The sequence below is a fragment of the Procambarus clarkii genome, chromosome 56 (genome assembly GCF_040958095.1).
Source record: "Procambarus clarkii isolate CNS0578487 chromosome 56, FALCON_Pclarkii_2.0, whole genome shotgun sequence".
NCBI classification, from domain to species: Eukaryota; Metazoa; Arthropoda; class Malacostraca; order Decapoda; family Cambaridae; genus Procambarus; species Procambarus clarkii.
In genome coordinates this window covers 14,896,479-15,005,126 of record NC_091205.1, presented here as the reverse complement: position 1 = coordinate 15,005,126, position 108,648 = coordinate 14,896,479, and the positions used below count along the sequence as shown (strand labels likewise).

At 40.9% G+C, this 108,648-nt stretch overlaps 3 protein-coding genes across 6 annotated transcripts; 1 reads left to right on the top strand and 2 right to left on the bottom strand.

Annotated features, from left to right (window-relative positions):
- Window positions 1-16,006: 16,006 nt before the first annotated feature.
- LOC138353086 (uncharacterized) lies at window positions 16,007-51,685 on the top strand. The gene is made up of 31 exons (XM_069305746.1): window positions 16,007-16,173; window positions 16,628-16,797; window positions 16,947-17,108; window positions 17,883-18,092; window positions 18,597-18,731; window positions 19,775-19,886; window positions 20,612-20,748; window positions 20,993-21,206; window positions 21,346-21,578; window positions 30,659-30,859; window positions 31,293-31,422; window positions 31,729-31,856; window positions 32,108-32,243; window positions 33,027-33,112; window positions 33,965-34,085; window positions 36,972-37,176; window positions 37,334-37,493; window positions 38,706-38,832; window positions 39,758-39,940; window positions 40,635-40,762; window positions 42,480-42,627; window positions 43,760-43,863; window positions 44,410-44,584; window positions 45,094-45,193; window positions 47,948-48,141; window positions 48,404-48,579; window positions 48,977-49,079; window positions 49,442-49,587; window positions 50,070-50,300; window positions 50,436-50,537; window positions 51,113-51,685. The coding sequence occupies exons 2-31, from the start codon at window positions 16,648-16,650 to the stop codon at window positions 51,224-51,226; spliced, it is 4,551 nt and encodes a 1,516-aa protein (XP_069161847.1). The 5' UTR covers window positions 16,007-16,173; window positions 16,628-16,647; the 3' UTR covers window positions 51,227-51,685.
- Window positions 51,686-60,349: 8,664 nt separating this feature from the next.
- LOC138349675 (sphingomyelin synthase-related protein 1-like) lies at window positions 60,350-106,329 on the bottom strand. 3 transcript variants are annotated; one of them, XM_069305741.1, is made up of 10 exons: window positions 105,831-106,329; window positions 93,823-93,964; window positions 89,354-89,370; window positions 75,330-75,534; window positions 74,769-74,962; window positions 70,908-71,103; window positions 68,833-68,966; window positions 68,169-68,286; window positions 64,660-64,810; window positions 60,350-61,816 (listed from the first exon to the last, which is right to left on the bottom strand). In XM_069305741.1, exons 2-10 carry the CDS (start codon window positions 93,931-93,933, stop codon window positions 61,446-61,448), a joined length of 1,497 nt encoding a protein of 498 aa, XP_069161842.1. In that variant the 5' UTR covers window positions 93,934-93,964; window positions 105,831-106,329; the 3' UTR covers window positions 60,350-61,445. The 3 variants fall into 3 exon arrangements, with proteins under 3 accessions (XP_069161842.1, XP_069161843.1, XP_069161844.1); XM_069305742.1 differs by lacking the exon at window positions 89,354-89,370 and having other exon boundaries at window positions 105,831-106,327; XM_069305743.1 differs by lacking the exon at window positions 89,354-89,370 and having other exon boundaries at window positions 93,823-93,868; window positions 105,831-106,327.
- Window positions 94,031-105,772, bottom strand: LOC138353085 (nucleolysin TIAR-like). 2 transcript variants are annotated; one of them, XM_069305744.1, is made up of 2 exons: window positions 105,584-105,772; window positions 94,031-95,971 (listed from the first exon to the last, which is right to left on the bottom strand). In XM_069305744.1, the coding sequence occupies exon 2, from the start codon at window positions 95,958-95,960 to the stop codon at window positions 94,839-94,841; it is 1,122 nt and encodes a 373-aa protein (XP_069161845.1). In that variant the 5' UTR covers window positions 95,961-95,971; window positions 105,584-105,772; the 3' UTR covers window positions 94,031-94,838. The 2 variants fall into 2 exon arrangements, with proteins under 2 accessions (XP_069161845.1, XP_069161846.1); XM_069305745.1 differs by lacking the exon at window positions 105,584-105,772 and adding an exon at window positions 105,381-105,403.
- Window positions 106,330-108,648: the final 2,319 nt, after the last annotated feature.

Genomic DNA, 108,648 nt, shown 5'->3' with positions numbered 1-108,648 from the left:
TTGTGAATATTTTAGTTTACCTTCAAAAGCTTCATAGAAAACACCGACCTTACCTAACCTTCTTAGTATGTTAAGATAAGCATCTTATTGCTTTGTAATTACAATTATTACTTAACCTATACCTATAATAGGTATATAAAAATAAAGCATTTTTTGTTTTGGTAGGGACGCGAGTCTTATTTTCCTCGGCGTCACCCCTTTTATATGACCTGTACCTATAATAGGTTAAGTAATAATTGTAATTACGAAGCAATAAGATGCTTATCTTAACATACTAAGAAGGTTAGGTAAGGTCGGTGTGTTCTATGAAGCTTTTCAAGGTAAACTAAAATATTCACAATAAATTAGTATGTAAAATATGCACGTATTTAATAAGTCAATATTGACTATAAGAAAGTGCGAGAACGGGTTGCACGTTGACACACTCTGGGTCTGGTATGTAGTGTCATACTCCGTGTGGGGAGGCCGTGGTGTCACTGGTCTTGGTGTCAAGATTGATCATATTCTGCTATAACTAGAATGACACTGAACTGGGTACAGTAACACCAGATAAACCCCCAAGTAAGGGTGTAGCAACTGGCGTCCCTCAAGGCTCTGTTCCTAGGCCCGTTGCTTTTCGTAATCATCGTGTGTGTGTTCATATATGGCAATGTTCGCAGATGCCAAACTGTTGAGGCAAGTGAAGCCTGAGGACTTAAGTGCTGCAGGAAGATCTTGACCACATTTGAGCCAACAGTCTTTATGTAGCAGCATCAGTTTCGATAGGTTCTCTGGAGAGCCGAAGATTGAATAACTGGCTGTTAAATCCCATAAAGTGTAACATAATGTGAAATGTCAAGAGACCAGAATGGGAATACATCATAAGCAAAATGCAACTCAGAATCTGAAAAAAAGATGACTTGGAAAATAAATAAAACTGTAGCACTTAAAATGGAAGTGCACATGCAGACGTCCTCCTTGTCTGCTCGCTGCTACTAAAATGGTGGTCAAAAAACTCCTGGGAACCTTCCTTGTCATCCAGCCTAGAGTCGAGCCCTCTGATTGGCCAGACTTGATGTAAAATCTATAAAAGATATGTTCCTTTATATTTCATCATTTCAGACTTGCATTTGACTTGCTGACATAAAATACATAGTTTACATATCATTTACTAAGTAATACACCTCTGAAATCAACATTAGTACAACGGTTACAGTGGAAACTGGTTATAAAGAGCTGGTGAAGACAGGAATACATAGTCATATGACTCCTCTATAATATATAATATATATGGTAAAGTATCCTACTCTTCATACCAAAAAAGAAGGGTCAAGGTTCGCAAGGCACATGTACTGAACGACCTGAACTTGTACGGAACTCTTGTGTTCCAGTGCTTACCGGACGAGAGGCGACTCTTGGTGGTATAGTCATAAGGGGCCACCAGCTTGACCCCTTTTAATAACCCAGACGTGGACGGGAGCCGTGAGGATGGTCAGGTCGGAGCACTCGTTCCACTTTATAAAGCCAGACGTGGACCCACAGGCATGCACATGCACACGGGCCCCAGCTCTCCGGAGCACCCGCCCTGCTGCCCTACACCTCCACACACTAGCAGCCATCACACGGGGTCTGGCGCACTCACTCATTGATTGATGAATATTAAGCCACCCAAGCAGACACGGAAACTTGTACATCATTCATCAATCATGGTTGGCTTGGGGCCAGATTCACGAAAGCACTTACGCAAGCACTTACGAACGTGTACATCTTTCCTCAATCTTTGACGGCTTTGGTTGCATTTATTAAACAGTTTACAAGCATGAAAACTTCCCATTCAACTGTTATTGTTATAAACAGCCTCCTGGTGCTTCGGAGCTCATTAACTGTTTAATAATATGAAACAAAGCCGGCAAAGATTGAGAAGATATACAGGTTCGTAAGTGCTTGCGTAAGTGCTTTCGTGAATCTGGCCCTTGGTCTGTGTTTTTCCTAAATGCTGCGAGGGCGTGCTCGACCCAAAGTTATAGTTTAAAATTACCCCGTAACGCTTTGGAGCTCAAATTTGCATAATGCAAAGTAAGTTGTCATGATTGAGGAAAGAAGTACAGGTTTCGTGAGTGGGCACTTAAGTACTTGATGAACCCTAGCCCTGGTGTTCCTGAAGGAGACGCAGGGAGATACTGCCTGCATTTGGGCGGACATCAGAACCCTAAACTCTGAACAAGGCAATGAAAGCCGTAATTAAGGATTAGGTAAAACGGCTGCAGTTCAGTGTGTAATAACAGTTTGCAATTGATTGTTTACTGGGCAATCTACGAGACTTCATTCTCGTCGCTGCAGAGTTCTGTAAATCATCGCCAGAGATTGAAATATATAATGTAATAGGAAACGGCTATGCCGACTTATTATTTTACCGGAAAGTATTCGACAAACCTGTTGAGAGCTGCAGGACGCCTTTACACGACTTAGAGATCACTTTCATGACTTATTTTCCACCACTCCTTGGACAATAAGTCCTACGGACTAGGAACAAACTTGCTAATGATGGAATATTTGAGTCAAGACGAGTCAATACTTAGCTCATCATCGCTCCACCACGCGCCGGCACATCATCGCTCCACCACGCTCCCAGCAGGTTGCCACCAACACACCCTGGTTCACATTTCATTTAGTGACACTTTCCGGTGAAATGTTGACAGCGGTTGTAAGAGATTATCGCAGCTTCCACTCTCGGATATTACGACGACACACGCTTCACAAAATATATATGCTGTGGAGGCTCAGGTAAAATGTGCGTTACATTACGACACAATGTTAGCGAGAGTGTGTAAGTATTTTGTGATTTTTTTTCCAGGCGGACATTAGTGAAACAATTTAATTAAAATGTTTAATTAAATGTTGTGAAATTTTGGAGCAGGCGTAAAGCAGTTAGGATTGGAAGAGTCCGCCCTGGTGTGTGGCGTTAGTGGATTCTGCCCTGACCCGTTGCTGTCGATTAAGTTTATCAAGTGTTTTCCATCGTTATTGCATTTCCAGTTTCGCAAGTCAGGAGCACTGCCCTGTTACGTGTGGTAATACCTGCGGATTACATGTTGACGATTCCGGTAGCTTTCTCTGTTATCGGTGCCTGGTCTGGGCCACAGCGTCTCTGGTGGTGGACGGCTCTGAGGCTGCGTATCCTGCACTGCCACATAATCACCACAGCCTGACTGACCCAGTAACTCCACCACCAGAAACTTGTCCAGTTCTCCGTTGAAAGCTTCCACAGTTGTTCATCGATGTTTCTTATAAATGTTGGCGGGATGCTGGAGAGTTGTGGACCTCTGATGTCTTGTGTTCTGTAGTCGGCCCTGTAGCGCCTCGACTTATTTTGGTTTGATTTTGTACTTGGGCGCCTACCATATCTCTAGTCTCATTGTGCAAGCTTTGTACCTGACTTTCCAGTATTTTCCATGTCTATATATGAGAAAGATCTTTTGTCCTTATTGAGAGTAGTACATTTAGTGGTTTCAGGCGGTCCCGGTAGTTTGTTTCAATAATTCCCTGTTGATAGTATAGGATCGTTGTATATTTTATGTCTATTATCTCGCCTGTCTTGACAGTGGATGAGATGACCGAGCAATATTCCGTACAAGATGGCACCGGTGTTTTGAAGAGTACAGTCACTGCTGGGGCCTCCCTTGTGTTGAAGGTTCTCAGTCATCCACTCTAATTTGTAGCTGATGGTGGTTATATCTTGAAGTTATCTTGAGATGATTTCGTGGCTTTAGTGTCCCCGCGGCCCGGTCCGCGACCAGGCCTCCACCCCCAGGAAGCAGCCGTGACAGCTGACCAACACCCAGGTATCTATTTTACTGCTAGGTAACAGGGACATAGGGTGAAAGAAACTGCCCATTGTTTCTCTCCGGCACCCGGGATCGAACCCGGGACCACAGGATCACAAGTCCAGCGTGCTGTCCACTCGGCCGACCGGCTCTGCTGTGGTGTGTTTCTTGAGCATTCTTCATTTTTTAGTTTTCTGTCAGAAACGCTACCTAGCTGCGTCTGCTTTTATTTAGAACTGTGATTTACTCGTCTGGACTGCATCCGGTTGGTGTGAATTGGAGAACAAACCCTAAGTTACATTCTGATGTGTAGTTAGCGACCTTAGGAGAGACCACGTTTAAACCAAAATTCCCAGCGCTATGTATAGTAAAACTGGATATTGTGCTTACGCTGCATGTAGTGTACTGGGCACTCGACGCCGCCGCCGGTTAAAGAGGACGGTCGCTAAGACCGGTCGTTGACACGAGTTGCTGGGATAAACCTAACCCGGCCTCACTCCCAAACGTCCCCCCCCCCCCCACAGTCCCACACACCTGCAAGCCTGTCCTCCCCCCCCCCCCCGCACACACACTCACACACTCACTCACTCACTCACTCACTCACATACACTCACTAACTCACATACACTCACTAACTCACATACACTCACTAACTCACTCTGTAGCTCCACACGGACTATGGTTCATCACCCAGCCGCTTCACCACACTTGGCTGTATTCAGTAATGGCGCTGTCCAAAGAAGGAATTATATGGCTAAGGAACTACGCCAGTACGACTGTATAGCACATGAAATGAATACGACAAGGACCTGGTATAGACCGGTGTTCAGTAAGCATTAGGTCGGTGTTCAGCAAGCACGTATTTTCCGTGACTCGCCGTGTGATTGATTTACAATACAACGCTCAATGGTCCAATCAGCATACATAGAATTATACTCACCGTGTGATTGGTGGATTACGCTAACGGGCTTTCCGCGGTACGTGGATCTAACCTCTGCAATCTATATTACTTTAATATGTAACATTAGTGAACTGACCAATGGTGTCCAGGCTTTAATATAGTATAGTACATAAGGAAACAACTGGTGGTGCGTTGAAGATCCTCATACGGTACAGTTTATGTATTTTGGTCAGAGATCTGTCTTGAGGTTATCTTGAGATGATTTCGGGGCTTTTTAGTGTCCCCGCGACCCGGTCCTCGACCAGGCCTCCACCCCCAGGAAGCAGCCCGTGACAGCTGACTAACACCCAGGTACCTATTTTACTGCTAGGTAACAGGGGCATAAGGTGAAAGAAACTCTGCCCATTGTTTCTCGCCGGCGCCTGGGATCGAACCCAGGATTAAAGGATCACAAGTCCAGCGTGCTGTCCGCTCGGCCGACCGGCTCCCTTGCGACAACCTTTTAAATAATGGGTAAGTTGTTAATTTACCTTTTTTATATATTGTTATTAAAGTGCCTCGCTATATGTTGGTAGGATCACGTTAAGGCGTCCCTTATAGGAGAGCAACTCTACTTTTTGATTTTGGCGAAGGGGCAATCTAGGATTGTTTTTTTTTTTTTTAGATTCAGCTACACGGAACAAAAATTGCAAGTAGCACGGGCTATGGTGAACCCGTATTGGACTTGCAGTCCCGCTCCTGTGCCAGGTAACTGGAATCTAGTCCCTTGTTCCGGTACTTGGGTCCCCCTCTGCCTCCCCGCCACCCCCCTCCTTCCCTGCCCCTAGTATTGCTTCTACCTCCTACGAAACGCATAAAGAACGACCCCCCCCCTCCTATTTTCAGCCATAACCCCCCCCTCCCCCCACCACCCCAACGCGGCCCCACTCGCTCTCTCAGCCCCACACGCCGTAAAAACACGACACTTTACAAAGCTGAACACGGTGCACAGCGAGGTTAATTAACAGAGCACCGATCAAGAACCAAAACTAAAGGCAGCCGTGGTGTGTGGTGGGGGCTCCGTGATAGGCTGCCAACCTCCTCCAGCTCTCCCCGCCTTTCTTCAGCTTCGGATGTTCCAAATTCCACCTTTTGAGGTTCTGGATGCAGCAGAAACTTGGGCCGTATTTCACCCCTGCCAGGCATTTTTAGCTGGCAATGAAAAACAATTTTCTAAACAATGAAATAAGCAGTAAAATTTGTTGTATACAAATTTACTAAAATACAGTGGCAGGGTATTTTTTTTATATATAGAAACGCATGTTAAGAATATGCTGGTTGGTGAGTGAGCTTAATAACCCTCTCGTAGATGATTGGACTTAGGACCAACACCATGCCTCTTGTGGTTAAAGATATCTTTTAGGATAATCCAAGCTTGCAGCCCTAATACTCGCAGGAGTCGCGCTAGACCTCGATCCAGCACCTAACAAGGCTTAATGTATAAGATTTGTCAGTTGTACTTATCTTAATTAACCCTTAGGGGTTATTCGGTCTTTTGGTGGGTTAATTAATATTCCTTTAGAGATGAGTAAATCATTAATGATGACTAGGTTCTTGTAATGTCATACTATATTGTACCTTGATGTACTGGAAGTTCCTTGGTCTGCGAAAATATAACATGGTTCAAAAAAACTTGAAGGAAAATGACCTGGAAACTTTCTGGTAAATATCTGGTGGATGAATACCAAGGCCTCCCTGACACCGCTAATGAAGGTCCTCATCCCGTGCATCACAGCCTCGCGCTCTGAGGTTGTCCTTTCTAAAACGAACGCCTTAAAATCCACACAAGGATGAGTTTGGATTTCCCAATTGCTTGGGAAGCGACAAAGCCTAGCCTATTTAACCTGACAGAAAACGACGAATTTGAGCCATAACATTAGGAATTTGTTAGGGCAGGGCAACGCGTTCTCACCGAATACGTCTAATTTTTTTTTTTTACAGAACCGACCAATCCGTTAAAAAATGACGCAATGGTAAAGATGAAGCAGCGTAATATTAATGCTTTCTATGCATTAATAATTTCCCTCAATAGGTTAGTAGAGTTGCTTGACCCGTATGATTCAGGTTAAACAAAACTATTGTATTTTTTTTTACGGAGTGTCCAGAGAACGGGGGCCAAGGACACCAGCCTGCCGACAGGACACAACAGTAAATTGTCTTACTTATTTATTCGTTAATGTACATTTCCAGGATTGCGAAATATATTTGAAAGGTAATAGAAGGTTGTCCGTGTTAATTGTCATGTCCCGGTGGATAGAAATGGGGGCGCGGCTGTTAGGGTTTATCTAGACATCTTAACAAGTATATAATTGTCTTTAAAGATGAAAGTGGCTGATATTTGCATATTAAATAACACATATACGGCATTTACATATGCCATCTAAAGCAGTGACATTTAATGTTGGGATTCGTAATTGTAAAGACTATTTACGTATGTGAGAGTTGTTACAGAGCTGCAGCATGATAGTGAAGTGTGTAGAGACGGTCACACCTGCCGCTGCCACAAATCACTAACTCGAATCACATTCACTCCCAAAAGTCTACCAAAAAACTTTAAAAAATATAGTTTTCCTTATAGTAATATGACAAATTATGCACTGATCTCGGAAAAAAAATAAAAATTTGATAATGTACTTTGGTGATAGTTGCATAAAGCAGACGATCCTCTTGTTTTATTATCAAAGTTTAAATTAAATTATAAAACATATAATTATTTAGTATCGAAATGGCGCAGCGTTCAGTGGACCTCTGTCGCGCGAGGAAAACTATAACGAAAAAAAGAGGCATGAGAAACATAAAAGAGAAGCAGGATGAAAGCGCTCATGCAACTTTGATCTTTCCCGCCAAAAGTTATGACCCCATTTCGCGTGGGTGAGATGTTTAATTCACAAGGTGGCAACTGTCGCGAGGGGAGGGGGGGGGGGTGACACCTGTTGTTCCTTCCCCGGGGTCTCACTCAGGTGTGGACCGTCGTGGTGTGCTGGTCGCTCTCTCCCCCCCACACACACTCTCACACGAACGGCCTTTAGAAACTTGTGTAAGGAATCATTCAGAACATTGTATACCACATGTCAGGCCAATCCTGGAGTATGCGGCTCCAGCATGGAGTCCATATCTAGTCAAGCATAAGACTAAACTGGAAAAGGTTCAAAGGTTTGCCACCAGACTAGTACCCGAGCTGAGAGGTATGAGCTACGAGGAGAGACTACGGGAATTAAACCTCACGTCGCTGGAAGACAGAAGAGTTAGGGGGGACATGATCACATAAAAGATTCTTCAAGGAATTGATAGGGTAGATAAGGACAGGCTGTTTAACACAAGGGGCACACGCACTAGGGGACACAGGTGGAAATTGAGTGCCCAAATGAGCCAGAGAGATATTAGAACTCTTTTTTTAGTGTCAGAGTGGTTGACAAGTGGAATGCACTAGGCTGTGATGTGGTGGAAGCTGACTCCATACATAGCGTCAAGTGTAGATATGATAGACCCCAGTAGGCTCAGGAGCCTGTACACCAGTTGAGAGGCGGGACCAAAGAGCCAGAGCTCAACCCCCACAAGCACAAATAGGCGAGTACACACTCACACACACCTTCCTCCTCCCCCCCCCCCCCCCCCGTTTTCTAAGACTGTATATTTGTGACCAAATATTTCTTGGAAGGCTAAGTAAGGTGGTGTTAGTGCGTGCAGTACCAGGAGCACGTAGGGTGGTAAATACCGTGGCTGGCTCTGCACTCAAGGTAGCGTGTGGGCTACCTTGAGTGCCTGGGTTCATGCCTGGGCTTGTTGTTTTTTAAGATTCGGCTACTGGGAACAAAAAGTTCCAAGTAGCACGGGCTATGGTGAGCCCGTAGGTGCCTGGGCGCTGGAGGGCCGCCCCGTCGTCACTCGCGCAAGCTACCAGCGTGGTCACCGGGGTAGAAATATTAGTGGCGGCGCTCCGGAGTCCCTAGGTTAATAATAGTGGAAGTTCCGTAAATTGCATGTAATGTAATTTAAGTTAATGGAATGCAACACGGGGAAATGGAACGCAATAGAGCCATCAGTATACACGGAAACAGAGGTTGACGTGATGTATCAAATTTGGTCAAAGTGTCTCTCCATTTGCTCAGTCGCCCTTCCCTTCCTTCCCAAAAAACAATCATGTTAATATCGTGTGACCTTGTCAATTATAATCCAGGTAGGTATTTTGTGGTCGTAGAAGACGTATTGTGGTGTGGATAGCGGTTGTAATAATTACTTAAAGATCGGTTGAAAATGTAATTATTGTTGGAAATGTAATGGTGTATTTTTCTTAAGCGATACAGTGATAAAAACAGTGTAGAAAACTCTGGCAGTTTCTCGTGTCACGATGGAAGCTCTTACACAAGCAAGAACAACACGCTACAGAAGCTTATACCCGCTGGGAAGATCACTGACCCGAGCGGGGGCCATTGAGAGTGGAGAAATCTGTCCACCAGACTCCCCATAAGGTAATAAACTCAGGGAATTTCCTACTCGCCGAAGCTGTAAATCTCGCATCAGTTTAAAATTAAGCTGGAAAAAAGTCCTCGGGAATAATGAGACGGAAAGGAGACTCTTTTTGAGAAGCCGCCGTCTTGCTGTCCCTGTCGAGGTCATTATAGACGGTGGCCATCAGGTATAATAATGGCTCGAGTGAGGAAATTGTCTTCCTTGTGGCATTGTGAATGATGTAAAAGTACTAAAACAATGAAAAACATGCTAGGTGCTACAGGACGAAGAAACTAGAAATGTTCTGAAAGGTGGCTACTTGACTTCATCCCAAATGCAAGGTCATGAGAGTGGGGGAGCGAGGAGACTACAATATCAGTATACAATGAAGAAAAAACAGATCCTAGAATCTAAATCACAACAACAGTTATGGAATAGAAATAATATCAAACTGACAAATATCAAATTTGTTTTTAAATGTGGAGGACATGTCATGGAAAGATGTGTACACTACACATGAGACCAGTATTTAAGCATGCAGCTCTTGAATGGAACCCTCAACGATAAAATCTTAAGACAAACATCGAGAAATAAGTAAAAAAAAAAAAGCCGCACTGGTCCCAGAACCGAGGAGGTTGGATTACGAGGAAAGACAGAACTAGTTTTAATTACACAAGTCATAAGAAAACATGATTACGACGTATAAGATTATTCAGGTTATTTAAAAAATTAGATAAGGAAATGCTAGAACAAGAGGCATGAAAGCATGAGGCACGGACGAGTCATAGGGATGTAAGAAAACCAAATATTTAGCTTAAATACAAAGGCAGTGTTGTGTAGGTGCACAAGAGCACAGTCCCAGAGCCCAGCGGGTTCACGAACGTGTACCCTAGTCCAGTGGGGAGACAGACGGGACCCCAACAGTTGAAGTTCATGCTCTGCAAGTACTACAAGGTTAGCGCGCCCCCGCACACGCCTCCCACGCCTCCCACATCTCCCACGCACACGCCGCCCACGCCTCCCACATCCCACACGCCGCCCACATCCCACACGCCGCCCATGCACACCGCCCATGGATGCCTTACGCGAGCAAGACTGCAGTGTCCCTGGCAATCAATATACTGGCAGACTTGGCGAGGATGCTGGCGGTGTTGATGATGGGGGGGGGGTGGAAATGTTGATGATGGGGGGGGGGGGGGTTGTGGGAAGTGTTGTTGGTAGGGGAGGGGTGGAACGTGTAGATAAGGGAGTGTGAAGTGTTGTTGATTGGGGGGCGGTGGTATTGATGGGGTGTGTGGTAAGTGTTCATGATAGGGCGTGTGTGGGAAGTGTTGATGAGAGGGGAGGGAGTGTTGATGGGAGTATGGGAAGTGTTGATGAGGGGGACCGGTGGGAAGTGGATGTGGGAATTGTTGATGATTGGGGAGGGGTGTTGATGCGTGTAGGAAGTGTTGTTGATGAGGGTGTGTTGATGGAGGGATGTGGGAAGTTTCGTTGATGGGGAGGTGTGGGATGTGTTGGAGTGGGGGGGGGGTGTCGGAAGTGGTGTTGATGCGTGTGGGAAGTGATGGGGGAGGGTGTTGATGGGGGGTGTGGGAAATGTTTTTGATGGGGGCCGTTGGTGTTGATAGAGGGGGGAAGTGTTGATGATGAAGGGGGGGTGTTGATGGATGTGGAAAAGTGTTGTTGATTGGGGGGGCTGTTGTGTTGATGGGGGGGTTGTTGTGTTGATGGGGGGGGTTGTTGTGTTGATGGGGAGCTGTGGTGTTGGTGTGGGAAGTGATGGGGGTGGGTGATGGGGAGGTTTCGGGAATTATTGCTGGAGGGGAGGTGTGGGAAACGTTGATGGGGGTGAGAACTGTTGATGATGGGGGATGTGGGAAGTGTTTATGAAGGGGGGGGAGTGTTGATGGGGGGGTGGGAAGTGTTGATGATGGCGGTGTTGATGGGGGTGTGGGAAGCGTTGATGGGAGAAGAGTTGATGGGGGGGGGGGTGGTGGTGTTGGGGGGCATGGTAAGTGTTCATGATGGGGGGGGGGGAAATGTTGTTGATGGGGGATGTGGGTAGTGTTGTTGATGGGAGGTATTTGAAGTGTTGATGATGGGGGGGGGCTGGTGGTGATGATGGTGGGTGTGGTAAGTGTTGATGAAGGGGAAGGTTTGGGAAGTGTTGGTGGGTGGGGAAGTGTTGTTGGGGGGGGCGGTTGTGTTGATGGGGGCTGTTGTGTTAATGGGGGTGTGAGAAGTGGTGGTGATGGGGGGGGGGGGGGGAAGTGGTGTTGATAGGGGGTGTTGATGCATGTGGGAAGTGATGGGTGGTGGGAAGTGTTGATGATACGGGGTGTGGGAAGTGTTGATGTGGGGGGTGTGGGAAGCGTTGATGTGGGGGTGTGGGAAGCGTTGATGATGGGGGTGACGGTGTTGATGGGGGGGGGGTGTAGTAAGTGTTGATGAGGGGGAAGATTTGGGAAGTGTTGATGAGTGGGGAAGTGTTGTTGGGGGGGGGGGCGGTGGTGTTGATGGGGGTGTGGGAAGTGTTGTTGATGGTGGGGTGTGGGTAGTGTTTGATGATGTGGGACGTGTTGGGGTGGGCGGTGGTGTTAGGGGGGGGGTGGAAAGTGCTGATGATGGGGGGGGGGGCGAAGTCTTGTTGACGGGGGCCGTAGGAAGTGATGGAGGGGGGTGTTGATGTGAGGGGTGTGGGACGTGTTTATGATAAGGGGAAGGTTTGGGAAGTGTTGTTGATGGGAAAATGTGGGAAATGTTGATAGGGGGTTGTTGTTGATGGGGGTGTGAAGTGTTGATGAGGGAGGATATTTTTCTTTGGAGGAGGGGGGGGGGAGGGATGGAGTTGTAGCCACTAATACAGCATATACACTAGTCGATGGCCACTGTAGAGGTGTAGTGACAAGCACGCCTGACTGTGACAGAGAGAAGGGTTAGGCTGCAGGAGTGTGGTGGTGGGGTAGGACTGAAAATGCTTGGGGCAGGAAGGAGTGGGTAGAACTAGAAAATGGAGAGGTAACGGTAGGGGAAGTGTAAGTGTGTGTGTGTGTGTGTTTCTTGAAGCTGTGGAGAGTTTCTCAGTCTGGGAGTCATGGGAGAGTGGGAGTTGAGCACTACTGAGTGGGAGGGAGGGAGGGAGGGGGGTGGGAGGTAAGCGTCTCGTAGTGCCAGACTAGCAGACTCCTTCACCTTCAAGAGGATAGTCTCGAGGGACGCCAGGAATCCCACCCACAACGCCAGGAATGACTCACACCACCCCCCCCTCCCCCCACCCCACACACACACACACACACACACACACACACACACACACACACACACACACACACAGTCGCTTGTGTCTGGGCGACCGTTTTAGTGTCCCCTGGCAGCTCGTCCTCATAAACAAAGGCCAAAGTCCATTCCATCCACCCGCCAAACCCCCAGCTGTTTATGAATGAAAAACGGTTTACACAAGACTCTCAACTGATGCCATCCGAACACTTCCGGAACAAGTGCTTCGCTGACTTATGTTCGAACCACAACGCTATAAATGCTTCACCCACGTACTACAAATACAAATAATCGCCAACAGAACCTAAACACCTAACCTAACCAGTGCCTAAGTATGCACAATATGCTAATACATAATATTAATTTATATTTGAGAAAATTCTTATTTTCAACGAATAGCATATTAATATTGATGTCAGCGTCTTTGGGGTCGACCGCTGGGTGGAATAGACTTGATCTGAGGACGGGAGGCCGCCTGGTGAATGACCAGTGGTGGTGGACTTGACCATATCGTATTTAAATGCGATAACGTTTCTGGTCCTTTTCGATAAAGTACATTTTGTCATTATAATAATCTCTGTACTCGTGTACATTATAATAAAAATATAATTATGATAATGTGCTCCAGCACAGGTCGACCAAGCGGACAGCACGCTGGACTTGTGATCCTGTGGTCCTGGGTTCGATCCCAGGCGCCGGCGAGAAACAATGGGCATAGTTTCTTTCACCCTATGCCCCTGTTACCTAGCAGTAAAATAGGTACCTGGGAGTTAGTCAGCTGTCACGGGCTGCTTCCTGGGGGTGGAGGCCTGGTCGAGGACCGGGCCGCGGGGACACCATAAAAGCCCTGAAATCATCTCAAGATTACCTCAAGATAGCATTCAGAAGGCTTTCTTAAATTGCCTAGTTTCATATTTCATTGTGATGTATAGTGTCTGGCGAGGTGATGTCCCGTTTTCTGTTCGCAGGTCCTCGGGTTGGTTAGGTTCTGGCATTTTAGTACACCAGTTTAGCGACGTTGGGAACGCTGAGGCTGCGTGGTTGCTAGTTTGACACATTTTTCAAACATTTCTCTTGGCAGCATATCTTGACCAAATGTATATTTTAAGCCAGAATGTCATTTTTTAACTTTGTATCTCGTGTTGTTTTTCCCAGGACGATGGGAAGAGAGCGGTGATAATACTGGTGATTGATACAAGAGTGACCTTGGTGGGACTTGTCTCTCTCTCCTTAGTGAGATCAATATAGCTGTTCTCTTAGAACAATATACTTCTGTTCTAGTGAGATCAGTATAGCTTTGTTCTCCTAGTGAGATCAGTATACCTCTGTTCTATTGAGATCAATATACCTCTGGTCTCCTAGTGAGATATATGTTCTCTTTGAACAATATTCTGTTGTAAGAGAACAGAACTGTTCTCTTAGTGAGAACAATATATGTGAAAAGTTAGTGGGAGAAGATTTGGGAGCGACTCCATAAGGTTAGAGAGGTTGTATGGTGTCTAACGCTTCTAGTTTGGTTGGTCTTTGTTGATGAGGACGGATCGCCTCAACAAAGGCCAAATGCTTGTTAGACCACCCGCCAGACCCACCTGTTTAGACCACCTACCAGACCCACCTGTTTCATTGAAAAATACTTTCCACACGATTCACAACTGAAGACGTGTATATTTTTCTTTGAACACAACTTGGTTCACGTCCTCAGCTTGAATTGCACTTCTAACTGCGCCATCCACTTCCTGCAAATATAAATTACTGCCAAAAGAATCTATTAACCCGTTAGGTCTAACTCTTCAGCACATGTCACTATATACAGTGATAATATTGTACACAATTGATAGTTTCTCAAATGCGTTAAAGTTGATGAATGGGTCTTTGGGGGGCCGGCTGCCGCTTGGACGAGCCTAGCCTGAGGACGGGAGGGTTGCTACACAACACCACTCCCAATTTGACGATGTTCACATCGTGGGAACGAGATAAAGAACACGGATGTGTCGGTTATCTAAATTCTAAAAAAATTAATCGAAATTGATAAACTGAAAATTATCAGAGTAATGAGGAGTAGGAATCTAATGCCAAGAAATAGAGATTTGAACTGAAGACAATATTAGTATCTTGAGGTTATCTTGAGATGATTTCGGGGCTTTAGCGTCCCCGCGGCCCGGTCCTCGATCAGGCCTCATTTTTGTTACACTCGGGAAGCAGCCCGTAGCAGCTGTCTAACTCCCAGGTACATATTTACTGCTAGGTAACAGGGGCATCAGGGTGAAAGAAAAATATGCTCATTTGTCTCCGCCTCCACTGGGGATCGAACTCTGAACCTCATGACTACGAATCCGAAGCGTTGTCCACCCAGCTGTCAGACGCCCTAATTAAGTCCTGAGTACTGATTAATTATCGAATATAGTGATTAATATCGGTTGCGAAATGGTAGTACACCCGCCCCACGCCGCGCAGTTGTGTACATGATGACCCCGGCGGTAACCCCCGACGTGTTTCATAATCACTCACCAACAGCAGCCCATCACGAGATAACAAGAGGGCTTGGCGCCAGATTCACGAAAGAACTAACGCAAGCCTTTACGAACCTGTACATCTTTCCTCAATCTTTGGCGACTTTGTTTACAATTATTAAACAGTTAATGAGCTCCGAAGCTCCAAGAGGCTGTTTATATCAATAACAACAGTTGAATGGGAAGTTTTCATGCTTGTAAACTGTTTAATAAATGTAACAAAAGCCGTCAAAGATTGAGGAAAGATGTACACGTTCGTAAGTGCTTGTGTAAGTGCTTTCGTGAATCTGGCCCCTGGTTTAGTCGTGCTGGAAGACCTTTCCACTTATGTTGCACCAGGAAATTCCTATCTACCTGTTTTGTTCCACATGTCTTCATCTCCCTCTGGTCAATTGTCTCCGTCAATTTAGCCATTATTGAAGTTTTCCCATAGTAGCTTTGCTCTCAGGATATTTATACAGGTTCTGTTCGTGTTTTTGTAATCGTTCCTCTATCTTCTTCTGTGGTTCTCATGGGGAGGGGGGGGGGGGGAGGGGGGTTGGAGGTTACAGTCAGCTCTGACACTCTTCTTCCTGTGAAATGATTCTCTCGTAAGTTGTTTGCTTCCTCAATAATAACCTCTACGACAGTCGCGTTTCTTTTGACAACATGAAGTGTCACTCCTCCGTTCTTGTGTGATCATGCCACCCTTCTTAGGCCTCCAGTACACCTGGTAACCCCGCCTCGGGCTCCATCCATCACAACAGGCACTCTGCATTAACCTACCATTCTCCTGTCTGTATCTGTTACCAACTTTTCATCAATTTATTTATCCATTAGTGCCGCCTAATTCACAGTTGTATTGCAAGCTTTATAGTAACACTATGGGCGTATTTTCCGGCGTTCAATTTTTAGTGTTTACTAAAAGAATCTCTGGAAAGGTGCGGTAACAATGCCGAGGTGGTGGCACCATGGCACCTTTGGTGGTGTGAAGAGACAGGTGGCACAGCGACACCTGTGGGGGCTCTCACACCGTGCATCTCAACTGATAAACAGCAGAGCATCAGATGTCAATAAGAGCCCTCAGCACACCCCAGCCAGCACTCGCCAAGTGAGTCAGGACTCCACTGAACACGCTACATATTCAGCACATGATCGCACTGACAAATTAGTGACGTCATCTTCATATACCGACGTTTCTTCTAGCACACAGGTAACTAACCAGCTCATTCTCTCTCTCTCTAGTTAGCAATTGTCAAATTTTAGGTGGTTTTGCGTAACTAGACAGCTCGTTCTGTTAATTTGCCACTATGTATAAAATCTAACCTAACCAGAAACGTACAAACCCAATCAACCCACCGAACCTATATCACGCCGATGCATGGAAAACGGATATATGTGAGTTTTTACTTTTCATAGTAGATTGCACATGTAACGTTGATTATCATTACAAAACACAATCTATTGGTTGAAAGAGTAAGGTAGCGTGGGGAGACACCAAGCGTAGTGTAAGGTAGCGTAAGGAGACACCAAGCCTAGGGTAAGGCAGCGTAAGGAGACACCAAGCCTAGTGTAAGGTAGCGTAAGGAGACACCAAGCCTAGTGTAAGGTAGTGTGCCTTACCCAGCCACAGCACGTGAAAGGTGAACTCCATTGATTGTTTACAGTGAGGCGAGCGTGGGACCCGATGCCGCCGACGACGATGTTGTTGGTGGTGGCGATGGTGGTGCTTGACTCTGCTCAAGCCTTCCTCCCCACCAAGCTCAACCACTCCGACCCACAAGTGATCTCTCTCCTCTGTCCCGACGCCATGGTGGGCCTCACCTGGGACCATAAAGTAAGTCTTCCTGCCGTAAAATGTGCAAATTTATGTGTAGCATAATGTGTGCGGGTAAACTTGTGTTCTTAAGAATAACCTCTGTTCCTTGGGTGAGATTTGTGCCTCGTAACTTTGAGTAAAAGTCTTGACCGTCTTAATGTTCTCAGGCCATTACGAGAGAAGCCCTGAGAAGGGAGGTAAGACGGTTCTTCATGGAGAACCCTCCGGTAGAGGACCTCGACGCGTTCTACATCCCTGAGGACGCCTCCCTCACCCAGGTCTTCAGGGCCGTCTACGGTCCCAACTCCTCTCCGACCCGCTTCATCAAGGTAATGATCGCAGACACCTTGGCCTATCCTTACAACCTCCTTATCCACTTCTTACAATCTCCTTATCCTCTCCTTGAATACTGTGGATACATTTACTAATATAATAAGGGTATTATGAAAAAACGTAATTGGAGGTGAATAATTGGGAAAACTGTGCAATAATTTGGCCAAGAAGGCGTGAATTAATTCCAAACACAAATTGAATGCAAAATTCACCATAAAACTCGCATTTGGTTTTGGAATTGCCTTTTATAGCATTAACATTTTCTTAGTAATACAAGGAAAGTATTTACAAATGACAAAGTATACCCAATATTATGATGATGATTGTTTCATAACCGACCAAAACTACGATCAATGAACTAAGCTAAAACAAGAATATGGAGAGTCTAAGTTATTATTTTATAGTAAAAAATAATTCTTGTTCATATTCCGAAATGTTACTTTTTAAATATTGTCATTCTAACAGAATTAAGAGACGATATAAACTATTGTATTATTAATGGATGAATATAAAGTTTATTGGTAAGTAAAAATGATTATTTAAAGTTAAAAGAGGGTAGAAATAGACGATGGCTGAAGATGCCTTAAATGTTTAACTAAGTTTTTTATTTCGCATATTAACAACGTGGCTCCACATTACCGATAACCCCAGTAGCAAATAAGTAACATGTGAAGTAACATGTACGTATTAAGTAACATGTGTGTGTTATTTAACGTGTGTGTGAAGATGTGTAAAAGTATGGTAGCGTGTGTGTATGTGTGTGACTTCAGGCGGTGAACAACATAGCGTGGAGCAACGCCATGACGGAGGCGAGCGGACAGATGAGGTACAACGCTGCCCTCCACATGGACGGAGAGACCATCACCAGGGGCCACTACCTCCTGCAGAGTCGCTACCTCAACCTGGTGGCCGCCATCAACGTCGACCACGACTACTCTTATGGCAGACACCTCCTCGGCACCTCTCTTAACGCCATCCAGGTGAGGATAACCTACTCCTGCAGTAGTCACGTGTACACTCTACTCTCCCAGTCGTGCCAAGGAATGAAAGGGGAGACTGATTTGAATTCACTTGGTATACGATTGTTGCATATAAACTATTAATGATAAAATGAGGAGTTCAAAGAACGGTGCAAAAACTAGAGATGGAATAATGATAATTTTTAAAGTACTTTACCAAATAACTGATGAATAAAGGGAGATAAGGGAAGAGTGTTATTCAAAACTATTAACACAAAGGATAGTAATTATATCGTATATAATTAACCTCCTTCAAAATGTTACTCAAATGTTGCCCAAATGGTCACATTTCATCCACGCTTCGAATGTAGACATTCTCACAGGTACAGAAGGTGTGCAACCATGCTGTCCACTACGCCAGAGGCACCTATACTGCCTCTCAAATCATCACCTTCCACATACTCAAACGTCTTGAAAACACAGCAAAGTAGCCGTAATCACACCCAATTATCCTCCCGCCTGCAGGACTTCTACTCCCAGACGACATGGGTGGAGTTGGGGCGGACGGGAGTGGCCGAGGGGCTTGGCATTCCTGGTATGGACATCGGGGACGTTGCCGGACCGCTAGACGCCGTCTGCAGCGACTGTGGTAACGCTGTAGTAAGTAGGAACCCCTGTGCCGAGGGAGGGAGGGAGGTACTTGCAGCAGAAGGGTGCAGAAAGCTAGCAGGCCTGCAGCAAGGGACTGAGATAACTCGAGATAAGAAGGGGGGACCATTGCAGCAGGAAGGGGGGTGAGGCTCCTGCATGAAACGAGTAGAAAGTATATATTAGACTAATGAGGGTAGTAGTAGAGACGGAAAGAGCTCGAGTAGTGTGTGTAGAAATAGATATAATAGTGCCTCTCATTCTCCTGTTTAGATAGTAGTTTTCGTAACTATGTGCACCATAGTATAAACATTGACGTACGAAGCAATTACATAGTAGAATTTGGTACTATTCACTTTCTAGAGCCCGAAAAAAAAGTAAGCTAAACAATATTAAATATTCCTAGACCTAGTATAACATACTTGTGTACTATATTATGCCTAGGAAGGTTAGGTTAGTTTCTTTGCAATATCAATACAAAACCTTTTGCGGCATGTCCAAATTCAATATTACAGATTTCTGATTTATAGTTACGCTGTACGTCGGTATATATACTATGGTACATATCGTTACTACAAGTACTACCATAACAGGAAGATGGGCTGAATAGTAAAGTAAGTTGTAGAATACATAGGCACTAGAGTAACGTAGCAGTATACAGCGCTAGACCAATGTTGGTAGTGAAGGTAGTAGGTGCTTCATCAGTTCATTGGTGGCTTGTTATAAATACTATTCACAGTAAGAACATCTGCACTGGAGCACAAACTAACGTGAGAAAGCTAGCATTGTGTTCAAGCAGGCCAGTGTGCCAGCCAGGCGGCAAGCAGGCAGGCAGGCAAGCGAGCCAGCAGTTAGGCAGGCAGGCAAGCCAGCCAGCAGGCAGGTAAGCGAGCCAGCCAGCCGGCAGGCAGGTAAGCGAGCCAGCCAGCCGGCAGGCAGGCAAGCGAGCCAGCCAGCAGGCAGGCAAGCCAGCCAGCAAGAAAGCAGGCAATAGTGGAGATAAACAAGGTTGCAGACTACACATCTGCCAAACAGTAAAGAGGGCATATTTGCAGGGAGAGTGTCGCGACAACGTGGTCCCGGGCAGCCCCCTGAGCAGCGGCTACTTCGAGTACAGTGTCCCTGCAGCGCTGAGCTACATCGTCCACAAGCCCACCAACATCACTGGTAGGTGGTGACTTATGATGGCGGTGGTGTTGAGTGACTGGCGTTAGTATCTGTAGTGAGCGATTGTTATTTGCTGGTAGTTGCTTGTGGCGACGGGTGTAGATGTTTTGGTAGCTGGCTGTCGGAGGTGGTTGGGGGACGTTGTAAGAATAGTCGAGGAAGGAAGATAAGATAATGTATGTAATAATGATTAAAACTGATTTTAAAGATATTAAAGACTGACAAAGTTGCACCTGTTCATTCCCACTCGACGTCACCACCGGGAGCCAGGTCCACCAACCACACTGTTTGTGGGTTATGGCTAGAACCGGTTTGACTGGTTTGTGACGCTGCCGTTGTGCGTCTTTGTTCTGGAATGAGTAGTTGAGGTGAAACTGAGAGGCGAGAGTGAATGGTTATTATCCCGAGGTTTTTGGTGTCGTGTTAACAAGTAGCAAGTGTAGATGGTTGTAAGTAGTAGTGTTGTTTATGGTGCTGGTAGCAGAAGTTGTGTAATAGTATTAGTAACAGTAAGAGGACTCGGTAATGGTAATAGTGGTGGTATTAGACATTGTAATCGTCGTTGTGGCTGAAGAAATTGGCAAAAGTAATTGCTTTAACACAAATATTAGTATTAGTTTGATGAATTAAAAGTTAGTGAGAAAGTTGACTAATTTGTAACACTCAAAAGGCCAAAGTGTTGAGGAGAGGTCAGGTGTTAGAGTAACGCTGCGTGCCTTCGTCAGGCAAGTGCAGTCATGGAGGCTCTGTGGATGACTCGGCCACGAAGCAAGCCATCGGAGGCATCAACAAGGAGTCGTCCTCGCCCTGCTTCTCCCCACATCATTACCTCCACCAGCAGGCTGTGGACCTCGCCATAAAGGTCGGTCACCACTCTCCAACATCCTCCTTCATTCCAATACCAACTTGGTGCTGAGTATATATGACTTTCGTGGTTTATTTCCCTTCCTTTTCCAAGCTTCACAAAACCACCAACACACACACTGGTTTCGTAAGTTCCTCAGACCCGTCACCAGCCCCATAAAGGTCTCTGGCTCGAGCGCTCACTCGTTCTCCTTTTAATAATATTGACATTTGTTCTCCACGTCTTTTTCCCTTACCTGCAGGCAAGTCAATACTACTTGGGTTACCTGCGCAATGCCGTCGGCGACGACCAGTTCCGGCGCCTGCTGGACCTCTACCAGAACTCGGCCCTATCAATCGTCATTGATACCACAGGCTCCATGGCGTTCGAGATTTCTGCCGTGAAGACGGAAGCTCAACTTATAGTGGAGAGAACTGACCCCGAGCTCTACATCCTCGTGCCCTACAATGACCCCTGTGAGTATGGTGACCCGAGTGTGTCCAGACTCGTCTCTATTTCTAACATTAAATGTATTCTTGTTACAAAATTCTCATTTGTAACTCCAACATGAGCTAAGCGCTGACGTTCCTGGTGCCCGTGTCTCTTGTCTTGCAGCATATGGCCCGGTTACACTGACTGCGGACCCGGACGAATTCCTTGACGAATTGAAACTGTTGGATGCGTTTGGTGGGTGTTGCTGCGTGGAGGAGAAGTTCTGGCACGGGCTGCGGCTGGCTCTGGACAACACCCCGGACTACTCTAATATCTACTGCTTCACCGATGCTGGAGCCAATGACGCAGAGCTTATGGACGGAGTTATTGCCTTAGCCACATCTAAGCACTGCAAGGTAACATCACCACATCGGTAAGGGGTCTGGGACGCTACTTGGTAAGGGTCCGTGGTAAGGGTCTGGGACGCTACTTGGTAAGGGTCCGTGGTAAGGGATCTGGGACGCTACTTGGCAAGGGTCTGGGACGCTACTGGTAAGGGTACGGGACGCTACTTGGTAAGGGTCCGTGGTAAGGGGTCTGGGACGCTACTTGTTAAGGGTTTGGGACGCTACTTGTTAAGGGTTTGGGACGCTACTTGTTAAGGGTTTGGGACGCTACTTGGTAAGGGTCTGGGACGCTACTTGGTAAGGGTCCGTGGCAAGAGTCTGGGACGCTACTTGGCAAGGGTCTGGGACGCTACTTGGCAAGGGTCCGTGGTAAGGGGTCTGGGACGCTACTTGGTAAGGGTCCGGGACGCTACTTGGTAAGGGTCTGGGACGCTACTTGGTAAGGGTCCGTGGTAAGGGTCTGGGACGTTACTTGGTAAGGGTTTGGGACGCTACTTGGTAAGGGTCCGTGGTAAGGGTCTGGAACGCTACTTGGTAAGGGTTTGGGACGCTACATAAGGGTCTTTGACGCTACTTGGTAAGGGTCTGTGACGCTACTTGGTAAGGGTCTGTGACGCTACTTGGCAAGGGTTTGGGACGCTACTTGGTAAGGGTCTGGGACGCTACTTGGTAAGGGTCCGTGGTAAGGGATCTGGGATGCTACTTGGTAAGGGTTTGGGACGCTACTTGGTAAGGGTCCGTGGTATGGGGTCTGGGACGCTACTTGGGAAGGGTACGGGACGCTGCTTGGTAAGGGTCTGGGACGCTACTTGATAAGGGTCTGGGACGCTACTTGGTAAGGGTCCGTGGTAAGGGTGTGGGACGCTACTTGGTAAGGGTCTGGGACGCTACTTGGTAAGGGTCTGGGACGCTACTTGGTAAGGGTACGGGACGCTACTTGGTAAGGGTACGGGACGCTACTTGGTAAGGGTACGGGACGCTACTTGGTAAGGGTCCGTGGTAAGGGGTCTGGGACGCTACTTGGTAAGGGTCTGGGACGCTACCTGGTAAGGGTCTGGGACGCTACTTGATAAGGGTTTGGGTCGCTACTTGGTAAGGGTTTGGGACGCTACATAAGGGTCTGGGACGCTACTTGGTAAGGGTCTAGGACGCTACTTGGTAAGGGTCTGGGACGCTACTTGGTTAGGGTCTGGGACGCTACTTGGTAAGGGTCTGGGACGCTACTTGGTAAGGGTCTGGGACGCTACTTGGTAAGGGTTTGGGACGCTACTTGGTAAGGGTTTGGGACGCTACTTGGTAAGGGTTTGGGACGCTACTTGGTAAGGGTCTGGGACGCTACTTGGTAAGGGTCTGGGACGCTGCTTGGTAAGGGTCTGGGACGCTACTTGGTAAGGGTCTGGGACGCTACTTGGTAAGGGTCTGGGACGCTACTTGGTAAGGGTCTGGGACGCTACTTGGTAAGGGTACGGGACGCTACTTGGTAAGGTTACGGGACGCTACTTGGTAAGGGTCCGTGGTAAGGGTCTGGGACGCAACTTGGTAAGGGTCTGGGACGCTACTTGGTAAGGGTCCTTGGTAAGGGTCTGGGACGCTACTTGGTAAGGGTCCGTGGTAAGGGGTCTGGGACGCTACCTGGTAAGGGTCTGGGACGCTACTTGATAAGGGTTTGGGTCGCTACTTGGTAAGGGTTTGGGACGCTACATAAGGGTCTGGGACGCTACTTGGTAAGGGTCTAGGACGCTACTTGGTAAGGGTCTGGGACGCTACTTGGTTAGGGTCTGGGACGCTACTTGGTAAGGGTCCGTGGTAAGGGGTCTGGGACGCTACTTGGTAAGGGTCTGGGACGCTACTTGGTAAGGGTCTGGGACGCTACTTGGTAAGGGTCTGGGACGCTACTTGGTAAGGGTCTGGGACGCTGCTTGGTAAGGGTCTGGGACGCTACATGGTAAGGGTCTGGGACGCTACTTGGTAAGGGTCTGGGACGCTACTTGGTAAGGGTACGGGACGCTACTTGGTAAGGGTCCGCGGTAAGGGTACGGGACGCTACTTGGTAAGGGTACGGGACGCTACTTGGTAAGGGTACGGGACGCTACTTGATAAGGGTTTGGGACGCTACTTGGTAAGGGTTTGGGACGCTACATAAGGGTCTGGGACGCTACTTGATTAGGGTCTGGGACGCTACTTGATTAGGGTCTGGGACGCTACTTGGTAAGGGTACGGGACGCTACTGGGTAAGGGTACGGGACGCTACTTGGTAAGGGTTTGGGACGCTACTTGATAAGGGTCTGGGACGCTACTTGGTAAGGGTCTGGGACGCTACTTGGTAAGGGTCTGGGACGCTACTTGGTAAGGGTACGGGACGCTACTTGGTAAGGGTCCGTGGTAAGGGTCTGGGACGCTACTTGGTAAGGGTACGGGACGCTACTTGGTAAGGGTTTGGGACGCTACATAAGGGTCTGGGACGCTACTTGGTAAGGGTCTGGGACGCTACTTGGTAAGGGTTTGGGACGCTACTTGGTAAGGGTTTGGGACGCTACTTGGTAAGGGTTTGGGACGCTACTTGGTAAGGGTCTGGGACGCTACTTGGTAAGGGTCTGGGACGCTACTTGGTAAGGGTCTGGGACGCTACTGGGTAAGGGTCTGGGACGCTACTTGGTAAGGGTACGGGACGCTACTTGGTAAGGGTCCGTGGTAAGGGTCTGGGACGCTACTTGGTAAGGGTCCGTGGTAAGGGTCTGGGACGCTACTTGGCAAGGGTCCGTGGTAAGGGTCTGGGACGCTACTTGGTAAGGGTCTGGGACGCTACTTGGTAAGGGTACGGGACGCTACTTGGTAAGGGTCTGGGACGCTACTTGGTAAGGGTCTGGGACGCTACTTGGTAAGGGTCTGGGACGCTACTTGGTAAGGGTCTGGGACGCTACTTGGTAAGGGTCTGGGACGCTACTTGGCAAGGGTCTGGGACGCTACTTGGTAAGGGTACGGGACGCTACTTGGTAAGGGTCTGGGACGCTACTTGGTAAGGGTCTGGGACGCTACTTGGTAAGGGTACGGGACGCTACTTGGTAAGGGGTCTGGGACGCTACTTGGTAAGGGTCTGGGACGCTACTTGGTAAGGGTACGGGACGCTACTTGGTAAGGGGTCTGGGACGCTACTTGGTAAGGGTCCGTGGTAAGGGTCTGGGACGCTACTTGGTAAGGGTCTGGGACGCTACTTGGCAAGGGTCTGGGACGCTACTTGGTAAGGGTACGGGACACTACTTGGTAAGGGTTTGGGACGCTACTTGATAAGGGTTTCGGACGCTACTTGGCAAGGGTCTGGGACGCTACTTGGTAAGGGTCTGGGACGCTACTTGGTAAGGGTCTGGGACGCTACTTGGTAAGGGTCTGGGACGCTACTTGGTAAGGGTCTGGGACGCTACTTGGTAAGGGTACGGGACGCTACTTGGCAAGGGTCTGGGACGCTACTTGGTAAGGGTACGGGACGCTACTTGGCAAGGGTCTGGGACGCTACTTGGTAAGGGTACGGGACGCTACTTGGTAAGGGTTTGGGACGCTACTTGGTAAGGGTCTGGGACGCTACTTGGTAAGGGTCCGTGGCAAGAGTCTGGGACGCTACTTGGCAAGGGTCTGGGACGCTACTTGGCAAGGGTCCGTGGTAAGGGGTCTGGGACGCTACTTGGTAAGGGTCCGGGACGCTACTTGGTAAGGGTCTGGGACGCTACTTGGTAAGGGTCCGTGGTAAGGGTCTGGGACGTTACTTGGTAAGGGTTTGGGACGCTACTTGGTAAGGGTCCGTGGTAAGGGTCTGGAACGCTACTTGGTAAGGGTTTGGGACGCTACATAAGGGTCTTTGACGCTACTTGGTAAGGGTCTGTGACGCTACTTGGTAAGGGTCTGTGACGCTACTTGGCAAGGGTTTGGGACGCTACTTGGTAAGGGTCTGGGACGCTACTTGGTAAGGGTCCGTGGTAAGGGATCTGGGACGCTACTTGGTAAGGGTTTGGGACGCTACTTGGTAAGGGTCCGTGGTATGGGGTCTGGGACGCTACTTGGGAAGGGTACGGGACGCTGCTTGGTAAGGGACTGGGACGCTACTTGATAAGGGTCTGGGACGCTACTTGGTAAGGGTCCGTGGTAAGGGTGTGGGACGCTACTTGGTAAGGGTCTGGGACGCTACTTGGTAAGGGTACGGGACGCTACTTGGTAAGGGTACGGGACGCTACTTGGTAAGGGTACGGGACGCTACTTGGTAAGGGTCCGTGGTAAGGGGTCTGGGACGCTACTTGGTAAGGGTCTGGGACGCTACCTGGTAAGGGTCTGGGACGCTACTTGATAAGGGTTTGGGTCGCTACTTGGTAAGGGTTTGGGACGCTACATAAGGGTCTGGGACGCTACTTGGTAAGGGTCTAGGACGCTACTTGGTAAGGGTCTGGGACGCTACTTGGTTAGGGTCTGGGACGCTACTTGGTAAGGGTCTGGGACGCTACTTGGTAAGGGTCTGGGACGCTACTTGGTAAGGGTCTGGGACGCTGCTTGGTAAGGGTCTGGGACGCTACTTGGTAAGGGTTTGGGACGCTACTTGGTAAGGGTTTGGGACGCTACTTGGTAAGGGTCTGGGACGCTACTTGGTAAGGGTCTGGGACGCTGCTTGGTAAGGGTCTGGGACGCTGCTTGGTAAGGGTCTGGGACGCTACATGGTAAGGGTCTGGGACGCTACTTGGTAAGGGTCTGGGACGCTACTTGGTAAGGGTCTGGGACGCTACTTGGTAAGGGTACGGGACGCTACTTGGTAAGGTTACGGGACGCTACTTGGTAAGGGTCCGTGGTAAGGGTCTGGGACGCTACTTGGTAAGGGTCCGTGGTAAGGGGTCTGGGACGCTACCTGGTAAGGGTCTGGGACGCTACTTGATAAGGGTTTGGGTCGCTACTTGGTAAGGGTTTGGGACGCTACATAAGGGTCTGGGACGCTACTTGGTAAGGGTCTAGGACGCTACTTGGTAAGGGTCTGGGACGCTACTTGGTTAGGGTCTGGGACGCTACTTGGTAAGGGTCCGTGGTAAGGGGTCTGGGACGCTACTTGGTAAGGGTCTGGGACGCTACTTGGTAAGGGTCTGGGACGCTACTTGGTAAGGGTCTGGGACGCTGCTTGGTAAGGGTCTGGGACGCTACATGGTAAGGGTCTGGGACGCTACTTGGTAAGGGTCTGGGACGCTACTTGGTAAGGGTACGGGACGCTACTTGGTAAGGGTCCGTGGTAAGGGTCTGGGACGCTACTTGGTAAGGGTACGGGACGCTACTTGGTAAGGGTACGGGACGCTACTTGATAAGGGTTTGGGACGCTACTTGGTAAGGGTTTGGGACGCTACATAAGGGTCTGGGACGCTACTTGATTAGGGTCTGGGACGCTACTTGATTAGGGTCTGGGACGCTACTTGATTAGGGTCTGGGACGCTACTTGGTAAGGGTACGGGACGCTACTGGGTAAGGGTACGGGACGCTACTTGGTAAGGGTTTGGGACGCTACTTGATAAGGGTCTGGGACGCTACTTGGTAAGGGTCTGGGACGCTACTTGGTAAGGGTCTGGGACGCTACTTGGTAAGGGTACGGGACGCTACTTGGTAAGGGTCCGTGGTAAGGGTCTGGGACGCTACTTGGTAAGGGTACGGGACGCTACTTGGTAAGGGTCTGGGACGCTACTTGGTAAGGGTCCGTGGTAAGGGTCTGGGACGCTACTTGGTAAGGGTCTGGGACGCTACTTGGTAAGGGTTTGGGACGCTACTTGGTAAGGGTTTGGGACGCTACTTGGTAAGGGTCTGGGACGCTACTTGGTAAGGGTCTGGGACGCTACTTGGTAAGGGTCTGGGACGCTACTTGGTAAGGGTCTGGGACGCTACTGGGTAAGGGTCTGGGACGCTACTTGGTAAGGGTACGGGACGCTACTTGGTAAGGGTCCGTGGTAAGGGTCTGGGACGCTACTTGGTAAGGGTCCGTGGTAAGGGTCTGGGACGCTACTTGGCAAGGGTCCGTGGTAAGGGTCTGGGACGCTACTTGGTAAGGGTCTGGGACGCTACTTGGTAAGGGTCTGGGACGCTACTTGGTAAGGGTCTGGGACGCTACTTGGTAAGGGTCTGGGACGCTACTTGGTAAGGGTCTGGGACGCTACTTGGTAAGGGTCTGGGACGCTACTTGGCAAGGGTCTGGGACGCTACTTGGTAAGGGTACGGGACGCTACTTGGTAAGGGTCTGGGACGCTACTTGGTAAGGGTCTGGGACGCTACTTGGTACGGGACGCTACTTGGTAAGGGGTCTGGGACGCTACTTGGTAAGGGTCTGGGACGCTACTTGGTAAGGGTACGGGACGCTACTTGGTAAGGGGTCTGGGACGCTACTTGGTAAGGGTCCGTGGTAAGGGTCTGGGACGCTACTTGGTAAGGGTCTGGGACGCTACTTGGTAAGGGTCTGGGACGCTACTTGGCAAGGGTCTGGGACGCTACTTGGTAAGGGTACGGGACACTACTTGGTAAGGGTTTGGGACGCTACTTGATAAGGGTTTCGGACGCTACTTGGCAAGGGTCTGGGACGCTACTTGGTAAGGGTCTGGGACGCTACTTGGTAAGGGTCTGGGACGCTACTTGGTAAGGGTCTGGGACGCTACTTGGTAAGGGTCTGGGACGCTACTTGGTAAGGGTCTGGGACGCTACTTGGTAAGGGTACGGGACGCTACTTGGTAAGGGTTTGGGACGCTACTTGGTAAGGGTCCGTGGTAAGGGTCTGGGACGCTACTTGGTAAGGGTCTGGGACGCTACTTGGTAAGGGTCCGTGGTAAGGGTCTGGAACGCTACTTGGTAAGGGTCTGGGACGGTACTTGGTAAGGGTCCGTGGTAAGGGGTCTGGGACGCTACTTGGTAGGGGTCTGGGACGCTACTTGGTAAGGGTCTGGGACGCTGCTTGGTAAGGGTCTGGGACGCTACTTGGTAAGGGTCTGGGACGCTACTTGGTAAGGGTCTGGGACGCTACTTGGTAAGGGTTTGGGACGCTACTTGGTAAGGGTCCGTGGTAAGGGGTCTGGGACGCTACTTGGTAAGGGTCCGTGGTAAGGGGTCTGGGACGCTACTTGGTAAGGGTCCGTGGTAAGGGGTCTGGGACGCTACTTGGTAAGGGTCCGTGGTAAGGGGTCTGGGACGCTACTTGGTAAGGTTCCGGGACGCTTCATGGTAAGGGTCCGTGGTAAGGGTCTAGGACGCTACTTGGTAAGGGTCTGGGACGCTACATGGTAAGGGTCCGTGGTAAGGGGTCTAGGACGCTACTTGGTAAGGGTCCGGGACGCTACTTGGTAAGGGTCTGGGACGGTACTTGGTAAGGGTCCGTGGTAAGGGGTCTGGGACGCTACTTGGTAAGGGTCCGGGACGCTACTTGGTAAGGGTCTGGGACGCTACTTGGTAAGGGTCTGGGACGCTACTTGGTAAGGGTACGTGGTAAGGGTCTGGGACGTACTTGGTAAGGGTCTGGGACGCTACTTGGTAAGGGTACGTGGTAAGGGTCTGGGACGCTACTTGGTAAGGGTCTGGGACGCTACTTGGTAAGGGTACGTGGTAAGGGTCTGTGACGCTACTTGGTAAGGGTACGTGGTAAGGGTCTGGGACGCTACTTGGTAAGGGTACGTGGTAAGGGTCTGGGACGCTACTTGGTAAGGGTACGTGGTAAGGGTCTGGGACGCTACTTGGTAAGGGTACGTGGTAAGGGTCTGTGACGCTACTTGGTAAGGGTACGTGGTAAGGGTCTGGGACGCTACTTGGTAAGGGTACGTGGTAAGGGTCTGGGACGCTACTTGGTAAGGGTACGTGGTAAGGGTCTGGGACGCTACTTGGTAAGGGTACGTGGTAAGGGTCTGGGACGCTACTTGGTAAGGGTCCGTGGTAAGGGTCTGGGACGCTACTTGGTAAGGGTACGTGGTAAGGGTCTGGGACGCTACTTGGTAAGGGTCCGTGGTAAGGGTCTGGGACGCTACTTGGTAAGGGTACGTGGTAAGGGCCTGGGACGCTACTTGGTAAGGGTCCGGGACGCTACTTGGTAAGGGTCCGGGACGCTACTTGGTAAGGGTCCGGGACGCTACTTGGTAAGGGTCCGGGACGCTACTTGGTAAGGGGTCTGGGACGCTACTTGGTAAGGGTCTGGGACGCTACTTGGTAAGGGTCCGGGACGCTACTTGGTAAGGGTCTGGGACCCTACTTGGTAAGGGTCCGGGACGCTACTTGGTAAGGGTCCGGGACGCTACTTGGTAAGGGTCCGGGACGCTACTTGGTAAGGGTCTGGGACGCTACTTGGTAAGGGTCTGGGACGCTACTTGGTAAGGGTCCGGGACGCTACTTGGTAAGGGTCCGGGACGCTACTTGGTAAGGGTTTGGGACGCTACTTGGTAAGGGTCTGGGACGCTACTTGGTAAGGGTACGTGGTAAGGGTCTGGGACGCTACTTGGTAAGGGTCCGGGACGGATTGAAGCAAAGTCAATTTCATCATATTTCTTGTTGGGTTATTTATCTCCAACATTCTTGTGACTTACTCTACATTATACAAATGTGAGGCCTGGAGGGTTGCCGCGTTTACCCGAATTTACCCGAGAGTCGCCAACACTAGTAGCCTAGACGAGGATAGGAAGCCAGCGGCTTGTCGAAATCCCCCCCCCCCCTTCTTGGCTTGATAATCTTTTCTAGTTGGATTTTGAAATTGAACAGTCTTTTGGCATTTACGGCTTCGGCGAGTAGGCGGTTCCATGGATTTATAACCCTGTGAGTGAAAAAGCATCTCCTGTCCTCAGGCCTACATTGTGGCTTGTCTAGCTTGAAACGCTTGCTCCTTGTTTTTTTACCGTTACATTTGACCTTCAGATAAAATTTTCCTGATAAACATCCACCAAATTGTTTAGTGTTTTAAGTTTTGATGAGATCCTGGTATCATGCCTGGTTTGCAGTGTTAACCCTGTGGCCCTCGACCGTTCTTGGTGCGAGAGATAAAGAACTTATGAGTCCACATAACAATATAATCCTTGACATGTTCCGAAAGTGACTTAAACCCTTGACTGACTCCCCAGATAACCATTATATACAGCTACAATAACGGATCGAGAGCAGAGGAAGGGTCGCTGGGCTCCTGCAACGGGGACTACGTCTTCTCGGAGGTGGCGGAGTACGAGTACCTGGCAGCCATCACCGGAGGGGCCTTTATCGAGATCAACAAGTTCGACGTGGACGAAATTTTGGGGATTATGCAGGATGGCGTTGAGGAAAGTCAGGTGAGAAGCGAGGATGGAAGAGACAAAGTTCATGGTAAAATAGAGAGAGAGCGAGGGAGGGAGGTAAAATACGGGGAGAGACAGACAGACAGAGAAGTGTATCAAGCAAGATGAGTAGAGAGAGAAGATATGTCAAGACAGATGCGTTGAGAGATGCAAAGATAGATTTTCAATGACAGATAGAAATACAGAAATGTACAAGTCTCCACAGATGAAGAAGAAATGTTAAGGTATTCAAATGTGGACATAAACTAGGATGGTGAATACAATCTGCTGGGAAGATTGTAGAGTAGTTATTACTAGGGGCGCATCCATTACCCATCACCAGGGTAATGGTTTACCCTGCATATGTATAAAAGTCTTGTATATATAAGTAACTTGTGTATATATAAAAAAAAAATACTGTAATACCCTTATTTTCTGGCGTGGACAGGCGAGTCTGAGCATGCGCAGCAGCGTACGGGGGCTGCAGGTGGTTCCCTTCCCTGTCGACGACTCCGTCAGTAACTTCACTGTCACAATCTCAGGCGACGTCACCGTTGCCGTGCTCTCACATACGTCTGGTGAGTGGGTGGTGTTCTATGTTCCGGAATAAATCAATATATAAATAAATAAATATTTGGTTCTCGTGTTTTCCTGGCGAACCTGCATTGATCGATGTTATATTCAGCAGGTTGGCAGAGTGGTTATCGTTCTGTAATCCAAGGGCTCTATTCCTTGTTAGATTCCTAATGATGGAAAATGTTCTATTTTTTGAAGATAAAGTAAAGCTCCGGTGGCTTGCGGACCGGAGTATGGTCCCAGCCACCCGAAGAAATGATGCTACTGTATTTCAAGTTCATAAATTATTTGAAAGATGTTTCACACAGGAGTAACTTTTGACCTGACCAACGAGGAGGAGCTGGAGGCCACTACTGGGGTTCACGTGGTCTCTCACACAAACGAACTTAAATCCATTACGTTTTCCAACCAGTCCATCGGCCAGTGGACTCTGGAGGTAAGCCATTTTTAGGCGATGAGCTAAAATATGTATAGCTCCTATATAAGAAGCAATCTTAGTAAACACGCCAGTTATTGCCGCACTATGCCATAAGAGACTTGAGAAACTATATTATCATCTTCAGATTTGCCTTAGACGTTTACAGCATTGCTAAAGAAATAATAATTCTCCATCTCCTCCTAGGATTTATTTGCCATAATTTCAAAAGTTAAGTATGTTAAAGGTAATGAATAGTCTCGCCTCGACAGGCGGATGGAGGTACGACAGACTACAGCCTGGCAATCAGCGGTTCCTCGACACTCTCCTTCCTGTCAGAGTTCTGTGACCTGGTGACTGAACCGCCCAGGCCCACATACCGTCTGATCATGGGCCAGCCTATCACTGGTAGGTGTTCGGGTCCGCCTCGGGTTACTTGGTCATGAGAACACTGCTTCTTGTATAATGGTGTGCTCCTACATGTCAGAGGAATAAGGTTTGCAAAGAACCTGCGACCAACTGCTAGGTAGCCTATTATAGTGTCGTCGCTGCTAGGTAGTCTACTACAGCGTCACTGCTAGAAGGGCTACTATAGTGTTACTGCTAGGAAGCCTACTATAGTGCTGACCAAACCACACACTACAAGGTCAAGGGATCGACTTGACACAATCGACTTGAGATTGGTCCAGGGCTGACCGAAACGACGTCGTCCCTTCACCTTCTAGTGTGTGGTCTGGTCAACATACTTCAGTCACGTTATTGTGACTCATCGTCTGCATACTATAGTGTTACTGCTAGGAGGGCTACTATAGTGTCACTGGTATGAAGCTATAGTAGGCTACCCAACAGTGAAGCTAGTGCCAATTGAGCTAGCACTTGGTTTCAAAAATAGACTCCATAAATCTATAATTGACAATAATTGGACTGGCCCCGCAAAGGCCAATTTCACTGTTTTTGTTCTTTGTAACAATTCATGTTAAGTGGTATTTATTGATCTTTAAGACCAAATCAATACATTTCCTTGACATATTTCTTTTTTCTTTTTTGCCAATCATAACCTGATTTATGATGGAGTACAGTATATGGCATTACCTGACTCGCCTCCTTTCATGATGTGTGTACCTGTTGTGTTGTAGTCGAGGCGCTGTATTGACAGGCGTGGCATACTACATCGAGGTGTTGTATTGACAGGTGTGGCATACTACATCGAGGTGACGCTGGTGGGATACCTAGAGTCTCTGGTCAGCAGTGTCACATCCCTACAGCTCATAGATGAGGTATGCATGGCTCTTCTCCTTCTTCCTCTTAATTTTTGTTACGTTCCTGATATATAATGTATTCTTGCAGTCTGAATTATTATTTTAATTATCATTTATAACCTTCTTAATTTAAGATTTTTAACAGTAAACTTTCATTATTTCTATTTCTATTCAACACATTAGGTAATAATTCTCAATTTGCGTTTTCTCAAACAAAAAATAAAAGGGCATATCAGTAAACCTCCTGGCCCATGCGAGGCAGGAACCTACCCATCACCCCATTTTTAGACTTGCCAAGTTATTTACCTCAGTGATGATAACTGGCAGGGGTTTCACAGGTTACCGATGAAACCTGTGAAACAGACTACCACCGATGCAATATTTACAAATATAATCATTAAATGTATTTATTTAAGGAAAACTCCATGTGTTTATGCCTTTCATCCATTGGTATACCTCATTCATATCACCATAATGCCCTGCCCCACTCTGTATGCTCTGTTCCTCTTGATTCTGTATAATTAACAAATTAATAACTATGGGCTCAGCCCTGAGCATTTCATCTCCACCAACTTAAATGGGGGGGGCCCACATCCCCTTAAATCTTGCGTAGTACTCCAACACATTATATGACGTGATGCGCAGTTGACTGGAACAACGTCCAACACGTAATATGACGTGATGCGCACTTTAAGGGTTAAAGGGAAGAATTGGGGGGGCTAACTCCAACCCTCCTATGACAGTCTTACAACACCCATTTTCAACCTACGAAGTTTAATAAGATTAGGCCCAAGTGTCTATCCTCTAACCTTGGATAGACACAAATCTTCTTTATTAGATACTGTATTGATCTGAGTTGGTTTCCTCTAGGCTGGAGGATTGTTCTCGACAATGGAGTATGCCGAGGACGTGGATGAACATTTTTACATTCTCAGTGAAAAACTCCCGGCTGTGCCTTTCTTCGTCCAGGTGAATGGCTTCCTTCAAACTGGTATGTAGATTGAACTTTATTACAAATTAATACAAATATATAATACTGTATATAGTATGTGTAATATATATATAATATTGCTTTTAGCTTTCATTCAGAAATACTGTAAATTTCTGCATATAAAAGCTAGATATTTTAATCAATTATCAGTTATCTGATGAAGAAATCTTATAGCAGACAATATTACCTGATTTATCTGATTTTACCCGAGGGCTACAAACCCTAGTGGCCTAAATGAGGACGGGAAGTCGGCGACTTGTCGAAGTTCCCCTCATTTGCCTTGATCTTTTCCAGGTATATTTTGAAATTCGGCACAGTTTTGGCAGTTGCGACTTCGGCGAGTAGGCGATTACATATGTTAATAACCCTGTGGTTGAAAAACCATCTTCTGTTCTCAGTCCTACATTGTGGCTTGTTGGGCTTGAAACCATTGGTCCTTGTTTGTTACAAGAGACCTTCTGAAGAAAATTTTGGAACCCAACATCCTCGAACTTGTTCAGTATTTTTAAGTTTCAATGATATCTGCCCTGTCATGCCTGGTTTGCAGTGTTAGCTCTGTGCCCTTGAAGCAGTCCTGATATGAGATGATTTGGCTCTGGAATGACTTGCTGACTGGTGTTGTACCTTCTCCAGAGCAGCTGTCCTCCTGAAAATGAGAACTCCATGCTTGGATACAGTAATCTAAGTGGCGGCATACCAGAGATTTATACAGTTGAACCATTACCTTCTTTTCCTCAGTCAAATGTACTTGTATCCCAAAAGTTTGGTTAGCTTTTCTAACTGCTGCACCCACCTGTTGTGTAACTTTTAATGAGTGGTGGATCTTGACTTAAGGTCCCTTTCTTCATCAATCTGCTATAATGCTATTAATTTGGTAGTCCTGGCGTGGGTTATGTCCCACTTGCAAGGTCATACATTTGTCGATATTTAAAAGCATTTGCCAGTCTTCTGACCATTTGTAGAGTTTATGTAGATATCTTTGTAAGGCTTCAATATCATCATTTCCCACTTCACCATAAATCTGTGTCGTCTACAAATTTGATGATGTGGTTTGTAATATTCTCGCTTGTCAATGTTGTAAATGACAAAAAGGGTAGGTCACAAAAATGGATCCTTGTGGCACCCTACGTATGACATTTTCCATTCTGATTCACACAATCTTAACAATCGTAATCATAACAAAACCCATATACTGTACAGTATAATCATAACAAACCTGATAATGAAATTCATTTATTGTTAAGAATGAAGTTAATGTGAACAAGGAGCTTGTTATTTTGTTTACAATTTGAGTATATATAGAGACATTTAAACTACTTTTAAAATGACAGTAGCGTTCATACCTTTTTGTTTTTAAACTTTGAACAGAAAAGGTAATTATTAACCATTATATTTCTATACTGCTGTATTTGGAGTGTTGTATGATTTCTTAGGACACGAAAATAGGTAAAAAAAATTGCCGTGTAACTTATTCCTGGCAATAATTACCTCTATTTATAACTTAAGTTTTAAGTTCCTATTTTAGCACATTCTTATTCCATAATCACATGAATCATAAGCAATGAAAAATACCACCTTTTCAATTTTCAAACTTAAATTTTACACAAACACCTTGAACTGTGATATTATGTCACTCATTGCTCCACACACACACACACTCTACTCACTGAAAGTCATAACCTATCCTTCATCTTTATTACCTCATTGCTGCTCTTATAATCCTTGTTCCATTTTACTTGGCATCCTCACTTCCTTTCTTTTATCTCTCATAGGTGAAATACATTGAGCTTCATTACAAATGTTCACCACCTTCAGCTTCTCAGATTCCTCTTTTTATTCTTCTAACTTTCCAGCCATATGAGCCTATCTTTTTCTGAGGCCTGGGCAGGTGCGGGTTTCTACTTCCAAGGTCAAATTTTATTTTCATTGCCGAGGAAATTTTGGAAAAAGTGTCCCAATCCCAATTGGCATTAGATTATGTTGATATTAAAGAGATAATAATGTTTGGTTTTGTAGCAAATTAAAATTTGTAAGGCAGTTATAGACAAGGTATAGAGAGTATTGTACAGCATTTCATATTTAACTTTACTGATGAAAAGATGTTAATTTTATGAAAAAAGGCAGAACAAATTAAATGTGCTGGGATAGTCGACCATATGCTTTACCATAAAAGGAATTAAATAATCAGCCAGACTTAATATTCCGTATTTGCCAAGAAAAAAGTAAGTCTCCTTAGTACGAAGTCAGCAGGCTGCATTTTGCACTGCGAGAGTAGTGCCAACTGCTGTGATCACCTTGTTGTGAACATTCTTGCTTTGAACATGTACAATACTTGAAGCACTCACAAACAGGAGGAAACCTAATCATTTAATGACGGTCTGAGGAAGGGAGCGAGTTACTGTGGTGTTGAAACATTCTTCATACACCTTCATGAGATCTACTTCACACACCGAGTACAACTTTAGTGTACTCTGCTCTTCCAACTTGGAAATTATGATTAACCTGTTTTTGTAAAAGTCTGTATTAAACTAACACTGTTTTAATTAATAAGGAGATTTTTGCTTATGACTCCATAATATTGTTGAAAAGCTGTTATATTTTGTCAAACTCTACTTCACTATTATTTACTATTTTTGTATTATCCAGGCACAGGGGAGCTGTTCTGCAGCTGGAATTCTTCTAACCAAGTCATTCTTTTTTGTATATTTTCATATTTCCATTCTTTACTTTATTAAGATTTTAATAATCTGATACATGTGACATTTTTTGTCTTCATTTCAACATGAAGTAACGCATGTAAACTTAACTGAAAGAAACCCACAATGTCTGAGCTGACTGTAATGCCATAAACTAACACATGCTTATGTATGGTGGCTCCTTGAACAGGTACACCCTTCAGTCGGATCTCCCCATCAATGATACTGGCAGTGAATTGTGCTGTGGAGCTTCTGTTGGAAACATCAGAGATGTCTGCCCGTGCTGGGGAGCAAGCCACAGCCTATTTCTCGGTTAAAAACTTTGGTCCTGAAGCCACCTTTAACTACTTTGCTACTGATGAGTTGCAATACGTTTCAAGTTGGAGCCCAGTGAAGTGAGTATTGTAAACCTCTAAATAATATTTTGGTTTGCCTGGAACCCTTATTAAACTTAAAAGATGTATGTATCAGATGCCTTGGCAACTCTTGACTTATGACAGTTCTTTTTATCATAGTTTCTTTAGTATGACTCATTATTTACTTCCCTTGCAGGTCAACTATACCCTCTATGGGGTCTGACACCATCACAGTACTGTTCGATGTGCCTTCATCTGCCATCGCAGGCACAGTGAGCACAGTTACTGTAACTGCCAGCTCAGAACTGCAAGAAAATGTCAACACTGCCATAGCCTACTTCCTTGTTCTCCCTGATGTATGTACTGGTATTGTATATGTATTAAGAACAGTGTTTGGTTAAATGTGGTTAAATGTACCTGCATGTGTGTGCACAGTGGTCATGTGCCCCCCCCCCCTCCCTCTGTATTTGTTTTGAAATAAGCCTGCATGTTCTCGGTGTGTGCGCGCATTAGTTTTTATCAAGGGAGCGTTAATGTGTAAATCTCATTCGTTGTATTTTGGTATGTAGGTTTTACTTTTTCATTCTGTAGCTGTTTACCATAACTGTTGCATAAATAGAATCTGCAATTATTTTATTAGGTAACATTGAAGTCTCTTAATTTTTTTTTCATTCCATGCTTTCCTATGCAAGTTCTTTTTGAAGATGTTAAGATTTTTTAAAAAGTTTAGCTTTAGAAGATCCAGGTCATGAATAAATTAGCATGAGCATTTGGCTTGAGTGAGTGGGCTCATGCTTATCTCAGACTTTTATTATTAAAATACTGTAAGAGAACAATTACTGTGAAAGAGTATTTCACAGTAATACTGTACACTTTCTTAATAATAATAAGGGGTACATCTATAATGTATATCTGTCATTTGACTACCACTCTTCTGTGGTGTCAGTGATTGAATTACAACAAGGTCTGTGGTCTTCTGGCCAGACGATAGATGTACTAAGGTTGTCCCATTCTAAGTTGTCTCAAGTCTAGGGATTTGAGACAATTTCCATTTGTCCCATTCTAAGGTTCTCAGATCTAAGGATTTGCAATGTGTTCCCGTAATGTGGTTCATCCACTTGGATTCGTCAGTACAAGAGGCCTTGGTTCTTGCAGGTCTGCGTTCAATCCCTGATGGGCCCAAGTGGTTGGGCACTGTTACTTCCCTACATTCTATCCCAGTTCCTTGTCCTCGTGCCTTCCAAGTGCTATTAGTCATACTAGCATAGTGCTTTTTCCTAATAATTACCATACTTATTGTACAGCAGTGGAGCCCAATGTCTTACGGTTTGACTCTTCCCATTTGATAGTCATGCCGAGATATGTGAACCTAACTCAATAGTTAAACACCGGATGTATTGTTTATACCTTACAAGATATACGGTATTATTAATCAGTATATTAAGAGGAACCTGTCTTGTTTGTATGGAAATCCATTAACCATTACCATTAAAAATACCATTAACTTGCTGAAGTATTATACATTTACTGTACAGTATTATCCAGTCTGACTTAACTATTGTGTGCAGCACCTTGACAGTGAAGCGCCAACGTGTATCAGCAACAGTGAGCCATCCTGCGCCGACTACAGCACCCCCGGCTCCTGCAGCGATGGCTCTTGGAGCGTTACAGGCATCATGCAGGACACCATATCAGGTCGGTCATAAGTCGGTCATAATCATTTGCACGGAAATCCGGCTATTTGCCATACCACTTTGGACATCCGGCATGATATATTAGGATTTGCACATAATGCATCCAAAAGTGGTAGTGGCCTGACCATTTGCATGATCACACTATTCTTGGCTATCCTTACACAATCTAGCGTCACAGAAATCCCATTATCGTGATACTGTATGTCGATGAGAAAATCCACAGGAGCCATGATGAGGATTCTAACCTATGCTCTGGGTGTTCCCAGATACACTGTAGTCGACTACACCATGACATAGTCAAAAGAATTGCAACCTGGGATGCTTTTGCACCCTCGAGGATTCTAGGAACACCCAGTGCATAGGTTCGAATCCTCATCACGGCTCCTGTGGATTTTCACATAATCTAGCATGTCGTACAAATTTTATCAGTCGCCGACTATTGATAGTAGAATTGTGTAGATAACTATCCTGATCAGCACTGCTGTGTGTGCAAGTTATGGAGTTGTTATTCAGTGACTGCTGTTGGAAAAAGTTTCCAAGCAACATTATATACAGTACAGTATTATATTTCACACAATATGGATCTTAATTAATTAATAACCGTTATTCCTGTGCCAACAGTGCACTATAACTAGTTAAAGAGCTTGACCCTATGACAAAATTTTGAGATCTAATCTCGGCTAGCAACTATTTTTGGATATGCTTCTCATCTTGCTGCATTGAATGTACAAACATTATGACAAATTTAGTTGGATCATAAAATGTCAATATTCCATTTTTATATCAGAATGCATGTTAGAAAACAGACCAACTTAATTTTGGCATATTTAATTGTAAAATGCAACCGATGTTGCATTTTATGCTTCAGAAATTTGTTGCACTCGATCACGTGCAGCTTTAGTATGTGTTTGTTTTATTTCCAACAGGTCTAAGCATTATCTACTCTCGACCAGAGAATTATTTAACAGTAGATGACTTCTCCGTGGGGACAACTCTGCCTATCGCTGTCAATTTTAGTTCCTCTTGCTGTACCAGGGATGTGCAGATCATCGGGCGAGACCAGCAGGGCAACATCGGCGTATGTCACTGGAATCTGGGAGCACTCCATGGTAAGATATTATATCATTTAAGGCACTGCCAACCTCATACTAAGAAAAGTCTTAAGGTAGTCTGTCTTAGCTGATACATCCCTCCAGGGTGGAAAGTTAGGAGACTAATGCCCAGTACCTTGAGTAGTTGTTGTAATACTTAACTACTTTATCTTTTTAAAGTTAAGGTTGGGTTTGCCAAAGGAATAATTTACTGTACAGTATCTGCTAATTTTTGTTAACTAGTTTCTGTAGTTTATAATTTAGACCATGCTCATTATGTGAGCAGTAGAGAAAATGTATGATGCACATTATGGGTTCAGGAATTTTATGGAAGTATTCTTCCACTAGCTTACTAAAGGGGCTTATTAGTGAGGTCTATGGTTTGACCAACTGGGTCAAGTGGTTACAACCACTTGACCCAGTTGGCCAAACAAAAGAACACTTTTTGACATCACTTACACCTTTACCAACACACTAAGGGACTGAAGAGAAGTAATTTAGATTATTCATTTTAACTGAGCATTTAACAACTTCAACTGCAACAACTACAGTTGTTGCAGCTATCACTACATTAATGCTCCTGCTGTTGCTACCCTCAACATTAATGCTCCTGCTGTTGCTACCCTCAACATTAATGCTCCTGCTGTTGCTACCCTCAACATTAATGCTCCTGCTGTTGCTACCCTCAACATTAATGTACATATTTCACCAGGATCTGTGATAGAGTTCGTGGCAGAGTCTGTGGGCTATACTTGGGTTTATCTCAGATGGAACATGAGCGACGTTCCTAAAGATCTCTCGAAGTACATCATCAATATTAATGACGACTTTGTTGAGGAGGTATGTATATATTATATATTGTACTAGGCATACATACACGTGTGTGTGTGTGTGTGTGTGTGTGTGTGTGTAATTACCCAAGTGTAGTTACAGGATGAGAGCTACGCTCGTGGTGTCCCGTCTTCCCAACACTGTCATATAACACTTTGAAGCTACTGACGGTTTTGGCCTCCCACCTTTTCACTTAACTTGTTCCAACTGTCTACCACTCTGTTTGCGAAAGTGAATTTTCTTGTACTGTATTTCTTCGGCATCTTTGTTTAGTTAGTTTCAATCTATGACCTCTTGTTCTTGAAGTTCCAGGTCTCGGGAAATCTTCTCTATCGATTTTATCAATTCCTGTTACTATTTTGTACGTAGTCATCATATCGCCTCTTTTTCTTCCGTCTTCTAGTTTTGGCATATTTAATGCCTCTAACCTCTCCTCATAGTGCTTGCCCTTCAGTTCTGGGAGCCAATTAATAGCATGTGGTTTTAAAGATTCTAGCTACAAATTCATGGGCTCGACCTGGAGATGCTGAAGACCCCAGAGGACGCTCCCATTGGCAGGTCATGACTCTTCCTGTGTTCTGTGATCATGACTGTTCCTCTGTGTGTGTTTATACATAAACACACACAGACACACACACCTGTGTGTGTGTGTGTATATATATATATATATATCTGCGAACAAGCCTGAATGGTCCCCAGGACAATATGCAACTGAAAACTCACACCCCAGAAGTGACTCGAACCCATACTCCCAGAAGCAACGCAACTGGTATGTACAAGACGCCTTAATCCACTTGACCATCACGACCGGACATAATGAGGTGATAGCCGAGGCTATTTGAACCACCCCACCGCCGGCACTCGGATAGTTATCTTGGGCATAGCATTTTACCAAATCACCTCATTCTTTGGGGCACACGTGAGGAACACAAATGCGAACAAGCCTGAATGGTCCCTCTCATTATGTCCGGTCGTGATGGTCAAGTGGATTAAGGCGTCTTGTACATACCAGTTGCGTTGCTTCTGGGAGTATGGGTTCGAGTCACTTCTGGGGTGTGAGTTTTCAGTTGCATATTGTCCTGGGGACCATTCAGGCTTGTTCGCATTTGTGTTCCTCACGTGTGCCCCAAAGAATGAGGTGATTTGGTAAAATGCTATGCCCAAGATAACTATCCGAGTGCCGGCGGTGGGGTGGTTCAAATAGCCTCGGCTATCACCTCATTATGTCCGGTCGTGATGGTCAAGTGGATTAAGGCGTCTTGTACATACCAGTTGCGTTGCTTCTGGGAGTATGGGTTCGAGTCACTTCTGGGGTGTGAGTTTTCAGTTGCATATTGTCCTGGGGACCATTCAGGCTTGTTCGCATTTGTGTTCCTCACGTGTGCCCCAAAGAATGAGGTGATTTGGTAAAATGCTATGCCCAAGATAACTATCCGAGTGCCGGCGGTGGGGTGGTTCAAATAGCCTCGGCTATCACCTCATTATGTCCGGTCGTGATGGTCAAGTGGATTAAGGCATCTTGTACATACCAGTTGCGTTGCTTCTGGGAGTATGGGTTCGAGTCACTTCTGGGGTGTGAGTTTTCAGTTATATATATATCTATATAGACATACATATCTGTGTGTATATACAGTATATACTGGTATATATAATTATATAATTTATGGTAAATATTTATTAGGAATAATTAAATTGTTTAGTAATCATGGTAATGGAACTTCATCAGTCGCGATGTAAGGAGCTGGTGTGTTGGAAGAATGTAACCTACCTGAATCCATGCATGCTGCAAACATTCTCCTTAACACCATATTACTTGCTAGACTCTCTAGTCGAGGGCGCCGTTCTCAACACAGAGGCAACCACACTCGGAGATGGTCAGTACTAGCACACATTCTTGATGTGAAATTAATTTTGTCATTAAATATCTCCTTAAAAAGATATTATTTGTGCAACTTAGCATTCTGATAACAGGTTATCTGTTCACCTGCTCCAAGTATATGTACTGGTGTATGTAAAGTGCTAGACAACCTCTGTTATTTTCACATTTTAGTGTTGTTGAACTGATAATTTCCAATTTAGTTTCTCTTGTTAAAACTCCACATTAATTGTATATTAACAGTAGAATCCCAGTGTTCATGTACTAAGCTTTTGTTACAGATTCATTATGGTAAACATTATTATGTATTAATCAGCATAAGATTAGTCATGAAAACATTTGCAGCTTAATACTAAGACTTTGGCTGGGCAATATCCAGTTTTAATGTTAGAGATTTTAATGTAAAACAATATATCTTGTATTTATACAGGACATTGTAATGAAAAAAAACTAATGAAGGTTCACTATCGTCTAATATGTGCATCGGGTTTTTATCTAGGAAAATGCAGCGTTGAATGTCATGAAATGCCAGTTTCTGGGTAAGCCCTGGAGGCTCCCTGAGGTTATTAGAACTGATATAGTGCTATATTACTTGGTCATCAGTCAGTCCTTAAGTTTACCATAGACCACGAACCAGAAGTGCTCATAGGCCATTGCTCCCTGTGCCCCTCTTAGGGGGGGGGGGGGGGCAGGTTCTGGCTTGTGGTCTCTGGTAGGCTTAAGAACTCAAGTGACTGATGACCCCAACTAATATAGCACTATATCAGTTCGGATAGCTTCAGGGAGCAGACGGGGCTTTCCACAAATAGTCTTTGAGTTGGCATTTCTTGTGCAAGCTCATGAGCACATATATAATGAAATCACATTGTGATGTCAAATGCACAATGAAAATACGAGAAGCATTGGAGGAGAACTACTGGACCATTAGCCAGAGTGCCTAGGGGCAATGCTTAACACCCTAATTGGGCTTTAGTTGTAACCTCAGGAATTCTAGAGGATTCGGTGGAATCCCAGGTTGTATAGCTTTTATCTTGTCGTGGCATGGTGGTTTAGGACGCTAGCTTGGGAGTACCAAGTGAGCGGCTTTGTATCTTCCGCATGACTCCTACTGAATTTCTGCTCCTGAACAGTTCCTGGAGCCCCCACCGACCCCAAAACTGAATATATTTCCACTACCTCTACCACCATCACATGGAGTGAACCTGTCAATAAGAACTGCTTTCAGCATTATGAGGCAAGTACCTTACTTGTGGCTTTACTTCTTTCAAGCATCTCTCCTCCTTATTTATGTCTAGAACCATGAGAATTTTGTCTTCATACAACGTATTAAATGGCAACAAATTAATGTGTGAATTTGGCCGATTTGTTACAGGGAGTTTAAATATTTGCAATAAATTTTTTCTCAGCCTGTGTTTGCTTATAAATATTCTCAAATACTGTATCATAAATTTCTATAATAAAAACAAAAATAATCACAAGAATATTGAAAGATGTAATAATTTGTTATTTTTTATTTTGATACAGTACATAAAACTTAATAGTAATATCATTGTATCAGTAGTTAGATTGAGAAACTTGATTTTGTTATAAAATGACATGTCTAGAGGAAAGTGTAATGCTACTTAGTCATTGTCATGTGTAGAAACCTACATGAAAATTATTCTTTTATGATGAGAAATAATGAAGACTAGTTGACAAATGCAATGGTTCTCAAAAGCCAGTGACAATGTTTTATAGATTGCTTGTAAGGATTTGTGGTTCACAATGATGTGTATTGCAGATTTGCTTCACTATGATTGGGGCAACAGAAGATCATTGCGTGATTTCCACCATAAACAGCTACACCATGGAAAGTCTGGAGGCCTGTACTGTCTACCACGTCACTATAACCTCTGTATCTCTCTTAGGACTCCCCAGTGACCCGCTTACCTTCGACACCAACACGGATGATGCTGGTATGATTGATGTGTATTAAGGGGAATTATATTGTTAAGTTTGTTCATCTTGCTCTGATATCCCATATGACTAAGAGGATGACTAAACAATGTTTAATAAAATGTTGATATAACCATAATAATTAGTAATTTAGATTATAGTCACTTTAATACAGCAATATTTCAGTAACAACCAATTTATTATAGGTAACTTAATTTTTACATTGAAAAATACCTGTTCAGATGCTGAAGTGCATTATATTCTTAATTTTGTAAGAGAGACAAAGGAATTGGTGAATAACCTATTTAATGTGTTCTGATTTACAATTTTTCTGATCTTGGAACTTTACTGTATGGCTCATTATATATACAGTATATATAATGTAAATACTGTACAGGGAAATAAAAAGCTTTCAAGTTGGTACCTGCATGTAGTAGGAAGATAAGATATATATGATGTATGTCGACGTATATGATGTCGAGACCGGTTGATGGCATTTGTGATGCGTGTGTGTGGTGTCTCCCTACAGCACCCGGAGCTCCGGAGAATTTACACGTCAACAACCAAACGACCAGCTGGGTTGAACTGGCATGGGACAACCCTCTGGACAGAGCAAACTGTGTCAAAGAGTAAGTATTATCAGTAAGCAGTAAACCAGACTGGATATAAAGCATTGTCTGTTATAAAAATATTAAAGTGGTTAAAGAGATCATTTAGGATGCAATATAGCTGTACAGTACAGTATTAAAAAGTTGATTATAGGTCTGCTGTAGTGACTAGTTGGTGATTTTTAATTGCAATCATGAAGTTATATGATGTCGTCTACACTGGCTACTTGGTGTTATTAATGTCGGCTTGTGTTTTCTAGTTATTAGGGGAAGGGTGAAATAAATCATTAACTTAAAATATTTGTTTTTGTAAAATCAGATACCTGTATTTATCTTTATAGTGGTATTGTGTATTGTTGACTGTACAGTATTGAATAGTTAGAAATATTTTTGTAACTTTGATCAAGTAGCAAGGCTAGTAAAATGTTTAATTTAGATTTTAGAAACCGTTTAATACAAACTTGGCACCAGTTTCTCTGCTAGTTGGGAGTCAAGTGCTACTGTTCCTTACCACTTCACAACTAATTATTCATGTTTGTAATCAGTGGCTGCCCTGTAAAAATAAATGCCATTAGTTAATGCAGCTGGAGCATTTTAAGTGTTGAGATTATTAAGGAAGAGATACACTTGATTATGACTACCAAATAGTCATTAACTGGTGGTCAATATTAATGGTAGAAAGTCCCAATTAAATATCTGTATATATATCTAATACTGCATTCTTTTCCACTAATCAAATATGACACTGTACTGTAATGTAGATTGTTAATCAGAGTAGTGCTATCTTAATTTTCTTATTTACCCGATTTACTTGAAGGCCACTAACCCTAGTGGCCTCAACGATAACAGAAAGCCGGCAGAATGTCGAAGGTCCCTCCATTTGCTTTGACGATCTTTTCCAGGTATATTTTGAAACTCGGCACAGTTTTGGCAGGTAGGCAGTTCCATGGGTAATAACCCTGTGCGTGAAAAAAGCATCTCCTTTTCTCAGTCCTACGTTGTGGCTTGTTGAGCTTGAAACCATTGCTCCTTGTTTGTGTTAAATCTGACCTTCTGAAGAAAATAATCAGATCCACATCCTCTAGCTTGTTCAGTATTTTAAGTTTCAATGATATCTGTCCTGTCATGCCTGGCTTGCAGTGTTGGCCCTGTGACCTTCAAGCATTCCTGATATGAGAGATGACTTTGCTCTTGAATGACTTTTGTTGCCTGGTGGTGTACCTTCTCCAGAGCAGCTATGTCCTTCTGAAAGAGATCTCCATGCTTGGATATAGTAATACAAGTGGGGGCACACCAGAGATTTATACAGTTGAACTATTACCTTCTTTTCCTCATAGTCAAAAGTATGCTTGATTATCCCAAAAGTTTGGTTATCTTTTCTGACTGCTGCACCCACTTGTTCAACTTTTGAGTGGTGGATCTTGACTCCAAGGTTCTTTTCTTCATAAACCTGCTGTAATGTAATGCTATTAATTTGGTAGTCATGACCTGGGTTGTTGTGCCCCACATACAGGGTTTTGCATTTGTCAATATTAAAAAGCATTTGCCAGTCTTCTGACCATTTGTGAAGTTCACGTAGATCTCTTTGTAAGGCTCCAATATCATTATCATTTCCCACTTTACCATAAATCTTTGTAATCTGCAAATTTGATGTGGTTTATAATATCCTCAGCGATGTCATTGATGTACAGTATATGACAAAAAGGGTATGCCCCCAAAAGGAATCTGTGGCACCCCACTTATCACATTTTTCCATTCACATTAGTTTCCATTTAGCATGACCCTTTGTTTTCTTTCCTTCAACCAGTGTTTTATCCATTCTAATTTTTACCATTTTATTTCATGGTCCTGTAATTTCCTTGCCAGTATTTCATATGGTACCTATCAAAAGCTTTAGCAAAATCCATGTATACTACATCCACTGGAAGGCCTTTGAGTAGCAGGTTACCATTTCCAAAAATGTGGGAGTTTTTAAGGCAGGATCTGTTTTTAACAAACTCTTGTGTCGATTGTACAAGGTTGTTCGCTGAAAAATGGTAAATGATTATCTCCCTGAGGATTCTCTCCATGAGCTTGCAGATGTGTGATGTCAAGCTGATCAGACAGTGATCAGCCAGTAGTTTTCTGCTGAGCTCTTTCTGCCTTTTTTGAAAACTGGTGACATTTGCATATTTCCATTTGCAAATCTAGAGGGATTACCCCCTGGGTCCAGAGATTTTGTGAAAAGTAGTTTCAGCGATAGGCATAGTTCTTTTGCCAGTTCCTTTCCGACTTTGGCTTGGATTCCATCCACACCTGGGGCTTTTGAGTCTTTTAGTTTGTCAATGTTCTTTCTAATTATTTTGCATGTTATGGGTATATCCCTAAATTCATTCAAATCTCCTCCTTCAAACATCTGTGAGTGATGGGATGTCATCCAACCTTTCGAGTGTGGACACTGATGTAAAATAATCTCTTAGTGTTTACTGCCCTTTTATCATCCATTATAGCTTAATTAGTCTGAACTATTCAGGGTCCAGCTGAGTCCTTTGTTTTGGTTTTTCCTTTTAGGCAATTTCCATTTTGTCAATTCTTTTGGCTGATCTGATTCCTGAGTGGCCAAGTTTAGTGCCCTTTTGTATAACTCATAATCAATGAGTTGCCCCATTGCCTTCAGTCATGCCAGGTCTTGTCATTTATTCTTCTCATTCATTTTTTTTTACCTTATCTCGCCATATTATATTAGTCATGATAATCAATTATAAGAAAGTAATAGGTATGATTTTCTTGATACAGCTGGATAATCACATACACTACTGGGAGTAGCAAAATGTCGGTGAAACCCTTCATTACCGAGGCACCATCCGACAACTATGCTACCGTATCTGACTTGTTTGCTTGTACCAACTACACCTTCTGGGTGTCGGGGGTATCAGTCACAGGCTTGCAGGGCAGTACCAAGACAACTCGTACCACCTTGGCTGAAGTGGGTGAGTAACTAGGCTTTTCTTCCCTAGGGCTCATGTCTATTTTCCCCTGAGTTAAATTGGCTTGTATTTAAATGAATATATGAAGTTAATCTTTCAAAGTAATATCAGGGTGTGAATCTGACCATAAATAACTGTGACCTACCAAAACAATGCCATAAGTCTTTCTACCCATAGCTACCTTCCCATAGCTTCATTTCATAGTTTATAGCTTAGGATACTAATTTATGAGCTCGGCGAGTTAATTGGTGAAACCCTCGCACAGATGTGACGCCATTGGAATCGGTGACCATCATCAACGTAGATGCCAACAGTATATCGGCCATGTGGACAGCAGCATTAGTAGAACAGTGTGTTGATCATTATCATGTGTGTGTACAGGATGTAGTTTCCTTCACCGAAGACTGCTATGACATGAATGGCAGAGAAACAGTCTTCACGGTATGATAAAATCATTTGTTTTCAGTGCAGTCTGTTGCAAACTTATGTTTCGAGATGACAGTGAAGTAAAACATTTTGGGGGCAGATCAGCAATACAGTACTGAATATGTAAATGTATGAACAAGCTGACAGCCTGACAAATAATAGTTTCCAACAGATCCAAGGATGTGGGTATTATGACATGGCAATGATGGTACTGCTAGTATTCTTGACCCATCACTACTGTATCTCGCCATCAAACATCTCTTGCCTGTCCTTCTCTTATCGTTATACAACCATCACTATCTTCTTCTCCAAACCTCAATTGTTTCCATTATCACATTATTTTGCTATCTTGTGTGTTTTCTCTCCCCATATGAAACTAATTACAGTATCTTAATATGACATTTTTCCTCAGGACCTGGAGGCATGTGTACAATACGAAGTGACTGCGATGGCAGTCTCCCCCTCAGGCAAGCCAAGTCCCCCCAAGCACACCATGGCAACAACTGGAGAGCTTCGTGAGTGAAAATCAGAAATGAGAGAGAGAGGGAGGGAGGGAGGGGGGGGGGGAGAGGGAGGACCAACTTAACTGAAGTACCTAACCTAAAATAGCATAGCATAACATAACCTGTCGTAATGTGTAGAAATTCTAAGAAACCAAATAACCAATCTTGACCTCAAAGCAATGCACACGACTTTCCTTTTTCAATATGAAATTCACATGTGTGTATTTTGACTTATTACCAGATTTGCAAACATGTGTGTGCTATAATAGTCCTTAAAGTACATATCAATGTGCTAAACCTTGAGAGGTTCCCATAAATAATTGGCATTTAAATGAGCATTAACACTAGTTTTGACCTACCTTCTTTACTCACAGCCACTAGTGCACCCACTGACTTGCAGTTGATAGATGTGACTGCCCACTCTGCCATAGTCACTTTTGGACCACCTCTGGAAAATCCAAATTGTGCCAACATGTACGACATCTTGGTCATAAGCCTGGAAGGCAGTGTCGACAAAAAGGTCAGTACCTAAAATGAAAAAAAGTACTATTTATCAGATTTTCCTATTTCTCCCCCCCCCCCCCAAAAAAAAAAAAAATTCAGATGAGGTTAACTGATTGGTTTAATAATGAGTCAATGGCTGCTTAGTATTAAGGCAAATATCTTATGATTTTATTGCCAAGCTCTAGTGCCAGTAGGTCACACACAGTAGTTTACTTCAAGAATATTTTACAAATATATTTTGAGTTGACAAACCTGCTTTGATAGAGAATAACACTTTCACAATGGATAATAAAAATTCACATATTCCCTGGTATCAATTAAAGATGTTAATTAAGTCTTGGGACTGAGTACTGACGCAACTCTTTTCCGCCGCCCTCCCCCCCACCTTACGTTAAAAGTGTGTTTAAAGTGTTGGATATATAGTTATAGTTGTATAGTATAAAGATTCATATATCTCTTATCATTTAGTATTTATACAACAGCAGCCTTCCTTTACAGGCCATGAGCATAGTCTCAGATGTGAGCACACGGCAGGAGCACACACTTACAGGTCTTGAAGGATGTACCAGATACATGGTGCGTGTTAAGGCAGTCACATTGTCTGGTTCCGTGAGTCCGGCCACCAGCCTAAATTTTACCACCATAGAAGAAACGCCCTCGGCTCCCCTTGAGGTGCAGCAAGCTCGTGTGACACAAAACTCTGTTGAACTGCATTGGTTCAGGCCTCAGGTGACTCCTTCCTTACCTTCCTTAACCAAGATTACTAACCATTTTCAAAATTATTAATTGTTGCCTGTACAGTACTGGTAAAATTACATCTGAATTTTGTTGCACCAAATTACCTCATCTAATCTAATCCTACAGGAAAGTAAATTGTGTGCCGAGGCCTACAGAATAACATGGACTAGCAGTACAGACAGTGGAAGCCAAGATTACCTATTTCCTGACCACCCAGCAAATGTTTGGGTAAGTCACTGAACTTGTTGGGTTACTTCAGATCAATATGGGGTTTGACACATCATTGATGAGTCAAAGGCCAAACCAGATGTTGGTGGGGAACATTAAATGAAAGTGAACTTGAGCTTGCCACTATATTAGTTAAAATTTATCTCATACGGTCAGGTTAAGAAATGCTACATTCTGGTCTCTTAGCAGTTAACAAATGGCAAACCTCATGATGAGGCCACATTAAATTATAATATATCAAGCCATGATGTCTCGTCCATGGCATGAATAGATAAAATTACTGTAACTAGGGTTATTCTTGCATTCTTTACACTCAACCAAGGCATGACCCAAGGTACACAGAACAAACTCTTAACACACTGGGTGAAGAGATGGCTAAAGGGATCCTAGTACAAAACCACATGAATTAATGCCAGAGTAATAGTCTAAAAGGACTATGAAGAAAATTACATAAACTAGGAGTGATTCCATGTGCACTACCAGCATTGGGCTAAAAGAACAGTCTGGAGAATTGAGAAACACACTTGTATCTTGTATTGGAGCACCTTGCATTAAAGTTTACACCTCTTCCACAGGCCACAGTGAGTGGACTGACATCGTGTACACTCTACACCTTCTCAATCTCGGCAGTAACGCCCTTGGGAAACGAAGGACCTCCTGCCACCTACAGTACCTCCACCAACTGCTGATGAATTACAACCAGACTTCCAGCTCCCTGTATTCCTATGGTATTGTTAATCCTTTGCCTTATAACATGACAAATATACTGTGACCCCCATCATAATTGTCCATTAATGCAGAGGATACTGTAACTTGCAGTACCAACTGAATAACGATAATAATAGTCTTGTAAGTCAACATGCAATGTTTGTATTTTGTATGGGGAAGGGAACTATCAAGAGAAAGTGTCAAACAATTATGATACAGCTTTTGGGAGAGATGGAGGGGGAGAAGGGGATGGATGGGGGGGGAAATAAATATTCCTCTTGTTTTAAAAAAACAAGAGGGATATGGTTCTTAGCTCCTATGTATTTTAGAATTTTCAAAAAGAATGGTTTCATAATCGAATTCGTGTAACTCAAGGTTTCCAAATGCTACAAATATTGTGTGTACTGTACTGTTACACTAATATTAAAAGTAAAAAACATTATCCTCTTTTATTATTTTAGGATTTTATCCTCCAGATAAGATGAAATATTAAAGTTGAAAAAAAGAAACGGGTGCCGAGAAGGCTAAAAGCGTGCAGTTTTCTCAGTTAAATATTATGGTAAGAAAGAGGCTAAGGTAAGGAAGCCAGGAAAGCTATATAGCACTGTCGATTACAGAATATTCAAGGTAGTAGAAAGAAAAAAATGAGCAATGCCAAAGCAGTCTGATTCACCAAGGATTTAATAAACACACACTTGACTCGAGAAAACAGTTGGAAAGCAAAGTTTCTGAGGCAGTAGTGACTAAGCCAAACCATGCAATTCTAGTAGTAAGGTTACATTAAGCGCCCTTTAGTTAATCTTGTGTGACCAATATATACCCAAGCCAAACAAGTTTCTCCACTTCCTATTTCAGTGACAGGACAAAGGCCACAGGGGTCAAATTTAATGGCACATTTTGCTTATCATACAAGTTACACAAGTATTGGAGTGATAGATGATTAAACATTATGAATGAGAGGTGTAGAAATTAGAGTAAGAATTTGTTTGAGATGGAGTAGGTACTAATGAAGTCTTTATTAGTAGCAGCAGCATCAGAGAGGTCACTTAAAGCAAAACAAATATGGCTCCAGATCCAGCAAAACTTTGCTGTTTTATCTGCTAAACAAAGTACAATATAACCAATGTTTGATTTGTATCACTGTAGGATGAAAAGTTAAGAATCCACATTCACAGAGCACACAAGAAAGAGCATAAATATCTTGATGTAAAAGTCAACCTAGGTACCATCTGCCCAAAGTTATGTCGGGGAAAGGGAGGGGGGGTTAGAGCAGCAAACTCCATCAGCTGATTACCCATCTGCTAGCAGAGCAGTAGAGAGAATGGTAGTGGTCAAGAAAGCCTCTGAAGATTAGCGAGGGTTGGGGTTCAAAGCCTACACTGCACAGGTAGACGGTTAGAACATAGTTTAAGAACTGGGACTTTCCATGGGGGATAAGAATAAAATGTATATAAAAAAAGTTGTGCAATTTTTTTTCTGAAATTTAATAGTATTGCGTACAAACACTAAAGTTTGACTAATTTCTAAATAACATTAGGAAAATTAACCATGGAAATTAATCATTTTTTATTCATAAATTTCCTTTCTCCCATATAGTAAATATTTCACCTACAAAATGTAGCACCATAATACAAATAAAATCACAATATGGACCATAATAAAATCCCATCACCATGCAAAAGTTTAACAAATTAGGAAAAAGTGATAAAGTATCTCTCCTTTGCTGTTGGCTGATTAGCACCCTTTCACACAAATGACACGGCACCATTAAAGCAAAGGCATCGGCCCGTGGGTTCAAAACAAAAATGACAAGTTCTGAACTCGTTACATTTGTAAGATTAACCATAAGCAGTCATTTCAGACAAACGGTTCAAACACATGCATAATTTCTTAACTGGAAGAACAGCAGAATAAGAAACTAGAACTGAAGACACTAGAAGAACAAAATTTGCTCTCCCAACAAGGAAAAGATCACAGTAATTCAAATAGTGAACATACCTTAATGGAAACAATAAGAGGCAAGAGTTTCTGTAATTGCCCCCAGGACCAAAAATACATTTAGATTGCTATACCAGGTTCACTATTTTCACATCTCTGGCAGGTACAAAGGTCAATAAAGTTACATTCTAAGATGACTAATAATTTATCATATGCTCCAGCAAAGAAAAACATTACCATATAAACTGATTTATATATACAGTATAACATTTGAACATTTACAATAGGCAGAGGTGTATAGTATAAATATAATCTTATTTATATATATTTGCTAGTATCTATTTACATTAAGCCATGACAATCTTCTCCAAACATTTTTATCACATAGTTGTATACACCTGTACATTAATTTTGATCTACATTTTCATGTGCAATATGAACATTTTTGGGGGAGGCCTTTCAAGTAAAACGGAACACAACCAACATCCAACTTTTGGAAAGAATAAGGTATTCCTTTCTTTCAATGAAAACCTAATAATAAGTAGGAAAATATGAAAATAACATTATTAAATGCATCAATTAAGATATTGTACATGATGCATTCTTCAAATAAAATACTGTGTATAAAATAAGGATTAGGAACTGAATAATAAAATAAATAAAATTATTGGTAATCTCACTGGCAAATCAATATTCCATACTTCTATTGAAATTATATATAGAATAATAATGTACACACGTATGTACATGTGTACGTACTCGCCTAGTGCTTGCGGGGGTCGAGCTTCGGCTCTTTTTAGTAATCCTGCCTCTTGACTGTCAATCAACTGGTAATTACCAGTCAATTGGCAGTCGAAAGGTGGGACTAAAGAGCTGAAGCTCAACCCCTGCAAGCACAATTACACAAGTACACATTTACATTTGAAACTGTATGGAGTCTGCCTCCACCATCACTGCCAAGTACATTCCATTTAACTCCATTATGTACATGTGTGTATATTGGCAGCAGGTAATATACACACATTTGCACACATTTCATTGATTATACGACTATAAATATTGATTATCTTTATTGTTAATTTTCGTGATTTACACACACTCTCTTATTTAGGCCGTCTATCCCTCTGACTAGTGCTCTTGCATCATGGTTTAATTAGAATAGGATTTCTTCAAATGTCATATTTGTTCTAGGTTGACTCAAAGAATAAAAATTAACTATGGAATGTATTACTTATTGTAAATTTACACGTTTTGAACTGACAAGGTTCATTCTCAAGTGAGGAGGCAGTAGATTGATGATTAAGCCACCCAAGAGATGGGCATGAATAGCCCACAGGTGAGGAGACTTGCCATGAGAGTAAGACTGCCCAAACTGCTGTGCCCACTACACTTACTAGTGTTTGTATGTATAGGTTACTGATCCATGCTTCTAACCTTTACTCCTTACTCTTCACCTATGTACAGGTTATTGACCTAAGCCTCATATTCCTCACCTAAAATGTATGTACTCTAAAGTCCCAGTGGTATAAATCCAACATGTCCCTTTACTGCCTCACTTGAGAATGAACCTTGTCAGTTTGAAACGTAAATTTATAAGAATACATTGTACAGTTAATTTTTATTCTTTTGAGTCGACCTAGAACAAATGACATTTGAAGAAATCCTATTCCAACCAAGAACACTCATCAGAGGGATAGAAGCCCCAAACAAGAAAATAATCAACACGGAATATGCAGTCATATATTCAATGAAACTTGTTCAAATGTTTACTGGTGTGCTGCCAGTATACACCAGTGTGTGTGTGTGTGTGTGTGTATATAAACTTGTTTATTTTTTGGTTTCGGAGGGGGATGAAACAGCCAGTAGTACTGTAGTAGTCTCCTGGTCTTTACAAGAATGCATCACAGAGTGTACAAAATCAATTACATTTATTGTTATTAATTTGCAGGAAAATTTTGATATGGTATTTCTAAATAAAGATTTTGATTAAAAAAATTAATTCATTCATTTAACAGTACTGGAGAAGTTTACCCACAACAGTAAATTAAAACCCAAAAATCTGGTTAAAAAAAAAAAAAAAAAATTTACTAACCCCCATTATTTTGGGGTGAACCCACTTTATACAAAAACCAAAAGTTGACTATTTACTCTCATCATGCACACAACCAGCCATCTTCTGCATGGTACTGCATAATATAAACTACATAAACTTGATATCATGCAATACTCGGATAAATATTAAAAAAATTAATAGAAAAATGCATCAAATACAAGTAAACCAGACCCTGCCTGTACAGTCAAAACAACACGCGTGAAAGCAACTACGGGGAATCAACATGCAGAAAACACTGGCAACAAAACAGCATTAAGTTCCATCTTGGTACACAGTGTGTTACTTTCTATAAGCTCATATGTCTCAAAGTATTTTCATGACACATTATGGAATGTAAATCAACAATAATAATAAAGATTTTATGAAAGTTATGTATTCTGTTACATGCCAGTAACATTCTGAGAAGCAAGCAAGCAATCCCGATACCATTCTGTTAATGCCTTAATATAATTTACAGTATTTTCATCAATACACAAAATAGTTACAAAAGCCTTTAAAACATGAACTACTGATAAAAAAAATTACATTACAAGAAATCAAAACCAGACACCAGTCTTGATTGCATGCAATTGATTCTTAACTCCAGGCAGACTCATATCAAGATGATAACTTGGCAATTTAACCTGCAGTGCAGTGTGGAAAGGAGTACAGGTTGGTATAAAGAATAGTCCATTTATATATATATATATATATATATATATATATATATATATATATATATATATATATATATAAATATATATATATATATATATATATATAAATAAATATATATATATATATATATATATATATATATATATATATAAATAAATATATATATATATATATATATATATATATATAAATAAATATATATATATATATATATATATATATATAAATATATATATATATATATATATATATAATAAGGCTGGTGCAATGAGTATATGAAATATTAAGAGTATAAGGTTGATGAGGTGGCATGGTACTTACTGAAAGAGAATGGGAGGGATGGAGGAGTGTGTGGGGATGAAAGGGAAGCAGGAAGAGATGGCACCAGGTTGCCACCAGTAGCAGCTTCACAATGGACCCGCCAAATATCAAGCCAGTGCTACCACAAATTTATTTTTGTATTACATGTACTATAGAAAAGCCATTTGATTGAAAATTTAACACCATAAGCAATTAATCAAGATAATGACCTAAAAATAAACATTATAAGATAAAGAAGAATATCTTAATATGTACTACAGTATGCATATAACTTGCAAACTCTGAAGAGAACAGACATGATATTTCAAACTTTCATCTACATTCCGAGACATACAGTACTCAAGATGTCTTAAAAAAAAGTGAACACACACAATTAAAATGTCGAGGCTTAAAAATATTAAGTGCCACCAAGAGCCAGTGAGTGCTGCATTATGTTCATTTACATTGTAGAAATAAGAGGGAGTCAGATCAGAAAAGTGGCTTGTGAGAATACAGTCGAGGGGACTACAGGAGGGTTTGGGCTTACTTGTAGGAGACTACAATGGAAGAAATGTCAGGGAAGGAGATGATGGCATCCATAAACACGCAAATGTCCAATAACTTTCAAATGGTGCCAAGCAACAGAAATAATGAAAGTTCAAACCTCCCAAGCGGTAACAGACTGATAGAGAACGCCACACCCACGATACAACAGTGCAAGGAGGAAAAAGGGACAACAAAAATAGAGACAAATAGAGCATTTAACCCTCAAAATGCAGCTATCATGAAAATTGTCATCTTACCTATATTAAAAACAAAATCAATAAACAATATAAATGAATAGGCAACTTCTACTGTCAAGCACCAGTTGGCAGAGATTAAGCACATTTATTAATGCCGTACACGATGTTTGCTGACACTGTGATATAGGGGAGAACTTGTATATTCACCTTAAATGTTTTTGTTTCACAATTCATGTACACATAATTGACAAAAAATAGTGATTGAGCACTATACATAAGCCTACAATGAAATATTTACACCTATTGCACATAAAATTACTTCCTGGAACAGCTCAAAGTTGTGCCCACTCCTTCCTTGCAATTCTGTCTGGGAATATATGGATTCAAACACTAAATTGTCATTTGATAACCACGCACCTAGTACACGATAACATCAAACTTATAGTTAGAAATTACAAAAATTCATAATCTTTTTATGGGGTCTTTTTTTTTTTAACTCCATTACATCTATAAACAGCTAAATTATTAATTATATTGATAAGCCATCAATTATCATAAATAAATTAACATCGCTGGTATAAAAACTGGTAAAAAAATATAACATTGTTAAATGGGAATAACCAGTGACCCACAAGCTCAACAAATGACGAGCACTGCAATTAAGGTCCAAGGGTCGGAAATGAGCATCAGTATCAAAAGGGCAGCAGAGCAGTTTGAAAATGGTATTACAACAAAAGCAAAACCAACGGTACGAAACAAGACCACGTAATCAGACGGGGAAAACAGGGAGTAACGCTCGAAGAATGAGTTAGTGAAGAACTCAACAAGAGGTTCCAGGTCATTTCTACAAACTGGAGCCAGACTGGTGTCCAAGTAGAGGGGACAAAAGACAGCCAGAAGCAACCCTTGACAGAATTAAGGTTACTACAGAAGAACCAAAAATATATCCTGGAAGAACTGGATGTACCAAAAACTTCTGAACAGTGTAACTGAAGGAAGCTGCAGAAATCCTGTTGTTCACTACCACTTGTGGAATTTACATATGTCCAATAACAATAAAATAATTTTCAGAAAATTTGAGATCAGATTAATCATTTCCTTTATTCTTGACTCTTGAAATATACAAGCACAACATGAATGGAGCTTATCAAAAGATCAACCTGTAAGGATATCGAACCAAACTGTAAAGGATGTGAACCAAAGATCACATCAGCCAACAATCTATCCCTCACGACCAATATATATTTTTGTTCCTAAGATTTCAATTGTTTCTCGTCCCTAATTTGTTCCTACGATTTCAATTGTTTCTTTTGTCCCTAACAAAATAGTATGTGTAGGATTTATGATCCAAATCAAAGATCCAAGACCATTTATGATCCTTATGAGTATATAAGGTCATAATGGATACAAAATTCAACATTTAAACAGTTGTCAAAGATGTCAAGCCAACAAGTATGAGAAAAGTTCATAGTGCTGAATAGGGCTCTCATCCTTCAATGTTTTATTCCACAAAAAATTAGTGCTCTACATAGAGATTCAAATCCTCAATACTTTGATCACAAAGTAATTCTATCCCGAGCCCAAAATTTATTGTATCAGTATTGTCAATAACATCAAGGCAATGAGTGTCAAAGAGCATCATAGTACGAACAAATTGCTCTCATTCTTCCAAAAAATGCTTGATAAAATATTTTTTTATAAAATTCAAAACATTAGTATGTTTACTAATAATAAACACATGGAAAATACTGGAGGGCCAAGTCCCAAATCTACACAGTAAAATAAAATCCTACTAGAGTGAATGAAATGGAAGGAATTGCAGAATTGAACCAATGAAGAGCAGGGGTGCCATAGGTACAATAAGAGAACACACTATAAACATCAGAGGTCCACGGTTGTTCAACATACTCCCCCAGCGAGCATAATAAATATTGCCGGAACCAATGTAGACATTTTAAAGAAAAACTGGATAGTTTTCTTCAAGAGGTGCCAGACCAACCGGGCTGTGGTGGATATGTGGGCCTGCGGGCCGCTCCAAGCAAAAACCTGTTAAACCAATCTCTCTCAAGTCAAGCCTGGCTCTGGCTTGGGGAGAAGAACTCACAGAACTAGGTACAATCCAGTAATTTGATCGTATAGTAATTCTATGCAGAGTACCTTCCACCATACCTATAGCATTAAAAGGGAATGTCTGTCTATTCAGAATAGGCAGCTAGGTGCTTAGTTATATGAAAAGCTTACTCTACATTTGTAAACTTCAAAATCATTTTAAAAACTTGGAGGGGGAGACACCAAAGAAATTAAAAACAGCATTTGAAACACAAAAATTGGAGTATACAGTATCCATATCTGGTATCCATCAGGTATCCATATCTAGGGGGGGGGGGGAACATAAATAGGTAAAATGCTACCAAATCGCTTCCAGACCAGACTGGAGATGTTAAATGTCAAAGGTGGTAAAGAGGAAATACGATCACATACAAAAATGAAATGGGAATCGGCAAAGTTGACAGTGGAATATTGAAAACCTGCAATGTCTAGAACGAGGGGCCACAGACTCGAGCTTAGAAAGCAAAGGTGCTCTAATTATTAATTTGCACAAGAACTTTCAAATGAGCTGTAAATGAATAGAACTAGTTAAGTGAGGTGTAGCTCTCATTCTGAAGCTATAGTTCAATAAGCACACACGGGAAGACGGGACACCACGAGCATAGCTCTCATCCTTTAACTACACTTAGGTAATTACACACACACACACACACACACTCTTTCTCTCTCTCAAAAAACCTTTGAAGTTAGCAATCATAGACTTGGAATGATTTCCTGAAGCTATTGACTATTAAATTGAGATTTCTCTATTTATTCTGCACACCAGCCAATTGGCTCTAAAATCAGCCACCAGTGCTGAAAGATTCAAGTCAATATGCAAGGATATTCTCCGGGTATTGCACAATGTGAATGTCTAATAAGAAATCACATTTTATCAATAACACACCAGCAAAAGTTGTTCTTAGGCACATAAAATCTATAAAATCTAAAACACCCGTATCAATTTATCATGACGACCTCCATGACTGAACCTATGAATATAAGACACATTATAGTATAATGAATATGTTTGGAAAAGATTGTTTTAAACATACAGAACGTATTTGTAAAAAGTCATTTAAACAGTAGAAATAGAGACGGCATAGAAGATGGCTTAGTTTAAAAGGCTTCAAAATCTGACTCTCTCTCTCCAGGAGGCAACAGGGATTTCCATCTCTAAAGATCAAACATGCTTTAATTTGGCATCAGTAATTATCCTAACATAACCTATTCATCAACAGGTATAAAAAATAAAAAAACAAATAAAAACTTGCATTAACATTGCAGTTTACTTTAGTACAACCAGAATGAACAAATTAACAATTTTGACGTTAAATCCCAGCATAGTTTACATTAGCACCCAGGTACCCCTTAGTTATATCATCAAAAACTGATCAGACATTACTAATTACACAATGGGATTCACAAAAAAAAAAATTAACGATTATCTCATTCCCTGTAGTTGGCTATATTTCTTTAAAACAAATTAGTTTACACTAATCAGTGAATAAAATGATTGGCTACAAATTATTTTCCACCAATTCTCATAAAATACAAGACAAAATTAGGTATCTTTCTGACATGGATGCTCTTTTGTCATCTTTCATCCCTTTTAAGCTCTTTATTTTTATACACTAGAGTTTCTCATATAAAATATATCACAATCTAAATCTATGCTGACTACATGAACAACACATTTTTATGCAAGTAATCAGATTTATTTATTTCAGTTGTTACTGCATAAATGTGTATCAACATAAACAAAACCAAAAAGAAACAAAATGAATAGTATTTCATCTTGACTTAACTCAAGGTGAGAGCTTTGTTTGCTGAACTAACATAAACGTATGCACAGGGCGAGACCTTTGGTTGCTGAACATCAATGTTCACTTAAGGCGAGACCTTTGGTTGCTGTATTAACATAAACGTTCGCTCAGGGCGAGACCTTTGGTTGCTGCACTAACATAAACGTTCATTCAGGGCGAGACCTTTGGTTGCTGAACTAACCAAGCTAAGTTAAGAGTAATGATAATCCTGAGAAAACAAAGGTAATGCAGGAAAGTTGACAAACTGTATGCTACACATTTGTCAGTCGGTAGAGAAATAATTGGTTATTTACCAAGGACTACTTTAATTGTAGGACTGAATAAATTCAGTCCTACAATTAAAGTCCGAGATATGAGAACTTAATATGAAGCAGTAACGTGCTACCCGAATAAAACAATAACAAATCCTGCCACTTCATTCATACAATCATTAAACCAGGTCCTAACTTACAGATATGATTGTTATGGATTATTTGAGCTTAATCACAACCACAGAAAACAGAATGTCATATTATCAGTATCACTTTCCAACATTTTATTTGTGTTTCTCTTTCTTCTTTCCAACACTAAACACTTTTTTGTTGGGGGTTTCAATTAAAATATTCCAAAAGTATACAAGATTTGCTTTGCACATTGGATTTGAATACTCATTTGGCACAATACCATCAATGTAGGCCTCAAAATAACTGAACATTGGGAACCAAATTTTAGTCCTAAAAGAATCTCTCTGATGCAGAGCACGATTATTTGCTAGAGAATGGTAATAAAGGAACATACGAGACGTGATATAAAAGGCAATAAATACATCAATCGAGTAGTGCTCATGTGCAGCCAGGATAAAGAAAATGCCAAAAGTGTTAAGCACCCATGAAGCAATGTGCAGATAGTACATTCGTCTTGGAGTATCTGGGGAGAGAAATTTTGTTTTAATTCTTCCAATATAAACACACTGTACTTGCAAAAACTGTGCTGAGATAAACCAGCCCATCCTTCTGTTTAGGTAGTATTCATAAGTAACGATGAGGCCCATTGTATATACTGTATATTGACGCAAGAGGCAACTAGAAAGTAGAAATCTGTACTATTGAATTTGGACAAACTAGAAAAGTTTTGAATTGATGTTGCAAAGAAAACTTAACCTAATCTTCTTAGGCCTAATACACACCATCTGAGGCCTAATATAGTACATATATGTATTATACTAGGTCTAGGAATATTTAAGTTTGCCTTTTCGCTCTATTGTGTGGTCTCTATAAAATGAATACAGTAGTTCCATATTCTACCAATTTTCCATTGCATCTATATATGTACGAAGGTGCACATAGTTACAAAAAGTACTATGTAAACAGGAGGACGGGTTGGATAAGCACCATACAGTATGCAGATGACGAGTCATAATAATGTGGCTGAAGAGTTGCTATCCAACCCACAACTGAAAATGAAGAAATGTCAACGTTGTGGCTCATCCGGGACCATTACCAAGTCGTCTAATGAAAAGACAGTGGAAGAGAAAAAATATAACAGATGAGAGTGAGATGAAAGGTGAGAGGCAAAGAGATGAAGATAAGAATAATAAATTGAAATAAAAGTAAGATGAAAGGTGAGAATAAGATCACAGGAAAGAATAAGAGAAAAAAGTAAGAATATAAAGAATTAGGTAAAGGAAGGTTTAGAATTGCCATCCACACTTCCATGGAAATAAACCTTCCATTCGCCTGGACTGTATAGCTCTCAAACGTGGACCCCACGCGTGTGAGGCCGTAGCTCCATCAACTGGGCTATGAGCAGTCTTATAAAGGAGAGTTTCCTAAAGCAGCATCCTGCTGCCAAACTGGAATTTCCAATTTTCTCTGACTACTACTGAAACCCAGAGGAATTTATATGATGATGATATGGGTCAGTAATTCCCCTGGGCTTCAGTAGTAGTCAGGAAAAGTTGAAAATTCTAGTTTTCACGGTTCAAGACCCATTCAATCCAGGTGAATGGAGGTTTTAGAAGTAAGCGAAGGAAAAATTTAACAGGAAAAGGTATAAATAAGAAAAAGTTAGAAATGTAGAAAGCTAAAAAATAAATAAAAAAAAAGACCTGCAAGAAGCCAAATGACAAAGAAAAAATCTAGTAATGAAAGAGACAAAGAAAAGAGCACCTAGAAGGGTCAAAGCTAAGTCAGGTTACGTTTGTTAAGAAAGTTAGAGCTTTTAAAAAGCTACTGTGAAAGGGAAGAGTCAACCACTACTCAGATTACTACAAAGTATGTTAGTTTGTCAAAGGGTGAGTTTTACATCAAGAGGATGAAGGGTATTAGCGATTAGTCCTCCTTATGTAAAACTCTCCTTTCGACAAACTGACACGCTTTGTAGTACAGTAATCTGGTTCACACTGCTGCTGGTGTCTACTCTATTTCCTGTTCATCTTGTTTTCAATACTTTGGTGAAACTGGTCATACAATGAATGACAAACTTAAGGAACACAGACTTCAGACACAAACAATGCTGTCTTCTGACACGTTAGGGTCTCTAATCATGCTATAAATTGATCGTCCTCTATAATAATCATTCGTGTGTCTATTCTTTTCAGATGCCATCTTGTCAAGTTGGTTCTGACCCACCAACATCCTATTGGTTGGTCTTCTTCTAAAATAATCTTTGCTGCCTCAACTTTTCACAGATGCCATCTTGTCAAGTTGGCTCTGACCCACCAACATCCTATTGGTTGGTCTTCTTCTAAAATAATCTTTGCTGCCTCTACTTTTCACAGATGCCATCTTGTCAAATCAGCTCTTGATACACAACATGAACCTTAGTCCTGGCTTTGTTGTACTTGACTACCCTTTCACAGTACATTCTTAAATGCTCTAACCTTCGTAACAGACGTGATCTGACTTGGCTTTGACCCTTCTAGGCTCTCTTTCCTTTCTCTTTCATTACTAGATTTTTCTGTTTGCCATTTGGCTTTTTCCAAGTTTCTTTTCTTCATTTTATACCTTTATATTTCATAACTTTTTCATATTCATTTCCCTATTCTTTTTTTCCTTCCCTTATTTCTAAACCCTTCTTTACTTTACCCAATTCTTTTATATTTTTAGTTTTTCTCTTAATTCTTACTATTTTCTCTAATCCTTTCCTTTCACTTATTCTTGCCTTTCACCTTATTCTTAACTTCATCTTTCCTTTTCTTCCTCTCACCTTTCATCTCATTCTCATCCCTTATATGGTTTCCTCTTCCACTGTCTTTCCATTACACAACTAGAAAATGCTCCAAGATGGACCAAAATGTCAATATTTCTTCTTATTCAGTTGTGGGTTGGATATCCACCATACAGTATTAAAACAAGCCTTTATTTTCAGATATTTCGCTCGGTATAAGCCTAGAAACTGCACTTTATGTTAATTTTAACATCAAGCGCAGTGTCTGTAAATAAGTGATTATCACTGAAAGACACATTACTCAACTTAATACATAGGTGTAAGAGATATTATTATACTGTAAAAACAATGTTATTAAAGGTATTGACAAATTAATGAAGTTACTGTCAATAATGTTAACTCTTGACAACGATAAGTCCATTATACCGAATGATTAACCCTTTCACATTTTTGCCCCCTCACCAATTTTGGACTATGACCATACCAGCGTCATTTGAGCAAATGGCGACTGTAGGCATCACAAAAATGTTAAAAGTATAAAACCCTACAGCTAAAAAAATAAATAAAACAAAAAAAAATTAATAAAGAATGAGCAAACATACATTCTGTAATGAAGAAGTTAAGCAAAGTAAGGGCAGTGGTGTGGCCGCTGAACATGTAATCCCCACAGGTGCGAACCCCCTTGATGCTCAGTCCCCCTCCCTGCCAGATTATCCACGCATGTTCCAGTTGTGTCAGTAGATCACTTGGGTCCTGTATTTGGATTATAAACATATTGGTAGGTTCAGCATACATGAATTATCACATGAAAAACTAATAAACTCGTTTATACTGCATACTATTCACATTCTCTTAATTTTACTTTCAAATAATTTTCCATGTCTACCAGACTAAGCACCCGTGAATGAGAAAGTAACCCTGAATCCAGTAAGAAAGCAGAAGGTAGACGGAATGGCCTCTCAATTAAAAATGAACTGCAACAAAGTTTTGCACATTGCAGAAAAATAATGCAAGGGAGCACACCACACCACACCCATATCCATCCAAGTCCAAGAGTCCAAGACCTCTGCCATGGCCAGTAAGAAAAAGAAAGAGGCCTCATAGTCAAGGGAAGAAATTTATTAAGCCATAAGCTATCCCTGCCAAAACTGGAGAAAGATGGAAAAGTCTGTGGCTAAAAATAAACCAAAAACATACAGAGCTATGTCAGTTCCACCAGAGCATGACCACAGGTAAATCAAACTGAGTACACCTCTACTCACAGAAGACAGTGGCTAGACAGCGCACCAGGAAGCTTGCAAAAGTACTAATTGAAAGTCTTTAAATTGCTAATTTAGTGATTGAAATAGATTACAATTTATTAGGAATGTGCTTTTTGCAATTATCCCAGGTTGGACTGGGTGTTCTGCAGTGTTTTCCTAACAGCAATATGAGGCGACAGATACAGTGTGAAAATAATCCCACTGCACTGGTGAAAAACCAGTACAGTAGGAATATTTTCACACTGTATCTTCCGGCTTGTATTGCTGTTAGGAAAACACTGCAGAATACCCAGTCCAACCTGGGATTTTGAAGTGCTCGGACTTATTATAAACTTGACCTTGGGACCCGGAGATTCTTGCCTTACTGAAAACCAAGTAGCATAGCTCATAAAAATATATTATTGAATACAACTATTCAATTAAATATCTTTTATTGGAGTCAGGAATGTAATTTCAAAAATGGATACGAGACCTTATCTACATATATTAATGAAATTGGACTCCCCTGAAATAAATAAAAATAAATGTGGGGGAAGTCAAAATAACACAAAATAATGGATATAAGTTGTTAACAAATAAGATTGTTGACTTGTAGAACAAATTAACATAATAGATATGCAGTCACCTGATTGTTTCAAGCATAGATTACACATATACGAGTAAGTTTTGTTAGATATAAATAGGAGCTGCCGTATGCGGCCTCCTCCACAAAGGCCATAAGGCAGCTCCAATAGGCCTTCTCTAGTTGCCCTTATTCTTATGCTACAGTATTATGCTTTGAAAAAAATACAAATTATAGATTGAATTGCTAATTTGACAGTTTCTGTACACCAGCTAGGTGGGTCCTTATGTTACCTTAGAAAAAAAAGGGTTTAGGGGTTGGCCATGGGGAAGATCAGAGAGGAGGCCCAAAAATATCAATAATAGAATGTTTCTGATAAATATCTATCATACTGCAGGCTTAAATTAAGATTTTACCTGGTAAAATTTGAATAATATTGGAAGTACAGTAACTGGGTATGATTGGTATCTACAGAACTTTAATACTGCTTACAACTTGTTTTTGAAGGTTTTCAGAGAAGGATGCTATGAAAAAGCCACTGAATTATTTAAAACAAAAGAATGGTTGGTTTTCATTTGAGATCAGAGGCAGTTTCATTCTTTAACCATGTAGCTATGTTCAATAAACCCTTGAACTATATGTTTAACACATCTCTAACCCTGTCCATGGAGGACAGAAGAAAATGTATATATGCTGGTTAGCATTGTAAATGTGTGGCCACATTTGTGGTAGAATATAATAATAATAACCATGTAGCTAGCTATCTTTGAAAAATAGTGTGTAGGGAGCTTAGTTGTGGAAAAACTTGATGAGGAGATTGAAAACTCCGTACTGTATAATCAGATTCTCCTTGTCAATAAACATTGCATGAGATGTTTCAATTAAGATTTTGTTAAATACATACAGCCAGTGTATAATAAAAATAGTGAGCATAATGAAACTAACAAAGAGCTGGCTAAGGTCAATTCAATTTACCTTTTTGTTACTTCCTAGCTTCATGTTTACCTTTCTCTTCCTACCCACAACACATTCACAGTTAACAGCCCAAAGACTATCTGCAAATTGTCTAATAAAATCAATTTTGTTTTGGCCGAAGAATACTTCAGAGGAAGTCACTCCACAAATTATAAATATAATGAACTGCTATAAAAAAAGAAAAGAAAAGAAAAAAAAAAGTCCAGTCCCAATTAGTACAGCTAATTCAGAGTTGATTGTAATAAGCAACAAATTTTAATCACTTACAGAGAATATATATGAACTAAATTGTTACCAAATGCTATGCATCACAACAATTTTCCCATTCACAACAAATATCCTCGAGATCTTGGAAATTACTGCCATTGTCAGATAACAGATGATTGAATCAAATTAACTTGCACAAATGCCAGACATGATTTCATTAATGAAAAATATGATCGTTTAAGGCATTTAAAAAAAATTAAAAAGAAAAAGAAAATAAAGATCAAGGCACCGAAATAGTTTGAGAACTGAGCAGATCAGGAAAACATCAAAGCAAACTACCACTTACCCACTCCTCCTCAGCTTGGATGCTGGTTTCCCCACTTCTACTTCTCGTTATTTAAATACTGTGCATTTCAATATAACCCCACAAACATCCACACCTCCCAACTGCATTATGGTATTAACGTCACACAACACAGGCTTTCCACATCTTTCGTACAATTCACTTCTGGACATACCACTTATCAATTAATACTATTCATATCTTTCAAAGAAGTTAATTTGAACAATTTACTTGCACTAGCTCTTTCATATCCACACACCATTCAAATTGTCATAATTTCCCTCAAGGTTACAACTATCTTTTCCCATGAGTAACTATACTGTATCTTACTTTATGCAACCCTTGAACAGAACTGGTTCTAAATACCTCATTTCCTGGTTATTATTCAGTACTTCAAAATCCATTCTTATCTTTTTAGTCATTAAATATTGTTTTTGCATTACAAAAAGCACATCTCCTGTGTCAGGTGAATACAACGGGTTCACCATAGCCCATGCTGCTTGGAACTTTTTGTTCCGAGTAGCTGAATCTAAAAACAACAACATTTCAAAAATGCAACACAAACTAGATTTTGAGTGAGCTGAGCTTAGTGGGCTGATCTTGCTTAGTCACCACAAGGCAGTTCACACCCAGAGTTGCAACAGCTTATACTCCAATGCTTCTATTGCTGGCTTTGCAATTGAATTAGCATCAAATTATTACTTTTCTCTTGAATAAAATATAGACAATTATAATAAACTGGAAACATGAACGACAACTGACCCTGGGTTCACACTCAAGATGAGAGCCAGGCACCGAGAGGCTCGTGATGAACATGGTAGCACAACGTAGCAAAAACACCGACCCAGAGAGTGCACAAAATCGTCTGATTGCTATAGACCTGTAACAGAGGTAGTGACATTAAACATTCATGCTATGCCTTATCAACTGATCGACTAAAACCTTCAAGAATGAAATCAGATTTAGTAAAGACAAAATTGAGACAAAGATGAAATGTCTTCTATAACCTTGATACTATTCCTTTAATCACTTTGATAGGCTTGAAGGTAATTTCCAAACTGATCATGTCTCAGAGAAGCAGCAACTTCAAATATGAATAATGAAACAAATAGATACCCCACTTAATATTATAATTAAAACATACAAAATCTTATGGATATCATGACAATTTTGCATTTAAGTCTTCCAGTCCTTACAATCCTATGCCATAAACATGTTTACGGTGCACCAGCTACCTTACCACAATGATTCGGGGTTTAATAAAAATCCCACATCAAGACAGGGCAGTAGTCATTACGAAAATAATAACATTCCTAACATTTGAATGCACTACAAAAGCATCAAATTATTCCTAGAGACTTCTTACTCAACTCAACAGCAAAAGAATGTGACTTCAAAAAAAAACAAGAAATGATAATTTTCTCACCTGTGCTTGTGGAAGAAAAGGATTACTAGCCAAGTAGTAGTTAATAAAATGATGGTTATCTCACACAGCTGGAAGGCCCATGGAATGTGTGGGACATTGTCCAGGAAGATGTCTGGAAGAGGAGGATGTCTCTCCTGCAAAATGAAATGATAACTACATAGTGTGCTTTGTAGTTATCATTTATAACAACAACAACAACAGTAGTACTGTATAATAATAATAATATTCCAGCAGCAGAAACCATGGCAATAATCCGGGCTAGTCCCTGAAACTGCTGATGTAGAAATGATGACATTATACTGAATACACTTTTCTAAAAAACATTCATTATATTTCTGAATGTGTAATCTGATGAATACATATTATCTAATATTAATATTGTGAATATGTCTCAATACAAATTTCATGCAAGAAGTAATTTCTAATTTCAGGTTAGAAGTAATTCACATATGTACTAAACAAATTACTTTAAAAGTTCATTTTGAAAATAATTATATTAAGGAAAAGGAAGATCAACACTAAATTACGAATAAAAAGTAAGAATAAAGCTGATAATAGTCGACAAGAGTTATCCCTATCTTTATGTACATACATGATGTCACGCTCAACAGCAGCAGTGTGGAAAAATCCACAAAAAAAAAAAAAAAAAAAAAAAAAAAAAAAAAAAAAAAATGCGGACATCTTCTCCAAGCATTCTCCAGAGGTATAAATCAATAGAATTGCATGAGCAGCATACATTCAGCTGTCAACATCAGGACTACATTTAGGAATCTAGACAAGAATGCATTTAAAAAGCTATACACTGCACATGTACAACCGACACTAGTGTGTGCAATACTTATTAGTATCTTATCCCTCATCTCAAAAGCATAAAGAACGAGAAAGTATAAATTTGCTATACGATTGGTCCCAGAACTGAGGGGGATTGATGTATGATGGAGGTAACTAAATTTAATGGTGCAGGCGAGGAGTCACAATAACGTGGCTGAAATATGTTGACCAAACCACATACTAGAAAGTGAAGGGACGACAACGTTTCGGTCCGTCTTGGACCATTCTCAAGTCGAATGTGACATTCGACTCATTCTCACATTCGACTAACATAAATTTAACGGTAATGGGAGGAAAAAGACATAGCAGAAATTATAAATTGGATATAAAATATTTGGGGAAATTTATGAAATTGACAAAAGACAGTGTTTAGGTTGAACAGAAGTAGAGTATGACTAAAAGGACAGGCATGGAAGCTAGTGATATGGATAACCCACAGGAATGTGAAGAAATACTTCACATTCCTGAGCAATATGCAAGTGGAATGAATTTGAATGGGAAATAGTAGCAGCGCCCTCTTTCCATAGCCCAACCACTTGGGCTGGACGATAGAGCGACGGTCTCCCTTCATGCAGATCAGCATTCAATCCCTGACAGTCCAAGTGGTTGGGCACCTTTTCTTTTCCCTGTCTCATCCCAAATCCTTATCCTGATCCCCTCCAAGTGCATACATAATCATAATGGCTTGGTGCTTTCTTTTGATAATTCCCTTTGCTCTTTCCATAGTTTTAAAAACAGATAAGACAGGGAGGGGGGAAAGGGGGGGGGGGGAGGAAGAGGTCATTAGTCATTACATTAGACAACTGACAGTTGGGGTAAGGAGGCCAAGGAATCAAAGTTTAACCCTGCAAACTCTGTTAGATTAGTACAAATCCATATACTCCAAGAGAATATGTTACACATACATACAGCACTCTATTAACCTTCCCACAATAGATAGAATGGTGCCACAGCTAAACCTAAAATTGGACAAATTAAACACCGAATCGTATGATTAGAATAAATTTTGTAAAATCTGATTCACCACTAAGTTACCAGAATGAATGCATTACTGGGAAGGTAATGCAGTTCTGTTAATTCACCCAAGGTAGTTTATCTTGAACTAATATTAACAGCCATCCATATGTACTGTAGAGTATATTGATATTTATGTTCGGTACATACAAATATTTTCTATACAGTACACATGACTTGTTACATATTATATGACATAAATCAACGCGATTCAATTTCTTTACCCTTACCCTGTCAGGAACACGATCATGAACAAAGACCATGACAATAGCTGTGATCCATGTAACGAGGAACATGTACAGGCACGAGATGATAGTTTTCATGTACTCTGGCCGGAGCTGAGTTGCCACACCACTAGGCCGCCGCAAGCCGCCAAATTTTTGCTGATCTGGAAGATCTGAGGCTTGAGAATCTGACGAGTAGGTTCTGAAAGTGGAGATCCTACTTTTATAAGAAACCAATAATGATAAAAAAAAGCCATTCACTGGTGAAAATAGAATCAATTCTTTTGTGATTACTGAATGCCTTGTATCTAACATATCATAAATATTAAACAAAAGTGTAGCTACCTAAGTGTGATTACAGGATGAAAGCTAGGCTCAAGGTATTCCATCTTCCTTATAATCTTTGTCATAAGAGTGAAACTACTCATGGTTTTGGCATCCAGCTCCACATTAAATTGCTCCAACCATTCACAATTTGGGTTGCATAAAAAAAAACTTCGAACAGTCTTTCCGCATATATAGCCTCTGTTCTTGAAGTTGGAGGCTTCAAGAATTCCGCTTGTCAGCTTTGTAAATTCCTGTCATCATCTTGTATGTGGTGATCATATTGTCTCGTTTCTTTCCATTTACTAGCTCTGAGAAATTTAAGTCTTTTCTTATAGCTTGTTTATCTTTTTAGGTTCAGGAGCCATTTAATAGCATGTCTTTACACCTTTTCTAATTTAAAAATACAGTACTGTATATAAGACAATACACAACTGCTGCAAATTTTAAATTGTCACTATTGTGAAAATGTTTTGAGCATTTCTCAATCAATGATTTTAAAATACTTCTGAAATTGACACTTCCTTCTTCCCATGTAACTCAACATCCAAACACATTCACATACAGTATCTCAAAATCTCTTCATGAAAATCGTTTATTCAGATAATAAACAATACTTGTGCTGGTCGTCTCATGTGACTTCACTAGTGACATTCCGACACTTCAATATTTAATCATCACCGCCACTCATTTTTATCAGTCAAGAAATTTTTCAGCCATTTTAGTAGTCAGCGTGTCACCCCTCTACATGGTCTTACTTGCAAAACATCGTATGTGAGAGACAATCCATCGCGCTTTTTCCTGTCCAAATATACGTAGTCAATTCAACCATCCAGTCCAGGATTGATCAGTCCAGCAACCAGGAGGCCTGGTCCACAACCGGGCCGCGGGGACGCTAAGCCCCCGAAGCACCAGGAGGCCTGGTCGACAACCGGGCCGCGGGGACGCTAAGCCCCCGAAGCACCTCAAGGTATCCTGTAAGATCTCTATGGCTCCATCATAATCTAAATAAAAGTGTTACACTGGACCTTGTAATTCATTATTATCATTGCTTTCAAAGATATTCTATCCATTTGGTTTTAATTGCTTTCTCAAATAATCTGGCTACCACACTTAACAACTATACTGGTCTACAGTTTAGTGGGTCGTCTTTGTTATCACTTTCATTGACAACATGTGCTATACAGGTATTTGCTTTTTTCCCTATGTCTGTAAAGATCCTTGTTTGAAACTATGTCTGAAAAATAATTTATGGTGGAATACTAAGGTTGAGTGTGCATTTTCTCGGAACTCAGTGAAACTCCATCTGGCTCACCTGCTTAGTCTCTGCCTTACTCCTTGAACAGTTTTTTACACTGTTCCAAGATACTTCTAGGTGAACAAATCCACAAGGGCTGTGACGAGGATTCGAACGTACGTTCAAGATCATCCCAGACGCTGCCTTTATCGACTGAGCTACGACACTGTCAATAGAGTTGAAACTGAAGTTCTACTGAGCTTACTGGATCCTCCAGCCTCTCCGAGACACAAACCAGGGTTTTACACAACTCCCCATGCACTCAAGCTATGTCAATAGGCCACGGGAGACATCTCCCGTCACGCAGGGTGCAGTCGCACCTCCACAGATCTCCAGTATCATCTATTGATACTGGAAATGGCTCAAAAGGGCCACCACTTATGGGCTATTCATGCCCAAGCCACCTTTTGGGTGGCTTAATCTTCTCTCTCTCTCTCTAATCATCACACACCATCTGGTCACCACTTTGCCCGGGAGACATCTCCCGTCACGCAGGGTGCAGTCGCGCCTCCACAGATCTCCAGTATCTTGATACTGGTAATGGCTCAAAAGGGCCACCACTTACGGGCTATTCATGCCCGTGCCACCTCTTGGGTGGCTTAATCTTCATCAATCAATCATCATCAGTCAATAGGCCGTTCTCCCTCTTCGCCCGTACTTCATTACACAAGTAAGGGCGAAGAGGGAGAACGGCCTATTGACATAGCCCGAGTGCATGGGGTAGTTGCGTAAAACCCTGGTTTGTGTCTCAGAGAGGCTGCAGGATCCAGTAAGCTCAGTAGAACTTCGGTTTCAACTCTTTTGACAGTGTCGTAGCTCAGTCGATAAAGACAGCGTCTGGGATGATCTCGGACGTAGGTCTGAATCCTCTTCACGGCCCTTGTGGATTTGTTCATTTGATGCATCACGCTATTGCGATTTCTGTGTGTAATACTTCTAGGTGTTCTAAGTTTTGTTAACAATTATGCAATATTTGGTTCTGTGAAAGCATTGTTTTGCAATCATACAGTACTTTGAAACTGTAGCATAGTGGTCTACCTCCCTGACTTACAACTGAGGGACTTGAGTTCAATCCCCAGGCAGGACAGAAACAGGTGGGCAAGTTTCCTTTTAGCCATAGGCAATATCAAGGAAAAGGTCATTAGTTGGCCTAATGCAATGTTGATAAGTATAGGCTTCCTGTCCCTGCATTCCCTGACAAAAGGAATTACTTTGAGTTACACAAATTTCCCGGTTATTCCTAATAATCTGTTTCCCATTCTAAGTCTGGATTTTATCCATCAAATGCTATTTACTATAACTGAACTGTGTTGTGTTGGGAGGGGTAGAGGCAAGCAATGTACAGCTGGTGGTCTACTGATGTGGTTGGGATTCAGAGGTGTTGCTATCGTCACATGGTACAATGCGATTCTGCTTGAATAGAATCTGCTCTTATAGATCCCTTGAATCCCTATGTCTATGGCAGAAGACGTAGGCCATTCGGGCCAGGATGTCCAATAAACAGAAGAAAATGGTAAAATCTTAGTCAAGCAGGGTGGAGGGGAATGTTAGAGAAAGAAGGTAGATGGGATGGCATCAAGGGTGCTTGGCTGGGAAGGCAGCGAATGAGCTGGCAGATGTGGGGCCGACTGCTGGAATGACTGGAGGAAAAATGGGAGAGGGGTTGGGGGGGTATTTTAAGTTTTAAAAGGAACATTAGTTTTATCGTCACACAAAACCATTAGTTTAGGGATAACGAAGGGGAAAAAAGTTGCTATGGGAAACATTGCTCAATTTCATTAGGAGCCATGGTTATATTTTCACACTAAAGCCTTTTATATTTCAGATAAATATGCTGAGGTGTTAAAATATTGAATGGAAACGTGTCAAAAGAGGTTTGAAAATATAAATGCATGAACACGACAAGCCATTATGTCTCCCTATGAGGGAGCCAGTCGGCCGAGCGGACAGCACGCTGGACTTGTGATCCTGTGGTCCCCGGGTTCGATCCCGGGTGCCGGCGAGAAACAATGGGCAGAGTTTCTTTCACACTATGCCCCTGTTACCTAGCAGTAAAATAGGTACCTGTGTGTTAGTCAGCTGTCACGGGCTGCTTCCTGGGGGTGGAGGCCTGATCAAGGACCAGGCCGCGGGGACACTAAAGCCCCGAAATCATCTCAAGATAACCTCAAGATAACCGCCTTTACAAGTTATAATATAAAACTTAAGCAAATGTAATTAGTTAATAGTCAATTTTAAGAGCTCACCTGTTTCTGGTTTGAGAAGAAATATTTGATACATGAGGCAATGTTGGTTGAAGATTGAGGTGATGGTTGGAGAATACTGGAGAACTCGCAGTCTTATTATGAGAACTGTCTGGAGAACTTAGAGAGTCCAAGGGAACATGTGCACGTTGTAATCTTCTTATGGCAGAATATAATCTCTTCAAATCTCCAAGGATCTTAAGAAAAACATTTATAATCAACTTAAGAAAATAACCCACACATCTAGAATATAAACAAAACTTCTGACTTGAAGGTTTTCAATAAAATTTTATATTGAAGTATTGGCTGCTCAAAGTAAAGTTGGTAAAACATTGGGTCTAACTTTAACAATGTGCTCACTTTCCTCTACTCATACTGCAAGTAATTATCAAAAGAAAGCACCAGGCAAGGAAGACTACACAAGCACCATTGCTCTTTCAGCAAGACACCCAATTTAGAACCTATTCAAAACTACTTACATCTACACAATAAGGCTCAAAACATGATCAATGAACTCTCCACTAATAATGACAGTTAAAAGAAACATATTACATATTCACTCACTGTGATCTTCAGATCTTCCTTGAGATCCTTCTCAGTGAGAAGTAAAAGCACTTCTCCATTTATTTTATGGTGTGAAAATGCTGCTTTATACTGTGCAAAGCCTTGTTCTTCGAGCCAGATCCCAACATCAACAATGGTCCAAAAATCTGGGTTGCTACTAATCATCTTGGTTACCTTCATGAGAAGCTTCTTATATCTCACTTTTCTGCATGGTGCAAAAAAAAAAAAAAAAAAAAACGAAATTAAAAGCTCCTTAATCCTGCCATACAGTACCTATTTTACATAAAAATTATATGATAGCATTCAGTTTAATGGAAAATAACATTAAAAAATATCATGGAACTACTATGACACTTGACAAACACAACCTTCCTTAACCCAAGATAACCCTCCCACAGCAGTGCTTCCATATTGGTACCACCTTTCTCCTGGTCAATATTTTTTATAATAATTATATATCTCCTATTATCTTTTACATTTATAGTGGAACATTTAACAACAAAAATGCATGGGAAAATGCATTTCTAAGAAAATATGGTCCCAATAATGTGATATCAAACCACAAACATTCGTAAGAGAATACCATTCTTGTATTTTTTTGTGGGGATGGGTTCTATTATTTTTCTAATATTTTTATGAAGTATTTATTTCCATATACTGAATATTTTTATTTATTTATTTATTTATATATATATATATATACAAAAGTTCTTACATTCTTATAACGCCAATAGTACTCAAGAGCATTTTGTGCAGGTCCTTAATCGTAATCTTTTCCCAGGAATACGACCCACCAAATCGTTTAACAATCAGGTGTAAACTGCTGGGTGAACAGAGGCTACAGTTAAGGATTGACACCCGGTCAATCCTCCCCAGCCAAGATTCCAACCCAGACCAAAGTATTCGCGAAGCATCAGGGCAATTGTTTTACCACCGTGCCAAAAAATTAGAAAATGCATGCTGGGCCGACCCGTAGAACAGCAGCAGTAGAGGAACAAGGGGGAGGGGAAGGGACTTGCACACCAAATACCTATGTGCTGTGAGACCAAAGGACATTTAATACGGAATGAGAGACCATTAGCAGAACATTCATTAGCTTGGAGCCCAAACATCAGCTAGGAATCAAATGGAAAAAGAAACTATTAACACATCAACTAGTCATGCACAGATCAAGGTCAGCACAATTTTTTTTTTTTATGAAAAAACTTTTTCCAAAAAAAAAATTGATAATTTAAGGATCACAGAGGTGAATAAATATTATGCACTGCCAGAAAATAAGGCGACTCATGACATGTCTGGAGGAGGTAGTCCCACAACCTCAGAGAAGGTATCACGTGACATATAAGGAAAAACAACTTGATCACAGGGAAAGCAACACTGGCCAAAGTCGGAATAAAATGAAATGCTAGCACACACACAATGCAGATAACAAACATGTTGACCAGTCGCCTGCATAGCATAAACATAATCATGAATCATAAATTTCAATAAATGTAGCAATGTTCCAAGGAAAGTCGGCACCACTTAGTTGAATAGCAAGAAGTAAATGATGGGTTCAATAGACTTGCAAGTGCCATCTGGTAGTAGATAGGCACACCTCAGCAAGAGCATTTATCCCACAATAATGATAATTTGTCTTGTTTATCCTAGTGGTACCTAAGTTTTTTCAATTAGTCACTCATTGCAACTATGAATTCTGGTGGGTTTTCTCATTTTATGGATAAGCACTGATCCCTTGCCTTGAAGAGCGAGCCTGATTCTGGTCGCGGCTCCCAGTAGGCGATGGGTGGATCACGGAAGTCTGATGTCTTGGGTTAATGGTGTGGTACCAGTGAAGTCTGAGAACTGCTGTAGTCTCTCTCATTAAACTAAATAAAAACTGGTTTTGAGCTTCCATTTTCTATTAAAAAAGCAGGTCTAGTAACCCCATACAGAAGAAGGCATTAAATCTTCCCAATACAGTATACTGAACATCCATATCAATGCAAGAAATATTTACCATGACACGCATGCTCCCCCAAGGATTTTAATGTATTTTAGTTGTACTGTATTACAAAATAAATCTGTTCTATTCCCACAACACCAATTTGTTAACTTCTCATTGGTTTTTCAAATTTTTTAAATTTCTAATATAAATCATTATTCTTATATTATGGTTTATATTAGTATAAACCATTCTAATATAAACCATCCTTTACATATTTATCATTAATCTTCATAGCACTCACAACAGTGACACTCTTGAACAGGAACTGATTTTTCCTGACATTTAGATTTCCTGCATCTGGTGACATTTTCCTTGAACAACTTAACTAATTCAGGCACCAGGCCCAAACTTCTGTCCCAAACGCCAGATGTCTGGATGAACATTTGAAGACGTTGAAACTAGTGTACAGTATTGTTCCCATGCATTTCTAAAACTTGCCTACCCTAGTGAATGCTTGTTTTTGAAGCATTACTGCTTATTGTAGCGAAAGCAGTATATCTTCGGCTACCAGGAAATGTTTCAAATACTGTATATATGAAACATGAAATTATGAAACATATGAAATTATTCATATGAAATTATTTAAATTTTATGGTTTCAATGACAAAGCCTGTTAGGATTATCAAGGTCCCCCTATACCAACTCCCGTCATTCCATTTATGATTAAAGTGTAATCATAAATGCATTTAGTCCACCACCATGCAACATATGGACAAAGGAGGAGCTGGATAATAAACGAGAGGATCTTATAACAATAATAGAGATTGTAGCGAGAGCAGATAAGGATAGATAACGCCTGTTGGCAGTCAGCGACTTTAATTTGAAAGCCATAGACTGGGAGGCACATGAAGCTAGAACAGAGGACTTTTGAACCTGTAGAATTGTAAACCTCATCCGAAAACATTCATGTATTAACATGTTAAATAAGCTAGGTTTAGGGAAGGGGATGTTGCCGCCATGCTGATATTTACCAGGAAAGAGGAAGAGATATTTGACATTCAGTACCTTCCTCCATTGGGTAAAAGTGACCATGTCTTTTTGGGAATACAGTATGCAATGCGTTATAATCTGGATAAAAATGAAGTTGAAGCAGTTGAAAAATCTGATTTCAGGAGAGGACATTATGGGGAACTTAGAAATTCTTCAAGGAATTTGACTGGAAAGACTTGCTGTTAGGAAGTAAATGAGATGAATGTCAAGTGTTGTAAAATATATGATAAAGGCACAAATTTATACCAAAGCAGAGATGCAGAACTAAGAAACAGGATTGGTTCAACAGAAATTGTGAGAGGGGGGCCAGAGACCAAGACACAAAAATGGAATCAATATAGTTAAAGGTCAAACCCCCAAACATACAAGCGATACAAAGATGCGAGAAACAACTACAGTACACAGCAGTGAGAAAAGAGGAAGAAACAAATTTTAAGAAAGGGATAGCTGACAAAAATAAAACAGAACCAGGCCTATTCTATAAATTCATCAACAACAAATTGCAGGTAAAGGATAATATTCAGAGGTTTTGTACAAAATTAAATCTTCAGAAAACCAGACACAATAAGAATTCCAGAGAACATCATAGAGCACATAGAGGTGTCTAAGAGATGAAGTAGAAAAAAATGCTCAAGGAGCTAAGTAAGAACAAAGCAGTTGGCCCAGGAGTTTCACAAAGGGTTCTGAGAATGTGCACCTAAGCTCAGCATTCTACTTCAACTGATTTTTAAGGCATTCCTGTGTACCAGAGTCCTAGCAGATGTGTGGAAAAAGGCTAACATAGTTCCAATCTACAAAAGTGGCAGCAAGGAAGACCCCTCAATTATAGACCTGTAACACTGACAAGTGTAATAGTCAAAAATAGAGAATAATAATAAAAACTAAATGGGTAGAACACCTGGAGAAAAACCATATAATAACTATTTTTTTTTACTCAGTTTCTATGATCAAGCCACAGAGATTTCACAGGAAAGAGACAGTTGGGTTGACTGCATCTATCTGGACCTAAAAAAAAACTTTCAACAGTTCCACATAGGAGGAGGTTCTGGAAACTGGAACACATTGGGAGAGTGACAGGTATGCTAAAATGGATGAAAAAACTTTTAACTGACAGAAAAATGTGGGCAGTAATCAGAGGCAATGTACTGTATCAGACTGGAGAAATGTCACGTGTGGAGTACCACAGGGTTCAGTTCTTGTATCTCATGATGTTAAGATAATAGGGAAGATAAGAAACCGAGATGATTGTCACACCCTTCAAGAAGACCTGGACAAAATAAGTGTATGGATTACCACTTAGCAAATAGAATTTAATGTGAATAAATGCCAAGTGGAAAAAGATTGTGAAAAATGTGGAAAAAGATAACATAGACCCCACACAACCTATAAATTGTGAAGAAACTTTAAAGAATTTTGATAAAGAGATCTAGGGGTGGTTCTAGATAAAAACTATCAATCTGAGGACCACATAAAAACATTGTGCAAGGAGCCTATGCTACACTTTCTAACTTAAGAATTGCTTTTAAATACATGGATGGCAAAATACTAAAAGAATTGTTCACAACTTTTGTTCAACCAAAGCTGGAATATGCAGCAATTGTATGGTGCCCATATCTTAAGATATGGTGTACCATACACCATATATGGTGGCACATCATATCTTAAGATATGTGCCCACATATATGGTGTATGGTACACCATATATGTGCCCATATCTTAAGATATGGGCACATCAACAAACTGGTACAGGTGCAAAGACATGCAACTAAATAGCTCCCAGAACTGAAGGACAAAAGCTATGAGGAGAGGTTAGGCATTAAAATATGTCAAACTAGTAGATAGAAGAAAGAAAGGCGATATGATCACTACATACAAAATAGTAATGGGAGTCGATAAAATTGATAAGGAAGAATTACCAAGACCTGTAACTTCAAGAACAAGAGGTTTAACCTCTTGAAGAATCTAGATCTTTCAAGAAATCTTGAAACCCCTAAATCTTTCAAGAACAAGATTTAAACTAACTAAACAAAGCCGCCAAAGAAATATAAGAAAATTCACTTTCGCAAACAGTGGTAGACGGATGGAACAAGTTAGGCAAGAAGGTGGTGGAGGCCAAAACCATCAGCAGTTTCATAGCGTTATATGACAAAATGTGCTGGGAAGATGGGACACCACAAGCGTAGCTCTCATCCTGTAACTACACTTTGGTAATTAAATTTCTGACGCAGGCGATGAGTCACAATAACGTGGCTAAAGTATGTTGACCAGACCACACACTAGAAGATGAAGGGACGACGACATTTCAGTCTGTCCTGGACCATTCTCAAGTCGATTAAAACATCGTTGTCCCTTCATCTTTCACCTTCTAGTGTGTGGTCTGGTCAACAAACTTGACCTTCCCCAGGATGCAACGCACAACAGTTGCCGTACTCCTGGGTACACATTTACAGCTAGGTAAACAGAAGCATCAGATGAAAGGAAAAATACCTAATTGTCTCTGTTCTACCCAGTAATCAATCCAAAGCGCCTCAGTTGAGCAGAGGACATATAGGTCACTGTGATACAGGACCTTCAGGGTAATGACAATGAATGTTAATTTAGAATTTAATAAATCATTATTCAATTTAGATAAAAGTAACTTTAATAACTCCACTAAAGATATGAACAACTTACCTTAAGCATCATCATCTTGTGCAAGAAAGAAGAAAAATTAATGTAGCAAAGACAGTCTTCCACAATTTTACCAACTTCTCAACACCTGCACCTACTTACCTTCTCTACACCATCATACTTTAATGTTACCTAATGGCTCCATCAGACTGAAGAAAAATTTTAAAATCGCATACAGTAAGTCAAAAAGTTTAAATTGTTCAGGGACCCAACTGTTTAGAATAAACTGAAAATGGTGCCAGTGTGTGTGTGCACACTTACGACAAAAAACTACTCTCCGTTTGGATGGTGAAAAACCACCAATAGTGATTTTCATATTAAAGTAAAATAAATTTGAGATGAAAGTACTAACTGGATTAATGTATGTCTAATCCCTAACATTGGTTCATATGCTAAATTAGCAAACTTTTCTGTTTTGGTTAATTTAACATGGAATTATAAAGGTGCATATTTAATACTAATACAGTACTGAACAGACAATAACATATTAAAATATAAGATTTTCCACTACAGTATAAAATGATGGCAATTTGGTCATTTTAGGTTTTTTTTTTGTTCCTTTACTCAATGGTGGCACACTTCCAATGTTTCCGCCATTACAAATACCTGACAATGGGAATGTCACAATAGTTCACTAAATGTACAGCCACTCATGTGCATACTGCTTCACTAAATCCTATAAACATCTGATCAAACTGTATAAACCTTTTTGTGTTGCAAATACATGCTTTACCAGACCAAGAAAGAGGGATTTCAGCAAGCAAAGCACTTTCTGTAATAAACACATGTCCTTTACTGGCATTGCTTTCAATAATTTTTCAGAATATTTAAATATACAGTACAGTACTAAACATTTGATTTAAACCAATATATTTTTGTTGCGTTCAGCTCGGCTCGTGCTAAATGTCCAGAAAATATTGTAAAACGTTATACTTTACAATATTTCTGTAAAGGTTAGCCAGCCATATAAAACAATGATACATAAATAACATTTCTACATGCTGCATCAATGTTGCTCAATGGCCAACCACTGTAAATAGTTGTAAATGTAAATGACAATGACAATGTTCAAGCACCTTTGACAATACTGTACATTTGAGCCTTAAAAAAAAAAAAATGATGATTCTCCATGGGGGATAAAGTAGGTACAATATGTTCGACTCGAGCTCGTATGATGCAAAGCATCAAGAAAAAAGGTTAAGCGCTAAGCCAATGAATAAGCAGGACCATCAATAGCCTCAGTTTAAGACATAAAGGAGGACTGCAAGTGTAGAAGTGTACATCTATCAGCACCCTCTCGAGGTAAGTGATAAGACAATGAAAGGTAAGCATCTTGGAGCATTCGGTTTACTGGTAATGGACATGAAATACCCAAAAAGAGATGGGGCATTAAATATTAACCCTACAAATTTCATATGATCCTTAAACACGTACAGTATATAAGTTGACATACTGAGACAAGGGCTAACATTGAATGATATATTTAATATTTCCTATTAAAAGTCACGAGTTTTCATAGTAACGAACTTGGGTTGTTCTTGGCAGCCCAGGACGACTGTTGGTTGCAAGCTGGAAACAGCATCAAAGAACAAATTCCACAACGCAACAGCAAATTATGAAGACCATCCATATAAAGCACCTGCTTGATGGGGTTCTGGGAGTTCTTCTACTCCCCAAGCCCAGCCCGAGGAACATTATAAATGTTAGTCGGGAGAGGAGATATCATTAAGGGTAACCAGAGTAGTGCTTAATCCCGGAGAACACCTACAAATTGGTGATAATCGATAGAAATTGCATTCCAAAGATAAAATTAAAAAACTTACAGTTAAGATAGCCAGATATTTAATTAACTTTTTGTTTTATAAACTTTTATAATTTTATAAGTTTTTTGTTTTATAAAACCAATGTTCCAACTGTATATGCATGACTTTCAACAAGGTATGCTCCTCTCTCTCTCTGATGAAGAACCAAGCAGTGTTCAAGCCACAGATAATGTATAACTATCAAACAGCAATGTGCTGGCTGCTAACAAAAATAAAAACACGTTTCAGCTGACAATCCAAATTGAAACCACGACTGCACTTTATCAGACCTTCACTGCACATTGTAAAAAAATAAATGTAAATGTATTTACCAGTTTGCAAAATAAGAGTTTCAAATCTTCGAGGTGCTTCCCTATATCCCTCAAGCTTATCTGAAGAATTTCTAGCTTCCATGCATGCCCTCTCGTTACATTAACACTTCATCAATTTCTCCAGTAATTTTTGTGTGGATCAAGTCCTTGTTATTCTTCCTTTTTTCTAATGTTAAGTTTACCTCCTTTAGTCTATCCACATAGCTCACTAACCTTAAGTCTAGGACTTCTTGTGTAGATTTCCTCTGTAGTGTCTGCATCTCTGCTGTGCACTTTTAAAGCTGATACAGTAATAGTAAATTATTCAGTACACTGGCACAGTAGCATGTACATTTTTGCAGAGCACCGAGTATCCAAGATCTGAGCCGGAATAAAATTATGATCGTCACACACCTTGTGCATATCACAAGACAAAATTTTCTCCCGTGTTAGACTACCCATACTGAGAGCAACATCTTCACAGCTTTGCAAAAAAATTAATGGAATAAAAGTGTACAGTAATATATTATTACAGCAGCTAAATTATAATATTTCTTAAAAGCAATATATTTGTTTCCACAAATGCTAGGTACAGAACTTGCTTATAGAAGCCCATCTAAGCTAGCTCTTGATTGACAACAAGGTGGGCCAATTGACATGGCTCTCACCAGTGCTGTACATAACATTTAACAAAATACAATTACCAAGTAATTACCTATCAAATGAAAGCACTAAGTCTAGAGGGCAAAATAGCTTTGTAATAATACTCTTTTCTGGGAAGAGGTGACACAAAGGTTTTATCAGGAAAAATAGTAATGAAATTTATGTCACCAGCAGACTATGACCTGACTAACTAAAGCAGAAGTGTGTGAATGCTTGCTGTAATGTTCAAGTACATGGCATTTCAGGACAGTGGCAATTAGTACAGTACAACTTCACTGTACAAGTCAGGGCTTACAAAATTTTAATTTGAACTCTCCATAGGGGTAAGGTGGGCACAAAACAAAGGGGGTACATTACAATTGTGCAGAGAAACTACAATCTTCTTGAAACGATTTCAGAGCTCCCCGCAGCCCAGTCCTCGACGAGGCCTCCTTTTTTGTTACACATCCCCAGGAAGCAGCCCGCAGTAAACATGCTAACAAGCATGCTATTCTTGCAGTTAAAAGATTGCACACTCAATCAGGTCAATTGGAGACTTTGGAGGGTTTACACAAGGAATCAGTCAATACCATACAGATTGCAGTGCTCTTGTAACAATGAACACAAATTTCCACACTTGTGCTCTGAACTGATGAAGAACAAAAGCACCTCGAAGCCAAGATGCAAGCCAGTTGGCAAACAATTAAGGTCAAAGCTCACAAATATGCAGGGCACCCATAACTTAGTTTGGACACAACTAGCAATGATAGTAACTGGAAAATTATCCATATATGTGCACCTCAGGAAGTATCAACAAAACTAAGTTAAGGGGTCTTGGGGCACTTAGTTTGCAGGTAATGGCTATGTAACACCAAAGATAGGTAGGAATCAAGAAACAATGCCAAGCGTTTCACATTATCATTAATCAGTATACAAGTTGGCTACAATGAAGGGTTAAAGACAGGCAGACCTGCCTAGGGAGGTCAAGTTTCTTAGTACGAAACTTAAAAACCATACTTAGCAAACAAGTAAATATATCAAAAGAAGGCACCAAGCCACGAAGACGATTTAGCACTGTCACAGGCTATAACTCAAGTTGCCAACAGGAGCAAAAAGAAAAAAAAAAAATTATAAAACGTAATACATGACAAAAGTTATCGGATATACAAAGTATTCATCGAGCCATAAATACAAAGATGAAATAAACCTTTGTTGAGAAGGGGAAGGAGAGACCACTAAGAGGTCTCATACACCAGTGCCTGGAGTATATATTTAGGGATTTGATTAAACTGCCTTAAATCTACAATGATCAGTGCCCAACAGTGCTGTGCACTGATCTCATTGATTTTGCTTTACAAACCTAGATTGGTTAAAATTATGAACTTTGGCACTTTATTCCCAAGTTGGACAAAGTAATATTGTGACCATAATACAGTACTACCTTCATTTACACACACACACACAAATTACACTAACATGATATATATATATATATCAATGAGAAAATCAACAAAGTAAGGTAGAGTAAGCGGCTGGGAGTGCTTTGGTCGCAGGTTCGCATCGCCTCCAGAGCTCCAGTTGACTTTCTCACTACCTTTATATTACCAGTAGTGCCAGATCCGGCAATTCCTTTAAATACATAGTTTAATACTATTCTAGTGATAAATGTGCAAGGCATGGTGTTCATTGTAATTTGAAGACATGGCAAATGTATTTTACCTGCTAAAGTGAATAGCCATGTCATGAAATCTTATAGTTTGCAAAAAGCACCCTAATGTCACCACCTATTTGTATTTCGGCTATTCAAGTTACTGTGTTTTCTATGGATAGTGTATACAGTTTATTTATGACACTACAGTATACTGCAATTAAAAAGTACCTTGGGCAATTCTTAACTCTCCTAGACAACTGAAAACATGGATTAGGGGCAAGAAGCAGGCGAGTGCCTGTTTTAACATGTTGCAATGCTCATTTCCAATGTATAGATACACTAGCAATTCCTAGGAACTGCATTGAATTAATTACCCAACTAAAGGTAGACTACAGCCAGAATACTTTTGGTTCCAAACATGGTACTGACATTGAGTCGGTTTAACTGAGAACAACTCGGCGATTTCAGATCCAAAGGGCAGGTAAAACTTGCTGCCGTTGATTACATCTCGGAAAAAAGGGGGGGGGAGGGGAGACGAAGTTGGCAAGGTTATATCTCCAAACTAGCGTAGTACAGGACAATACAGCCTTAACATATTTGTTGTATTTAAAGATGAACAGTCCTTGGTGCACTTTGATAGGATATAGAATAAAAATATAGTAATAACACTTCAAATACCACTAAATATTTTGAAGCATTTAACTCTTATCTGCTTGTTAATTAAGGGGGACCATCACTATCATTATTTGTAAACCTGTTTTTGGATATTCATTTTTAAATGAGAAAATATTTAAACAAATTTCCCATATAGTGCATGTACATATTTGTTTATTTAAACATATTTTTTTAAAATATTTTTGTAAAAATATTTGTTTGGCATCATTGGAAAACTCTGATATGAATACATAAGTGTGTTTCTGGGACCGAGAAAAGTTGACGCCATAAACCCCAAGGAACAGGTAGACACCAACCATGGATAAATTCTTGGAAATTGGTAAATGCAGTTCAAAGCTGATAATTATAGGATTTTAAGGCTAGGAAGATTACACATATATGCCAGACATCAGCTAAGCATCATTAAAACTCGGGGGGGGGGGGGGAGAGAAAAATGAACAAATGTTAAAAAATATGTATGACATAGGATAATAGGATTAATGTCCCTAAGCATTGGTAAGTAATTTCACCACAAGATGGCACCAAGACAGGGAGACTAAGCATTGGTAACAAGAACTATAATGTTATTGTTTAACTTGCCCTTGTGAGACCACTTCAGTTTATGCAGTACAGTTTAAAGACCTCATAATGCAAAATGCATGAAAATTCTCTATACTGCACAGAGGATGACCAAGTCAATCCCTGGCATTAAGACCCTCCCATAAGTAAGAGAAACTAAAAGGCAAGAAGGCTCATGATTAAATAAATGAAAGGGAATAACAAAAAGGATATTGATAATGTTAAATTATCAATTAATGTTAATGACAACTATAATGAAGTATTTATTCATAATAGAACTATTCATTCATCAATAACAACTATAATGTTAAATTATCAAGCCAAGGTAGAAAAAATAATTCATTAATTCAAATTATATTAGTTCCGAATAAGAAAAGAAATGGACAAATGTCTGGAAATGGGATTGCTGACCTAAGAAACAAATTACCAAATGACATTACAGATACAAACATGCAACAAAATTGCAAGTATTGGCCGAATAAGTGAACTATCAGCGAGAGATCATGCTCTTGGACCCTACTTCCTGGTGCACTTTAAATTGTCTCAAGTTTTTTGTCGTATGGATAGTGGTTGCTTCCACTTTGTTCATTACATTCCACTTGCCAGACACCCCTGCGGCATTTGAGTACAGTATTTGCTTACATCACACAGTTGCAGTTTCACCCACGCATTCACTGAATTTTCTTAAAAGTCAAAGACTGTCCTTGTCCACCTCATCTGCTCCCCTCAATTATTATGTTATCATAGCCTTTCAGTTCATTCTCTCCTCTGTTAGACATTTCCTTAATTTGTCTTTTGAAGCTTAAAACTACTAAATTGTTGCGGGGACTTAGATATTTATGTCTGGATAACCTGAGAAACCGGAAAACATTAAATGGGAATAAAGAGTACAGTGTACTGGTTCTGTACTGTACTAGTACAGTACAGTGTACTGGTTCTTGAACACTTCAAGCTCTTTAGAATCATAATGTTAGATGTTCTTCAGACAAAATTGTAAAGCATATATTTTTTATCTGGATATTTACCTCAGTAATATATTATAAAAGCTAGAATAACTTTCATACATTTATGACTATTTTATGAGCATTATAACAAAAATCAAAATTTGCTGCCAAATTTCATTCTCCTTTTCATGATGGCCATTAAGAATGTTTTCATAACTATGATGGCATTCTACCAAGGCATCAACTTTCCTAAAAGGAGCTTGCCCAAAGATTACTAATGATAATTTTTCCAGAATGGACTACATACTAGGTAATACCTGCTACTTCATTAAGTGCCACCATACCATAAATGGATTGACCTGGAAAATACCTGGAGAGGGTTCTGGGAGTTTCTCTACTCCCCAAGCCCAGACTGAGACAACTTAATACTCACTAGCAGAAAAGTAATACTGTACTATTCTAAATATGATGTCCATATGTAATGTATGGAACATAACCCCCTATTCTTAGTTTCCTCCGTGTGAAAATACTTCACTACAAAGTGATAAGTTGTTAATGAAACCAACTAGGTAGTGCTAGTTATATAGCAACCCCCACCATCTGCCCCTGGTGCAAATGGCATTCACCCTCTATATTATATAGGGGATAGGAGGTTTGGAAGATTGGACTACAGGCGGTTATCTCGAGATGATTTTGGGACTTTAGTGTCCTCGCGGCCCGGTCCTCGACCAGGCCTCCACCCCCAGGAAGCAGCCAGTGACAGCTGACTAACACTCAGGAACCTATTTGGCATAGGGTGAAAAACTCTGCCCATTGTTTCTCGCCGGCGCCCGGGATCGAACCCGGGACCACAGGATCACAAGTCCAGCATACTGTCCGCTCGGCTCCCCAGGAACCAACTTTTCCAACATTTCTTCTCACTCATAGCAAAAATACTTTCTTTAATCTAATTATCTTTTACTATTCTTCAAATTTTCTAAAGTTAAGAAAACTCTTCACTACCCAATAAAAGCAGAAACATAACAATGAACAAACTATTTAAAATACAGTAGTTTAACAATCACTGATAATTCAATTTAAGCACATAACCAATATTTTGTTTCTCCTTTAAAAGTGGCATAAAATTTGTGAGCTATTTGTCCAAAAACATTGGTCTTTGCATTAACATGTGGTGGTAAGAAAAATGCCAACATAGTTCAATATTATAAATATCCATATCACTTATGAAAGCTTTCAAACTCCAAATATCCAATTATACTGTTCGATGGTCTCGCCCAAACTGACAGAAGCAATGAAATACCATTGCAGCAAAACAGAATGCATTGCATTCCAAAATCACTTAAAAATCAACGACAACACACTGATTTTTTTAGGAAGACACAATCACACGAATTTTTGTATTGCACATGGACTCTAGCAAACAAGGTTCCACTGAAGTAGGACTCCACTGCACTTTCAATAACATCTGGTAAAATATCCGGAGGCTAAGCAAATTAAAATCACATCACTACCCTTGAAGATTAACACAACGCTAGAGACTTTCAAAATCACTAGTTTATTCATTAGTTATTTATAAACAAATGAACAAATCCACAAGGGCCGTGACGAGGAAATAAATCATTATTGTGGATTTGTTAATTTGATGCATCACGTTAGTGTGATCTCTGTGTGTATTTATAAACATATTTCTTTAATAAAATCAACCTTAACAGGACAAGTCCCTAATTGTAAACTTTAATGATCAGTTCTCCGTGAAAACATATTAATTTACAAATATTTACTTCAGTACCTTACCTTAAATTATGCTTCCACTACACCAATGTTGGTCAGCATCAGGAGTGTTCAGTGCAGGAATAGGTAGGCAAATACCAAAAACATTAGCATATCTTTTCAATTTAATTTCAGTCAAGTACAAAGCTTACAGAAACAGCATTCTGTACTCTTTTTAAAACTACAGCATGCACTCTTATATTACAAATTCCATGTATTTTACACCCAATATTTTACATTTGCCAGGAACAAATTTTCACAGCAAAGGCCACACACAATTATCCAGGATATGTAAAGACCAAATAGAGAACAGGTAATGTGGTTGCTAACAGGTGATGAGCAAGTGACTGTACCATACATGCTTAACATGTGAAAACTCGCAACAGAATAAGTTAAACACTAACGGACAGAGTAAAGGATAAACACGTTAACATCCAGAAGGATGGATGATTGAGCCTATGCATGACTATACAAAGGAGTCTGCCTGAGCAACAACAAATGGCAAGCCAGGTAGAGGTGCAGAGATTAGGTTGACCTCAAAACTGAGTTACTTGAGCATATCTGCAACAATTTCACTAGTCCTCCATAATTATATCCACACAGGTGTTTGTGTGTGTGTACTTAACAGCCAATATTAAATTAACTAGTTAAAACTGCACAATAATTTTAAATTAAAAGTGTGGAAAGCTTTCATAATTCAGCCTCTAAATTTTAATTCAAGCCAAACTTAATAAAAAGCCAAACACTCCTATTATGTAAATTTAAAAGTAAAAATATAGATCAAGTTATACATTACTGGAAAAAATAACGTCTTATAATGCATATACTGCACATCTGAATTGATAAGGCACAAGAGATTTGCAATTAGAGAAAAAAAAAGGTGAGCAAATATGATTAGAAGGGCAGCTCTGTTGACATTTGAACCATGCATGAATACATAGCTAGAGCCGTGCTACAGTATCAATGTTTAAAAGTAGCAAATGTAAACAAATGTAAAGCAAATGTAATGGTATTAGATTCAAATACCTCTAAGTTGTAATTTTTTTAACCTGATGAAAAGAAACTATATTGATGGCGCAAACTAACAATTGCTAATATTTTGCAACGCAAAATATTAAGCATAAATAGTTACCAAATGAGTCCTCAATGGAAACAATTTGAGAAAGACCTAACACTGCAAATGGACTTCTTATAAACAAATTAACACCAGAACTTTTAATAGCATGTAATTTGTATAACTTGGTAAAGTATCTTACCCACTTCACATCTTTCCCCCCTCATCCTCTACCTAAGCCTGCTTAATATTCACGAACTCTCCATTCTTCCTATTTTTGAAAACCTTATAAATTCCCAGTAAGTAATTCTTCACTTTACCCCAGGACAATAACCACTACCTTTAGCATCTTCAAAAAACATGAGTTCAAACAATCACCCCAATTTTCATTATATGCCATGCTAGAACCTATTGCAGGCGATGAGTCACAATAACGTGGCTAAAGTATGTTGACCAGACCATACACTAGAAGGTGAAGGGACGATGACGTTTCGGTCCGTCCTGGACCATTCACAATCGACTTGAAAATGGTCCAGGACGGACTGAAACGTCGTCGTCCCTTCACCTTCTAGTGTGTGGTCTGGTCAACAAAAGAACCTATTATTGGTGCTATTACAATATATTTTGTTGCAAATAAAAGAACAAGTCAAATTTGTTGGGTACACATCTAGCTGAAGTAGAGAAAATGTCACCTTACTAGGCTCCAGTAGTTATGTTTAACTGATACAATGAAGACAATATAGGCCACACTACATGATCAGTACGCGTTTACAGCGCCAGCAAGTGAACTATAAAGTTGAAAACAATTTCCTTTGTTTTGTTGATAATTATGAGAGTACTAACACTGCAGCTAAACTTAATTTATCTAGATAAATATTCAAAATTTCAAAGGATCTTAAAAATAAAAATTGATAAGAGAAGCATCCAAATTATTCGACACCATGGATACCATGTTCTAGAAAGTTCAGGGTAACCTGAACTAATGATGAAAAAAAACTACTAATAGCACCTTCACTATAACTTACTATACAGAGTACATTCTTGCCTTTGTGGAGTGTGGGTTCTGATGACAGCTTCTTCTTCATGCAGCCACGCTGGTCCTCAATTTCACCCTTCTCAATAGATCACACTTAAAAGAACTTACTGTACTTCTCCCAGATTCACTGTTTGGGATGTTTTGTGGCGTACGCTAAAATGTTTTGTATTAAAAGTTAAGATATATATTCCATCTGAGTTGCAACCAGGATTTGATTAATATTGTTATTCAGCCATCTGCTTCCAATTATATCCAAAAAAACACTTAAGTGTATTTCAGTGATGCTAAAACCTGCTTGGTATCTGCAGGCAAGTGACATTTAATGTCCTTACTGGCATAAAACTGTTTCTTCAGTTTCAAAAGTATAATAGCCTCAAAGAAAAGCTTTATTTAAAGAGTATTACTGTACTAGATGTACCAAATTAAGGGTATTTCAATAAATTATGTAAAACTTTACCTGGGGATTTTTTTTTTATTACTGAAAAACAAAACTAAAAACACCTTGAGATTCTACCATGAGGGAAGAAAATGGAAAATGGCAAGACCAGCTACTTCTCTTGTAAACATGTTTTTGTTAAGAGAAAGCTTACAGCAGGACTAATGAAACGAAAAGTTGAATTTTGGCAGAAGGGAAGGCGAGAAAGTCTGGAATGATAATAGGTACAATTTAGCATGGAAGTCAGGGAAGGGGTAGCCATGTATATAAATGCAGGAATTAGCTAAAGGCAGCTGGAAACATTTGAGGAATTTGGTAGGAGTTATCAAGAAATATTAAAGCTTAGACTGTAAAGTTAGCACATAGCCAGGAGAGGAAGTTTCATATTCAAGGTGACAGACTGGTATACAGAAAATGAGGTCTACCAAGGATAAAAATTTTGAACTTAGCATAAAGGTTTAAGTTTGATACAGATGGTGATAAATATTTAGAACGATGGAAGAGTGGCATGAAAACTGAAGTAATGTACAAGATATCCAGATACTGAAAACCCAAGGTCATGTTGCGTCTTTTTTTTACAAGGATACAGTAAATTAATTCATCAAGCACAGCTGTGAAAAAAATATGAAAAAAATACAAAAAAGCCTAAGAAGAAAAAGCTAAAATATGAACCATAAAATACAGTAGATGCTAAATTAAATTTAGGCTCAGAAAATGTTAAGGGAATTAAATTGCTTCAGGATCAAGAACAGTAAATGAAGTTAGAAGAGGAGTAACAAGCTTATCTACCATATGCTTGCCTAGATTAATATTCACAGAAGGCAAGCATGGAAAAAAAAAATAGCCTAAAATTCTGGACAGCAGAAGCATGTAAATAATAAAGGGATAACTACGCCAGTAATAAGACCAATAGCAGTCGCAAACAAGGTGTTGTGCAACTATACGTTTCGCTGCAGTTTCAGGACTGTCCCAAAAGGAAGTGCCCCAGGTTTTTTCTCAAGTCACAGATGGGCTTAGGTGTAAGCCTCCCAGATATGGCTTGTGTGACTATTTTTCGGTGAAAAATTAATAACTTACTTCAATGTCAACTACAGGTATCTTCATCTCAATATCTGTAAAATATTAATTCATATATTCAAATGCTTCTTCACAATTGCGTTTATTTATTTTTAGGGCAAATTGTAAGGTATCACCTACTTGTCCCTTAACTTTTTTGGTCAAGTTTTAAAAAAATTATATTCAAATTACAGGATACCAAAGCAAACCAAAACGTCTCTTTTTTTTTTCTATTGAGGGAATCCATTTTCAAATCATTTCATCTTTTCCTATTCAATCAAACTACTAAAGTGGGGTAAACTGGCACAACTGAACATACCTCTCTCCAAGCAGGGGCAGGATCCCATTTGTACTTCCAAAACAAAACAAAGAGATGGAACAGTAGTGAGGCTTACCTGAGCAGCCTTCCCCATCTAGCTAGTTGGTGAGTATTCGTTCCACCCAGCCACATGCATATCAGTACAGGGGGGTTGACACTACACTGAACTTGTGCAGGTTTAGCATGCCTCCCCCTATACTTCTTCACAATATTTCTGCTATGTATCTCCTTTCTACCATTGCCAGTGTTTAATCACCACTAAACAATTAGAGAAGAGACCATGAAATAGTACACTAGCATAAAGTGTACTATAAATCACTGTAGAACTCTACCTGAAGCAGTGATACCACTCAGCAAAAAAATAGAATATAAAAAATACACAGAAGAAATTATGAATTGGCTGCCTGGCTTGGGTGGCTCTCCCACTCACCAACCTCTAGACAATCTCAGTGGTACAAACCCCAAACTGCATAGAACCTGCAAGTCTTTTTCCTGCACCACTGAGACTTTTGGGTTCCATAATGTGCAGTTGAACTACTGTGAACAGACAAAACCAGAACAAGTAGTAAGTACAAACGAGTGACCCACTGACCTGCAGTGTTGCACTAAAATAGCACAACAAGGCAACACAGCACCCCCTGCAACAAGAGAGGAACGCGTCAGCCAGTTTACTTAGCAAGCTTCTCCTATGTATACCATACATTTTGTGGAATCAAAACTTCCTTGGCTTAGGCCTGAAACATAAAGAGATTACTGGTTTAGTCGGAAAGAAGCAAAAGCAGGTAATGACAACGTGATAGTTAACTTTCACACCATTCCTTTATTTTCAGGTCTGAATATCTGTACATGGATGGGTAATGTGTACAAAAGTCTTCATGCTAGGCATAAAACATAATATCCATTTCACTAACTAAAAGGGTCATAGGAAAAAATCCCAATTAACCAGTTTCTTTTGGAATGTGGTTATACAGACTAATACTTATGAGCCAGTGCAAGAAATAATTAGTTGGGTATTTACCATACACAGACATCTCAAAATCACACTCACTCATTCATGGACTCCACATACATGTCTTATATTCTGCTCATTGTGTTTTGAATTCTGCACTAGTACTGAAATATTATTACATAAATATTTATAATGAATTCACCTTCATGGCCTATACAAAAGATCCTACAAACCTACTGAAATAAAGTTTCTAAGTAGTAACTGAAAATTGTAATCATAACAGTATTTACAACAGTTTAATAGAAAGTAGCCATGAAAGCTATTCACTGTCAGCCCAGAAAACAGTATAAAATACAATTCACTGTATTCCTGATATAAAACTTTACAAAATTACTTTCTCTTACAAAAGGAACACTTCACTGTTTTCCCTCTAATGCTACACAATAGTGCTTATGGACATGAGAATAATTAAGTAGAGCCCTATACTTAAATTTCTAGTAATTATTTCACTTATTTACAGTCTATATTGGTCTGAAGGTCTTTGCACTTACAAAGATGAAAACGAAGCAATGCTGGCTTGTCCCCCAAGCTGAGGATGTAACCCCAACAGATGTGGCGTGCCAGCAGCCATGTTTGCCTAAAGTCAATCACAAAGTTGCTCACTGTTGGGGTTGCCCCTGCTGGGGTGCTGGAGGCCCTGGCTGGCCAGGTTGGCCCCATCCTTGCTGGCCCCAACCCATCCACATGTAGCCAGGGTTGGGCTGGTAGCCATAAGCATATTGGTTATAGGGCATTTGGTTGTAGGGCATCTGCTGAGGATAGTATTGCCAATACCCCATCTGCCCCATCTGACTGGGATAACCTCCACCATTAGGATAGCTGGGCATGCTAGGCTGGGCTCCATTGGCATCTTGGGCTGGATTGTTGGCTTGGTCAACACCCGTATCTTTACCCCAGGAGCACCTTATAATTTGACCATTTAAGTTAGAATTGTGTAACTCGACAATTGCCTGACATGCACTCTCCTTGCTTGTGTATTTTATGAAAGCATACCCCTTCTCTTTAAATATCTTAATTTTTTCAATCTGACCATGGGGCTGGAAAGACTTATGTAACATTTCTTCTGATATGTCTTGTTTCAAGCCTCCACAAAACACAGTTGTGTTGGTGGGAGTTGTCTGGTTGTATACTTCTTCATAATTCAGCTTCTTTTGTTCGGGTTTGTTTTCATTAGGAGTGTTTGCAGGTTTACGAGTAGCCCAACGAGTTTTGATCATCTTTCGGCCAAGCCACTGGCCATTCATTGCACTGATACTTGTTTCTGCATCCATCTTCTTCACAAACACAACAAATCCATAGCCTCGAGACTTGAAACTCTGTGGGTCCTTAACTACCTTGCAGTCTGAAATTTCACCAAATACCTGAAAAGCCTCCCTGAGGGCCTGTTCATCTATTTCAGGACTAAGATCGCCAACATATACATGATGGTGCCTACTGGTATCTACTTTGGTATATTTGTTCTTATTACCCTGTCCAGTCGCCCAATCCACTCGCATTTTCCGACTCTGAAGCATCTTGTCATTCATCATAGTGATGGCATTAAGAGCTGTCATATGATCACAAAACTCAACAAAGCAATAAGGGTCTGTGGTGGGCTCGCGGAACATCTTGCAGCTGCGAACCTCACCCAGCTGGCCAAACAGCATCATGATGAGGTCCTCGGTGACTGTGCTGTCCAGGTTGCCCACGTACAACGTCCTGTTCTGCTCTGAGTGTGCCATGTTGCTGTCACCTGTGGAACCAACCACATCAGCACATCAGACACCCCTATTACCAGCCCATATACCAGCAATACTCCAGGCTGGCAAGGTGCTACCTACACTTTTGCAACCTTTAACAAGCTCATACTACTCATTATTAACCTTGACATTGCAAAAGTATAAATTCACATGTGAATGAATAAATGATGACAGCATATAAAATATCTGCAAATTCAGACTAATAATCTCAAACAAATCAAAGGGACAGAATTAAATATTTGTTTTTCAAACAGTTTACTAATTTCAGAGAGCAGAATAGCATTTATCAAATTCAGGAAGCTAAGGGTTAAGATGACAAGGAACCTGTAAACCTAGAATATCCATGTTAAAGAACTCGAATTAATAACTTGCAAAGCTATACAAAACTTTTGTATAGCTTTGTCCATAACAAAATAAAAATATTTGAGGGAAAATGCATAAATTTACGCAGGCGATGAGTCACAATAACGTGGCTGAAGTATGTTGATCAGACCACACACTAGAAAGTGCAGGGACGACGACATTTCAGTCCAGGACGGACCAAAATGTCGTCTTTCCTTCACTTTCTAGTGTGTGGTCTGGTCAACATGAATAAATTTACCCTACTTAAGCCAAAGTGCTGTAGAATTAAATGACAAACACAGCTCAGGGGTGATCATCAAATGAGTAGGTTTATATTTCAATTCTGCAGGTACCCAAAATGTCATTACCATGCCTACAAAACTACTCCAAACAATACTACTACTAGTATTTATGCACCACAGCACCAATGTGTACAGCATAATCCGATGTACACTACAATAAAAAAAATTAACTGAAAGTTAAAATTATTTTTAATGCACGTGGTGTATACTAATCTTGTTCAAATATTGCACATTTTATGAAATTCTTAGCAAATTGTCATGTTGTCAACCAGGACAGTTGACATCATTACAAAAAAATTACATTGTATATACAGTATACTGCATATTGCATCCTGTAGCCCTTAGATGATAGCTCACTTTAACTGGTGCGTTCTTCCCACTCTAGAAATTTACGAGAACTGGGTTCTGCTAATAAATATTATTACAAAGATTTTATATTTCTCTGGTTATTATTACATAATAAAAAGATAAACATTATTATGAACAAATCCATAAGGGCCGTGACGAGGGTTTGAACCTACGTCTGATAGGTTAATCGTAGCTCAGTCGATTAAGGCGGCGTCTGGGATGCTCTGGGACGTAGGTTCGAACCCTCGTCACGGCCCTTGTGGATTTGTTCATTTGATGCATCACGCTATTGTGATTTCTGTGTGTAAACATTGTTATTATATGTACATTCAAAGTTTTAAATTAGAATGCAGTAACTTTGAAAATATGGCAATGTTCAAAAAATTTGTATACAAAATATTAAGTCTGAGACCATTTTTGGTATTTTATATCACCCCTATTTTTTATAGTCCCTTAAATTCTAGAAGAAAATAAGGGCTAACTCTTGATCCCTTATTTTTGAACGAGGAACTAATATCACTAATCAGAATTTAATACAAAATTCTATGTATAGTGTACAGTATAAGTAAACAGGACTTTTTTCTAGTATATTCCACATATTTAACTAATTTGGGAAGACAGCCTTCCTTGCTTCTTTAGGAAGCACCCAACTCATGCCTGTATAAACATACCACGAGTTTTAGGCTCTCGTCAGGAATCTGAAAAAATAATTGTTATATTCATAATATTATGGAATGTCAAACTAAAAAAAAAAAAAAAAAAAAAAGTCAACTATTTTTTCTAGAAAACATATTCCATCTGTATCTTTTAAGGTGACAACTATTAAATGACAAGAAATGAAATTGGGAGGCAATACTCTTTATGTGCCAATATGATAACCAATTAGGATTACTTTTGAAAATTTCCTTAATCTTTTAGCAAGTTGAAACAATAGTACTGTACTTTTTTACCTATGCATGTACTACCTACATAGTACTGTCATGTACTACAAATTATACTACTGGACGGCATCAAACCTGTTATATTAAACAGAAGCAAACATTACAAACTTCAGCCTCAATCTCAGCCATTACTTTACGTTAAAAATACAACAGAAACAGCTGTGGTTTACACTTCTCAAAAATAATCTGCAGCGTTTATAATTAAAAATATGTAGAATAATAATCTGCTTGCATAGAAAAATAATTAACAAGTTTAAAATACTTTAAAGCATTTTCCAAAACCTATGCCACAACTAACCAAATGATTACAGTGTCCTACATTCTATACTCCCATTGTACATTTTCACTCTGACCTGCCCCCTACCCCTCCCACACAAACACAACTCTGAAGCATCCAAGAAGCTACACATAGCTTGCCAAGCAGCTAATCGCAACACAACACACTAAGTTAAGAGAGAGAGATCCTGGAAGCCAGGACATTCGACAAGGATATGCACTACCGTAAGAGGGGACAATGCAATTGGGATAATAAGGAGCAGGGCGGAGCTACATAAGTGCCCATGAGTTAAATGGGCATGGCCAAAACGTAACCTCGCCAGAGCAGTTTTTCACCACCAATTACGGTGGTAGTTGGAAAGACGTGGGGGGGGGGGGGGGGAGACACTACCCTTAAGAGCACCCAGCTTGTTACCAGTAACAGAAGACTAGCAATCCTGCCAACGGGCACAAATCGAGGAATGAATAACTGGGTAACTGGTAGAAGCCGAAATAAACACCTTTGCGTGTTTCTTATTTAAGAAAACACCAATATGATTGGGAACCCAGCAAAACTAGACTGCCTTTATTTAATCTGTTGTAGAAAGAAACAGTCAATATTGAATACCGATGACCACAGGATGGACAGGATTAAAGGACTCCACACCATGAAGGCAACAACAAAAGAAGAATTACGGTGAGAAAGCAGTTGACGATGAGCAAACAAAATTGCATAAAGTTCTGCTGTGAAAATGCTTGTCCCCAGAGGCAGGCGACACACAAAGGTGCAGTCAGGAAACTCAATGGAGTAGCCTACACCGCCAGCAGACTGACCCATCTGTTTAGACGGAGTTGGAGTATGAAGAAAAGTGAGCGAGGAAAAGGGATTTCAGAACTGTAGAAGAGATAAAAGCCATAGTCATGTGGGTTAAGGTTCTACAAAGAAGAGGGACCCTCCACGTGGGCAACAACGGAACAACACGAGGAGAAACAGGCAATCACGGCGATCCTGTAGAGATAGGATGCCAGTTTCCACATAGAAGCTCTGGGTAAGAGTCGAAGGAAAGGCACCAGAGCTGAGGTGGAGCCCAGTATGGTGAAGAGCATCAAGACTAAGGGTGGAGGCAGATAATTAAACAGGACAGCCATAATCGAGTTTAGACAGCACGAGAGAGGAATGTAAAGAGAGGAGCGTGCGCCTATCAGCTCCCCAGGAGGTATGGGACAAGATCTTAAGTAAGTTAAGGGCCTTAAAGCATTCAGGTAAGAGATTTGGGGTGACCAGAACAAGCGAGTGTCAAAGATTAACCCCAGAAGCTGAAACCTTATATAAAAGAGGATTACAATAAAGTGACGGGGGGTTGAATGACCTGCTTTCGAGTAAAGGTCACAACACAAGTCTTAGCTGTTGAGAATGTGAAGCCACGATTGGTGACCCAGGACGATATGGCATCAATCGCAAGTTGAAGCCGCCGTTGGAGGAAAGGCGAGTCATCACCTTAACAGCAGAGGGTAAGATCGTCAACATATAGAGCAGAGAAAATGTCAGAGGGAAGGGAGGAAAAATGACCATTGAGGGCAACCAAGAAAAAAGTATTGCTCAGAACACTACCTTGGGGCACAGCTTCCTATTGCCGAAAAGAGGCAGTGAGGGCGGTATCAAGCCGCACTGGAAAGGAACTGCAAGAGATAAAGCTCTGGAGGAAGAGAGGGAGATTACTACGAAGGCCAAAAGAATGTAATGGGGACAGAATATGGTATCTCCAGGTGGTGTCATACAGCTTTTCCAGGTCAAAAAGGACAGCAACAATGGAGGTCTTTGCACAAAAGGCAGTTTAAATATGGATCTCCAAGTTCACGAGGACATCAGCCGTGCTGCGACACTTGCAAAAGCCAAATTGAGAAGGGAAGAAGTGATAGTGTTCCAAGAAGAACATCAGATGGAGATTGACTATACGCTCAAAGAGTTTGCAGATGCAACTCGTAAATACTGAAACGTGCATGGAGGGAGATGGCGAAGCTTATCTTCCCTATGAATATGAATATTAGATATTCATAATGAATATCATTCGAGCCCGCTGACGTAGAACCGCAGAGGGCCAGGGCAGACTGAAGTTCTGGGAGAGAGAAAAAGCATCATTATAGGGAAGCCAAAGAGAAGTGCACAAATCTAAGGGAGAAGATTCAAGAAGGGGCTTACGAGTAAGGAAAGGAGGGAGATGAAAACCGGAGCTAACAGTTGTAAAGTGTGAACCCAGTTTGGTAGTGACCGACACGGGATTCGCCACAATAGAACCACAGAGGTGAAGGACTGGCGAGATATCTGGAACAAACTTAAATCGTTATTTTGAAGATTTTCTTCCAGATCAGGGTCAAGAGGAGTGTCAGACCTAGTGGTGGAAACGAAAAATCTCCAAACACTCACGTTTAGTCGTATGTATGACCCTATGGGCCACTGCACTCTCCTTCCGAAACAAAATAAAAGAAACAGGCATCCTATGGTGACAGTATTTCTTCCAAGTTGTAAAACAGCCCGACCAGTCTGCATTCCACCAGGGAACGCACTTCCACGCACCCCAGGTTATTAGGTACTAATAACCAGAGAAATTTGTTTGTAGAAATAGCCTAAGCTATTTCTCCTAAGCTCCTTTTGAGATGTATTTTATTATCTCAAACTAACTTGAACTAGAGAAATATAAAATCTTTATAGTTATAGATAAATAAGCACAACCCAACCCAAAGCTTAAAATCTAATATAAACCAAATTCACCCCAGTTGAACCTAGATACATCAGATGTTGTAAGCCATTGTTGACCAGACCACACACTAGAAAGTGAAGGTTTGGCTTCACTTTCTAGTGTGTGGTTTGGTCAACATATTTCAGCCACGTTATTGTGACTCCTTGTCTGCACGTAAGCCTTTCTCTAACAGTTAATGCAAAAATCCATAAATCACATCTACAAATGCAAAATTATGGGCAATTGTGAGTATTAATGGCAAAGCACTGCATCTGTAAAACATTTGTCATAATATTTCAGTTCTTTTTTCAGTGAACAACACTTTAATCTAGTAATTTGATTAAATATCATTTAAAGACCCAAAAGTTAAATTTAAACAAATCTAGTCCATTCTCATTGATATGAAAAATTGCAAGATCTATGCTTAACTAGTTTTCCCAATGTCTAAGCAAATTGCAGAGCAGTACTCTAATACAATACTTTGTGAGAAATTTAATTTAACCGAGGAGCGGCAGTGGTCGCAAATATAATATTTTTTTATAATTCTCTGATTATGTTATAGATTTTTTATAATCTACTGTTTTGGTGTATTATTCAAAAGTGTGTAATTTGAGAAATTTATACAATTAAATGTGAAACATTGCTATTCAAAAAAATTACGGTGCTCACAGTGACATGTACGTTATATTTTTAGAGCAATAAAACACTGTTTTTGCTGTTATTACACTATACACGTTATTTATAACTATCAACATTTTAAGCACCATAACAAACTAATAACTAGTTCTGGTGTGTGACGGTGAAATCAAAACAGCATGGAGCAATACAATACAGACAACCACAGCAGTCGCACTATGCAAGAAAACGCCTACAGTATTCTACATATCTCGCTATGACTAGTCACAGAACTGCTGCTATTATCACATTCCCAACAAAATCACGAATATGAATCCATTTCCACAAGGTCGTGTTGTGAAGAAGCATGAGGTCGTTTCATGATGTGTAGATGAAGGAGACTGGCTGGGTGCTGTGCCCCTACCTTATGTTTGTTGTTATCATAACTAGCATTGTATTCATCGATATCTGAACGTTGTACATAGTCTTTATCGCAGGATCATCTTGGTCACTATCAACACAAACTAATTGTAATTAACTATTTTATTCATCATTATCAAGTGGTACTGTGACCCTTAGCTGCACAACAGTGCTGTGAACTCTGGCAAGTGCCAGCCTTAGTTGCTCTCTCCTACTTAGACACTGATCTAAGAATATAATTTATGTCACTATACATGAGCACCAAATTTTTTAGCACAGCAATGTTCCACACATTTGATTATACAGGTATAATTTTATCAAATTACATGCTTTTGAACAATATTACAGCAAAAAAGTAAGAAAACAATAACTGACTGAAATAATTATGAAACATCATATTCGCTGCAACTGCTGCCCCAGGGGGTCGCTGGGACTAGGGTTTACCGAGCACTTGTCACACTGTACCCATATATTGCACAACTTCTCTGCTCCCTCCCACAGCTAATGTATGTCATACAGTATTTTTTTCCCCGTGATCAGAGAATGCATTTTAACAATATGTAATGATGGGTTTGAATTTTTTTTCAGGTGCACCATGGGGTGTGTGATACTATAATGCATTGCAGTGGTTAATAAACAGTAGCATGGGTACTTTTGGCAAGGGCAAGAGGAACTTAAGCATTGATAAGAAGACTCATTGAAGAAATGTGATTGTGGTGGGAAAAAGCAGCTAGAAAAAGGAGTATGGCATTAGTACTATTACTGTTTGATTGAAGCACAAATGAAGCATATGAAGTACACAGAAATCATAGTGATGTGATATATCAATAAGAAAATCCTCTCATGATTCAAGAAAATGACTTTCTCAAAGCATATGGAGGTTATTTGTAAGAGCATGAAAGGTGCAGGTGATGAGTCACAATAACGTGGCTAAAGTAAGTTGACCAGACCACACACTAGAAGGTGAAGGGACGATGATGTTTCATTTAAGTCACAATCGACTCGAGAATGGTCCAGGACGGACCGAAACGTCGTCGTCCCTTCACCTTCTAGTGTGTGGTCTGGTCAACCTGAAAGGTAGTGGTAAGAATAGCCTTGGACTGACTTAGTGGTACAGTTACCACGAATATTTAAAATAAATTATTCCACATACTTACCAAAAACGGTTTAAAATTAAACTGATATCAGTTCCTGAAATTTGGACAGTTACATATTATTTTTACACTTTATATTCTTGGGGGATTCAGAGAAAACAAAACAAATCTGGGAAAATTAAATAACATAAAACATGGTCTCAAACTTAATACGTATTAAAAAATGCATTTTTATTTATGAATCACATTCCAAAATATTTGTAAATAATGATTTTGATGCACAGCAACACAGTTTATGATTTTATTAGGTACTAATAACCAGAGAAATTCAAGGGTAGAAATAGCCTAAGCTATTCTATCCTTTTGAGATGTATTTTATTATCTCAAACTTACTCGAACCAGAGAAATATAAAATCTTGATAGTTATAGATAAATTAGCACAATCCAACCCAAAGAACAACTTATATTAAATTCTAATAACCAAATTCACCCCAGTTGAACCAAGATACATCAGATGATGTAAGCCATTCTCTAACAGTTAATTCAAAAATCCATAAATAGTATGGGTACAATACCCTATGTTTGGCCACATGATCCAAGGAGGAAAGAAATGAAGTTAGTAATAAAAATGGGTAGTTTATAACAGATATGGGTAGTTAAGGAGTGGTGGCCAGCTTGCAGCCTCGACTCCTTCGCCATCAATTGCAGGACCTTGCTCAAAAAAAACTAATTAGGGCATTCCATGCATAAATCCATTTAAATTCATCACCCCCCCCCCTTTCCCCAGCACTGTTTTGTTTAAGTGCCTCGGTTCACATGTCTGCACAAGGAAAAGGCGCTTATTATCGGACATCGATACCAAGAAAACGAATTAGAACAAACTAGCTCCTGTACCAGTGCACAGAATGAAACAAAAAATACTAGGAACTTTAAAATATACGCAAGAAACTTTCAAATGTGAAAGGTATCGAGTATAAACTTGTTAGAATAAATGGAACAAATTTCACCACGATTTAATGCCTAGTACAAAAATCATAGTTTTGGCTGTCAAATTTAAGTGTTAATATTTTATGCATCCAGGACTGCATTTTTCAACCTCTGACAATGAAATAATTCCAGGTCATACTTAAGAAAGACACGACTTTCATTGACAACTGAAAGGAGATGATTTGTCTGCTCTTGATACTGGTTAAATGATAAAAAAAATCAACAAAAATGACTCAAATACATATGACTTGCCAATTAATCACTATTTATTGCAGAACCCCTAGTTATCTTGGGGTTCCACGGAACACCAAGATAACACTGGTGCATACAATGACACCAAAATCTGGAATTTTCCGGTATAGGGACACTCAAACCGTATAAATTAATTGAAAATGATAAATTTACCAAACATATAAAAATGAAATGAATTTTAGGCATTTCTCTAGTTTTGTTCTATACACTGGAGCAGGCACTACAAATTTTTTCATTCACCGATGTTCAAAGACCGACGGGCCTCAGAGAGACGACGTTTCCCAAATCGCCAGATATATTAATCGGTAGAAATATTAATTTGTGAACATTACTGTATTCTCATTAAAAGTTATAACCATACATAACAATTGTGCACCCAAATTTAGTAACACCGTCAGCTGATATGTCACAACCAAACAGGTAGGCCTATGCCCAACAGGCTTGTGTTATTCTGCACCCAACAGGATAACCTCCACACATACACTGGCAGGGCAAAACACATGGGCAAGTCTCCATACACCCAATGCCTCTGTTCACCCAGCAGTAATTAGGAACCTGGGTGTTAGTCGACTGTTGTGAGTGGCATCCCGGGATTGGTCAAATGCTGCATATATTCCAGGTATACTCGAATTTCCCACAAGCGCTGCAAGGCAGAGCATGAGGAAAATAGCCGCAAGGCTACACACTAAATATGCCACAAGGCATAAAAAATACCACCACAAGGCCACTGCAACAAGTGGGCCGGAAGGTCCCAGAGTCTAAAAAAAAGGGTTTATGCCCTAAGTCAAAGAGTGGGTTCGCGCCCAAACAAAGTAACTACAGTATAAAATAAAACAATCAAACAGCTACTAAAAAAACAAGAGGAATAAAAAAATTAGACTTTGTTTGAGAACAAGCCAGGATTTCCTATTAACCCAGGGGATTAATAGATTCTAAGAGTGCTGCTAAAGCTGGCTATAACTTCATCTATACCTTAAGAGGACAAGAAGTGAATTCCACGTATAAAATTAAGATTGAACCCATTTGTGTATAGCCAATTAATTCAAGGCAACAAAAGCCAGCAAGCAAGCACACACACACACACACTCACTAAGAAGTCAGATAGTACCTTGAGATTCTCTAGGGGAAAGCTATCCCTGAGGCTGGCCCTTAACACAACCCTACACACCTGCAGAACACCTGTCTAGTGAGCCTGGCAGGTGCCGAGGCTGATAGTGAACACGAGAGCCCCACAGGGGCTGGCTGGCGGCCACGAGGACAACCACCACCAGGGTCTTGACCCCTAGTCACGCTGCAACAGGCGCTACTCACCCACTTAACTCTCACTTTACACCCTTCTCGTTCCTCCCAGCGGGCCACAAACGTCTTGAGGGAGAGCCTTGGGAGCCTATAGCAAGACTGGGGAAGACTAGCGAGCCTCGGGATGTATTTAGGCCATTCACATCACGATAACGGGACCACCACCGGCACCACCACCTCAACTGTCAAATACTCCTCTCAGTTCCAGCCGTATTTACCCTAAATATCTGCCATATTAGGCCAAACCCTCCCTCCTTACCTTATTCTAATCTACGGGGGATGGACTAAGATGCGAGGAGAGGGGCTCCGGTGGATGGTGGGAAGCGTGGAGGCGGCAAATCAGGCGTCTAAAGCTTCAGAAAATAGCTGGTGGAGTTCCGGCCGCCATTACTGGGTGAGCGTCACGGGCTGAGGCGACGGTTCCTGCCGCAGCCTCCACCACATTCCTCCTCCCCCACCACCACCACACCTCACCTTAAACCTCAACCATAAACTACCAAACACTAAAATTATGTCTGATCTAAGCCTCGTGGGGAGAAATAGTAGGTGTCTATGGCGTGACCATATTGAACCACTTGTTCCACGGCCCAAAATGGAATAAAACGGTGAGTCATTAAACGTCGGGATAGTTCTGTCTCTCTCTCTCACCTGTCGCTCCTGCCTGCATCACTAATCACTCTCCCTCCTCAATATTCACTCTCCCACACTACTCTCTCTCTCCACTCAGTCTCACTACTCTTGCACTCTCACTCTCTATATAGTCATAACTAGAAGGTGTGCGCACTGCTTATAGTTACCCAATATGTGTGCAACAGGTCGGTGTCTAGCACATGTACTCTGCAAACTTGCAGGTCAAAATAAGACATACATAGTCTTTTGACACAACAAAGGATGTTTAATTCATCATGGATGCTAGTACGTAGGGTTATTGCGATGTCTTATATATATACATGTGTACCCTTCCAACCTCGAACAAGTTATAAACATTTCCATTAAGTATATATAAAGTAAATAATGGAAATACGCAGATAAACGACGGGAGTAACTTAAATACACAAAGGACAACACATCCCTGATTTAATTTCTGACTTCATGAAAATCGCACGGCGGGGGGAGGGGGGTTGTTACTGGCTATATATTTAACTTAGACCTACTCTGGTCAGCCTATGTCCATAGATGGATGCCAAATTGGCAGGGGGGAATTAAGCCACCTCTTGGGTAGCTTAATCTTCAACTCTCAATCTTATAGTTACCTGGCGGTGCTTGGGATGATCTGCAGACGATGAGTCACAATAACGTGGCTTAATTAAGATATGATGACACTAGAAAATGAGACGACGGCGACGTTTTGATCCTTCCTGGACTATTATCACGTGGACTGTGACGAGACGAGATTGATTGATGATTGATAAAGATTAAGCCGAGACGAGAGAGGAACAGGCATTAAGTAAGGCAAGAGAGAGGTGAGGAGGAAAACTTTTGGGAAGGTAAGACCAAGGCTAAAAGTACGGATAGGATAGGTGTAATAAAGGAGTCTAAGGGGGTAATCATAAGAGCATAAGGACATAAGAACAAAGGTAACTGCAGAAGGCCTATTGGCCCATACGAGGCACCACCTGTTTATAACCACCCAATCCCACACATATACACGTCCAACCTACGGTTGAAACAATCGAGGGACCCCCCCTCCACCACGTTATGCGGTAATTGGTTCCACAACCCTGTTACCGAACCAGTATTTACCAAAGTCTTTCCTAAATCTAAACTTATCTAATTTATACCCATTGTTTCGTATTCTGTCTTGTGTTGATACTTTTAATACCCTATTAATATCCCCTTTGTTATAAGAGCGAATCAAAGGTGTAAGAATCTTACGTAGGAAACGTAAGAAAAAGAGGAGAAAGAAACAGATAAAGGATGGGTAAGCTTATATTAGGTCATGTTTGTTAGAAAGTTTAGAACATTTAAGTATATACTCTGAAAGGGAAGAGCCAACAGCAACAAAGCCAGGACTAAGGTTCATGTTGGGTAGAGGTTGTACAGCATCAGAGCCGATTCGATAAGACGACGTCTCTGAAGAATAGAGGCAGGAAAGATTATTTTAGAACAACGCCAATCAATAGGATGATTAGAATCCCTAACATGACAGAAGGGAGGAAGAAAAATAGTCTGCAGGCGATGAGTCACAATAACGTGGCTAAAGTATATTGACCAGACCACACACTAGAAGGTGAACGGACGACGACGTTTCGGTCCGTCCGTCCTGAATCGACTTGAGAATAGTCCAGGACGGACCGAAACGTCGTCGTCCCTTCACCTTCTAGTGTGTGTGGTCTGGTCAACAAGAATAGTCTGTCTCTCTTTCCACCCTTCTTCTCCCATCTCAAGTTCAAGTTCAAGTATGTTTATTGAGACAAGGAAGAAATACATCTCAAAGGGATCACTCTCATCTCCTCCTTGCTCTCTTCTTTGTTCCTCGTTTGCAATGTGGATGGTAGATGGCATACTGTGTGATCTCTTTTAATGATTATGCTGCCCCTGTCATGTCTTGTTTTGGTAAAGGCAGACTAAACAAGTTGGAGAAGGTACAAAAAGAGGCCAGGGGAATAATCACAAGATAAAGGGATGTAAGGGGGTAATAAAGGTAGGTAATAAAGGCGGTTTAAGGGAGGCTTTGATGATTTGATTGATGAAGATTAAGCCACCGAAAAGGTGGCACGGGTATGAATAGCCCGTAAGTGGTGTCCCTTTTGAGCCAATACTAGTATCAAGAGCTGATACTGGAGATTTGTGGAGGTGCGACTGCACCCTGCGTGACGGAAGGTCTTCCGTGAAGGGAGGCTTTTTCTCATGGCCTAAGAAATACTAAGATAATCATGTTATGATTGATCTTACATAGTATTGGGGATAGAATTTCAGAGATAAACGAAGCTTCGGCGATTAGACTAATGAGAGGCGAGGGAGCTAATGAATTAATCCTATCACTTCAAAAGGTGGAAAGAAATGAGTAATGCATGTGAACGTATAATAAGATCCTTATGTTATAATGCAACAAAGCATGATGTCTTTCAAGACTG

Excerpts from the sequence above, each read along its gene's own strand:
- LOC138353086 (XM_069305746.1), top strand. The coding sequence starts at position 16,648 with ATGCCGCCGACGACGATGTTGTTGGTGGTGGCGATGGTGGTGCTTGAC. Across the intron at positions 40,763-42,479 it reads ATGACGACTTTGTTGAGGAG|TCGCGATGTAAGGAGCTGGT; the intron begins GTATGTATATAT and ends GAACTTCATCAG. Across the intron at positions 50,301-50,435 it reads TGCATTGGTTCAGGCCTCAG|GAAAGTAAATTGTGTGCCGA; the intron begins GTGACTCCTTCC and ends CTAATCCTACAG.
- LOC138349675 (XM_069305741.1), bottom strand. The coding sequence starts at position 93,933 with ATGTATGGTATACATAGGAGAAGCTTGCTAAGTAAACTGGCTGACGCG. Across the intron at positions 64,811-68,168 it reads ATCTTGAGTGTGAACCCAGG|GACCCAAGTGATCTACTGAC; the intron begins GTCAGTTGTCGT and ends ATCCAAATACAG. Across the intron at positions 61,817-64,659 it reads TAACTTCTTCATTACAGAAT|ATACTCCAAGACGAATGTAC; the intron begins GTATGTTTGCTC and ends TTCTCTCCCCAG.
- LOC138353085 (XM_069305744.1), bottom strand. The coding sequence starts at position 95,960 with ATGGCACACTCAGAGCAGAACAGGACGTTGTACGTGGGCAACCTGGAC.